The sequence below is a fragment of the Plectropomus leopardus genome, chromosome 12 (genome assembly GCF_008729295.1).
Source record: "Plectropomus leopardus isolate mb chromosome 12, YSFRI_Pleo_2.0, whole genome shotgun sequence".
In the NCBI taxonomy this organism is placed as follows: Eukaryota; Metazoa; Chordata; class Actinopteri; order Perciformes; family Serranidae; genus Plectropomus; species Plectropomus leopardus.
Genome location: NC_056474.1, coordinates 17,338,886 through 17,454,320, shown reverse-complemented (window position 1 = coordinate 17,454,320; position 115,435 = coordinate 17,338,886). Strand labels below are relative to the sequence as shown.

Sequence of the window (115,435 nt, the reverse complement as noted above, 5' to 3'; positions counted from 1 at the left end):
TATTTATGTAAAACTTCTGCCTTAAGTCAATCTTTAGGCTTATATGTTTACCAAATGTTTATATAAAGTTATCCAGGTCAACACAATTAATGCAAATAAAGTACATACTTGGTGAACAAGGTTTCAGCTCTGTGATAAACCAAGAGCATGTTTTTATAGCTTCTTGCTGGCTTTTTTTTTTTTAACCTAATACCTGTAAATCTACTCGGTTTCCAGGCTTCATTCTGCACTGTTAGTGAGTGGTGTAAATTATATGAAGAGGGTGAACAGCACTCACCAATTACTGTTTTAAAGCAGAACTCATTCCTATTATTTCCTGTAAGGGCTCATATTTATTTCTCACTACAATGAGCAATAATCAGTCGTTCGCCCAGCCACCTTAAACTCGCTCCCGACTGCGCGCTCCCGCGAGAGCTGCGAGAGGAGCTGTCGGCAGTGAGATCATGGGAGAGTCCACGCTTGGAGAAAGTAGGTTAGCAGGGTAGACTGAGAGGAAAGCAGAGCACAGAGGGGGGGTCCGATCACCGGTCGTTCACCGTGGGACTATTCTGTCAAAAAAGTTGAGCCAAATCTATTCGCCAGTGCGCCGAGACGGTTACGATGCGATCCAAAGCGACTTTATTCACTCTTTTATTTCGCTCGGACTTGACCGAGCGATAGACGAGAGGAGTTTCGGGTAGTTGTTTTTTTTTCTCTGTTTTTGGCCGTGCTTTACGAGAGCTTTCTGCAGCCGGGACGAAGTTAATATTTACAGCGCCAGCTCACTCTGGCTCCAGCGGTTATTTCTCCTCTATCCTGTCAACTACATTAACCACATGTAGCCGAGTTTTTTTTATATCGTGTAACTAAGAGAAAGAAAACATCAAAATGAGAGGTAAGTTGTTTTTAATATGACATAAATCTGTGCATGTTTAGTTAAACTTGATGGCAGTGTGGTTTGGTACAGGACTTCTACGGCCACATGTGTGCACACGGGGTCTTGAGTGCGCCTGTTTTTCTCCCAGTGCGCATTAATCCCTCATGACTGGATTAGAGCTGCACGGAGCCCGAGGCTGCATGCTCCACGCTGAAGTTCAGCATGCAGTGTTAACAGCTGGAGGCACACTGTTCAAGTATGATAATTCACTTAAACAGATATTTTTTTTTCTTAAATCATTTCTGGTGTGCTCTCTTTATGGTGAAATCAGTCTGAGACTTTAATTGCTCACATGCGTAATTTTTGCTTTATGATTCATAGCGTTGTCAAATGTGTCTGCTTTTGTGAAATGTGAATCACGTCTCACCTGGGAGTTCTGTAAATTTTAAGGGATCCATGTTAGAGTTATGCAATAAGGAGAGGGAGGGGCATGAGAGGAGGTTGTTGTTAACCAAAACTGCAATTATGTAATCGAGATGTGTTATACGAGTTTATCAGGTTTATGATCAGGTGAATTTAAAACCTAAATTGTGAACATTTTGAGCGCAATTGCATTAAAGAAGCTATTTTCTGGCATTTGTTGGCACACAACCTTCTAATCGTGTGATATTTTGTGTGTATATATATACATATATATGTATATATATATATTAACAAAACATTGCTGAAGATGCTTACAAACTTTGCTTTCGCATTTCTGGGTTTACAAGATAATTCTGAGCAGTGTTAGAGTAGTTGTGTGATGTTGTGATATGATGGCTGTGCCAGCATGGCCGACTGCGTGAGTGCACAGAGGGAGAGGGATCTGGCTGTTCCACTGACCTAGTTATGTCACCCAACATTATACAGCATACGCAGCGGAGGGAGGGGGAGAGGCTCTGGGAAGCGCCGAGCCGCCGGGCGTGCAGCGCCATGTGCGGTTACAGGCGCGCACTGACGCTCAATGACAGGCTGAGTATGAACTTGGGCAGAGGACAGCAGATCATTTTCATTAACAAGGAATGTTGTTTATGTTCAGCGATCTGGTTGTTTTTTTTATCTGTAATATGTTTTAATTGAAATGCCCTTATATAGAAATACTAAAAATAGACACCAAATATATCTAAAAGGAATATTGAGGTCCTTTTTATAGTAAAATACTTTTTGCATCCCAGAAAGATATACCTTCCTGTGTGCATATCTCAAAAAAAATTACAAGAAACTCATCTTAGTGCAGCATTTTTTACTTGCATCAGTACAGATCATAATTTAACCCTTTAGAACCTGAGCAAATTGGCTTGATTTCTTTCAAAGACAGGAGAAGGCGGCAGTGAGCAAATTAGCAAGAAACTAGTAAAAATTACAAGAAATTGCCTGAATAATGGTTAAAGAAATAAAAAGTAAAAAACAAGGCCAACTAGACTCGGAAACATAAACTTAAAAAAGTAATTACGATAATTATAGATTGTTTTCCCCTAGCTTTTTCTTTTTTTAGCTTTTTCTAAATGTACTAATTTCTTGCAGTTTTTGGGTCATTTCGCCCCAGTTAGCTTATTGCACTTTTCCCATGTTTTTGAAAGAAATTGCCCATGGTTTAAGGATTGAATAGGCAAAAAGACATCTGAGGGATAAATCATCCTTGTCCTAATGTTTACTAATGTTTCTGTTCTTGTGTAACAGTTTTGTCTGACATGACATGCTATTGTTATGCAGGACAGGAAATTAGCTGCAAGCATTTGTTATTTCTTCTTTTTTTGGCAGGGGAGGAAGAGATGAATTTTTTTCACCCATAAAGTGTGTGTGTAGGGGGTGGGGGGGGCAGGATATCCAAATGCAAACAAACCACTGCCCTTTCTCCACTCGCTGCACTCAAAATGTAGGTTAGTTGTTCAACCTGCTGTTTCCTCGTTAGAAAAGCATGTCAGCATTTTTTTCCCCAGTTTGAACATGCATACACACATTTGCAATCTCAATTAGTCCTCTGGCATGCTGACAGGCTCTCAGAGGGCTGTTGGATGTCTGGATCTTGGGCGCTTCCCGCGGTTTACTGTACTGGATAGCAGAGTCCACATCTTCTGCAGAATGTATTCATTACATAAAGACGTAGTGAAAGATCATGAGACACACATGCTGACGGCTGGTTGAAGAGGCCTATGGAATTCTTTGCTCTAATCCCCCCTCTGTGGGCCTCAGCTTGGCCTCCGCTGGTATTTGCATCTTTTAAAATAGAGCCCCTTGATTTGAATGCACAGCAGCCAGATTATGTATGCATTTTGAATATGTGAGTGAAGTCATCAGTTTTATGTTAATAGTATCATTCTTAGAAAGTGAAATGAAACCATTTAGGGCATGTCAGAGAATGGGGCTGTGTGCTACAAAGTGTCAAGTGCAATGAGTTTATAGATTCAAGCAGAGGATGAGAAAACAAATGGTTTTGTTTTCATATCTGAGAATACATATCTGCCCTCTTTGGGTTTATCTCAGCTGGCCTTGAGGGTTTGCAAACACCTCGTGTTACGGGAATAAAACAATCTGGAAAACATTCCCATACTCTCGACATGATTTCAAAAGAGGAAGAGGTGACAAGGGCGACCACAGTGGATTTGTTGTGATCCAGCTCTGTGCCACGCCACAAGCCTACACCCAACTGTGAGGCATGACACAACAAGTGCTTCAGCGTTGCTAATATGTGAAAAGCTCAAGCACAAGGCCCCCCACCTCCTATTGGGTGCATCTTCTCTTGCTGTGATGAAAGAAATTAACCAGCTATTATTGAGCTTTGCGTCAATCAGATGCTCAAGGGCATTTAGCTTCAGTCTGAACGTTTTTGGGGCTTGCTTAAGAAGCAAACAGCCTGTACTTGCAATAAACAGGTTGTAAGATCATGGATGGATTCCTGAAAGGGCCTCTCGGGCACAGGCCAAGGGGCCCAGACTGTCAGGGGGCTCCCTGGCCTGTACTTACAAAGTGTGTCTCAAATTTATATGTACTGTTTAGGAAGAGTCTTAAATGACTACAAAGAGATGCACAGAAACTGCAAAGAGACACAAAATAACTACAAAAAGGCGTAAAGCAACATCAAGGAGACAACAAACATACACAAGGAGACACAAAATGATGGCAAAACGACAGAATTTTGACCAAAAATAGACACAAAATTACCTGAGAGACATAAAAATCAGTCAACCTCAATAAGACACAAAATTACTTCAGAGAAACCCAGATGACAACAAAAGACATAAAACAACCACAAACAGACATAAAATTACCTCAGTAAGACCCAAATGTCTACATAAAGACACAAAATTACCTCATTAATAAGCAAACAAATACAAAAACATTACAAAAGAACCACAAATTCTGTGTTTCTTGCAGTTATATAAGAGAGGTGGTGGGGCCCTTTTCATATCTGTGCCCAGGGGCCCATTTTCTCATTATCCGCCCATGAGTAAGATTATAGAACAGAAAAGTGATGTGTGCATGCTTGCACGTATGTAGTGGTGAACATGTGGAGGGTCAAATTTCATCTATTTTTCCATTGACATGCCGTTGACACCCTGACACACTGACACACTGACTGTTTCGCATACGGCTCCTGCAGGAGGAGCTGCTTGTTTCTCACCAAGAAGTGAACAGTTGGAGGAAAAAAAGTCTGTGATTTGTCTCTGTCTCTCTCTATCCCACCCCAAAGTGAATTATCCTTTTGCAGAGATAACACGGTTGCACATTTAGCTGGCTGATAAAAACACACTGGGGCCAGCGTGTTTGCAGCTGAACTGTTCAAGTGTCTGTTCCCAGTTTATTTTGTGCAAAGGCTTGGGTGTGCCTCATAAAGTAGTCTGCTTTCTGCTCAAACAGCAGCCATGTTTAAGCAACGCTCTTTGTTTGCCGTTAATTTCAAACCATTTATTGCATTTTGTAACGAGGTTAGTTGTGTTAGTGTGAGGGAAATGTAAAGCGCTGCGTGCAGCCTTCATTCATCATGTTAGCAAAAACCAGGGTTGGTATTGATTTTCTTGGAATGCAGAGTCTCTCCTGAGAGTTAAAGGTCAGATGCCTTAGATCGGTGTTTTAGCGCAGGTCAGCAGTAATATTCAGGGTTAAAGGTAAATGTTGCTTTAACATTAGTGCTGTGTCTCTATTAATGTCGACAGACAGTTTGTCATGTCTGTTAAGTGGGCTCATTATCACCGAGTGTTTGTCTCATAACAGCAGTGTTTTCTGTGGATATGAAAAGACCATTCAATTGATCAAATTTGTAGGTAGGCAGAAAATTGAACGGCAGTTGTTAAAGTTGCTTTTGAAGCACTAAGCGCACTTGTTCTAGCTTGTCAAATGTGCACATATATTGTAAGGTTATATGGTAAATCCATATGGTGATTTTTTTAAGTATGATATGACAATAAACAGACTAGTGTTGAGTTTTGGACAGTTTGTCCAATGTTTGTGGTAATTTTTAAGTATTTTCTGATGATTTTTTTCTAAAGCAAACAATGATTTGACCAATCAAGAAAATAATGGATAATAGTATTTAATTACTAAAATAATAGTTTGCTGCAGCTCTATTTTTCTCTCTATTGGTTCAGCGCTAAAAGACGTTATTTCCCTGTTCATTTTCTGTACTTTAAGTTCCAGTGTGTAGGATTTAATAGCACCTACAGGTGAGGTTGCAGGACTGATACCTCTCCCATGTGGCAAGCGTGTAGAACCATGGCGGCCGATGCAAAAACGTAAATTGCCCGTTCTGGGCCTCTGTAGAGACAACATTGCAGACTTTCTGGGAGAGGACCTGTTCTGTATATAGATATAATTGTATATTGTCATATTATATTCTATTCTTGCGAATACAGCCCCCTAAATCTTAGACACTTGAAGAGGTTTAACTGGGTTGTAATTTTTAATTTATCAGTTTACAGACAACACCATCTCATTAAAAAAGAGAGAGCATAAAGGATATATAAATATTTTACAGTCTCTGGGTTGTGCCTGGTTTTCTGCAGAGAGTCAGAGAAGAGGAGTGAGGAAGCATGTACGTGTGGTTGTAGCAGCAGGGGTGGGCGGCTGGGCATCTGTGTAATTCTGGCTCTCAGCACAGGACAAGAATAGATCGGGTTGAAGCAGAGGCTCAATGTCAAAGGCTGGGGTGTGGGGAGCGGGTCGAATAGCTGACATTCAAGTTCAGAGTTTGTCTGCTTTGAGTGGACTGTTGCCAGGTACAGTTTGAGCCGTTACAGTCACATCAAAAGTGGTTTCTCGTTAATAAAACAGCAAAGTGAAGTCAATCCACACAGAAATTCTCATATGGGAAATCAGTGTCGTCCAGTGCTGAGTACTAACTGAACTGCTATGTGGACTTTTCAGGCTTATTGTCATTGCCTTGCTGTCTTAATTTTGTCGTTATGTAACTTGGCCAGTTTTCTGATATAATCTACGAGCCTTCAGGGAGGTGTTTTATGAGGAAGTCTGAGCATTGTTCAGCTCCACCTTAAAACTGGTCTGCGGAGCGTCGGGATCGTGCACGCCTCCCTCCTCCCTCTCCCCCTGCAGTGGGAAAGTGTGTCAGTAGGACAGAATGTCCACATGGGCTGACAGGCTACAGCGCCCGAGTGACAGATGACTCGGCCAATACCAAGGAGGCTGCGAGCACCGCTCAGCCAGTAGGAAAGAGCGAGTCTGCAGAAGGGCGGGGTGTCAGTGTTGCTAGAGTGAGCCTGCTGAATGAGTGTTGTGAGGAATGCTCACAGATGAGAGTTATATAATCGAGAGATGAGGGAGGGGTGGAGGGGAACCTGAGAGAAAGAGAGGAAGGGAGGGAGGGAGATATTTTTCCATTGCATGCCTGCAGCTGCCCTGATCAGTTGGAGTATTTTAGTCAACAGTTTTAGAGTAGAGACAGCCGACTGTGTCATTAGAGAAGAAAAGTGGAAACTTGTGTTTTCCAGTACCCAAGAGTGCAACAAGTCCTTCTCACTCAAAAAGTGGTTTTCCATTTACATGCGGTGCAAATGAGATTTTGTACACCAGTCTAAGATTTCATGCAGAAGGGCTGAGCAACAACTATCTTGTGATGTAGCTGCTGTTGTTTTTTTCTTTGGTCAAGAAAGAAGGGGCCTTTGTGTGCATGTCATGTGTGCGAGTGTCATGTGACTCCCTATCTGTTTGTGTACTCTGTTCCCTCATGGGGGCCACATGAAGGGTGCAGACAAACTGTTTCAAGTTATCTTCTCTTGAACTGCATGTGCTTATTGCAACAGTTTTGGTTTTTTTTTCAGATAAGGTGCCATCAATGTAAGATGTGTTTTTATTTTCAAGTACTGCAATCTGGTGCAAAATACAGGATTTGTCTCTGTTTTAGATTCCAAAATGTTCCTAATAGTATTGACAAAACATGAATGCTTTTCGGTTAATCCTGAGTTTTTACAAAAACATCGGATAAGAGAAAGGGTTGTGTTACAGGCCTACTTTTACTAATATTCGGTTAACAGTCAAAGACACGGCCGCCTCCACTAATGAGGCATGTTTTAACCAGAGGGACTGACCTCAGGATAACAGACTGTTCTCAGAAACAAAATGTATCTATGAGTCTTAACCCTTTAAGATTGTAAAATCTTAAAAAAATAAAAATATATGATTCAAGGGCTCCCAGAGAAGGGAGACAAGGATATGTGCAACACAACAACTCATGAAATAGAGATTGTTAAAAGCTTTGCAGCTGCATTCAGATCAACTGAAGGCCCTTCTCATAGAGCGTGGAGTACACAGAGTTACAGCAATTTAACTGTGACAAGATAAAAGCATGGGCGACCTTTTCAAGGACTACAGAAGATACAAAGGAGCTAATTTTGGCGGAGGTTTATAGCCAGTGGAAACATTATGGAACAACATTAATGATCAGCAAAACAGAGGCAAAAATTGTGTCTGAAATTTGTTGGGCTTATTGTGATGGCGAAACAGCCAAGAATTAAGATTAAAGGATCTCATATTTTTTTGTCATTAAGTGGGGAGCAGTTCTCTTGCAGTCAGCACTCTAGAGGAAGATTAAATTTAGGATAATTAGCCATCTTGTCGGGTGTAAATGAAACTAATTGTATTAGCTGGATCATTTGCATACCATTAGTAATGGTTGATATGTTTATTGATGATTTGCCCAAATGGCTACAAATAAATGGAGAGTATTAAAGGTCCAGTGTGCAGGATTTAGTGGTATCTAGTGGTGAGCCTGCAGATTGCAACCAAAGAAACTTCTCCCGTGTGCCAGGCGTGCAGAAGAACTACAATGGCTGACGTGAAAACACAAATGGCCCAATCGAGAGACAGTGTTGGGTTTGTCCATTCTTGGCTACTGTTGAAACATGGCGGACTCCATGGAAGAGGACTCACTCCATATGTAGATATAAACAGCTCATTATATGTAACAAAAACATTTGTAGTTTCAGATGACTGTAAACTAATGAAAATGTAGTTATGGAGATTATGAAGATTTCTGCTATTATATACCCTTAAATCCTACACATTGGACCATAAGTGTATATTAGGTAACACCAGATGAGACAGGAGGTAAAGAGGATCTTTAAAAAAATAAAATAAAAACTAACTAGTGAGGTTTAGAAGCAAACTATGACTTTTTAGTTATTTTCTTGTAGTAACTCTTTTTTGTATTGAAAGATGTATATTTGGATTTTTTTTTCTATGGTGTCAGTTGGTAACTTATTATGCTGCCTGTCTGGGTCAGGACACTATTTTTAATCTTGAGGTTTTTGGGTTTTTTTGTTAAATAAAGTTTGATAAATATTCTTTTTAAATAGGTAGAATCAGCAGTGATCTGTAAGTAATTATACAATTTGATAAGAGCAGTTTTTGTGCCTTACAGATGCCACTGGAGAGCCTCAAAAATCAAAAATTAGACAGAAAATCATTGACAAAATCTCGGATAAAGTCTGGCGTTCAAATTAGGTCAAATAAGGTCTTCTGTGAAAGTATGTCATGTTTGAATCAGTGAATCATGTCACCTAATACTGTGTGAGTGTTTAGATATGACTGTTTTTGGCAACAGTCCACAGTATGACTCACTAGCATCAAACAAGGAAAAGATGTAACTGCTGCACTTGGCTAAGCAGATGTTTGCTGATAGTCTAATCTCTCCCTCACTCTGTGTGATAATCTAACCGCTCTCGTCAATGTTGTTTTTGCTCCTGCAGCTCAGATCGAGGTCATCCCTTGTAAGATCTGCGGGGACAAGTCCTCAGGAATCCACTATGGAGTCATCACCTGTGAAGGCTGCAAGGTGAGGAGGGAACACAGAGAGTAAACGAGGTTCCTGATCACCAACCAACCTGTTTCACCTCAAATAAATGTGCGTGTCATTCACAGTGTTTGCATGTGTGTGTTTGTGCGTCTAGGGATTCTTCCGTCGCAGCCAGCAGAACAATGCCATGTACTCTTGTTCCCGCCAGCGGAACTGCCTGATCGACCGAACTAACCGTAACCGCTGCCAGCACTGCCGCCTACAGAAGTGTCTGGCTCTGGGCATGAGCAGAGATGGTAAACACACAAAGAATGCACTGTATTTTTTAAACACACTTCCTTTAACTATGGCATTCAGTAGTGAACTTCATAATTCACCACAGGTGAGGTTTATTTATCTTTCTGTCACGGAGGGGAAGTTTAGTAGATGTGTTTCTCTGAGTGCGTTTGTTCCTTTAATTTAAAGCTGATACCAGGAGAATTTGAAGTGCACAGTGCTAATGTTTCACATCAGCTGTCGTGAGAGGGCTCACCACTTGTTGCCCTCTTCTGAAAAAGTATACAGTATATAGAGGCTGCAGAGGTGACGGACTGTCATCATGCAAACTGGATATAGGGACTGGAACATACAGTACTTATGGATAAGGTGGCAGAAGTGTCTAAGCCAGAAATATTACAATTAGATTGAGGTGACAGCTGCAGGAAAAAGATGTGAAACTGGTTATGTTTGACCACAGCAAACCAGCGAAATCTCTTTGCTAAAGTAAATAATATGAATAAAAGATTTTTTTCATTTAAGTCACATGCTAAGTGTTAATAGTATGAGTTGTGTTTTGTTTTTCTACTATACAGGGTTCCCACACATTTTTATGGATACAGTTTTATAACATTTCCATGATTTTTCAAGGACCAAAAATATTTGTTTTTCTTGCCCAGCTTGTTTTGTTTTACACACAACACATTACTATGGTTTTTCCAAAACTTTGAATAGTCTTCCATGACTATTCCAGGCCTGGGATATGTGATTGTGAAATTCTATCACTTGACCATGGAAACCCTGGCTTTAATGAAATGCAATTTATCTCTGCAGCGGTCAAGTTTGGTCGTATGTCCAAGAAGCAGCGTGACAGCCTCTACGCTGAAGTGCAAAAACACCAGAAGTCTCAGGAGTGTGTGGGCTCCGCAGGCGTGGGTGCCACTGCTCTGTCTTTACCCAAGGAAGACATTGTCTGCGGTGGTGGCGGTGAGGATGTTGAAGAGGGTCTGAGCCGGTCCTACAGCAGTGGGGGCTCCAGCTCCACCCTCAGTGACCTGGATGACATCGCAGCACTGCCTGACCTGTTTGACCTGCCTCTGACCCCTGAAGAGGCCAGCGAGTACTGCAGCCTGGAGCTGCTTGGTGGTGGCGGAGCCAGCACCGGCAACACCTCCAACTCATCGTCCTCATCCTCCTCCTCATCCTTGTCTAATCAGAATTCCCCGCAGCAGACTATGCTGGACGGGGTAGACGGCAATGGGATCCAGCTCCTGCATAGTCACACTCATCTGCTGCTGGGACACACACACACACTGCTGGACCAGCTGCCTGATGACTGCTCAATAACAGACCTTGGTGAGTACTGACTATGATAATGGACAAATAATTTATTCTTTTATTCACTCCTTACCAACACAAACACAAAGTGTCACAGTGAAAATACATCAAAGTCTCAACTTGTGGCTGGGGCCTTCATGTACTTCAAGCAACTACAATTTTTTTTTACAAATTTCTCTCATTTTGTGTTGATTTTGGCACCCCCTGTGGATGAAAGCAGTAATGTTTCCACAGCGCTGTAATGTAACTGAGTACTTTTATTGAAGCGCTTGAGTGTAATAAGAACCCTTTAACATCAGGATCGACATCAGGTTTCTTAACTAGCATTTAAACTTCTGAAACCTGAGAAAAGCTCAGCACCTACGTAAATTTGTATATTGATAAAAAACCGCATCTTGCAATCTGATCATAAATAGAATAGACATATTACACACCTGTGTAGGAAAAAGAGTTCAAATTCAGTTCAGAATTACTTTTGAATCCTTTCAAGTCCCCAAATTCTCTCCATCTGCTGTATAATTGACCAAGGTTGACTCATGTTTTGGCCCGTGCTCTATCATTTTCCCTTTTTGCTTTTTTGTTGTTTTCTTTCATTTATTTTATTTGCTTGTGAAAATGTAAACATAGGCTCTTCTGGTCTGTGTGCCGTTAATAATTTCATCTGGTTTGGGAGGAATCTGATCCAGGGCAAACACTAAGAATATCTGCATAGAAATAGCCAGTCTTTTTGCTGGTGGTTTGCTAATGTAGCTCTTGAAGATCAATATTAAATTGAAACTGTTTCCTAACCAGTTAAAAACTCCTTGTATGTAGCTGCTTTTAATGAAAAGAGGTCGAGGCCTTTATACTCGAGACAAGATAAAATAAGAGCCATTTATATGTGAGGCCCCCTTTTTAAATATCTTCTTCTATTGCTCATGTTTTTCATGCTAATTTTCTTGCTGGGTGCTCTTAAGCAGCTCAAAACTTCCTCCAACTGTTATCTGCTTTTATTTTTGACGTCAGAGTGAATCATGAATGAAATGAAGTTAAATGAAATGAGAGCAAATTTAATTGAAACAGACAAGACAAGGGCAAGATAAAATGTGAAAAACAAGCAGGAAACAAGCAATATTAAAAACATAGGACACAAAGCAGTATAAGCTAAAAAACAGGAAAGACAGATAAAGGGATGACAGCAGGTTGCTATAAATACGGTTGTATTTATAGACGAAAGCAAAGGCATTTTCAGAGCGGTGTCTCTGGAAGCCTTGGGGAAGAATACATTTATATTTTATTTTACATCTTTATGGTTGCTGGCAACAACAAACTGCATGAGGCTTTAAATAGGACTCTGGGGACTTTTACAGGAAGCAGTGAGTAAATATTGTGACTGTTGGGTATTATAAGTGCAGGAGGTGGAAAAGATCCCAACAGCTGTGGAGATAAAATGAGAAGATGAGCCATTAGCACTTAATCTCGTCGGGGGGCATCACTGGCAAACATAACAGCAGAGTGGTGCAAAGCATTTAGTTATTCAAGGTCGTGCTGCCGTGCTGATGTGTGGATATGTAAATAATACCAGTGTTACACTCAGCCTGCTGCTTCCACCACAAACAACCTGAGTGACAAAACACTGAACTTCATCAGTGTATGCTTTTCTTTCTTATCTTTTGCAGAGCGTATAACTCAGAGTATTGTTAAGTCACACTTGGAGACGTGCCAGTACAGCGCTGACGACATGAAGAGATTCACCTGGGTACAATACTCACCTGAGGAAACACGTGCTTTTCAAAACAAGGTACATGATGCATACTTTATCCTTTCCACACAGTACATATGTCAGACGACTGGAAGTCAATTCATTCCTATGAGAAATTCAATGTGTTTGCAAAACTCCTTTGATTTTTTTTTAGGTTTTTTGGTATTTGCCTCGACAAAGTTGAAAAAATTAACTTTTGTGGCAGATTGCAGACAGCGCTAATCAAATATAATATGAATCAAGATTCTGTTACTGTATTGCCTATTTCTAACCTCCAGTGTTTTCAGAAATGTATTTTATTGTACTGTTTAGCTGTAAAGTTTGCTCTGGCTGGTGGGTGGTGGTTCGATTTGGCTCGACTGTTTCCATCATGGTGGTCGGGTCACAAACGTTTTCATTTTACAACTAAACAGTAACCTAAAATATGTTTCTGAAAAAGTTAGAGGTGAGAAATAGGCGATGCAGTTACAGAATCTTTATTCATATTTGATCAGCGCTGTCTAGTTTGACACTTTGATCACAGTTCACGTGCAGTGATCGACAGACTCCTCGACTTGGATCGCTTTGTTTTCATTGTCATGTGGTTAGGCTGTTAGAAGCGTCAGGAGGAGGCAGAGGAACATGATGCTTTTTTCACAAACTACCTGTCTCATGGACTAGTATCTGGATATTATCATGGTTTCAACAAATATGACAAAAAGTTATTTTTTATAAAAGTCACCAAACTAAAGGTTTGAAATTCATGTGTGTCAAGTCTGCTCTTGTCATACATTCGAAGCACTGAAAAGTATTAATAACAGCTCAGCCTAAAAACTAGGGTGCTTAGATTATTTTATTAGTGCAAAAATACAATATCAAGTATAAGTATATTTTAAAAAACTAACTTTATTTATTTTGCTGATACATTGTTTTAGTCATACAAAAAAAAGTAATATCTGTTTGGTTAATGCAAATACTGAATGTGATTTCCTGCTGAATGATTACTATGGTGTTTTTTTATTCTGTATTTATGTCAGTAGACGTCATGTTTGTTTTTTGTGTCACTTTCTTCAGTCAGCTGAGTGGATGTGGCAGCAGTGCGCGCACCACATCACCAACGCCATTCAGTATGTGGTGGAGTTTGCCAAACGCATTGCTGGCTTCATGGACCTGTGCCAGAATGATCAGATTATATTGCTGAAAGCAGGTCAGTGTTCAGTCTAAAAATGCTCATGTCTCATATACTCGATTCATGGAGTTATTTCTTGCAAAGTAAACAAAGTCTGAAATTTGCTAACTTTAGTTTCTTCCTGTTTTTTTTGTCTCCAACCCTCTGCCTTTGCTTTTTTTGCCATCTGTTTATTTGTTTTATTAAATTACACACACCTGGTCTGAACACGGGGGAAAACCTGATTCTGGAAACAAAAAATTCATTTACTTTCTTTATCTATTCAACACATAAATATATATATATATATATCAGGCTGTCTGGAAGTCCTGCTATGTAAATCTTTTGAACTAAAAAAAAATCTTTGTGGATATTTTTTTAATGGTTCAAAAATGTCATTACATATGCCGTGCACCAATCCGGGTCAAAATTATTTACATTTTGTTGTGTTGTTTTGTGCATGTTGGAGCATCTTGTCTCCTCTCTGTCCCTCCCTCCCCCCTTCCTCCTCTCTCTCCATCTCTCCATGTCTTTGCCTCTATCTGTGGCTCCCCTTTCAGGCTGTCTGGAAGTCCTGCTGATACGCATGTGCCGAGCTTTCAACGTAAACAACAGCACCATTTTCTTCAATGGGAAGTTTGCCCCGGCTCACTTCTTCAAAGCACTTGGTGAGGATCAGATGTGGTTGTGTAAGCGCTAAAGCATTCGGATAATTGACAGGGTGACACATAAAAGCCTCTTAGCGTTTCGCACTCTTTACGTAAGTCAGAAAGGCTTTTTCACACGCACTGTGTGATAATCACTATTAATGCCAAAGAAAGCGACAGTGATTCCTCTGCACCGACTGAAGCGATTCTTTATTTTAAATTACATGTTTGTGGCAATTGTTCTTAAAATTACTCCATAAGACAGCATCGCCAGCTTCAATCTTATCAACAGCAGTATTTTAAAGCCAGAGCTAGCTTTAAAAAAGGTGTAACTGAAAGCCTCAGGCTGAGTGTTGGTTTCTAATTTCTGAAGCACTGTCTCGTTGCTTTAGTACCAGAACTGTTTAATAATGCAGCCTAATGGAAAAAAACAAAAACCATTAAACACAGCAGTAAACAGAACGATAAACTAATTTCAAGACCCAGTGAAATGAAATACACGCTCGCAGTTTTAATCCTTTGTCTCTGTGTTAACAGGTAATTTGTTTCTTGTTAAATGCCAAATATTTGTCAAAAATCAGTATAATTTCCACATTTTTACACAATCAGTATGACTGAGAATGACTGAGAATTATTAAACAGAGCATCTCTGTTTTAACTGCTGCAGCATTTCTAGCTTTCTCAGCACTGGTTCAGCTACCCCAGACCCTCAGTGACCAGATGAATGTTTTTAAATCATCTCACATGATGCTACTTGGCCAATCAAATCTGTGCATTTGTGATAAAAGTCCTGTCATATCTTTTTCTGTAAATTAGTTTCAGTTGTTTGATTATTCCTCTTCCATTCAGGGGTGTTTACAACAGTGAAAAAAAAATCAAGTGAGACTTTCGGCAACTTGCAAACCACATCAGTCAATTAAAAAAACAAAAAAACAACAGTCTTCCCCCTTAATGAGTTGTCGCAGCTAACAGAGCAACAAGAAGAGAGACAGGGAGATATATAGATGTTTGGATATCATTAGGCAAAACTTTTTTCATTTCATTTTCATGATAATGTGGTTGATGTCTAATTCAGCCATCTCCCCCTCATCCTCCTCCCATCAGTCCAGGATTTGATTTTTGTCGCTCTTAAAACAGTGCACCATTCAAATATTCAATTTCACCAGGAAATATGTCACTAGGACCTCAAGTTGTGTCACTTTAACAACAATATATCATGCCAGTCAAAACATCCGTTTTTCTCTGTGAGCTGAATCAAATTTGATTATAGAATTTTTACACTAAGAGGAGCCAGAGTTTCCCATCCGGGCCAATATGGCCAACACTAGCAGAATAAGTCATTTTTGCCTCTGTCATCCTGGTTTAGTTATTTCATTTTAAAAGGACTGTCAAAGTCTACGAGCTATTGTGACTGACAATAATGTATGTATGTCCTGTGTTTCTGCAGGCTGCGATGACCTGGTCAGCGCAGTGTTTGACCTGGGGAAAGGACTCTGCCGTCTACAGCTGTCTGATGAAGAGATGGCTCTGTTTAGTGCTGCCGTTCTTCTATCTCCTGGTGATTATTCCTGCATTTATCGCTTTCTCGCTCACACATACACACAGGCCACAATCACAAACATGCTCCAAGAAGATTATACTGCAAAATCATAGTAGTCTATTCAGTGTTCCAATCTTGGTAACGAAGGTCACACTGACAATCAGTAGCAACTGCAGGATGCCCATTTTCAGCTTACATATTCAACACAATATATACATAATAGATTTTTTTGTTGTTGATGTCTCACATGTTGAGTTTCAGTGTGTTTTTGCAGATTATTTAGCTAACTTGTTAAGATTTTTCATTATAAAACTGGTCATTTTTCTCTGTGTGTTTAAATTTCAACTTCTGACAGTAGTGGAAGAAATATTGTGATCCTTACTCAAAGAAAATGTACTTAAAGTATAAAAAAGTACTCTTTATGCAAAATGACCCCTCTCAGAGTGTCACTATATAAATTATTTGAATAATATTATTGATGCATCTATGTAAGCAGAATTTTAATGTTGTCAATGTAGGGATAATTTTAACAATTTAAGACACTGTAGTTTAGAAGAATGCTTAATATTTTTTTAAAAATTAATCGTATGTTTTAAATCTTGACCTCAAAAGTAACACAGCTATCAGATAAATGTAGTGGGGTAAAAAGTACATTGTTTACCCCTGAGATGCAGTGGTAAACAGTATAAGTAAAAGTATATAGTAAGAACACTGAAATGCTCGAGTCAAGTACAAGCACCTCAAAATTGTACATAAGCACAGTACTTAAGTAAATGTACTTTCGCCACTGACTTCTTTATCACATTTCTGGATTGCCAGTACAAGAGAGCAAAGAAAGTACTTGGTACATGAGGTCATTTTCTTAAATAATACTTAACATCTTTAAAAGCAGCAGCCTGCGGATCCTTGAGGTCATGTTTGGAGGCCTAATATGGTTTGAATTTAAAGGCCTTTAAAGTAAATTTTAGAGGAAATCCTTAAGTTTCCAAACATATCAGAAATGTCAGGTTGAATTTTAAGGAAATGTGTACAAATTATGTGCAAGACTTCTCATATGTGTGCATTTGATTACAAGAAACCAAGTTCTAAATTTGAATATTTCACCTTGTAAACATCATATTGTGTCAAGCTGATGCAGAATATTAACTGTTGGACAATGTGGATGAAATCTTCTTAAGGAGAAACAAAATTATGTGTTAATGGGTTTTTTAATTTCTTCCCCATAGATCGACCCTGGCTAACAGAAGGCCAAAAGGTTCAGAAACTGCAGGAGAAAGTTTACCTGGCTCTGCAGCACAGTCTACACAAGAGTGGTGCTTCTGACGAGAAACTGGACAAGGTAAAGTGACAACCCCTCATAGAAATGTACACACATAAAGACACATATATGAACCTGTCTGCTCCCAACCTAATCAATCTGTAGTGAAATTTTACAATTGTACTGTCCGCTTTGACCATCAATTTCACATCAGTACAGGCAAAACTGTAGAAATGATGCCAGACATTAGATCGATCGGGGACCGGAGTTCTGTGGCCGCACATGGTCAGGACATCAAACTGGTCACTTCATACAAATACTTAGGGATCCATATTGATAATGAGCTGAACTGAGTGTCTGTGCCGAGAATACACCACTTTCTTTGCGGATTCAGAGTTTTTTGTGTATGTAAGAATATTATATTGATTTTCTAGAGTGACGATAGAGTCAGTTTTACATTATGGCATCACCAGCTGGTATTCAGGTTTTATTGTAATGCTGCTACTTCAATAAGTAGAAACTGATTTTTTCCACTTTCAAATTAAGCTGCTACACCACTTAAAGTCGAATTCAAAGTTTTTTGTTAATTTTTGGTTTTGTTCATTTTACTATGATGCTGTGATAAGTGGAATTGCAATCAATTTTTTATTTGTTATGACTGAGAATAAGTTATAACACTACTTTGGAGTGGAATTATGATTATATTACTAATTTATAGAGTTATGCAATTTTATTACAATGCTACAACTAAGTGGATTTGAGAGCAATTTCTGTAGACATATTTTACTTTGTTATTTTGTTGAAAAAGCAAATGTCTGATTTGACGCAGTAATTTCCCTTTATCCAAGACAGTTTTCTCTTAAGGGAGACAATAAAGTAACCTTGACCTTGAACTTAGCTTTGTTTTTCATCTGTCCCCACAGATGGTGTCCAAGCTGCCCATCATGAAGTCTATCTGTAACCTCCACATCGACAAACTCGAGTTTTTCCGTCTGGTCCACCCAGAGACCGCCTACAGTTTCCCACCACTGTACCGGGAAGTGTTTGGCAGCGAGATGTCTCTGCCGGACTCCACTGACAGTTAGACAGACAGATAGAGAAACAAGAGAGATGGAGAGAGTGTATTAAGAGGTAGGGAAGCAAAAAAAAAAAGGAGAGACAGAGAAGGATAGAGATGTTGAAGCTCAACAACCAGCAGTTATGAGACAATCCAGGACTTAAAATACTCCGTCTCCCATGATCCCAAAGTAGTCCTCCACTTTCCCAGCAGGCAAAGCACCTTACACTACAGACCACACATGCTCATGGTCCTCTGCATATTGTAGCATTAACAACAAGCGGATGGGTGTCGTTAATAATGAGAGCCCGCTAGGCATGAGACAGCTCCAAGCTCTAACACTTGTTTTTAACATCGGATCCACTATGGATCACCCAACCAGTTATGAATGTACCTCAACGATAAGCACCAGTGCACAAGCCAGAACCCAACAACAGTGAATGTACAAACCCCTGAGTTTTCCACAAAGTATCGGAATGAAGTTGATGCAGACACTATTAATACAGCTCTCAGTCAATATTTCTGTCTACATTAGTGCATCTCAGTATGGTACGCCTGCGTATTCATACAGACAATATCCTTGTACTGACCATCACTTAGGGACCAAGATCATGAGTCATTTTCTCTGCAATGAAAATAAACACACAGACATGATGTGACTCACGGCTTAGGCTACGAACCAGTTTCACTCACATTTAGACAGTGTTCGGTGCTGCCTTTTTTTGTAGGCTTTTGTAAATGCAATGAGAAACCTCAGTCCCATGCACCCCTTTCCTTGTAAATGCCACTTAGAGACAGGACAAGATGAAATTATCTTTAATTTATATACACATTTATAAACAAATATTTTAAATAAGAATGTAAATAGATGACTATATATGGAGAGAGTTAGAATGTGTGAGTTCAGTTCAGAGAGCGAGGGAGAGAGAAGTGTAGAAGTGAGATGCAGAGAAAAGACGGATGTTTCAGGAGCGCTGATATTTGGACTCGTTGCCTGGACTACTTCCTCTCTTGACAGTACTCTCAGGTTTCCATGGCAACAATCTCCCCTTGCCCTGACGGTGCCTGGGTTGGGCGCCGTCACCGCGCAAGCGACGGGGGTGGACACTTGTTGCAGATGCGACACAGCAGGGGAGGGACAGTGTACCCAAACAAAGGCGCATAAACATTGCCTTGCATATGAACGGAGAGCTTTCAGGCTGTCGCTGCACACGAGGACAAACAAGGACACTAAGGACAAGAGACAGCAAGGCAAAAGATGGCTTCATGAACTGTATGATAAAATGGGACACACAGGGTCTCCCCGCCTGTTTATAACCAGCAGCAGTCAGTCAGTAGGTGTAGTATAACTGTCTTTCACTCATGTTTCAGTTGGTTAAAGGCCAGAACGACGATGATCCAGGATATGTATCATAAACCCTCCTTGCTGGTTGGAGCAACTGTATTATTTTGTACATTTGCTGTTCCTCTCTCCTTTAGTCCTAAACACTTGTCCAAACACCAAGCACTTATACTTTCCTCTTCCTCACTGGACACTAGACTAAGGCCAGACAGAGCTACCAGCTGCCCCCTTGAGTTGGGCCTCAATGCCAGTAAGACTTAATAGTTTTCAGTCAATCTGTTCTATTAATTTTGTCTCTTATTCCATATCTGTCACTCAAGGTCAGCCATAGCTGTTTACATTTTCCATGTACATAAACAACACGCTCTCTGAAGGTTGCATTGAGATGATGATGATGATGATGATGATGATGATAATGTCTTACTCGGGTTGCTGTGAAGTTCTTGAGCAGAGTCTGAGGAGGACCTGCCGCTCAGGGAGCTAGCTGTGGTCTCTCGTCCCTTTATTACCAGTGTCGTCTTTTAGCCTTGTGCTCCTCACACCTTTTGCACCTAAGATGAGACCCGTAACCATAATCACTGTGGACGTAAGTTCTATTTTTGTGAATGTTACTCACAAAGTGTCAAAGCCCCTTCCCATTTGTCCTAATATTGTGACATCAAATTTACAAGACATAGGAATTTAAAAAGAAAAAAAAAACAAAATCAGTCAGAGTTAAAATCATTATTAGGGTTTAATGTTTCTTTTTGCTGTGATTTTCATTTATTTGTCAGTCTTTTATCCACCTTTTTTTTTCTTTGTGTCTCCACTTTTGTCTGGTAAAGTCAGTGATCTATTTTTTTTAATTGAAGAAAGATTAGGTACAAACAAAAAAGAATAGTTTGTCTCCCTTCTCTTTCCCTGTATGACAAAATGTACAAGAGGTATATTACTAGTCCAAGAGTAACTGAGTCACACAGCTCGATATATATTGTTGTCCAATGGGATACATTATATGTGGTTTTAAGAATGTAATAAATTGTTTCTTTTTCTTTTAAAATGTTTAATTGAGCCTTATTTGAAATTTAATTTGGCTTTCATGTTGATATGCATATATGATGGGTCTCTGCATATTATTGACTGATGTCTATAGAGTCACTACAGTCACTACAGACGTCTAATGAGTCACTGATCTGATATTATAGTCCTGCAGATGGAAATGGCCACAACTATTCTAATGTTTTGAAACACACATGGATGAATTACTAAACAGGTCAACCAGAAAAAGACTCAAAATGACTACAAAGAGACACAAAAAGACCACAAAAAGATTTAAAGGAACCACAAAGAGACACAAGTTAACAACAAATACAGAAAAAACGGCCACAAAGAGACCCAAAACAACCAAAAAAGACATAGCATTACCTCAAAAAGATACAAAATAACCATAAAACAGACAAAAACAACCACCAGGAGACACAAAATGCAAAAAAGACAATAAAAATACCTCAGAGAGACACATTAATGTTCAGGTTTACCCAGGAAACAGGTCTAAAAAAAGTTTTTTTCTTAAGCATTCAACTATCTCTCAAAGCTTTTGCTCCAGGAAAGTGTGATGAGGAACTATTTTTCTAAAATTTAATAAACCAGATTATATGTCAAGTAGGTGGCGTAGTGCAAAACAGCTAAGGCATGTATAATATTTTTTAAGCACTTTGCATTTGCAACTTACCACATTAAATGTTTGTATTTTTGTATTTCTTGTAAGTACCCTCTGAACCCCAAAACCTGCCAGCGGGTTTGAAAGGCATGTTTTCCTTTAAAATCACCAAAAAACAGCATTTATCATAGCCATAAACTGGAGAGAAAAGTGATATTTCAGTTCACTTTAGTTCAATGTTTTTATTCAGTAACCATACATAACAGAATAAGTACAAACAAAACTGTATAAACAAAAGTAACAGTTTATATATTAAGTAGTGACTAAAAAAAGGCTTAGGAAGACACAAAAGCTCATAAATGCCTTTCCACCTTTTTTTCCATTAAATTATCACAATCAAAAACTCTTTAACATATCTCATTTAAAACTTAATCAAAAACAAACCAAGTGCACTAACCAGGTCCTGTAAAACAGTATATATATATAATATATATATATATATATATATATACATATATATATATACACATACACATACATATACATATACACACACATACAAATAGGAAAATATATATATATATATATATATATATATATATATATATATATATATATATTATTTTTTTATATATATATATATATTTTCCTTTTTTAAAAATATATATATATTTATATGTATTTATTTATGGTGTAAGGAGCAGTGTCATGCATTTTCTCTCAGTCCCTCAGGGGGCTTAATGAAACCTATTTGTAGCTTCAGAGAGGGTCAAGATAAATAAAAACGAATAAATACATAAAAAATCTTCATTGATAAATAAAGATCAGGCCCTAATCAATAAAAAAAACAATCCGTTGCAGATCTACATGAACCTCGATAACTAACAAATGTCCTATACACAGATTCTCAAGAACGGCAGCAATTGTAGCGCAGTAGTCAAAAAGTAATGTTTTTTGGGGGGTTAATGGGACCTGTTAGTTCCAGTTAAAGCGAATTTCAATGTGTCATTTTGCAGAGAGAGAGGGGCGTTTGAATGCACGGTCAGGGTATGTGTGTGTATGTGAGTGTTTGACCCACTTTATCCACGGACGGAGCCTCCCACATGAAGCCCGAGCCAGGAAATTGTGGTTGCCTAGCAAGTTTTACATCCACGGTGCAAAGTTTGGAGACGTGTTGCTCGGCTTCTGCGGACTGCGCTCTACACTACAAACTACAAAGCTACTATTTAAAAACACATTTTCCCCAGCGAGGTCCTAGTGGCAACACTGACGGTGCAAGATGTCGGTCGCAGGACTTAGGAAGCAATTTAACAAAGCGAGTCAGGTAAAGTGCGACTCTTTACAACATTAGCCGGTAGCTGAGCTAGCGCTAGCTAACTTCGCTAACACTGTCGTTACTTTCATTGAGAGTATACGTTAGCTCTATGCTAACGTTAGCTGCTTTACCAAAGTGGATCGTTAATGGGTAGTTAACGATAAAACATGCTTTCTTTGCTAAACGCTAGCTATGTGAAATGCGTTAACTTGTTGAACAGTGTACGGGCCGCTATATTATTATTATAACACTCTTTAACGATGACAAATGTATTGTAACGTAACGTCAACGTTCACCTTCAGCGTTACGGTAATTTAGCTATCGCTAGCAAGTTGACGGTAGTTTACGTTACCGCAAGTGACGCTAATGTTAAAGTTGGTAAACGTTATTTTACATGGGTTTCCAAAGCAGGCTTTTACTGTAACATTAAACACTGAAGCACTGAACTTTAACTTATCTTTGGGTAAATTAAGTTTGTCAGCTGTCATTTGTTAACGTTAACTGACTTTACAGATTTTGTCAAACTACTGTAGATGGTAAGCTTTGGTTTTCACTACAGTAACGTTTAAGTACAAGATTAACGCTAATTTGTCCATATTTATGACTGACATAAAAGTCAGGCATTTAAAAGATGTTTTTTTTTGTTTTGTTTTGAGCAGTAGTGGAATGTAGCAAAGTATATTTACTAAAGTACTGTGCTTTAGTATGCACTTGTACTTTACTTTTTTTTTTTTTTCATTTCACTTTGGAAAATTTGGGATTTTTTCCCCACTACATTTATCTGGAAGCTTTAGTTACTTTACAAATTAAGATTTTGCATAAAAAAACATGAGTTCATAAAATATGATGTTTTGTTATTAATTTAATCACCAAGAATTTATTCAAGTAGAGCTGCAATAATTAGTTGTTTGATCAGTTGTTTTAAAGAAAATTGAAGTTCTTTTTTTTCAACAGGGCTTTGAGGTTTTCTTTATTTTTATGATTTTGAGTTGTCTCGTAAATAATTTTATTTTCTGTTTTTTTTTAGTTTTTTTTTTAAATTATCATTATCATTATCTTTAGAATTCTCTGCATTGGATATTGCTTTAATACTTGAAGTACATTTTCCTGATTATGCTTACTTTAACTAAAACATTTTCAATTCGGGACTTTTACTTATAACAGTATTTTTACAGGGTGGTATTGGTACTTTTACTGAAGTAAAGGATCTAAATAGTTCTTCCATCTGTGATTTTGAGTCACTGTATGTGATGGTTGGTGTTTGGTTTCATTGTGTTTTGCTGTTTAAACAGGAGGTATACATTAATCACTCAAGTGTTAATACCCTAAACTGAACAAACATGTTTGCTATCTCTAACTTGTTGGATTACACAATGTTATGAAAAGACTTCTCAAGACAAATTGGCCAATGTGTTGTGGTGATACTGTCATCTTTCAGCTTTAAGCGTTTACAACATTAAGACGTCCCTCACCTGTAAGTCGAGGGTGATATCATGACCTTCATTTTCCAGTTTTTGTTCATCTAAATGATCTTAGTTATTTACACAGCTCTTTAGACTAATTTATAAAGAAAGATCATAATGCAAAGCAAATCATATCTACTATTAATGTTACATAATGTCATACAGGCACAGATATGAGTTACTATCATCAGAAACTATTAATTACATTTTCCTGTTTTTAATGTTGGAGATACTGTGTCCTTTGCTGAACATCTCATTTTGGAATACAACTCTGATTTTCTTTTTGCACTGTCACTGTGAAAGACCTACAAACGTAAAACTGACAGCAAATGTCAACACTGATGCCAGATGGATCTTAAAGCTAAGAGATAGTTTATCCAAATGGAAGTAATTTGATGTTATGTCAGTGAAATGTCTGACTGCCAGATTGTGCACAGACATTCACAGTAGTATGAACTTCTTGGGTTTTTTTAAGCCATGTTTGTCCTGTGCTTCCAAATTTAAAATGGCACGTGTCCCTCTTAATAAAGAGATGTAACTGTTGGCTCTCGAGGCAGTTAAAAGTTAATTCTGCTACCACAAATATGAACCTCAGCAAGACATGGCCTGCAAAACCAGCAGCATATGTTTTGATGACACCTGCCTTGCAACAAGGTCCTTGCTTTGGCCTAACATTGTGTGATATGCAAGTGATACCTCCTGTCTCAGTGGGTGTGTTATGGCATCTGAGTTATGTGGGATATTCTGCCCAAACCAGCTTCCAGTTTTTAAGACTCCCATTTACCCGTAAGTACATTGACAGTACAGCAATAATAAACAAGGAGTGAGCTTTTGCAAAACTTAAGCAGTGCTGGTGGATTGCTAATCCCACAGTACAGTGATACTGGCCAACTCCCAGTGGGAAAGCCTCAACTACTGGGACATACAGTGTATCTGTTAACATATAGCACCTAAACTGTAAACGCTCTGTCCTCTGTTAGCACAGGCCTGGCCAACAACTGTTGTATCTGGCAATTCAGACTATGAAAGGGAATAAAACTGGGTGTGGGAGGACAATCAGCTCTGTAGAATTAGTTGCCTAACAAGCTCCACGTCTTACTGCCATAAAAAATATACTTGAGTCATTTAATGATTAACATATTATTGGCTAAGTTTCTCAGCAAACAAATATATAGCTAATATTGTGCACATGGTGTGTACGGTTTTGCACCTGCTGTTTCATCTTATTCTACATCATGTTATGTATTTTGCTTTTGTGTTATTTATCTATGAGACTAACTGCTCTATACCAAATGCCCCAATGACTGCGTCTTTTAGCTTTCAACAATTTTTGCTTTTTTTGCATCTTGTATGGGTGTTTCCCTTTTACTTATCATTCTGTGCCATCTCTCCAATTTTGACATTTTTGCGGGTCAGTGAATGCAGCAAAGGCAAAATCATCGAGTTATTTTTATCCTTTGGCAGCAATTTTAGTTGGTCTGCTCAGAGCAGATCAGTTGATGGATGAGGACAGGAGAAACAAACTTTTAGACCCATCGCAGTGAACTATTAACGTTCACTTTCACTGCGCCTGGTGCTCTGCAGTGACAGCAACACGCTGGTGACAACGGTGCGTTCAGTGCTCTGAGAGTGTGATGCAATGATTAACCATATGGTATATATATATATTTATATATATATATATAATTTATTAAAATCTATTTGTGGCGGCAGGTGTTTTTAATAGCGGCAGCCCGCCCGCCACAAATAAATGAATGTGTGGGGAAACCCTGGGGATATATCAACTATACCAGATGTAACGCACCTTATTCCTCATGGGCTGAATGAAATTACTTTATCACAACCATCAAGTTTAAATTGTCAATTTTTTTCAAGCCACTGGCACAAACATGATACATCACACACGTTTCCCTGCCCGTCCAGACTGCTTTTTCCTATGAGATGGTGTGGTGGTGGTGTGTGTTTTTTTTATCTGCAGGGCGCCAGACTGCAACTGCTTAGCCACATTTTCCAACTTTTGAGCATCAGTGTTCCTTACAAATATTGCAAATATATATATTGTAAAGTTGCTTGTTTGTTTCCTGCTCACAGTTAATATAATAATAATCCTAACATTTAACAGCGCCACTGTAACAGATTAACTTTCTGCTATCAGCTGACTTCAGTGGTTTTGCTTTGATTTATCTCGTTATAACAATACGTCTTTAACTTTATTATAACAGTACTTTGTCTAACTTTATCATAACTGCTTAATTTAACTTTGTCATCAACAGTTTATTTTTTGACTTTTTTCTAACAGTAGCTTATTTAGTAGTTTAGTATATGAGTAGTCTACAGTAATTTGGAGGAGAATATCAGAGTGGGGCGGCATTCTGCTTTTTTTTTTCATCTCTCTCTAAATCTGGACCTTTTTGCTGGTCCGTGATCACGGTATATATATATATATGTGTATATATATGTATATATATATATATATATATATATATATATATATATATATATATATATATATATATATATATATATATATATATATATATATATATATATATATATATATATATATATATATATATATATATATATGTGTATATATATATATATATATATATATATATATATATATATATATATATATATATATATATATTCCAGTAGTGCCCCTAATAACTAGTCCAGTGTGTGGTGGATGATCTAGTTGATCTGAGTTGTCATGTCATGCAGCATTACCAGATAAATTACATATCGTAGTCAGACCGGGATGGGCAGTTTTATAAGTCATGTAGGAGAAAGAAAATTATGTGCTGGCTATTATGAAGCCAGTGTGTTCGTGTTTGGATGTCATGAAAGTGCATGCCAAAGCTTTCACAGCTGGCACCAAGAGATTCATTAATTGCAATTAAAATGCTGTTTATCAGACATCATTATTAGGTAACATGTGGGACTAAATTATATCCCATGAATCAATTGGCAACCAGTGCTTTGGGCATTTTCCAAGTCACTCAGTTTTTCATAGATAATAACTTCACTAAGCCGGTGTATTGTACAAACTGGAGAGACTGATTGATCCATCTGGTCATAGAGTTTTCTGTGCAGTGTGGTGCCGACAGCTGCACCGAGCAGAACCAAATGAGAAGACGCACACACAATGAGTCTCTGTTTGGCATGCCAGCCAGCTGTGCTGGATTTTAGAGTTTGTTGCTCTGGATGAGAAATGGAGAACGTATGTCGCCATGTGTTAGCCAGGATATGAATTTAGAGCAAGATGAAGTTGGTGTGTGTGTTTAGTAAAAGGATCCATGAATGTGGTTGTCGTGTAGGAAACTGCAATGTGTGTGCTGACCTGATGGAAAAAAGAGAAACCTTCAGTAGATTTCCTTATGGAACGAATGGAGGTTCTCAGTTAGAGAGGAAAGTCCAGTGTTCAGCATTCACCCCCCCATGCAGACTTGAGGAGTTTCCTCTACTGACGGAAAACAAGGGCATGTCTTTGAATTTGAGAACTGTTTTAACCAGACCCGGAAAAAAGAGGATGGTGGAAATTGTTAAATATCTATTAAAGTTTGGAAACAGACAGTAGTGTGGTTATGAAGTCTGGTGAGGTCTGGTCTAGGCCACTTTAACAGATGGTTCTTACACTGTTGAAGTGCCCTTGAGCAAACCTCTGTTCCCGAAAATATGCTCTGTAGTTAATCTCCCACTTTGAAATGCATAAGTGGAAGACAATTGAAAATATTTCCAGCAGTATCAATACAAAATTTCTATGTCTTCTATTCCCTCTATATGTACTCTCTTAGGGATGTCCCGATCAGGTTTTTTTTGCTCCGGATCCTGATCCGAGTCACTTGATATTGAAATATTTGTTGATACTGAGTCCTGATCTGATACTTTACCTGGACACTACAGCTGCGCAATGCACACATCAAGTACTTCAAAGTTATTAAAATCAATCCTATGTATATGCCTGATGGTTGAACAGCCCTGCAGTGTAATGCAAGAAAAAATGTCTGCATCCAAACAGTTCCTTTAATCTTATTTTCACAAATCAATGAAATTAACAAACTAAAAATATTTTATATGGTTCTTCTAACGATTCCACTTAATGCAGCGTTTGTTTTTTCAATGCTCAAAATAACCAATCCTGAACAATTAAAATTCAAGCAATTGAATTTTAACATCCTATTCTCTTTATAACCAGGTTTGAATAAATCTCGTTGTATGTGGACATGCAATGACAATAAAGGCATTCATCATTTAAATACTCAAGCTGGTTACGGAGCAAAAAATTGGAGAATGCTTGAGATATCCATCAGTTGCCTTCAATATTCTGATGCTCTGTTCACAGATGGTGAGTGAGAAGGTTGGAGGTGCAGAGGGAACCAAACTGGATGAAGACTTCAGGGACCTCGAGAGGGTAACATACATACATTTTAAGAAAATATCTAAACGAAGAATTAGGGATGCAAGATATTGGATTTTTTGCCGATGTCCGATATAAAAACAACTCATTTGGCCGATAAATTATATTGATGATGGCCCACCAGTAGATGGAGACATAAAAAACAATTTTCAATCTATGTAATATTTGCTCATTGTGCAAAATAGGAAAACTACTTCAACTTAGGATTGATGTTTTGTACATATATATATATATATATATATATATATATATATATATATATATTTTGTACTTTTATATATATATATTTATATCTATTTATAATTATATAATAGTGCGTTAGGCTGAATAAAACTGGACTTTTAAAATACACTCAAAAGTCGAGTTAACAAGTTAGATTTGATATGAAATCATATCAAATCTAAGTTCTCAAAGTTGGACTAATACATCTAGATAATCCAGGATGTTGATTTACTCTTTCAACCAGACTGAAACTGGCTTAGGCGTTGTACGCATGCTCCATAGTCTGCACGATGGGCTTTGACCTGGAAGTCAAACGGCATAAATTTGTAGAAGAAATACGGAACAAAACAAGAGTAAAAAGTAATAGAAGAAAACAAGTCGAGAGGAAGGTAAAACGTGAAAAAGTGATCCATGTTTTCACCGTTCCACATGCAACCTGTTTGCGACCTGCTAACTCTTTTGGTATGTGACATAATGGGTCAAGTGGAAGAAGTTCCAATAGCAACCAGCTGAAAGGGGGCATGTCGCCGCACATACTTCCGTCAGTAAATCAATTCTCCCCCAGTGCTGCTTGTATACTGACACACACACACACACACACACACACACACACACACACACACGTTATTGGTTTCTGATATCAGCAGATTCCAATTTCATTTTAAAGCCCATATCTGCAGATACCAATGACGTGCCAATATTATCGTGCATCCCTACTAAGAATATAGCATAACAATATGGTTTTTGTTTTACTGAAAGGTAAATGATGTCACTCAAGTTTTCCTTGTTCACTTAAACACTCTCAGAGGCATACTGCTCAGCATGTGCACACACATATAAATTGTATTTCTCTCTCTCTCACACCCTCTGTCTCTCACCTGTACCACAAGAAAGCAGATATTACCAGCAAAGCAGTGATGGAAGTCATCAATAAAACCTCAGAGTACCTCCAGCCCAACCCAGCAACGAGAGCTAAGCTTACCATGCTCAACACTGTGTCCAAAATCCGGGGGCAGGTCAAGAGTCCGGGCTACCCCCAGCCTGAGGGCCTCCTGGGCGAGTGCATGACTAAGTATGGACGAGATATGGGCGAGGACACTAATTTTGGTAAGAACAGTAGAGGCACTTAGAGGTTAAAGGGTGGAAGAGATATTTCCATGCCCCACACTCCCTAATTCTGGTATTTTTGTGTGCAGGTGGCGCTCTAATGGACTTCGGGGAGTCAATGAAGAGGATGGCCGAGGTCAAAGACTGTCTGGATATTGATGTGAAGCAGAACTTTATTGACCCGCTGCAGGCAGTCGCTGAGAAGGACATCAGAGACATTCAGGTAGAATCAAAGAAGTAGCATGCTTCTGCACATACAGGCCAGGCATTGACTGATAAGCTCTGCAGTCTTAGTATGAGAAAAAGTATTCATGGTGCATAACAATGAAATTGCACGCAAATGCTTAAGTCAAGTAGGTTTCTCCAAACTATCATAAAGAAGTGAAAATACTTGGATAGTTATAGAATATCATCTGTGTAAGCTCATCTTCCCAATCTCAACTCTTTGACCCCCTCAGCACCACCTGAAGAAGTTGGAGGGCCGCCGTCTCGACTATGATTATAAAAAGAAACGTCAAGGTAAAATCCAAAATGAAGAGATCAGGCAGGCCCTGGAGAAGTTCCACGAGTCCAAAGAGATGGCTGAAAGCTCCATGCACAACCTGCTGGAAACAGATGTGAGTCACCTGTAGACTAAACTTGATTCACAGTGTATTGCAGATTGAACCTCAAGACCTACTGGACTTGTTTATAAAACGCTGCTATGACTCTTCTTTTAATTCCTGGTTGATCTGGCATCAGTTGTTTAGTTTTTCCATTAATCTTGTTGCCAATAAGGACGGCCAAGTAATGTCAACATGGCCAAAAGTGAGCAAACACCATTATAGATATTATCATCTGTAATAGGATTAAAGTAATAAATAAGCCATCTGACTGAATCTGTGCCAGTGGAAGTGGTGCATCACCTTAATGGATGGTTTTGATAGATTAGTAGAGTTCACCTGGCATGGTTTTATAATGCTGTCTATTTTTTATTAATTTTTATTTTTTGACGAGCCAAAATGTATTGAAAATTATGTCTTAAGCCACTTTCCATCTGGACAAAAAGACCCACTTATACCCAATAACATCTGGCATTATCGTTAGTGGAAGAGTTACAATCGACAATCATTCCTGGGATAAGTGACTTTGCAGTATTCACAGGCATGTACTGTCTCTGTTCAGCAGTAATGGAAATATGACACCCACGTCGACATGTTCAGTTTTTGCCCCTATTCTGGTGTGATGTAATGACATGACAAATTCACATTTGCCATCCATCTCCATTCAAGCAGCACTCACTCATTCCAAATTAGCCAGGACTGAGTTTGATAGAGAGACTGAATAAGGAACAGATGGAAAGAAGTATCCACAAAAACATTTTCTCTGGCCTCCATGCTGCTTTCTACTGTTTACTAGCCTGTTTTCCAGCATGTTTGCGTCATCGAATGTAAGACACCGGTGTAAAAAAAACACAGAGGCATAGCCATTTACTGCCATTAGCAATAGCGCCAACTTCTTTACAATTTTTAGGAGGTTTTCTTCCATTAAAAAAACCCTGCAATACACGTTAATTTTGGCAGAGAATGGATATTAAATATTCGGGGGTGCAAGGAAAATCTCATGGTTGCCAAACCATCTCCTCTGTGCCAATTCTTTGAGATGCTAGTCTAACAGCTTCATTTTTTTTGTAAAGTGACAGGAGAAATACATTTAATGCAGTCTGATACAGTTACTGCGATTTGATTTAAAGCATTTAAGGCTGAAACGGATAGAGTTGAACTGGCTTATTCTGTAATGGTGCATTAATGCAGTAAATTAATTTTATCCTCTAAGGAACTAGTAAGAAAAGGTCAAAATGTTTTGTAACTATTATCTCTGTTTCTACTTGAATTAGAAATGCCTTTTGCTTTCTGCTCATAGCTTCTCAGCTAGCAAGCCATGTTACATTTTCAAGAACAGTACATCTCAGGTGACATGTCTTTGTTTTTTTCCACAGTGACTTGCAGTAGTGTGAGCTTGTCAGACCTGTTATTCTTGTTATTTACCCTTTTCATGCCTGCCATTATGAGATTTTTTTTCTGTGGTGTTATTGTGACAAACAACACAGATGTACTGATAAACAAACAGGAATTATGAGAGATGGGAGTACAAATGGTTAACCAGTTAGGAATGCTCTGAAGGACCACTGCTGTTTCTGTGTTTTGTCTTGCTCTGAAATAGATTTTGTGTGCATGTAGGTGGAGCAGGTGAGTCAGCTGTCTTCTTTTGTGGAGTCTCTGCTGCAGTACCACAGACAGGCCGCGCAGGTCCTCGAGGATCTCTCTGACAAACTGAGAAAAAGGTCAGAGCTGTGACTATTTGTGGAGTATGGCATGCCTTTTGTATGTTGAGGCTGTGTCCTCTGGCTCGTGACAAGGAATGATTCAGCAGTGCCAGATTTTTTTTTTCCTCCATCTGATTGCAAGTAACGAATGTTGAGGGAGAGCTAATGCTAAGCACAAATCACTTGTTTTTTACTAAAGAAGATGGATTTTAATCATTATCTTTGGCTATGAATTTGATATAATTTTTTTCCCATTACAGAAATAAAATATCTATTTCACTTTTGGATAAATAAAATAAAGTAGATTGGTTTTCCATTTAATAATTTGGTTGTTTAGTTGTTGTAACTGGATTATAACCCACAAGAAAATCTCTTTGTTAAACCAGCCTATATGTGTATTGGTTACAACTCCTACTTGTGGGCTCAGAGAGGTTTTTTTATTCTTATTGTATACAGGGTGACCGAAGCTCAATCTCGTCCAAGGCGTGAATACCAACCCAAACCCAGACCATCCTATGACTATGGAGATGTAGAACACTCTAATGGAGGATACTCACCAGCTGCAACATCGCCTCCAGCCTACTCTGCTGGTAAACTTACTTTCGTATATTTTGTGAAAGTGTGCTTAAGCGTCTGTGTCCAGGTTTCCGTCACGTGGTAATAACCGTTTTTTTAAACAGGGAAATTTGTCAAAGTCCGACATTTAATTGGCTGCGGTCATACTAAGCCAGCATCCAACTGGGCTTCACATTTTGCAACGTTAGACACTCAGATAGCCTGCCTATCTGTTGTTTTTAGGATCAGTAAATACCGATAATATTTGACTGAAATTTATCCTGTTTGTCTGTGGAAATTTTCCCAGACACGTCGACCAGTATCAAGTTTTCCAGAAACGGAAAAACTGATCTGTATGTGTATATGTGCAACACCTTTTCTTAAAATGGTATGTGTGTAAGGCAGTCTCTTTCTCAAGACTGATGTGTCTTTCCCTCTGCAACATTAAGCACCCCCAGTGCAATATCCAGGTCCATCCTTCCAAAGAACCTCCATCAAGAACAGACCGCGTGAGTGAGACAGATGAAGATAATGTGTCATGTACACAGAGCTAGAAAGTTTCACTACTTTCACTCACTCTGGTGCACAGCCGTGTGGCAGAGGGGTGTATGCATGTCTTTGGGATGTTTAAGCATTTCACTAACATTGTTGAATGGTGTTTGTTGGGTCCACTATGTCCAGTCTGTCAGGTTCCCACTACAAGACAGGGCTTTTTAGAGTGAGAATATAACTCTGTCTGACCAAAGCTGCAGATATATACAAATTTCAGCAAACCAAGTTACAACTTTGTTTAAGTGATCATTGACCGTGGTGGTGGTGTTAATCGAAGTTACCAACCCCAATCTAAAATTTTAACAAAAGTCCTGCAGTCATGGTTTTGCTGAATTGTATGTATTTGCATACTTGCTTGTTCACGAACTGATGAAGCTTCTGAACCTCAAGAAAAATCACAGCATGTAACACCGTTAACTTTACAGATTTATTGTCCTCTTCTGTCATACAGGAGAAAATAAATGTCCTGGGCCTAAAACTTAAACAGCGACATTATGGCTTCAATAAATAATTTAAAGGGACAGTTCATCCCAAAATAAAAAATAGATATTTTCTCTTTCCTTTGGTGCTGTTAATTGATCTAGCTTGTTTTGATGTGTGTTACAGGGTGTTGGAGATATCAGTCATAGAGATGTCTGCCCTCTCTTCAATATAATGCTACTATGTGGCATTTGGCTTGTGGCGCTCATTTGAAAAACTCAATAGCAATGTCTCTTTGCAGGAAATCATGACCTGGTTATTCAAGATAATACAGGCCTTGTTCTGAGCAGTTCATGAAGGAACTATTTTCTTTTTTCTGAGCTAAACCCACTAACCATATCAATGCATACAAGGAAGCATGCAACTGCTTTTGGACGAGAGGCTTGTGTTTGCAACAGTATTAACAGCTTCCTTCTCGGCTGAGCTTTATAACTAGCTCAGGTGAGCTAGATAAGCTAGCAGTAGATGCATGCTTGCTTCTGCACTGTGATATGTTGTCAAGATGTTGTTGAGTTTTTCAAATGTTTTTTTTTTTTGGCATTTTGAGCACCACAAGCCGAGTGCTATCTAGTTCCTATATATTGGAAAGAAGAAGAATCTCTTCGTCCGATATCTCCAACAATCGGTAACTCACACCAAGACAATCTAGACTGATCAATAGCACAACGGGTAAAGAGGAAAACCAAGTATTTTTGACCTTCGGGTGAGCTTTCCTTTTTAAGTGGTGTAACATGTGAGTACATTGATTTTGATCTTGAGCTTCAGAAGGATACTTTCTTGCCACAGTGATACTAACTGGTAAAGATCTTCTGTTTTAACTTGTTCTTTTCCAGAATCCTATTGGAAAACACACTTGTGACAAAGGCTGTATTAATCTTACTGAGGGGAAATCATCAAATCTTCCTTTTACAAACTGACAGTATTTGTTCTCTCTCCATCCTTTTGTTTTTCTACTTCCTGTGTCTCTCGCTGCAGCTGAGCCGTGCTGTAAAGCCCTGTACGACTTTGAGCCAGAGAACGACGGAGAGCTGGGCTTCCAGGAGGGTGAAATCATCACCTTGATCAGTCGGATCGATGAGAACTGGTATGAGGGATCCATTCGCGGCAGATCAGGACACTTCCCTAATAACTATGTTGAAGTGATGGTGCCTCTGCCACACTGAAAACAACAAGGCGAGAGGGGAGCGGTAGGCTGGAGAGTATGTAAAGAGGGGTTGGTAGCCGATTATCAGCTCTCAGTAACCAAAACATATCTTTTCTTTATTGCAATTAAAGGGTAAACATGTCAAGACAGGGACCTAGGATGTATTTGAGTAAAGAGCTTTCTTTAAAATTCTGTCAGTTTATGTCAAGATATTAATGGACAGATAGATGTTCAGTCAGAAAAATGAAGGCATGATGTTTGGGTGCACTTACAATTTGCCAAGTTTTTACATTCATTCTCTATGCACCTGTGCACTTTGTACACTACACCCCCACCACCGGAACTAATGAAGATAGATCGATAGAGAGTGACATCTGTAAAATGTGTCCAGCAGTATCCGCTGACACTAAGAAGTGCAACTACTTTATTCTTAATATTTTATATATTCACAAGATGACATCTCTTCTTCTATTTATTGTTCAGATTGGTACTACACACATGCATGTAAACGAACGCGTTCTTCCAAACGCTGGTTTCTACACTCCCAGTTTCACTCCTGTGCCTTCAGGCTTTAGTACTGTTGTCATCGTGGACTAACTGGCGTCACCATGGAGGACTGACTGCCTTCTGTAAATGTTTGATACTATCCTCCACTGCCACCTGGTGGTCCTGGAGATCATTCATGACTGTTGGTCTGAGTGGCTCTGTTGTATGGCCTCTTTTATCTCTTAGCTGAATCCACATCAGGTGGCTTGACAAGTGCTTCATTGTGGGATTTTTTCTTTCAAATAATTATAGAACTTCAATAATAGCTGGAGCTTGTCAGTAAGTGACATTGACTGACTGTTGTATTAAAGGGACAGTTGACCTGAAATCAAAAATAGATAATTTTTCTCTTACCTGTAGTGTTATTGATCAGTCTCGATTGTTTTGTTGTAAGTGTCAGAGTTTTGGAGATATTAGCCGTAGTGATTGTCTCTCCAATGTAATGGAACTGGATGGCGCTCAGCTTGTGGTGCTCAAAGCACCAAAAACACATTTGGAAAAACTCAGCAGCAATGTTTCTTTCCAGAGATCACAACCCGTTAACTGATGAAAATCTGCAGACCGTGTTGTGAGCAGTTTTACATAGTAACTATGCTTTTATACTGAAGTAAGTGCATCTGCTCATGGTTGAGAGGCTCGTGTATGAGATGTTCATATTAATGGCATCCTCTTTGGCTGAGCTGTAACGTTAATTCAGTGGTGGTAGCTGAGCTATCTGTAAATTCATGCTTTCTTCTGTGTAGTGATTCTTTTGGTAGGAGTTTGGTAGAGAAAATAGTTCCTACATGAAACTGCTCACAACAAGGACTGTGGGTAACTGGGTCATAATTTATTGAAAGAGACATGCTTTTTTTGTACTTTGAACACCACAAGTCAAGTGTCATCTAGTTCTGTTACATTGGAGAAAAAGCACACAGCAGATCTACAGCAGATATCGCCAACACTCAGCCACTCACACCAGAACAGATCATCTAGATTGATCAATAGCACGTTCCCTTTAAATTTTCATTCATTTTTACACCACCGGTGATCAGAATGCTCAGTTTTACAAACAGCCGTTTAAAAGCCAAAGAAAGTTGTTTTGTAGTTGATTCTAAAGAGCTGCAGGGTGTCCGTAAATATGTTCAGTTTATAACCTTTATTACACTAATTGTCCTACGTTGTCAATTATTTAATTCACCTACAGCTCTTCCAATGTTTCTCACTGCACTCCACTCTCTTCTCTTAGAAGAGAGGTTGCACAGGTTCCACGTTGGACACTGTTTGTCAATAAAAGGAAACATGTCGTGCAGCCTCATACACACAATGCTGCAAAATGAAGTTAAAGTGTTTGAGATGATCATATGCAAGCATCGTCTTTTCCATTTTATTTACTTCACATTTTATGAAGAAAAACATTTTGGTTTGATTAGATTGCAACCTGAAGCTATCCTCACCTCCACTCCAAATATGTTTCAACACTATACTAAAGCCATAAGCATCCTTTTTTATTTTCTCAGGCTGTGTTGATACTGCTGGCAGTGTCGCTCACAATGTTTTGTGGGCTTTTACCCAGTTGTTTGTCTATTAATGTTCAGTCTGTGATTTGTTTTCCCCCACAGTGCAGGGGTAAGCTTGGCTTTATTACTCAGACCTATAATTTGGAGCATGGAAATCAGTCTGCCATGTATTGGGTGTGTTTGTACTTGCCTCAGTTTTCAGGTTGAAACAGTGCACCAGGCCTGACAAAAAATGCTGCATAACTGTCTCCAAACTATTGTGCACAGAATTTACTAATAATGAGGAACTCACAATAGGCGGTTTCAGTTTCAATTAAGTCTTTTACAAGCAGACTATGAACTGTGAGGGTTTGCGCTGTTCACTAAAATACCAACTTTCTCCAGTTGTCATGATCCCCTTGTTAGTCCGCCCCCCGCCCTACTCATCTCTCCCATCTCTGTTAAAACTGGGAGCGGAACAGACAGGTCTTTTGAGCAGGGAAGGGCACACAGCAGTGGATTATCCCCTCCATCCCCCCACTGCTCTTTATTCACCACCTGCCCCTTTACCCCTACCCCCTTTTCTCATTATCTGCCCCATGGCAATCCCATGGTGCCTCTGGAGTCTCCTGGTCCACTCCTGGAATAATCTCCTCATTGTTATCACAATATGTGCATCTTAGATTCCATGTTTGTATGTCTCCTATGTTATACGTATTATGTGCAGGGGCCAGGGTCTTTAGCTGTAAGGAGTCGTATCTGTGTGGTTCAGGTGTGGGTTTACATGCCTCATTACACTAAATCAAAAGCAAGTTTGAGAGGGGAGAGAAGGGTCAGAGGTTCAGGTTGAGCTATTATGCAGCTTGTATTATATTGACGATGAATAATGTGGAACAAAGGGCTAAGATCAATGTTTGTGTTCAGCTGAAATAGTTGTTTAAATGCTGCAACTGACATTTATTGCAACACTACATTCTGCGATGTATTGCATCCATAAGCAAGAAGTGTCTCTTTGGTCAGTGTATTTTTTGGTCTTTAAATGTTCCTCACAGAGACAGAAATGAGAGAACAAAAAACAGTTATTTGATTTTCATTTCAAAATCCAACAATGAAAAATGAAAAACAATCCATTTTTTGTTTTGGGGGTCAGAAATGGAGTATACAGATTAGAAATGCCACGTAATTTCCTTTTTCTCTTATCCAAAAAATAAAATAAAATACCAAGAAAACAAAGATGAAAAAATAATTGTTTTTTCATTTTCTGAAACTTGAAGTTTTCCTAGGGAAAAAAAAAGTTCAATGCATGGGTGCTAAAACTAAATTAGTATAGCAAGTGAGAGAAGCAAAGATTGAAGACTAAATTTATTGTTATAACTAACATTGCAATGGTTTTGAAACCATATTCTGACATTATTTTAGACTTAAACAAGGTCTATGATGTACAGAAATCCATGACTGTGTGGTAGTCAGAGGTTTTTCTGCAAGGTGTGTCAGGAGATGCTGCACCGAAAATGGAAGATTTTTCATCAAGTAACCATTTGTTTTCTTTTTCCATTTGTTGTTCTGAAAGGAAAATTCATAGACCAAAAAGCACACTGACCCTCTTTGCAATATTGATGAATGAAGTATTATCTGACGTTAAAGCTTTATTTTATTATGCACAATTTTAATGGAATTTTCTGTATTAAAATGTAACTGCCTTGCATGTCTTCGGTGTCTTCCACAATGCCTTATTTTTGTAACTGTGACACTGTGGGGAGACTAAAAGTGGGATTATCCTGGATTATCTTTAGGATGTATGGATTACCTCTACTAAATGTAATCTTCTGTGTATTGTATATTTTTGTTACTATGTAAAGGGGAATGGATGCTTTTCATTTGCTTCTTCAAATAAATATTAAGTAAATTGGCTCTGAGTGTGTCTTTACAGCTTTAATTGATGCAGAAAATATCATAAAGGTAGGACTATTTCTTTCACATGCACTTGGTTGTTATTTAAATCTTTTGATAATTGCACTTTTTTTTTTTTTTTTTGCTCAATAAACATGTCTATACTTTGAACATTTATCCCCCAACCATCCAATTTCTAATCTGCACAGCCACCCGTCTGTATGATCCCCAGACACAGCAGACTACACCAGCCAGCTGTTGGATTATTGCCACAGCACTATCTCATCGGGGAAGGCGTGTCACTCCCCGAATTACTCAGCGCCCCTTTGTCCTCGGTCGGTGCCCAGCCAGCGACACTCATGGCGGCTGCACCCGTCAGGCAGCGCTCCGGGCCGGGTGGACCCCGGGCGCAGCTCCCGCCTTGCTACTACGAAGGATACCTGGAGAAACGAGGACCGAAAGAAAAGGTGGGTTCTCCCGGTGCAGTGCCATGTTGTTTCCAATGCATGCTGCTGTGGATAGCGGTGGTCAGTGTGTGTGTGTGTGTGTGTGTGTGTATGTGTCTGTGTGTGTGTGTGTGTATGCACCGGCTGATCCCCCATTCCCAGAGAGCTGTCAACTTCCTTATTGTGTTAGAATGGGCGAGGCGAGACTGAACATTGCTGGGGATTGTTTCACATAGCGGATCACTGATTTGTTGTTTTAAATCCGGTTTTGCAGGACGGGGAAAGCGTGCAACAATTTATGAACGGATCACGTTGTAGGCTATGAATCGTGGATTGCTGTCTAAACATAGCATGTCATTTAGATGACATCACTTGGACGATTCGTGGCTGTGTCTTGATAACTAGGCATCTGTGTCACCTACAGTATGTCTGCCAAGCGTTTTATTTACCCAGAGTTCAATGATGACTCAGAAATGATAATCTCCAGACATATTCTGATCTCTAAAGTGCATTTCTAATAGCTCAAATACTAAGTTGCATACAGTAAAATTGATAATATTCCTCAATCACTCTTATGCATTTTATTTATTTATAATCTGACAATCACAGAAGGGGATACCCTCACCTCCCTCCAGGCACACCCTGTCATTAGGCTCATTTAAAGGCAATATAGACATGTAATATGAGCCTGGCTCAGGTGCAGGGTATTGCACTGATCCATGGCCACAGATTGACAGCAGCTGTGACTCACTTCCTATTCATCTCTTGGGACAGGAAATGTGGGGGTGATAAAAAGTGAAATATCCATTACACACATGAAAAAAGAGCAGCCCTTGTTTTACATACATGCTTATTTTTTATGTGGCAGGCGTCCAGGCGGCTGTGGACGTGTCTCTGTGGGAATTCTTTGTATTTCTTCAATAACGCCAAGGACAGTCATGTAAGTTTCAGTCGTTGCACATTTTGATGTTAGTGCACCCTAGTGTGTTGATGCTGAAATGTATCCGTGTGGGTTACAGTATGTGGAGAAGCTGGACCTAAGTGGGTTTGTGTCCCTGAAGGACGACTGCAGCCGAGACAGGAACCTGGAGGCAGCCAGACTCATCCTGCGCATGAAGGATGGAGAGACCAAACTCACAGTAATGCCACTCAACTCACACACACATTAAAATTTACACCTTTCATAAGATGTAACAGTGCTGTTGTCTTTTCCAGGCACCTAACTTGGAATCAAGGGAGCTGTGGAAAGGTTTCCTGTACTCTGTTGTAGATGTAAATATTCACCTTTTCCACACTTGCTACTCTTGCATCTATCTGTGTCTTTCTTGTACATCTTGAAAATATTCTCCCTTATGTCCAATCACAGCTGAATGTACCATCCTGTCTTACGTTGCTGCCGGGCCAGCTGCAGATGCTGAAGGAGGTGGTGGACAAAGAAAGGTCAAGACGGAGAACTCGCACTCCCACGCGTGCTCCTCCCTCGCCCCTCTCTGTGCCTTTAGTAGGGGAGATCCCGGCGTGAGTTCTCTGGGTTGTGTTGAGAGGATGCACTGTAGCTGTAATACCTTTAAAGAAATACCTCAACCCCCAAATGATTTGTGTATCGGTTAATTACATTGTGTTTTGTTCAATTCATAGAGATAACTTTATTTTTCTCATATACCTCTGATGAACTGGGAATCCAAAAATGGAGAATAATCTTTGAAAATTGAAGTCATAAGGGTCCGCATTTAAAAACAGCAATACTATATCTATAAAACCATTGAACAACTCTCACATGACTCCTGCAGTATAATCCAAGTCTCATCTATTCAGTCGTATGCTCAGTACTTCCCAAAGGCATGTGTTTTTGGCAAAACCTTAATATTTAAAACTGAAGAGAAAGTGCTTTATTCACAGTCAGACTCCAGTGACAAAAACAATAATTTTACCTCTCTGAATGTGAAAGCTGCGGGTCTATCGCTGTCTCGACCAGTTAGTAAGTTTGTGTTATTGTGTGACTTTGATGTGTCAGAGGGTTAGTTCAGATTCACCAAAGTCACACAATAACACAAACTAACTGACTGATCCAGACCAGCAGCTCCCGTGCTCAGTGAGGTAACATTACTTTTTGTCAATAGAGTCGGGCTTAGAAGAGAACACTTACACTTTCACCTCAGTTTTACAAAAGGTTTTAGCAAAAATGCATGTGTTTGGGAAATACTGAACATACGACTGGATAAATGAGACTTGGACTTGGAGACTTGGATTACACTGCACGAGTTGTGTGAGCGTTTGTAAACACATGTTTTTATACAGTGTTGCTGTTGCCGTTCAACTTAAAAAAGAATTTGATCCGGTTTTGGATTCTTTGTTCACCCGAGGCATGCGACAAAAACATTTTCCTCACAAATTCAGTGTAACATGCGGTGAGTATGTGGTATACAAATGATCATTTGGGGGTTGAAATATCCCTTTAATGTGTGACTATATGGCTATTACTAATTTGTGTGTGTGGCTATGCAGGTGTTTCAGACCGGTGTCTCGAACAGAGGCCGAAGTCCTATTAGAGAGACACCCAGACTGCGGCAACATGTTGCTCCGTCCAGGCAGAGATGGGTGCTCATTGGCTGTCACTACTCGGCAGGACCTCAATGGGTAAACACCACAGCTGCAAATATCACAGTCAGACAGACACAAAATTCACTGCACATGTTACAAATGATCTGTTCATCTCTTTGGCTGCAGGTCAGTGTTCAGACATTACCGTGTGACTCAGAGGGACCAAGGTGGTTATGTCATTGATGTGGAAAATCCTGTAAGTGTTTAATACTGGCAGACATAGTTAAGGGCGCAGGTTATGTTTCAACATCTGGACGTACGCATATAAAACGGGAGGTTTGGGATACTCAGTCAAAAGATTTTGAGCATCAAACACTTAATTTCCTTCAGTCTGGTGATTCTTCATGCACCGATTTATTGTGTAAAAGTCTTGAATTTTATCAAAAGATATTAAGTGTACACATATGGGTACAGTTTACATGTTAGAACATTTCTTAACGTGATTTACTAATGTTTTTAATATTATATTATTATTGTGTTTTTACAGGAGAAAGCTCGGTTTAGGGGTGCATCAGTTGAACTTTCCAATATTATAATTCAGGCTGATATCAGCTGATCCGCTGATACTATGTACTGATCAAATACCTGTGCTTTCTTTTCACAGATTTGTAATCTAAATATCACACTGTGTCATCACAGTTAATTTAATGTAGGTAACATGAAGCCAGTGATTTCTGTAAGTGGTTGCAAAAACCCCACTGAATTTTATAATAACAGTTTAAAGAAAATGTATTTAATGTTGTTTATCTGCTGAATAACTATACAAATCTAGCATATTGCATTTCACTGGAACTGCATTTTTTATGATTTTATGCAACAAATAAACTGATTGATAGATTAGACCAATGCATCACTGCCATGGAGATCAACATTTGAAATGATAGAAAACACATAACAAATCTGTCAAGTGGGAAGTTCAATATTTGATGATGTAAATCTCCATATGGCTGTCTGTCTTGTCAAATAAAAACACCATTTCAGAAGTGACAAATTGTCGGAAGAAAATGTAGTTGTAACTTCACATTTCCAGTTTTTGGGAAATGGCAGAAGAAATTTAGAACATGAAAATGACACATCCGATTACTGATTTGATCAGCAGTGTCTCAGACTGAATATCAACAGCATTAACAAACCAGCAGCTTTAGGTTAATAATACAACATGTTCCCTCTCCCAGATTCCCTGTGCGACTCTTCATGAGGTCATCGACGCTCTGGTAGAGAAGACAGCGGGAACTCTGCAGCCTTTTCTCCTGGAGGAGCCCTACGAAGAGAATATCAGTGAGGCGACCATGCAGCGCACACATATTGTCAAGCTTCTTCTTTTCTTGGTAAGAAATCAGTGAGACTGACAACGTTTTAATTCCCTTTGTGTCATCAGCATACGTTTCCGCCAATGATGAGAATGGAGAAAGGATCCTCCACACTGCCCCCTCCAGCCCCCTGCCAAAGGCTCCTGCCCTGCCTCCAAAACAAGGTTTGCCTCAGTCACATAAACCACATGTAGACGCTACAGACAGACAGCAATAATGATCACTGCTTTTAATCTGGTGCAGATCGTTGGCCCGGCAGCCCCCTGTCCAGGTCTCCTGCCCCTGACCGCCGTATCCTGACCTCACCGGTGCCGGCCTCGCCCACCAACCCAATGAGACGACTCATCCTCTCCCCTTCCCCTCTCACGCAGAGTGAGTAGACAATGAGCGTCTTAACAAACATTGACATTTGTGAGTAGTCGAGTGCCTACTTGTGTGACATAATTGCGGTAAATGCAGCATAAGTGCCTAGAAACCATGGATGGATTACTGAGCAGGCCTACTGGGTACAGGCCCAGGGGTCCAAGGTGTTAGGGCCCCCTGGTCTTCACCTGCAAAATGTCACTGTAATAATCACATATAGACCAGGAGGAGACTCAAAGACCACAAAGACATGCAAATGAACTACAAAGAGACACAAAACAACTATGATGAGACATAAAGTAAACACAAGGAGATACAAAACAACTGTAAAGAGACGCAAAACAACAACAAAGAGACACACAGTCACAGTAACTACAAAGACAAACAAAGAAACTACAAGGAGACACCAAATGACTACAGATACAACAACCAAAGGAGACACAAAATAACTAAGAGACTCCAAATGACTACAAAGAGACACAAATGACTACAAGAGACTCACAAATTACAGACTCACATAACTATAAAGAGATACAAAACAACCACAAGGAGACAAAAAATACTAGCGAGAGACACAAAAAACTAAAAGACACTTAAAATGACTACAAAGAGACACAAAACAACCTCAAGAAGACATAAAATCGCTACAAAGAGATAAAAAATTACTGCAAAGAGTCACAAAACAACAAGATCCAAAATGACTAGACACACAAAATGCCAAAACAGAGACACCAAATGACTACAGACACAAGACAACGAAAGGAGACACAATACAACTAAAGAGACTCACAATGACTGCAAAGAGACAAAACTACTACAAGGAAACAACAATGACTACAGAGAGACACAGCCAATTAGAAGACACTCACAATGACTAGAGAGAGACGAAAAGATGACAAGGAGACACAAAATTACTAAAAAGAGACACAAAATTACTACAACAGACTCACAATATCTACAAAGAGACACAAATAAGTAAAAGAGACACAAAACATCCAAAGAGAGACATAACATAACTACAAAGTGACACAAAATTAATACAGGAAACACAAAATGAGCACAAGAGAAAAAATTACAACAAAGAGACTCAACATGACTACAAAAGACACAAAACAAACACAAGGAGATACAAAATAACCACAAAGAGATGCAAAATCACCATAAAGTCTGTGTGTCTTAGGAAAAGTGGTTGGGCCCAATGCGTATCTGCGCTCAGGGGCCCAATGTCTCATAATCTGCCCGTGTTAGAAAAATGTCGGTCTATCTGACATATAAGAGACCTAACGTGATGTCTGTCATCTGTCTTTCCACAGCACTCAATGAGGAACTCAAAATTAAGCTGGAGAAGAGACGAGCCAGTCAGGAGTGATTTATCAAGAGCAACAACTTCCTATCACAGCATACTCAATATTCAGTGCCAAACCCCTTCTCACCGCAGCTATGTATTCATCCTGTGCCTTCTAGGTGGAAGACAAGGGACTACAAATACCGCCACTCTGGTAGGGAGATACAAAATGTTCTGAGTTTCATTTTTTGTTGGACTTAAATGGTTAAATGGACTCTGGTTAGCTCCTTAAGAGCAGGACTGGTTGGTAAACACTGGATTATGTTCTTAAAACCTCATAAAACGCCGCCTGCCTTGGTTGGGGTAATGTTCCACTTGTGCTTTGTTGACTTGCATAAAGCTGTATACAAACTGAGAAAAAAAAATAGTGCAGCAACCGATAATTTTCTCTCACTAAATCAGTATGACTGGCAGCTAAAGCTTATTGGAGACGCAGTGGCACGTTCAGGACCACCAACTGAGCCTGATGTTTTCCTGTCTGAGCCCCTGTCTGAGCTGCTGATGTTACTGCTGCAACACCGGAGACTAAGGACAAACAAACTACAGACTGCAAAGATCAACACCGGAGCGACAAACTCTGACCTGAGCCCTGAGACACTTTATCTGCTCTGAAAGTAAAATAAACCAGGCGTGCTCAGATTTCAGCTCAGCAGTTCCCTTCACTCGCCTCATCACATGTAACATGACTGAAAAAAACTGTCTGAACACAGTTGAGTTGGACAGAAACTGAAAACTGCACAATCTCTGCCTGCTGCTCACAAGTGTGTTTTGTGATCGATGAGCAACCATAAATGTATTGTTGATTCAATGACACTGTTGGCGACTTTAACTGTACTGTTGGTGCTTATTTTGAAGTGTTTCCTTTTTTCTGCTACTGTGTATGTGCTACTGTATGGTGCTATGATTCACCAGCGCTCAGACCTGCTGGGAGGCCCCCGGGTGATTTCTGTTCCTCCTCAAGACGAAAAAATGATCTACTGTTTTCATATGTGAGAGTGCCCTCTAGTGGAACGGCTGTCAGATAAAGGATATTACTGTAATACAAGTACAAAACACTTAAATGTAGCAAACTGAACCTGGCATGGACTTACAAAGTATTACACCATGCCCTACCTCTCTACCTTCAATAACAAAATTTTAATTTATGACAGGTCTGAAGGTGCTTAAACGGTAGCAACAAGTATTTCTACACTGATATTTAGGCCAACTGACCAGTAGATTTAAAGTGCGCGAGTATTAGTGGCAAAACAAACTGATAAGTGTCCTCTTACAATGAACAGTTTCTTGTATGTTTGTACATGACGTGTCGTGTCAACTTGATCACTATCAAAGAATAGTGTTTGTTAGATATCAAGGGCATTAAATGGTTTTGCATGGATGTAATTTAACCTTGTGCTTTCTCAAAAGTGCACTACGTTTTTTTTTTTAGCGTCAGGTTGTTAGGACCCACTGATTGAACGTGACAGTAAGGAAATTAGGTAGTGTTGGAGTTAATCATTTCTTAGAAAGAGTGCTGGACAATCTGTCCTGTTTTAGTCAAACTGACCCATAGTCAAATCTTGTCAATAATGTTTACTACAGAAAGATAAAAGAAAAGGAATAATGTGTCAGTAAAGATTTGCAAAAGTTTTTATTGTATTTTTTTCACAGTTTAAGTTGGAGGTTAGTGCATTTATTAAGTTTTCCTTAATCCCTCAGTTGAAAAAAATTCCATGATATCTCACACACACACACACACACACACACACACACACACACACACACACACACACACACACACACACACACAGAAACGCTCCACTTTGGTGCTCACATTTATGCGCCAAATGTCCCCTTACAAGAACAGGCCCATTGGCAGGTATGTAAAAATTTGTTAGTTTAAAATCACTTGTTGAGTCTATAATACAGCTTAGGGACTGTTTTATTTTTCCTTCTTTTTTCAAGTAACTATTTAAACAGTAGATATTTCAGCATAGAAAATGGTCGAACTCGATGTCTCGATTTCATTTGTTAGGGGCTAAACTAAGAGGAAAGAACAAAAAGTGTATACAAAAGGTCAACAACAGTACAGCACTGACAGGAATAAAAGCGATAGGGCTGGCAGATCTCAAACAGCAGTTAAAAAACTGAATTAATCATTTTAAGAAAGACAATGAAAATAATATAGTAGCGTAACAGGAAGACATCACATCAGAGGGGATAGAACAAAACTAGGTAGATAAAAACAGAAACAAAAAAAAAAGAAAAAGTTAAGAACAGGAACATCAGATGGATGAGGAATGGATAAAATGAATGAACAGATTAGGAGTGATTAAAAATGAATAAATAAATAGATAAGATCACATAAAATCAGGTATGTAAAAGTGAGTTTTAAGAAGTGATTTAAAAGGTGTCACTGTTTCTACCAGCCTTATCTCCTCAGGCAGATTATAAATTGATTTAAAAAAAAAAAATTGGCTCCAAAGTCTGAAGAGCCTCCCCTATGTTGCACCACCTGCTCCCCTCTCACAAATAACCAACAGTCCCTAACATTAGGCAGGACGCGCTGCCTAAAAACAAAAAAACAATAATGCTTAAACACCTTGCAGCTGCTGAAATCTTCGGTCTCTCCCGTCCTGAATCAGCTGTGTCCTCCGCTGACAGATTAAAACACGTGGGGACAATGAGGACTTAATCAGATCTGAGATCAGCGTCTCGTGCCGCCTGCACGGCAGTTTGAACTGAGTAAAAAAAACAAAAAACAACAACCTGCAGCCAACCGACGCAGCCTCCCAGAGCCTTCTCACCGCGGGATGTGAGCGCTGCTGCTGCCGACAGGCTCTCTACAATAACGGATAACCGCTGTGACTTTGAGAGGACCCGAAAGAGACAGACTGGGTCTTCACAGAGACATTTTGTTAGAGAAGTTTGGAGAAGTGAACCTGCTGCCTCGGTAGCCTTAAAGGAAGTTGTAAGCTAGCGTGAATCAAAGTTTGACGTCTCGGTGTACGGTAGGCGTTAGGGACACTTATCAACCGGTTACAAACACCGTGAGGTAGATTTACTGCCTACCTGTTTGTAAACTAAGAGTTAATGGTTTAGAAATTACTTTTCAAACAGGTGTTGGGACTATTTTTTAATGGGTGCCTCCGCAGTCTTGGGTGTGTCGGTGCGCAGGTAAGTGATTAACTTTGATAGGAGTGTTTGTTGACGGTTAACCTGCATGAGCACTTTGCATTTTAGTTTGTGCCAATTTTCGGTCTGAAAACGGTGTTAAATGTAGCAAAAGTCAATTTAAATAAGAAACTAGCTTGGAGATAAACTAAAATAACCCACAAAGTTACTCTTAAGGGACTGTTCGTTATTTGTGAGAGGGCAGAGAGTGGTGCAAAAAGAGGGAGGCATATCAAATATTTTTTTAAGCACTGGTAAGGGACTTATATTTTTCTATTTGGCTTAGGAGAGACGCGTTCAACTTTAAATGGTTGTATTTTGTATTTATTTTCCTGACATTTTTTAAAAGAAAACATTAGGGATGCGAATTATTGTTTTTTTTTTTTTTTCACTGATATCCAATATGCTAAAATATAACCACTCATTTTGCTAATAACTGGCATCGATATTGTTCCCCACCTCATTGTAGGCAAACCGAACAGATACTTCAATAACATGTTTGGTTTTTTCCACATGAACCACTCTGGAAAGTTTTAAAACTTCTCAGCATTTTAAGTAGATCATCTAACTTTTTAACTTAACCCAAAAAAAAAAAAAAAAAAAAAATTATGTTGGAAGTAAACATTTGGGCAAAATTTTCTCTTTTAAGTAAATGATGTCGGTTTATGTTTTTATTCCCCTCAGTTTTGGTTATTGTAAAACTGGTCTTAAACTGTACTTTGAGTGGCAATAAAAAGTCTTAAATCTAACTTGCCCTAAGCCTTGGTAACCCTGTAATTAATAAGTAATTTATTGTGGAGGGAGGGTCATGCACTTCCTGCAAGTCACTCAGAGAAGCTCAAAGAAAAAATATTTGACTGATAAATAAAGAACAGTCCCTAAGCTGCATTACTGACGCAACAAATGATTGTAAACTAACATTAATTGTGCAAGCCAAATTCTTAAACTTTTGCTGATGGGCCTGTTCTTGCAAGAGGACATTTGGTGCATACATGTGAATGCCAAAGTGTAGTGCTTTCTTTGTGTATATGTGTATATGTGTGTGTGCGAGCGAGCAGATGGGCGTAGAGTGTAGCTTTCTTTGGCTCCCGGGCAAAATATGTGAAACATCTTATCAGGGCTGCATTCTCTGACATGCCGTAGCTCATCAGTCGAACCCGGCACACCTCTCTTGGGAAAGAAGCACCTAAAGTACACACCCCCCTGAGCAGGTCGTAGTAACACTGCTGGACAAAACCCACCAAACAACAGCTGCTCAGTGTCATTAAAAGAGAAGAAAACCCAGGCTAAGTGTTACTCTGTTTGTAGACTTAACTGGGTTTAGTGGTAAAGATGAGTCAAACCAACATGTTTCCTGTCAGATATTTTGCAACAGTTTTTTGCAAGTTACAAGTTTGCTAGAGCTTGTCTCTTATCTGCAGCAGCCTTGGGCTCTCTCTGTGAATCTCTCTTTGTGTGCTTGTGTTTGGTGCTTTCAGGAGAGCTGAAGTTGACATCCCTGCACCCCGCTGAATGCCTTTCATGGCCCTGCATTAACATCACTATGGCACTGACAGAAATACTGCCGCGCTGACTTTAGCTCACTCTGCCCTTTCTGGCTGCTCTTTTGCTTTGTCCCTCTCACTTTTGTTTTTATCTTAAATCTTTCTCTATTCACATGCCGTTATCTCTTTTTGTTTTCATGTGTTTTGCTATACATATTTAAAGCTTCTTTTCCGTCAGGTCTCGCTTGCTGTGAATTGATTGTGATATCCGCACAACCTTGTCTCTTTCAGCCCTCCTTGGCTTTGTCTCTTTGGTCTGTGCCATCCATCTCACCATGGACAGCCTGCTGAGCGGGGCCAGTAAAGGGGCCGGTGCCCTTCAGTCAGTACAGACCTCTTCACGTCATAGATGCCACTGGCTGTCTTCACCCCTGTATGACTGACCATTAAGAAAACAATAAAGCTTAAATTCCTCTTAGATTGAACAGAAGAGCCATGCATCCACTGCTGCCCCTCTGTGTCTTTTGGCTGCTGCCCCTGGCCTTGACGCTGGAAGAAGACTCACCACTGGACAATGTCCCCCGCAGATCTGTGCCCTACCATAGTGAGTGTTGCTATCTGTCTTGTGCAACCTTGGCTTACAATGTCTCAACTCGTGTTGGCTCATATGGTTTGAGTACATTTGGGCCATTTAATTGGGAAACAGGGTTGAATCATGGGTGATTGGTGTGTTCATTCGTCACGTTCTGTCTCTAGGGGAAAACGCTCGCCTGTTTCATGAGGAGGGAGTGTTCAACTACTCCACCATGCTGTTGAGAGAGGATCTGGACCTGCTATTTCTGGGTGCCAGGGAGGCATTGTATGCTCTTGATCTCAAAGACATCTCCAAGAAAATTGCCTCAGTAAGAACGCTGATTTTAACAACACCGTAATGGCCATTTCAGCTAGCTTTAGTCATAAATGTCTTATCAGAGCTTTCATTGCCCAGGGCTAAAAAATCTGTGCGAGTAAACTTCCGTATTGTGCAAGGCTCCCTGCACTGAATGTAGTGTTGCTTTACTGGAGGTTATTTACTGGTTTCAGCTGTTTTGCTTCTACTTCAGTTACATTTGCAAGGACATTTATCCTGCTTCTCTACACTTCTATCATCACAACAACAGCTTTGTCCCCTCTATGAAAGGTGTAAATTGTTAGAAGTGATGCTTTGAGTGTCCTGGAAGTCTAAGGGTTAAAGTGAAAATCACGAATCGCATACTAGCTCCAGTTTCTTATAGCTTGAAACCTTGCATATCATACCTGTCCCTCTCTGCACTGTCGAATAAAGGGATGATAAATGTGGGTAGAAAAACACTTAAAGCTACAGTTAGTATCTAAAAAATGACTTTGCTGAAACTATCACTATATCCTGAAAGAGGTTCATGAGGCAGGTGATCTGTAAAAAAAAAAATCAAGGGCACATTCAATCTCAAAATGGTGTGCATCATTTCACTACTACTTCCACATTGAATATTTTTATTTGAAACAGTATGTAACAGGCTTTGAGGTACGTTTTATCTCATTTGGTGAGTGTGTCAGAGAGTGTGTGTATATAAACCAAATTCTGGTAGATCTTTATTTTACGTGCCTCCTTCTAGTGCTCCTAAAGGCACATACAAGAATCTACCACACCTCAGTGATACCTTATCAGCGCAGAGGAGTCTCTAAAGCAGCTTTCTCTGCTTGTGTACATGCTGTGCTGCCAACAGCAGCGCACACTGCAAAGACAAGTAAACAGACAGCCGACAACGAAAAGAAACACTTAAACCTAACCTGAGGTAAAGCAAGAATAAACATCTGAGTGAAGGGGTGGGCGATATGGCCCTAAAGTAATATCACAATATTTCATGGTGTTTTTGCCGTAAAGATATTCTTAGAAGTTTTGACAAAATACAGGAAAAAATTATTAATTTCAAGAACATACAGCTGCAACAAATTGTGTATCGTTTTGTAAGTCAGCAAAATTGTAATAATTTGCCTTCAAAAATTCAGTAAAAACTAAAAGTTATTTCTCATTTCTTTCGTTTGTAAACAGCAGTAATCAATAGTATGATGGCATTATGTCAACAAGTTGGAGTATTACCATTATCACTATGAATTTTTCTTATATAAGAAATAATACCAGTGTTAATGATATAATATGGCACACCCCTACTGAGCGAAATATTGAAAACAAGCTGTATGCTAAAGGTATGGAGCTTGACTGAGTGAGAACGTGCCCAGGGGAGGTGGGCAGCTCAGAGTTCAATTGAATTTCTATTTTATTTATAAAGCCCATTATCACAAAACACAGTTTGCCTCAGAGGCCTTTACAGCATACGACATCCCTCTGCCATTAGACCCTCATATCGTCTGAGGAAAAACCCCTGTGACGGGAAAAAATTGTAGAAACCTCAGGAAGAGCGACTGAAGCGGGATCCCTCTTCCAGGACGGACAGACGTGCAATAGATGTCGTTAATAACTAATTAAATTACAGTAATCACAAAGAGGGAAGAGAAAGCCATAATGGTAACAATAGCATAGCATATATAACTATAGTGATATACGTAAAATTACTGAATGCACTCTATGGTAGCATGCAATGTTACGTGCAAATATTGGAGGTGTTGATAAGAGTCCCATGCGTATATTAATATTGAATGCGTGACTCCTAATAATGGCAGTGGAAGGTCGCGTTGAGCAGGATCACAGCATTTGCACAATCAAGGCCCACGACACAGGTGCAGCCTCAGACAGGACCACAGCAACAGCACAACCAAGACCCCGATCAAGGCGAAACAGAGATGCAGCCACAGCAGGAGCTCAGCCAAAGGCAGGGTCACAGCATCAGCACAGCCATCACCACGATCCAGACCCAGCCAAGATTGCAGCCAACATCCAGGAAAACTACGAAACAAGGGAGCACGAATGCTCCCAAGAGGCAACCGAGTCAGTGTAATGCAGTAAAAAGACAGGTTTGCAGATGGAGGGAGCAGGAGAAGGAAAAATGAGCTCAGTGCATCCTAGAAAATCTCCCCGGCAGACTAAACCTGTGTCAGCTTAACTAGGGCACAGAGTGTGCATGAGCCGTGACAGACACTGCATTAAAGACTCCTGGCAGTGATTGGTTGTTTAGTTTAAGCACAATGGATTCTTGTAAATGCCATTATTAGTATCAGGAGGATTTTTTCACCGATGTCTGTTTTATGTACTAATGTGAGGATATAGTGACAGTTTAGGCAAATATGAGAAAATGTTATTTTTGTAAAATCCACCTACTGTAGCTTTACCCTTGAAAAACTAATATTCAGAAGTTATTTCACAACTATGAAGTTAAGTTTGTTTTTCATTATTTAAGGTTAAATGGGAGTCGACAAAACAGCAAAAAGACGATTGTAAAAACAAAGGAAAAGATGCGGAGGTGGGTCCCTTTCAGCTCTTGCTATTTAAAATGTAATACATACTGAGCATATGTCATCATTGCTTATATAAAATGCATTTACAGACAGAGTGCAGCAACTATATCAGGATCCTGCATCAGATGGATGATAACAGGATGTACGTGTGTGGAACCAATGCCTTTGATCCTGAGTGTGATTACATGGTGAGACATCTGTGGTGCTCGCTTATCTCGATTCATATTCCATGCTGTGCAAATCGATGCTGTGTAGTTTTTTTCACGTCAGAAACAAATGTAAAATATCTATAGGATTTTAAAACCTGAGCTGCAGTGCCTTTCTTTTTGTGTGCAGTCCTATGAAAATGGAAAGCTGACTCTTGAAAAGAAAGCAGAGGATGGCAAAGGGAAGTGTCCATTTGATCCTTTCCAGAGATATGCCTCCATAATGGCTGGTGAGTAGCACTTATACAACAGACAAGAAATTAAAGTCCCCCTCAGCTAAAAAGATGGGTTTTTCTTAGTGGTATGTCCCCTAAAATGTCTGACCTTGACTATATTGACTTGTTTCTGTGCACAGTTTGTTACTAGAGAGGTAATTTCACATTCCTCGACTGAAGGGGGTGATGTCTGTGCACGTCGCTGAAATCTGTGTTTCAAACGTAAACTGGGTAAGATAGATTAGGTACGTCACTAATACAAAAGCCCATTGCTGTCTAATATGGGAAACACATAATGACAGAGGAACAGACCCCTACACAATGCCAGCAGAGAAATCTGAAGCCTCCAGCCCAGAGAGGACTGGTCAGTACACAGAAGAGTTTGCATTAACATCGTTAAAGTCTTGACAGGAAACATGCTACAGTGTGTAGTTTTTGGTTGTAAACTGGACCCTGGAGCTTCCTTCCACTATCTACCAAAAGCCCTATTGTAAAGCCTTTGTCCAACTGCACAAAAAATGCTAACACCTGCTAAAATCTGGCTTTTTAATGTAATGGGAATGTGTACAAGCATCACTCTCACCGGGACAAATGACTTTGCAGTAATCACGGGTATTTATCGCCTCCTGCTCTGATCGGCATAAATGGAAACACAACACCTGGGTGAATTCTCTAGTTTCAGCTCCTTAACCGATGAGATGCAATGATGTGCCATCACTAATTAACCACTGAGCAGTTCTCCTAACACATGGGGAGAAAAACAATATATGCTTCCAGTTGTTTTTAGAGTTCTTGTTTCGCTTTTATGTGGGAAAACCAAAAAGTAGTATTTGTATTTACTACTTTGTCTGGATGGGGCTTTAAGGAAGAGCGGATAACGTAGCAACATTTTTAAATTTGTATCTCTGTGTCTGCTGTCTGCCTTGCCAGAAAACCACCTATACTCAGCCACTTCAATTAACTTCCTGGGCTCTGAACCTGTCATAATGCGCAGCTCTCCTGTTTCCATACGCACTGAGTTCAAGAACTCCTGGCTTAATGGTAAGATGTCACAGTATGTCGTGTGTTTTTTGCAATATGCTACGTTCATGTGCAGAATTCACTATCTCTGAATTGAGATGAGCTGTTTCACCTCGATAAATCACGTAGTAGTCAAAGTTGATGTTTTTTCTTCTTTCTATGCCAGAGCCCACCTTTGTTTCCATGGCTCAGATGCCAGAGAGTCATCTGAGTGAGGTAGGAGATGATGACAAGGTTTACCTGTTCTTCAGTGAGGCCGCTGTGGAGTGTGACTGCTACAACAAACTGGTGGTCTCCCGCGTGGCTCGCGTCTGCAAGGTAAAAAAGAGTTTATCGTGCATGCGCTTATTTGTAGCAGCTCCATTTTTCCCAACACGACAATAACATATAAACAGCACTTCCTCTGTTGCGCTCATTCCGCCCTTTCCGCTGCTTGATTGTGCATCCCGTTTGTCTTTGTGTTGTTCCACATGTCTATATGGCAATTATGGGGTATTTCTGTACTCACAGGGGGATCTTGGAGGTCAGAGGACCTTGCAGAAGAAATGGACATCCTTCCTGAAAGCCAGAATGGACTGTCCAGTGCTGGAGTCTCAGCTGCCGTACATTATCCAGGACACTTACCGCTTATGTGACCCCCAGAAGCACTGGAAGGACTGTTTGTTCTACGCCATCTTTATACCACAGTCGTACGTTTGAATGAACAAACGTGTTGATGTGTATGTCCCCTGGCACACCACTTGGCTCACTTTTATTGTGTGTGTGTTTCAGGGACACCTCAGATCTGTCAGCAGTGTGTGCGTACCGTGTGTCTGACATCAGCAAAGTGTTTGCGGAGGGGAAGTTCAAGACCCCAGTCGCCGTAGAAACCTCTTTTATCAAGTGGGTGATGTACAGCGGAGATGTCCCCAAGCCTCGGCCCGGAGCTGTGAGTCTGCCCACTGTTCAGCGTGTGTTAGAAACAAAGGCCAAAACTCAAAAGGCAACTCTTTTTTTTTTTACAAGTGTTCCCAGCAGGAAACTGATTCTTTTTGTACTCTGACTCCGTTGTTCTCTCTTTTCTCTTTCCTTCCCCTCTTCCTTTGCCAGTGTATAGACAATGAGGCTCGTAAAGCGGGCATAAATCAGACCCTGGACCTCCCAGACTGGACCCTTCAATTTATCAGAGATAGGCCCCTCATGGACCAAGCCATCCATCCAATAGGAGAGAAGCCTTTGCTGGTGAGGAGGGGAGCTACATTCACGCGCATCATAGCCAACCAAGTGCAGGCAGCAGATGGAGGGAAGTACCATGTGATGTTCATTGGCACAGGTGAGTGTATCAGTGCAGCACACTGCTACTTCCTGTGTATATTTTACTTGCTGCTTTCAGTAACATGACAGCATCAGTGGGAAGCATCAGGGGCCTGTTTGAGAAAGTGGGATTAGTGAACACTGTGTTTTGTCAATACTGAAATGAGGGAAACTCTGGGTTTTCTGTTTCAAAAAGAGAAATAGTTTCAACTTTGTGAACCTAATCTGGGGTTCTGACTGGACCAGGCTGTAATTTCTCACTATTCCCTCTGGTTTAAATTGGGTTGTGTTCTCGCCAAATTAATGTTTATTTATTTGTTTTATTGAAACTGTTGTGAACTGTCTCATGCTTAAATGGCACTTTGGCAGACGTTTTAATGGATTGAATCAAAAGGGAAAGAAAGAGAAAGAGGATGGAGACATGTGGAGAACAGAAGGAGAGAAAGAGAACGCGCAGGTGAAAGAGGGATGAAAAATGAGTGAAAGAGCGAGGGGGGGCAGCAGGGTGAATTGGTTGGCAGACTCTGCTCCTCCCTCCCCAGCAGTGGAAGAGATGTAAACAACATGCAGCGGAGAATGATCAATGCGTGCTGCATTGCCATCACCATGCGTATTAGACGCAGCCTGCTCTTCCGAACATGTCATGCATGAGATGACAGACAGAGAAGGATGAGAAGTGGTGCAAGGAAAGATGCCAGCCCTTAGTTTGTAATACATGTTTCAGTATTAAAACGTATTTATTTTAGAATATATGACATGTAATATACTATAGGCCTACTTTTACAGTACAAATTTGTGTTTTTAAACAGGCTTGGGCCCAAAACTGCTGCCCTGGGTTAGGCTCGCGTCAGGCTTAATCAGTAACTGTGGGTTCATATAGGGCTGGGCCTGATTTTTTTGGGGCCAAATCTAAGCTCTCGCCTGGGGCCATATTCACAAAGGTTCGTAGAACAAAGAGTTGCTCCAAGTGACGAAATTCTAAGAAAAATATTAGATTTAAGACATTTTCTAAGAATTTCCCGCAAAAGTTAAGACTAGATTCTGGTTAAGATTCATTTATTCACAAAGCACCTTAGCCCTCTAGAGAGCTCCTGAGGTGAAAAACTGTCAGGAGTAGGGAGGAAGACTTTTAAGAAGCTTATGAGTTTCTTGAGCTGAGAAAAAAATGGCATAAAGACAAAGAGGTAGAAGCTCTGACTTTACGCTACTCTTGTTTCAAATAGCTGCGTTCAGTGATGCAGCAGCACAGAGGAGGAAGAGACTCTGCACCCTGGGCTCTGCCATAACATCCTCTCTTTTCTGCTTTGAAGTTGTGAATTTAAAGCTCACAGCAACTTAATACGCTGCAGTCTTTGGCTTTTGTTTGATATCTAGTGTTGGCAAAACATGTTGTTGCACATATCCGATCCACCTTTAGCACTGTTAGCCCGTTTACACGAATGCCGCTGTCAAGCTTAACGTCTCACTGGACCTGGTCAAACTTTAAAACTTTATATCAAATAAAAATGAATCGTTGCATATTCATATGCCGAATCTGATTTAGACTGACATAACTCTGGGTCAGGTACAGCCCTAGAAATGCTACAGATGAGATGGTGCAGAGATGACGTTTGTGGTTGATAAGGCCAGTAAACACACTAACCACAATGCCAGAAATACTGTAATATGATCACGAAACCAAGACATTTGCAAGTCTATAAGTGCAACAGTGCAGCAGTGTGATCATGCAAACAGCACTTTCACAGTGTCATATTGTAATGCAGTTCATTTAATGTCAACTGGATGTTCACACCTTGCAGTCTCACAAAAGGGCATGTTTGTGACAATCAATGACATCTGTTAGAAGATTAAGTCATACCCAGCAACGGGGTAAATGACACCTCCTGACCAAGGTAAAAGTTTCTGTCCCTTCCTTGCTTAGAATTGCTGTGAGGATTTTCCTAAATAACTCGAGGACTCGCTGTGAGAAATATTTAAGCTTAAATTGGAGCTTGTCAAGAGTATTTTTATAATGTTCCTAGAACGGACCTCGGCTGCTGGCAGGTTTTCTTCAACAAACCCCTAACTCTCTGTCTCCTCCCTCTTAGAAAGCCTCACACTGTTTCATTTCCTCTATTGAGGAAATATAACATTTCTGAAAATCCTGGTTGGATATTAAGTTTGTTACTCGGGTCTGTCTAAAGTTAACACTTTCCTGTGCTGTCAATCATTACTTTAAACAGCTGTTCAAAATAAATCCTTTGCATGTCCTTCCTCTGTTTTTTATAATACTGTGACTCACTGTGAGCAGTTCCACTGAAGCGTTTATTGCACATAATGTGTAATCGATTGTTAAAGTCGGTATCAAGCTCTAGACATGTATGATCAATGAATTATCTGTGTTTTATGATTGGTGGCACGGATGGAACATTATTCCTGTAATAAGAGATTATAAATTAATATTTCTGATGAGCAGGATTGTGTCTGCAGCTGCAGAATGTGATTTGAGAGTGTTTTTTAGGAGGTTGCATAGTCTCAATGTGAGCATTTTAGTCACTGTTTTTAAATTTACATTTATTGAAGTAGATTAAATAAAGCTATTTTATGCTAATGAGCCAGAAGCCAGAGGCTCTTGTCGTTCGCAGAGAACGAGTTTAACTCAAACTGAACAAACTCACTGCTGATTGAACGGACTCTGATCAGCTGTTCTTGAACTGAAAACACAGAGTTTTACATCTCAGGATGAGTTCAGGGTTTGGCTCAGAGTTTATTGAACCTGCTCTCTGAAACAGGGCATGGGCCATGTGTCAGCGTGTTAATATAAAACGTTTCCATGTTTGTCTAAAGAGGAAGGCACGATGCTGAAAGCAGTGAACTACGATGGAGAGATGTTCATCATAGAGGAAGTGCAACTCTTCCAGCCGCCAGAGCCAATCAAGATTCTGAAGTTCTCTAATATCACGGTAATTTTAAACTCTTCACTCTGGATTGTCTTTACTTTTCTTGTGCTGCATTCAGACTCCTTTCACAAGCTTTTAAGTGTCGCACCCTGAGCAAACTGGTGCGATTTCTTTCAAAAACATGAGGAAAAAGGCATTGAGATGCTTGTCAAGAAACGTCTCGCAATTTGTAAGAAATTTGTAAATTTAGAAAACTACTTTTTTTTTAAAGTGAGGGGAAAAATGTCCAGAGAACTCTGGAGCTCTGTCAAAAAAATATATATAATTTTTTCCTACTTATTTCTGGGTCATTTCGTTGTTAAGTTCTTCCATATTTTAAACAATGCACAGGTTTCAAAGGGTTTCAGCCCAATAAACGGCTCAGTACTTTTTGAATAATGTTCTTAGTATATTACAGTAAATCACCTACATCAACGTCATTACTGTGTGTTTGTGTGTGATGCATCCGTCGTGTACAGGGTCAGCTGTATGTGGGCGCAGACTCCGGAGCATTACAGATGTCACTGGCCACCTGTGAGAGGTCCTCATCCTGTATGGACTGTGTTCTAGCCAGAGACCCGTACTGCGGCTGGGACAAAGATGTTGGGAAATGTGTTGTCCTTTCTAATTCACAAAGGTAGGCAGCTGTGCTCACATGCAGAGAAAGCAAGCATTGTTGATGTCTGTTCTGTCCAAAACTAAATTTCAGTTATTGCATCTTCTGCTTCAGAGAGCTAATCCAAAGTTTGAAAGGAGGAGATGCCTCTCTCTGTCCAGATGCTGGTGAGTAATGTGCACATTATTGCCAAAAAAAATCAAAGAATGTATGTATATTTATTTTTGTTCTGAATGAAAACTGAACCTGACGGTTTGCATCATTTTCTGTTACTTAACTCTGAAACACCTTGATCAGCATCAGTTTTCATCAGACGCCATTCACAAACAGTAAAACATCTGTAACCTGAGAAAATGGGTTTGATTTCTTTCAAAGAGATAAGAAAAAGATACTTGGCATAAAAATGTCCCGAAAATTGCAAAAAGAAATTAGTAAAAGGTGACAAAGAAATGATCTAAAAATAGATATTATCAAAAAAAATAGGAAGAAATGTCAAGGAAAATATATTCATAATTATTTAAAATTACGTCACAGAAAAAATGGTATATGCACTCTCTTGAGGTCATTTTTCTGATTTTCGGGTAATTTTCGTCTTTTCTCAAAATTAGTAAGACACTAGTTAATCCTCACCTTCTTTTGTCATGCTTCAAAGGGTTGAACTTGAAAGAACCAGAGTTAATGTTGTGGGCTGTTATAATAAAATGCTTGTTTAGTGAAGAACCTTTGTTGTGTTTTCAGATCCTGTGAAGCCCATGAATCGGTCCATCTGGCCTGGAGGAAACCTGAAACTCCGCTGCCCTTCGCCTTCAAACCTTGCACAGACCAGCTGGGAGCGGGACGGCCGACCTCTGACCCCTTCGACTCGACTCCGGTTTCTACGAGACGAACTGCTTATCCTCAACGCCACAGACTCTGACGCGGGTCAGTACCGCTGCCTGTCTGTGGAGCTCTCCAAAGCTGCCAGGTACACAAGCACTGTGGCTGCGTACCAGGTGAGCATGATTGCAGGTCCTGGAGAAGGGACTGCGACCTTACCCGAGGCTCGGACAGATGGCCCCTCTGTGGCTGGACTGCAGGCCGTAATCGGGCTCCTCGTGGTTTGTCTTGTTGCCCTTCTGGCTTGGAACTTTTACAAAGGCCACTTACCGCTGCCCTGGAACTGCAGCAAGAAAAATAGAGCTCAATCCCAGGAGACCCCTGACCAGGATGCACCGAGGCCCGCAGCGGCAGAGGTTAAGCCTCTGGTGTCGGGAACAAACAACGGCAGGAACAACAACCACCCCAGAGAGGAGGCGGCCTTCAGTTTGGCTGAGGAGGAGGACGGCCCAAAAGTTAATCTCCCATCTCTGCAGTATATTGATGATGAGTCAGAAATTTGAAAATGACGAGCACAAACTTGTGTTCAGTTTTCCTTCGCCAAAATTTGAGAAATGAACACGAATGCCTCAAAAGCTTTTGTTTTCGGCAGATCTACGGATTCATGGGTTCAGTTTAAATCTCATTCTGTGGGAATGTAAACCATTCTGTGCTTGAAATTTTGTTTGGAGAGACACACCAAAAGATTTTACAAGTTTTTTTGTACAAGTATGAGAGACACTTGAATTTCTGTTTCACTTTTTAAATTTTTTATGTACATTTAAGTGTTTTAGCTTCCTGCTAATAGTTCTAAATCCCATAGAGTGCCCCAGGAATGAGTCCTAAAACCCACAAATGAGTTTGCATTTCAGCACTCCTGGTTCCCTGGTCTTTAAGGGACACAAACTGTTGTTTGCACAAACTGGGCCCTTCGTAAATCCGGAGCACTGTTGGAACGTATTGTTCAGTTTCCCAGAGCACCACACTGTAGTGCACTAGAGCGCACTCTGGGCACTTTGTCTGAGGATAAGCAAAGCACCAGATGGAGTGAATGTGTGATTAAGCATTCGCTAATAATTCATGGGGAAAAAAACACTCAGTTTCTTCAGACAACAGCTCTCTTATTTCAGCGTTGTGAGTCAGATTGAATTTATTAATTAATTTTGGATGGGTTTCTGGTTGGATGCCTGAAATAAGTTCTGTGGTTAACACAAGCTTAAAAGACATAAAATGCGTTAGCAAATACCTAATTTGGGAATTCTGAAGCTTTTTTGTGACTTAAAAAGGCGGTTGCTAACAAATGGCTAAGTGAGATTACAGAATGCCATCAAGCCGAACGCGGCTTTACAGCCTCGTTGCAGTGGGGAGGTTACAAGACCGTACTGTGGTTTGCTTGTAGCCTATGTTAGCTTTTTACTTCTGGTAACTGCATTTATGCTTGAAAAATCAGTGTTCAGTTGTGATGATTATCTTGCTGAACAGAAAATGTGTAGGCATTGTAAACATTTGTTCCCCTTAGAGCTTATTTTCCCCAGTAATCATCCTTAAAAACATCATCCCTGGGGCGCTCTATTATACATTGATATTTCTTTAAAGATTGGTATGAATTTCACAGGGAATGTACAATAACAGAAAATGAGCCATTTCATTTCTAACCAATAAGCTGCAAATACTTTGTTTTATTGTATTAAACCTTTTCTACGGTCCTTGTATTGTTCCACTGTATCTAAATATAGCCAAAAGGGTTTTATTAGTTTTTAGCATGACTGGACGCACCAAGTATGTGAAGAACCGATGTGGAAGATACCTGCTGTGATGAATCAATTTTGTACTGTCTCTGTTTTTGTGTTTTCAAGATCCAGTTTGTCTTTGTATACTGCCCAAGATTATTAGATTATTATTAGATCCTTATTATTTTAATTCAAAATAACCTTTTAAGTTGTTGTTCACAACAACAAAAAAACTAACACAAGCAGCTTGCAAAGAGTAAAGAAATGAAAAAATCTTTAATGTGTAATTTTCAGACTACATACAATTTAACAGTAAAGAATGATTTGTATTTTTAAACTGCTTTTTAGTTCAAAAGCAGTTTAAAAACAACGGAACAAAGCACACTGACAGCACAGCCTGTATAACAGTGACTGGGTTCTTGGTCCATCCTGGTATGTGGCCTCTATCTCCGGTAGCGGTACCTCTTAAAGTGGAACCACAGCTGGAAGATCCCGTTGGCGAACTGACAGCGGAAGCCGTGTCGGTGCGAGTACTCCCACTCCCTGTTTACGATCTTAAAGGCAATGTCCTCGTACGGAGGGCCAGCGTGGAACCTCAAGATCCCAAAGTCCTTGTTGTCTGGACTGGGCTCGAGGAAGTACTGCGGGGTGGAGCGCTTGTCGATCAGGTCTGGGTAGAAGATGTTAAACTTGTAACCCTGGACGATTTTGGGCGGAGGGTTGTCGAAGTCGTAATGCGTCTGGTTGTATTTGTTCCACTCGAAACCAGTGTGGACCCTGTTGAAGAAGCGCGGTTTCCTGGGACGGTATTTGTCCGCCCACAGGTACATCTTGCCCGTAACTGGAAACTCAACGCTGAACTGGGCCTCATCGTTGCCCATGCCTTCTTTGGCGCGGCGTACAAAGGCGTCCTCTGCGCTCTCGTTGGCATCACCTGATAGAGAAGTCAAAGAAGCGACAAGTGAGTGACTTAGGAATAAAACACATATTTAGAAATCAACACATTTTGCACGTCGAGCATTGGTTTACTGTTATATAGCTTAAAATTGGCCGCTGCTCTTCAGAAGGCTGCTGTTGTATTTTCCATCACTTTCTCCTCCCTCCCTTACTTTCTGCAGGCACTAGTTCTCTCTGTGTGTCTGTCTGATGTGGAGGCTTTTTTATGGAAGTTTTATTGGACGTAGTTGTAACCCACAGACCAAAATCTACAGATGAGTACCATGATTGATAAAAGTATGTTAGCTGAAGTTATATCCCTGAACATGAAATGCACTGACCCCCCTGTCAGATAAGCAAACTTTCTGCTGCTGTTTCACAGGTGAGACCCAGCGCTGGTCACCAGCCTGCTGTGACCCCCGGTGCTGGAGTCTGAGCTGGCTGAATTCGAGGTGCAACTGCTACTGAGTGAAGGTTCATCTGCGGAGCGGCCGCCTCCTCTCCTGCCAACAAAGCAGTTTCCTGGTGGCGTGGAAGGACCTGGAGGTGAGCTAAGTAATTCTTGTTTCATTTGTGGTCTGATGAAGCTGTGGTTTCCAACTGGTGGGTTGTGGCCAAAAGGTTGGTGGGGGGCCCACTCTAAATTTCTGCCCTTTTTTGGGCAATATTTGGCCTATTAACATGCTGTGGCTTTACAGTGTTTTTATGTCACTGCACTTTTTTTTTGTTGCAGTGCTATTTGTTTACGAAGTGTTAAGTAATTGCATTTTATTTTAACATTGATTATGTTCTTAGCCCACATTTCCTTTACATTCTGTGAAATAAAACTGAAAGATTTTTAAACATGAAAACAAAATGTGTTTACATACTAAGTTATGTATATTTGCAAATAACTTTTGTGGATATGACTATTTGTTGATCTTGCGGATCGTCTTTTGCGGGTTACAACTACTAAAGTTCAATAAATACTTCAATACTTTTCCTGTGTTTGGTAATATATCATACCGGTGACTTGTAGCTGTCTGCGTGCTAACTGCAGCCTGTGTGCGTCCTCCTCCGGTGTGATGGTGTGTGTGTCCAGTGGCAGCTCAGAGGACGTGAGCAGCGTGGGACTGTAGCGACCAGAGTCATACTCCGCCTGGCTCTGCTGAATCAAATCCTCCTCCGTCAGCACGGCCTCCACCACCTCCCCCTCCTTTTCCTCATCCATCTTGTCATCTTTCTTTCCTCTGTCGTCCTCGTCTTGGTCTCCTGCTGCGGATGTTGATGGACCTGCCTCCTCATCCTCATCTTCTCTATTCTTATTTCTTGCGGAGGATGAAGACTGGCCGGGCTCCTCTGTTGTGGGCTCCCTTTTTTGAAACACAGACGTGAGAATTAGTTGAACTTCAGATGACTTTCACCCGACAGCAGGCAGATTTGTGTGGTTTCAAGGTGACTTACTCATCGTCGTCACTCGTCTGCTCCTCTTTGATGATGGGAAACAATGGTTCACTTTCCACTCCTTGTTCCTGTTTCAGCTTGAAGAGCTTCTGACGCAGCACATCCTGGTGTCGCTCTCTTAACCTGGGACACACAGTTGTAGTTTTACATGCGCTCTTCCAGTTTGTATTTGCATAAAATGAGCCATCTGTAACTTTTGATTCAAATTCATACCTTGCTCTGGCCATGTAGACTCTGACTTGCTGCAGGAGACTCTCCCAGTAACCGATATCAAGATTTGATCCTCCAGCTCGAATCTTGGTCTCAATGTTGAGGTGCAGCGCCTGCAGCTGGCTGTACGTCTTTCCTTTGAACACCATCTGGACATCGGTGCTCACAGCTGTGTTGATGCCCTCGCGACGATCACCTGAGAATTTGAGATTGTTTTGAAGATAAAAGGAAAAGTTAACAGAGACGGCAACAAGCTGAATTATGAGTCATCATTTGATTTTTTTTTTTTTGGATTCATGATGTACCTGGTCCTTTCCCAGACGCCTCCAGTTTCCTCAGTTTGCTGATCTCATCCTCGGTGATGGTCGTCATGTCTCTCCAGAAGTCCACGTTCTTCCCTTGCTCCAACTCCATGTACACCTACCAGCACAACATACACTCATACAGTAAACCGCATTCAGATGGAGCTCATTTGGAGGATGATAGTTGTGAAGCATTTTTAGCGTCAGTCTGCTTGAGGTAAAAGATTTCTTATCAGCTTACACTTTGGGCTGAATGATCATTCAAGTTGCACTTTCAGTAAAGTTCCCTGTTGGAGAGGGCTGTCTGTTTGGGAAGTAGTGAGCGTATGACTTAATAAATGAGGCCTGGATTGTACTGCACGAGTTTTGTGAGAGTTTGTTAGTGGATGCTTTGATATAGTTTTGCTGATGTTAAATGCAGTGCTCAAATACATCAAGCATTTTCTCTGTTTTTGGATTTTTTGTTCACAGGCGGCATGAGCAAAGCAAAGTTCCCTTCATAAATTCAGCACAACATTGGGTGAGTACTGGTTTTGTGGGTGAAGTATTCCTTTAACCTTTTAAAACCAAACAAAAGGTGGAAAAAAACCAAGAAAATAACCCTAAAAATGTGCTGAAAAAGCAAAAATTATTTTTTCTGTAACATAATTTTAATTATAAAATAACTGTAATTATATAGTTTGCTTGACATTTTCCCTTATTTTTTGATAATTTTCTAATAATCCTCACCTCATTTTAAAACAAATCTTTAGGTAATTTTTCTCCCAGCTTTTAGCCAAGTTTGGTCGTTGTTTTTCCCCTCGTGTTTTTGAAAGAAAATTAAACCAATCTGCTCAGGTTTCAAAGGGTCAAATAGCTTGTTAAAGGTGTCCGAACACAGCACAAAAAACTGATGGAGAATCCAGTTTTCAAAGGGTTAATCTTGCTCCAGTGTATGACACATTTTGTACTGACACACGATTGTTTACAAATGTAATGTTTAATGAATAAGTTAAATTTTAGAGTTATAAGAGGCTGCAATCTTTAAGGTGAATTTGTTCTTACTACATTTCTTTGATAAAAGAAATCCTGTGTGATTTGTGATATTCTAAGATAGCAGTACAACTGTTACACTGAACAGACACAAACACAGACCTTAATGTCCTCCAGCAGGTCATCCATGTCGGTGACTGTTAGCCCATTGAGGAAGGTGTAAGGTTCATGCATCTCCACGGCGAGATCGTCGTCTTCTGCGCTGATGTACTTTGCCAAAAGGTCAATAGGCTTGGCACGACCATCACGGATTCTAATCTTAGACCTGGACACAGAATGCACACGATGTAATGAGTCAGTGCAAATACTAATTAATGGGATAGTTCAACCTAAATTCAAAAATCGATATTTTTCCTCTCAGCTGTAGTGCTGTTTATTAATCCAGATTGTTTCTGTGTGAGTTGCAGAGTGTTGGAGATATCGGCGACGTCTCATCATGACTTGGTTTCTCAAGATATGCCACAGACCTTGTTGTGAGCAGCTTCATGTATTTCTTTCTGCCATACTTCACCTGCCAACGCAGAAGGAAGCGTGCATCTACTCATGATGTGAGGCTCATGACAGCATGAAACGTGAATGGCGTCCTCCTTGGCTGTAAAGTTAGCTCGCTCAGTGGTGCTGGGTGAACTAGCACTAGATGCACGCTTCCTTCTGTGCAGTGATTCGGTTGGTTGGTGTAGTTTGTTAAAGAGAAAATAATTCCTACATGAAACTGCTCACAACAAGGTCTGTGGCATATCTTCAGTAACCAAACCATGATGAGATGAACGTTTTTTAAATGTATTTTCGGTGCTTTGAGCACCACAAGCTGAGTGCCATCTGGGTCTATTATATTGCAATGAAGGCGGACGTCTCTATGGCTGATATCTCCAACACTCTGCATCTCACACCAAAACAATCTAGACTGATAAATAGCACTACATGTGAGAGGATAAATATGCAATTTTGATTTTGGGATTGACTGTTCCTTTAAGGACCAGTTGTAGGAGCCTCGAACTTAACTGGAATTGTGCAAACAAACAGAGCCAAAAGCGAAATCCTCTGTGACTGAAGAGGGGGATATACAGCTATCGCTGCTGCACACTCACCTTAGTTTGGCCTGGTGCAGATGGAAGTTGTCTTCCTGTTCAGCCCAGGTCTTAAAATGCTCTGCCTCCTTCTCCCTCTGCAGCATCTCCAGCTCCATCTCTCTCATGGCCTTTTCCCGCTCCCTCTCCAGACGCAGCTGCTTCACCTGTTAACACGAGGTTGGTGCAAATAATATTTCAGCTGTCGCTCATAACTCTGTAACATCCACTGACAAGGCAGCTTCATTTATATAGCAAATTTCATACAACAACTCTGCTTTACAGAGCAATAAAAGAAAAATTAATTAAGGAAACAGATGTACAAAAGTAAAGAAATGAGATATAAAATTAATAACTAAATAATTTGAAACTTTTTTTTATAAAAATAATTTTTAAAAAACCAAAAGTGCAGACAATAGGTGCACAGATAAAATGCTTTTAAAATATTTAAAATTAGGTTTAAAAATAAGTTTGCAATTATTACCGGGTGAAGTAAGCAGCGTTCTAACTGCTGCAAAAACAAAACAAAAAAACACAGGTCCTACCTTCTGCAGCTCTCTGCGATTCTCCTCCTGAATACATTTGTTTCTTTCTTTGAGCTCTTTCTCACCCAGATGGCCGATGCCTTTCTTATCCAACGCCTGGAAAAACACACAAAATCAAACGAGAGTCTTGGATGAGTTAGATTATGATAACAAGCAGCTTTTTAAAAACATCTGGTACTGCAAATCACAGTTAGACACAATTTACAATAACAATTCATCAAATGTTGAAAACGCACCTTCTGCCATTTGAATGTGCCCAACAAGTTGTTGTCACCAAAGGGATTGTCAGCGTTGGTGTATCCCATGTACTCCTCACTCCAGCCCATCTTTTCCCTCCTTTTCTTCTCCTTTGCTTCCTTCTTTGCCAGTCTTCGAGCCCTCTTCTCCTCCGGTGTCTCCAGAGCTTTCATCATCTCCTTCTGCTTTTTCGTATCCTCCTTCTCTTTGACTGTACGGCCTTCGCGTTCAGACCCCGAGCTATCAGACGACTCGGGTGAGCTGGAGCGCTTTCTCCCTCTGTCTCTGTCGGCCCTCTCGCTGCTTCTTTTGCTCCTCCCTTGCTCCCTGTCTTCGCTCCTCCTACGCTCTCTGCTTTTGTCTCCTTTTCTGTCTCTGCTGTTGCTCTCCCACCTCTCTCTGTCTCTGTCTCTGTCTCGCTCCCTCCTCTGTCTGTCTCTGATTGGACTCCCTCGGTCAGGACTCCTCCGTCGTCTCCTCTCTCTGTCGCTGCTTCCATCTCGGGAGTCAGAGCCGGACTGGGACTTTCCCCTCCTCCTCTCTCGAGATGTTCCTCTTCGGTCCCTCTTTTCCTTTCTCCTCCTCACTTTGGGATCACCTGAATCAGAACTGAGACAGAAAAAAGTTATTAAGTGGGCAACCATGTAGACTAAAGAAATTAATTTTGTCCTTGACTATTCAGCAATAATGACACAGTGAGTGTCAGCAAGCTGTAACGGAGAACATAAAAAGAGCTGCTTGTGGATTAGACTTGGAATCCCTAAACTCTAAAACGTGGATCCAGATACACCAGAAACCCCTTTAGAATTAGTGGTAGGGTTAAAATTTGCAAGACGGTCCTATTATTTACATGTTGCAATTTATCCTTACCTGGAGCGTATGTTACGCAGACAAAAATATGCAACCTGCAAAGCCATTACTACTGCATTTAAGGTCTTTCTCTTTGCAGACAAAAAAGATGTGTTCAAGAGCAACCTGCAGTATTATGGTGACACCGTCAGGGATCAGGAGAACACCACATCCCTCTGTCCTTAGACCCTCACATCGACTAAGGACCCCCCCCAAAAAAAACCCCATGATGGGGAAAAAAATGGTAGAAACCTCAAGAGTGACTGAGAAGGACGGATAGACGTGCAATAGATGTTGTAATTAAAATTAAATTACATTAATGACATACAGGAAAAGCAGATAGAGCGAAAGATGCACAACAATAATGGTGACAACAGACCGTTTTACAATCAACAAAATAAACACTCTCAATGGGACAGGCAATCGGCAAAATACCAAATATCGGCTCTGATAATCGGCCAGGCCGATAACCTGACGAACCCTTTATTCGACTTTTTCTAACATAAATGTAACTGACTGGCCAATCAGAGCAGATGAATGCGGGTATACTCATGCAGACTATATGAGAACAAACAATGTGTTTTTTGGACACTGAAGCATGTAAACATGTTCAAGTAGAGACGCAAAATACAACTTTGAGCCTAAAAATGAGCACAATACGGGACCTTTAAGGAAACACCAACCAGCTAACACCAGACAGAGGGGACAGTTACCTCGATGATCGACCCCTCGACTTGCTCCTGGGACGGTGCTGTCCTCCTCCTCGCCTCCTGTCGCTCTCGGAGCTGCTCCTGGATCCTGGACGGTCCCTGTGCTGAGGCCGCCGCCGCTCAGCGGAGCCATCGCTGGAGTTCCTGCTGTCCGACCGTCCCCGTCCACGAGCGGCTCTTTTTGGGTCCGCAGACCGACTGCGTCCTCTCCTTTGCTCCGGGGATCGAGACCTGCTCACCCGGGATCTGTTTCGCCGGTCCCGGCTCCGACTTCTGGACTTGGAGCTGGACCGACGTCGTGATTTCGATCCCATCTCAACGAGCTTTCTGCCTGTGCGGGGTCCGGAGTGAACGGTGTCGCGTAAATAAGAGGTAACACAGAAGCCCGACTTCCCTATCATAATACACAATACATCCATGCAAAAAACAGTGTGCTGTCTTTTTTTCTTTCTCTGTCTTTCTTGTTTTATTTTCATTTTTTAAAATCTATTTTTATATACAAATGTTAAATATTGTATATACATTTTTAAAAAATCCTAATATCTCAGTTGATGAAAAATATCTAATTAATTTGATTATTATTTTAGCAAAATGTTACGTACAGAAAAAAAATGTTCTAGCTCAGAAAACGACCCTCCTTTAATATTTTTTTTTTTTAGATAATAGTTTTAAAATAAACAAGAAAAAAAAATTGTCAATTTTTAATTGGGAGAACCCCTTAGATTACAGAGACATTTCAGTTTCTATTTTGAAGGTTTCTATTTTTGTTATATTTCTTTATTTCCGCTGCATTTTAGTTGTCAGGCAATTAAATTTATCATTTATACTAAAATATTGCGACACAAAATATCGAATGTAAGTGTTGTATGTGTCAAGTTTGAGGAAAAAGGTATACGTTTATTTGTAAATCATTTAGTGAAGTAAACAAACACTCATAGCGTAGTGTAATACACTTACACTTATCACATCAATGCGTTAAATCGTATGTTTTTAAAATAAAGTACTCAGGCAGCACAAAGCCAGCCTAACGGGACCTTCAAAAAGCACTGCGCATATTCTTGACGTCTCTAGTATAGCTTTAGAAAATAAAGTATAAACAAATTCCCTTTCTTTAATTACAGTTCTTACAGGACACGGAACATCCTAAATCAATTTAACGTCATAAAAATGTGTTTTTGTCTTCCAATTTCGTGAGAGTGAAATTAGGTCAAAGCTGCTTTTCAGAAACACAAACAACAATCGTGTTTTCGTGACGTCAGCTCACTGGCAAATGTAGTTTTCTGAATTCACTCTTGATTTAAAAGTCAAAACAACAATGCTCATAGCTCAAACAATATCCCTTTGTTTTAATTTCCTTCATGTAAAAAAAACACTTTTAGACGTCATTGCTTGGGTTCGTTCTTGTTTTTAGGGAAAGACGTCATGTTTACAGGTGAAAATGACTACAAATCCCAGACGGCACAAGGCGCCATTGCCTGTGTTGAGGCGAGAGGAGACTCCTTTCAGCAAGATTCTTCTTCACTCAGTCTTCTGTTGGGGCGATACCGACTACGTTTCTGATTCCCGTCGTTAGAGTTTTTAGTTAGATATCTTACAGATCGATAGTGGTATTTTTATTTTTTATTTGACTCTCGCAGGGAGTCAGAAACTATTTGCTTCACGGTAAACTCGTCCTCAGCTGCTCCGCAAGCTTGTTAGCTAGTTTACATTAGCCAGCAGCTACCAGTAGATTTACGGCTTATATCCGTGGCTGCCCTGCCAGGTAGATCAACTAAAGCCGGAGCCGCTGCTCAGCCACAATGGTCTGGTCATTTCACCAATTTCAGGGTATTGACATTGGCGAATAATTCATGTGATTTGGGAACAAAACAACGCAGCCTTTGTTTGACTTGTGCGCAGCCCGGCTGGTTTGGCCTGTTTCATTGTCTCCGAGCATCGAAAACAGAGAAGTTGTTTTTCACTGTCAGCGGGTTGTTTGGCTACTCGGGCTAATTTAGCCGTGTTGCTGTAAACAAAGCCGTCAGCTGTCGACTCCAGATTATCCTGAAAGCTACGTAGCGCAGTATGGCGCAACACGACCACTCTCATGTCGCCAGTTCACAGAAAGCTCTCATGCTGGAGATGAAGAGCCTTCAGGAGGAGCCTGTGGAGGGATTCAAGATAACACTGGTGGACGAGGCTGACATGTACAACTGGGAAGTGGCCATTTTTGGCCCACCAAACACTCATTACGAAGGGGGGTATTTTAAGGTAAGACTACAACTTCATAGTCAACAAAGTAGGAACTTGTCTTTGGTACATCTGGTAGACTATGAAGACATTAAAACATGTAATAACAGAAATTCCTTCCATTAATAAAATACAATACACAAATTCAGCCTGTTTTTATGCTTCTAAAAAATAATAATTTTAGGCTCTACTTGCATGGCACTTGGGGCTGAACGATATAATAATGATAATAATAATAACTTTGAATATATAGCACTTTTAAAAACAGTTGTTTACAACGTGATTTGACAGATCAAGCATAGGCAGAACCTGAGGGGATCATAAAATTAACTAGGGGTTGACAGAGATTGATTATTCAGGACCAATACCGATTATTAGTAGTAAATGAGACCAATAACTGATATTTGCAACCAATATGCATTTACAATAAAAATGAAAATCTTTTTGGCAATATTCATAATTTGGAATAAACAAACATGAACACGTGTTTAAATGCCTTTGGCAAAGCCAAGTGAAGTTTTTAATAAAAAATAGCTCCCAAAGTGAAAGTTCCTCCCATGCTGACACCTTTTTCTCACTCTTTAATTAATTCATTTTATTGGCAATCATTCAAATAAAACGCTGATACCAATAATCGGGGAAATGCCAAATATCGGCCCTGATAATCTGTCCACCCCCAGTAATAAAAATTATAATAACAATAACTTTATTTATATAGCAGCTTTAAAACAAAGTGCTTTGACAGACAAAGCAAAGGAAGGAACTCAGGGAATAATAAAATAAATATCAACAAACATAACAAACAGAGAAAGGTCTAAAACAGTCAAACAAACACGCAAGAACAAAATACGTATAAAAAGGTCAACAATAATAAAGCAAATAAAAGGAGTAAAAGTAATGAAACAGGCAGTTAAAGTACTACATGAATAAAGTTTTAGATAATATAAGAATAAATGCAAAAAAGATGATAAAAATAATATAAGAAATAATACTTCTTTTGGCTACTGCAGTTCACCTAAGTTTCAGTTCTGTGACTACAAAAAGTCGAGAAAAAATCAATATGGCATAGTATGGTGATATTTCTGGGGGGCGATACTGTATTACTACAGGAACACCAAGTATCAATTGTTTTAATCATAGAAATTATTTATATCATAAATACAAATTAAACTCTCTAGCCTACTAGAATAATAAAACCAATTGTTTTTCAGTCCACGAGATACATTTTGCTGCTTTGAAAATGACTAAAGTGAGCTAAAAATACTAAAAAACTTCATTTTATCAGATAGCACAGATGCTTGCAAAGTTATCATTGGAAACATATCTAAAAAATATAATAAACTGCAATACTCAGCATATTGCGGCACACTTAATCCTTTGAAACCTGAGCAAATTGGCTTGATTTCGTACAAAAACACGGGAAGAAGTTACAAGTTGCACGAAAATTAAGAAATCTCAGGAACAACAATACTGTCAACTAATATTGCTATATTGCAGTCTTTCACAATATGTTTATAGTGCAAGTTAAAATCGCAACGACAACAGAAAAACGATATTTTGACTGATAAAACAATATATATCGATATACGAGATATATATTGATAAATACATTATTGTTGCCCTAGACAGCACCATATGAAATAAATGACTATTAAGTCTGTCAATAAAATATGTCATATAATATATTGTAGTGACACGGCGCACAGCCACATGTTAAGGTCTGTTGTGCGTTTCAGGCTCGGATCAAGTTCCCTATAGACTACCCGTACTCCCCGCCTGCCTTCCGCTTCCTCACCAAGATGTGGCACCCCAACATCTATGAGGTGACGTATCAACACCTTGAGTCTACTTTATCATATTCAGTGTGATGCCTTTACAGCCGCTTATCAACGTATTTAATGCCTCTCAGTTGTTACGTGATGAATATCATAATGAAAGGAGTTGATTTCCTCTGATTTTAGAACGGAGACGTGTGTATTTCCATTTTGCACCCTCCAGTGGACGACCCGCAGAGCGGAGAGCTGCCGTCAGAGAGATGGAATCCCACCCAGAATGTCCGGTTAGCATCATTATCTCTATTTTTGGGTGCCTCTCTTCTTTGCCCGCTCCCCATGATTGACGTGACTCACACCTTTACCACATGACATGCGTGTTGCAGCGTTACTTCAGACATTGAATCTATGTCTGGGTATTCAGCACCGCGTGTGTAACGTGATCTTTTATTGGCCGGTGCGGTCATTCGGCATCTTCCTTTGAACGTTAGTCAGTTGTGCAATATTTATACACCTACACTCTGAGTAGGTGTTAGCGCTCGGTATAAAAAGTAAAATATCTCAACTGTTTCCTTTAAACAAGAGCGCTGTATGATGGATTTGTGTGAGAGCACCATTTCTTCCCGTTAATTTATGAAGCAATAATTTATTAATCAGGGAATTCTCCACTGCTTCTAAAATAAAAGCTGCTCCTTAACTGAACCCATTTAACTCTTACTCAGCCACAAACAAAATGAGACCAGTCTTTACTAATAATATAATTAAAGTACATATTATGTCATATTTTTATGTAGTGCAATTTACAGTATGTGGAAGAATGGGATAAGTTTACATTTTAACATGATTTCAAATGATCAAGGCTTTTGTTTTATGAATGAGCATACAAAGAAGTGGAAATAACATGTAGTATTTATATGTGATTGAGTGACAATAACTTTTTACAAGGGAACAATAACTCACCAATAACATGGAACTATAACCTCAGTAGTAAATGCATCATTAAATTAACACTTATTGGAAAATATTAAGAAAAACTGGCCATTGTGAGCTTCTTTATGGTAAATTGTGTAGGTTGATCTAATAAAGTGTTAATGGAGTGTATGCTCCTCCAGTACTGGTATTAGTACACCTGCACACTGGAGCTGAAAACATTGGTCGGGTAATTGATTAGTTTTACCTTGATTACCTTTAGCATTCATAATGGTAGATAAAAAAAATGTTTATAACACGCTATAATTGACTCGCGAGCAGATAAAAATGTTTATTAATGTATTTGTCAACACCTATAACTCCTCCTGTGTGCACCTGTGAATGGAGGCTGCTGTGTAAACAGTTAATTAATGACAGTATAGTAAAACACAGCTGTAAATGGACACGTTGTCTCCTGGGTGCCCCAGTTACTCACCTTTGATTCCTTCCTTTGCTGAATATTGTTATTCTTTTAGATAAAACTGGTAAATTTGCAAAATAAATAAACGTACAAGTGTACTGCCAGAGAGTCAGTGACACGGTCCATGGAGAGAGTAGGATGTGGTGCCTGAATGGGTTCGAGCAAATGATTTTTACACAGCATTTGGGGATGTAGTCACATGTGAGACAAACTTAGCCTATTATTTTTGACATAGTTGAATTATTATTTTCAGTTTCTAGGATGTATAAAGCTGTTGAATGCACACTGTGTACGTACACTACATAGCTGAACAGACCAATTTGCAGAGCTCCCACCGATCCTTTAAAGACATTGAATCCGTCAGTCTTAAAATAAGACAGTAATTGGCATTAAAATGTCTTAAATCCATCTGTCAGAAGTCTTGATAATGCTCAGAAAAATTTGGAGATCAGATTTGAATGAATCTTTTTTTTCTGACATTGCATTGGAAAAGCTGAAAATAATTAGTAACTTAAATATATTAATAATAACTCATTGATTGCCTCTTGCATTAACATCACCAGAGTCAGGTTTTATGTTACAATAAATATTGCATTTTTTAATCTCCCTAGCTATAACTAATTAATGTGAGTACATGTTTTTTTTTTTCTTCAGTGTTGGCTTCTGTAAATTCGGTCTTAAATTGAATTCATTGGCATTGAAAAAGTCATAAATCCCACTCGTCTAAAGCTGTAGAAACTCTGCATTCTTGTCAACACCATGTTTCGACATTGCCAGATGGCCCGGGAATATACACCTGGGTGCAAATAACATTAGCTGTTTATGTACTCCCCATTAGGTAAACAAACAGTTAATGTTTTTATATCCACTTAAAATGTCCATGTCACTCATTTCAGGAGAACAGTTTTGTGTCACAGTGCCTCAAGTTTAACACCGACCTCTGTTTTTCGCCCCCAGGACCATTTTGCTGAGCGTGATTTCGCTGCTTAATGAACCAAATACCTTCTCTCCTGCCAACGTGGACGCCTCCGTCATGTACCGCAAATGGAGGGACAGCAAAGGCAAGGACCGGGAATATGTCGAGATCATCAGGTTAACAGTCACACTTTTTTATTGTCACTTAATGAGCCCTTTTTGCACAAAAATCACACTATAGGGCCGTTACCAAGTCCTTTCTTTATGCTGCGACCGGCTTAAGTCTCCCTGTGCACAGATTAATGTCTGTTGTTGTATGTTTCTGTCATCTTATTTCTGCTAATATGTATTTTTCCTGTTTTTTTTTTTTACACTTACTGCAACACAAATTGCCCTCTGGGAATAATAAGAGATTGCATTAAGTTATATATTCTACCACAGGAAACAGGTGGTGGCCACCAAGGCGGAAGCTGAGCGCGACGGCGTGAAAGTGCCCACCACGCTGGCCGAGTACTGCGTCCGCACTCGTGCCCCAGCCCCAGACGAAGGCTCCGACCTCTTCTATGACTATTACTATGACGACGATGACGTGGAGGGCGAGGATGGCGACTGCTGCTACGATGAGGATGACTCGGGCACCGAAGAGTCGTGACATGCTTTCTTTCTGGCAACATCCCCGATCCAGCTGACATACTTCTTGGTCGACAACCATGAAAGATTTGAAGCTTTCCACTTCTAAACCAATGAAAAGAGCTGTTTTTTCTCGAACCTCTGAATTCTTTTCGGAGTCGATAAACTGTTGCGGAGGAGTCAAACCTGGTAAAATTTGCACCAGCACAAAAGTCATCAGTTTCTTCAATCTTGCAGACATGATCATTGTCATTATCACCTAAAACCTTACGATGAGAGAATAAACTACTACTTATTGAGTCGTTGAGTCCGCTGTACAGTATATAATATCGTGGGGTTATTACCACTTTTAACAATAGCGACATTTGCACCGGTGCAAACACTTCCAAGCTTCGCTCAGCCTCTCTTACATATCTTCTTTTTCTCTAATTGTAACTGGCTGTTGCTCACCAGTTGTTGCTCTCAGTGACTGACAGAAGATCGAGGACTTCGTGCAGCCTGTTTGTACCGAACAATCCATCGAATCAGACATTCCCCAGTTTCGCAGTCTTGCTTCGATAAGACGGGATGTCACGGGACGATGTTCTCAAAGTTCTTGTGCATGCGAGAACATCATCGGAAGCTTCTTGTCCCTTTTACAGATGGACCGTTTACCCTCATCGTGATCCGTTTTCAGCTTGGAGAGAGAAAAGACTTGTCCAGAGAACTTTGTATCTGGCGAACCGGCTTGCAAGCTGAGTCAAATCCTCATGTGAACATTTTTGGTCACATGAAATTGCTGTGTTTGTTCTGGTTACTGTTGGATGTGTTTCTCTGTCTTTTTGAGTGTGGGGTTATGTTATTCGAAGTAGCTCAGATTTAAGAGTCCTGTAGGGGCGTTTTTCAGGGTGGGTGGGGCTGAACTAATTACTGATCAGAATTGTATTTCTCCTCAGGTTTGCTCTCTGAGGCCTGACGGAGCCAAAGACGTACAGCGGTGTAAAAGAAAGCCCAAAACATTTTCTGACAGTTTGTTGTATTCTTGTCTTTGTTTGCTTTCTTGCAGGCTTTGTTATTTTAGTCTTTTGTTAGACATTACGCCTGCAATCTTTTGCTTGAGAATGATTTATGTGATGAGATTATTAGGTTTGACTAGCCAAAAAAAAAAAAAAAAAAATTTAAAAAAAGCTTCTGTAGGAAAAGTGTCTGTCAAAAGGTGTTGTTGCAGTATCAGTCAGGAGTATCGAAGTGTTTCAGCCCTGAAGTGAAAGAGAAAAAGGCTGCCATGTTTTAGTTTGATTTCTATTCTTTGTGTCAGCGAAGAGCGGACGGGTTTTGATATCATTTTTAGAGTGCATGGGTCTCCTCTGTGTGTATTTTTGCATCAGCAATATTGATTGTTTAATTTACTCAAATTAGGACTTCATACTGAATTTCTCAGGATAATGAATTACATATGACAAAACAGTGAAGACAAGCAACTATTTTCCTCTCATAGGTGGTCTGCTAAGTTGGTTTACTGCTTCAACAGGAACCATAACTGATATGCACATGTAGCTGTATGGATGATCACCGTATTGTTTTATTCACCTGTGTTTATTTTTTATTTTCGGCTATTTAAAACTGAAAAATAAAGATTTATTGGAAAACCATGTGCACAGTCTTGCAGTGCTTGGATTGGTTACACTTTTATCACAAGCTACAATATAATAAGCTTTATTTATAGAGCACCTTCAAAACACAGTCACAACATGATTTATAATAAAACAGAACTCAAATAAAAACTGGTATATGGTAGCAATGTATAAGATGAGTAAAAAAATATCCTGAAACATGAGTAAAATCACCACAAAGCGATGCAGAAAAAAACATAAAAGTAATCTGAAAAAGAAATGTATCTACTAATTTTTAAAACAAGAAATGTATCTAATATAATATTATATATATTATAATTTATTTTAAAATTTTTATTTCTTTAACTTTTTTATTTTATTCCTTTTTTACCCAAAACAAGTGTAAAAACAATAACATTATGATATAAAAGCCAAATAAATAAAAAAGACACATTATGGTGGTGTAAATGAAAGCTATTGTCTACATCAGTTTGTTTAATGTCCACAATTCAGACATTTGTCCACAGTTTTTATCACTGTAAATCCAAATTATATTTACAGATCCCAATGTTTTCTTTCCATTTCTGAAGAAAAAGATGAGTCCTTTTTTATTTTTAACAAAATCATCCTCAGTGATCAGATATTTCCACAAAGAAATAAAAGAAGTACCTTGTGATTTTACTAACAATGTCTGCCTATTTTTAGAATGTCTCGTATATATACATATATATGCTAGGTTTATCTTATCTTTAAGGATTTATTCCCCCACACAAACTATTTTTTCACAGCATGACAATGTCCTCTCTTTTTTATGGATATAATTTGTACCCACTTAGACTGGTTTTCAAATGAAAACTTACACATTTCAGCTTTCTTCTTTGGCTGTGTAGCATAAATATATATGGCAATATGTCCATTTGAATGTGTCGTTTGTCCTGCATCATCTATCTCTCAGTATATGATAGTTTTCAAAGTTGGTGGTTATTTTATTTGTTTAAATAATGTAGGAATTCCCTGACAGCACGGAGGAAAGGATACTGCCATGATGGTGAAGACATTATGTTGCGTTCATGGCCCATGGGAATATTGGGAATTATTTTCACAGCTTAAGCAAACGGCCCCTGAGTGAAGACTTTTTTGATGCCCTAAAGATGTCATGACAAAACTGTAGTAGATTGAGTTGATTTGAGATAAATAAATACATTTTTTCTTGTAACTTTAACAAAGTCGTTTTTTGTGTAGTTCCACTTAAAAATAATTTTACTTTAAGTCAGCCTACTTTTTCTCATGTAGGCCTATCGTTTGTCGCCACATTTAAATGTAGCATTTATGTAGGCACCACCAGTCAACTTTGAATTTTCGTTGAATTTCAGAGATTTGGAATTTATTTGTTTTATTTGAACGTTTTTCTGTTAACAGAGTGGATTTTGTGACTGATGGTGATGTTTTGCAGTCACATAGACCAAATACCTCTATCATAAACTATAGAGTCTATTGTGTAGTATTTTAATTATTCTGAAGAAGGAAGGAAAAGACGGATTAAGGATTAAACAACACAGAGACTTGTGGTCAGTAGTCTGAGTGGGATGTGAGGATTCTTAAAATAACATGTTTGCAGATGTGAAGCCCTGATCACAGGCTATCTGACTGATCTGACCTTTGATTTATTGATGTAGTCTGAGAGTGACAGAATCACTCAGCTGGTTTATATACTGCAGTAAAATTATATAATGCTGATATACATTAGAAGTCATGTAAATGAATGCTGAACCATGAACAGAAATCACAGATCGACTGTACAGTATTTGAAAAGTTTACACTGTCCATCAATGCAGAAACTGGAGGCTGTAAACAGACTGAAAGGCTAAACGATAATATAAGATGTGAATAAATAGGAATCCAGTCTAACAGGATGTGGGTGCTTCTTCCTGTACAGACTGAAGGCTGCTGAAAGAGTCAGAAATCTGTCTGACTGGAACAGCTTTCTGTCACTGCCGCCTCTTGCTGTGTTGATACATAGACTGTAAATAAATAAATAAATATATATAAATATAGGACACATGTTTCACAATTTTTCTTTCTGTCCTGAATGCAGCACACGTCGTCGCTCAGAGATGACGTCATCCAAACAACACAATTAAAGACCGCCAGGAGGATTTATTCTTTATTCAGCTTCACAGGAGCAGCTTTCTCAGCACATTTTACAAAGACAACAGATATTAACAACAGAAATGTCTGTGAATTATGCTGCCGGGCTCTCACCGTATGCAGACAAAGGAGTCTGCGGACTCCCAGAGGTAAAACACCGCTAACGTGAGCTAACGTTTGTTAGCTTCTGATCAGCTGGTAGCAGGTTAGCCGAGGATGCTCGACTCATGTTCGGTCTTTAGGACTTTATATTGGGGAAAAAATAAAATACAAGCATACAAACAGAAAAACAGAAATTCCTAAATACTAAATAAGAAGTAAAAAATCTGAATACGTCTCATTACTGAAGAAAAGTACGGAAATGTTAGCTAACAACATCGAAGTAACGCTATCAAAAGCAATAACGTCATTAGTGTTAAAAATGGCTTCATTCAGTGTTACATTGACTTTACATATTCACATATTAACCCTCTGAACCTTTAAAAAGTCCTTAAGTTGATAACCCATAAAAGTTAACTTGTTCCAACTAAGTTTTCCACATTATGTTAAAAAAAATTCCAAAGTGTTATTTAAGGTTTTTTTTTTGTCAAATCATCGAAAAGGAATTTTAAAGTGAAGAATCGCTCATCTTTAAACAGTAGATTTCACATGTCACACAGCTGTATCACTGTAGTCTAAACATCTCACAATATCTTAACATTGAGACACTATGGGGTAGGGGTTGACAGATTATCGGCCTGGCCGATTATCAGACCGATATTTGGCATTTTGCCGATTTATCTGTACTGGCATGTTGTTTTAGTGTTTGCTGATAAAATTGTAACTAAAAAATGCAAAGAAAGTGTCAGCATGGGAGGTACTTTTAATTTGTGAAACCCTATGGAGCTATTTTGTATTTATTCATCTTTTTAAATTAAATTTTCACTTCACTTTATAAAAAGAGTTGCTGGGAATTTGCTGTATGAAAGTTTCAGTTTTGATTAAACATTTGCTTAAGCCATTTAAACAAAGTTTTGTGTTGAAGTTTGTTGTATTCTAAATCCTAAATATTGAGAGAGAGATTTCCCTTTTCATTGTGAATGCAAATTTGATCCAAATGTCGATTATCAGAGTAAGTGGTGATACCTACAGATGCAAATGTGAGTGCTGCAGATTGTCTTTTATTACAGGATTTGTAATTTATTGCAACACTTTAAATTTAAATAGTTTTTCTCACAGCAAAATAAATATCATTAGAAAACTGAAATATAAAACTAACCTGAATGTTTGTAATTGTAACATTGTGAACTTTTCTTTTACAAGCTGCATGGTTGTCACATGATTAATGTTTTGGTCTCTTTTGGCTTCAGTTTAAACTGTGTGAAAACAACAGGGAATCTCTCCTCCTTCATTGCCATCATACCCACATTAAACTCATTCCTGTGCAGATAAAGTACTGTAGTATACCTTATCAATCCCTCGTCATTTCAAGATAATATTCATATTTAGCTACGGTTATCACTAATGTGATGTTTGATTGTGCCATTATTACCCAGCTGTTTTTAAAACCTGATGTTTTCTGCTCCGCGGCAGGAGTTCGACAGTCCTGAGGAGCTGAGGGTGAAGGCGGAGATGCTCGCTCAGTTGATAAAAGAATCGGAGTACTTTGTCGTCCACTCTGGAGCAGGAATCAGCACCTCAGCCGGCATCCCTGACTTCAGGTGAGGCACAAACAGTCATTACAGCTCCATTCTTCCTTTAGCATTTTTCACAAACGCAATTTTTCTCTTTCAAGTTTTGTTTCTTGTTCTTGATCATGATGAGCAAGGCAATCATTAATTTATAAACAAGGCACCTAATTCACTTACTGTTTTGGAATACCAGCAAAACTTTCTTTATGTGAATACATGCAGTGTCACTTTTGCCTTTTTATGCCTTTTTATGTGCATTTAGCCGACATATTTCTTAGAGCTGCAACTAACGGTTATTTTTACCGTCAATTAACCTACCCAGTATTTTCTCGATCGATTGTTTTATCAATAAAATGTCAGAAAATAGTAAAACATGCCCCATGTAATTTCCCAGAGCCCAACGTGAGTACCTCAAAATGTTTGTTTCATCCAAGCCACAGAAAAAAATACAGAGCCAATCAGGTAATCATGTTTGTTACAGACAAGCATCAAATTCTCACATTTAGGAATCATAGAAACAGCAAATGTTTGGCTTTTCTGCTTAAAAAAAGGAAAAAAAGAAAATATTTAATTTGAGCTGCAATGATTTATCAATTAATGTCATCTTTTAAGTTAATATATGATAATCCATTAACCAGTGTGAGTAATTTTTCTACAATTAATAATGAATATTTTCTACTTTTTTGTGACTTTGACAGTAAACTAAATATCTTTGGATTGTGGACAAAAAAAGACGTTTATTTGAGGACATCATCTTGGGCTTTGGGAAAAACTGGTCACCATCTTTCAACATTTTCTGACATTTTATAAACCAAAAAAATTAATTTATTAATGGAGAAAATAATCAACAAATTAATCAACAATTAAGTTAATCATTAGTTGCAGCTGTAGCTTTAATGTTTACGATAGTTGCCCGTTACTTTTCTATTGATGGATTTCTCGATTAATCGACTAATCATTGCAGCTCTAATATTTCTTACTGCGACAGCCAGTGCAAAAGCTACGAACACTGGGTGTCATTCATGAAATGTGAGCAGAGCTCATTTGTGTGTTAAGTGTTAGCAGAAGGAACATTATGTGTGTTCTGGCATTTAGCACTTTTTTAGTAGCTCTGATCTTTTCATACGTACCGACAAAATCTACACCTGCCTCTGACCACTCGCAGAGCTCGTGTAATAAGGGATGCAGATAAATATTGCTTTTTATTATAAAAAATTACAATTTTAATTTGTATTTGGCTCTGTTATGTTCATGCAGATGTTCTTTGAAACAAAGAAGTTAAACATGAAAAAGAGTAGAAATATAACACAGTAGTATATCAATCATGTAGCTTGTTATGAACACCCAATTAATTCAGTTTGAAGTCACAGTGGTGGTGAATTAACAGAGCAATCTCATGAAATTGACAATTTTCAAAAGTGTTTCTGGCAGCTCAAGGCCAGACGGTTCTAGATTACAGCAGCCGTTCTGGAAACAGTCCTGTTTCTGTAAGTGCTGAGGCCAGACGACAATCACCTGATCAGAAATTGGAAGTACAAGAAAAGACTCTTCACTGAGTAGTGCCATTTCAGGTTTTAGGGCAGAGGGGGATAACACGTGGACAAGGACTAACTATAAAACTATAAACTTATTTTAGTCGTAGTAGTTTTGTAGTAGGTATGTGTAATGAATTACAGTAAGCTTCCCCCATCTTACCAGTACCTAATCTGTGCAAAAAAGTGTTGGATTTTCACTGGCTTTATGGTTTTTGCACAAACTACAGATAGTTGTCTTTTGTCTCAAAACTGGCGAGCTCACATGAACATCACCCACCAGCGTTTATTAGTCTAATGAAACGCAGTGCATTGTGGTAGTTGTAGTCTTGCGCAAAGGCAAACACCTTTTTTTTTTTATCATTTTTCTCTGGTCATTTAGCACCTTTTTCAAAGTATTTGTGTCTTTCTGCATAGAAAACCAAGTTTTATGAAAAGACAATATTTCCAGCAGTAAAATACTTAGAACAAATGAGTCCAGGCCAGAAACAGAATCATTTTGCTTGAAAACTTTTTTTTTTTTTTTTCATTTCTGGTTGACATAATCTGCAGTTTCTTTGCCTTCTCCTCTCTCCTGTAGTACCACTGTGTGAGCAGATGAGGGCGGTACTTGCTTATTATCTCTCAGAGCCAGGTCAACAAACAGGAACACAGACCAAAACAAAACCAGGTTCATTCTGTGTTCTTTTATTATAGTGCAACAATTTCCTTTGATACAGTGCAAACATGTAATTTGCCTTAATAGCTAAGATCTGGCACTTAAGATAAAAAATTTACTCTGAAAGACATCAGCTGAGTTCATTCTGACGTGAATGACAGACGTTTCCCGGGAGAGTTCATATATAGATGCCTGGAGATGTTCGCTGTGCACACGAATTAATATTTGATTGGCCTGCCTGTCAGTCAGGTAGATTCGACCTTGCACCGCAATATCATTAATTTCAAGGTTTCAATGTAAACAAACTATATTCCCTCTGCTGCCAGACACACACACATTGACACACACACACACAAACAAACCTGCGCTTAGTAAGAAGCTCAGCCTCACTACACCAGAACGTGTGAATATACCAGCTTTACAGATCTTATGTGGCTTTCATCTCCCGCAGCATCTTTCTCATGGTGATAAGCATGTAATAAATGACATACGCAGCTTTCTGTTAATGGCGCTCCATCTTTGAACTGGCCTTTGGCAAAGGGGAGATAAATCATATTGGTGTTGAGAGGTCAGGCTGTTGAGGCTGCGTTTGAGGATTCACAGGAGGATTCAAAGTCAGCTGATGCATAAAGATAAGTCGTGAATCCTTGAAGTAACTTGACAACGGTCAGGGTGTTTGACGGCAGCACGACTGATTGGACCCCTGCGTTCATCCCTCATTCAGACGCCAACAACCGACAGGTTTTCAAAGAAGCATGGATCAGACAGATCGATCGAATAACAGATTTTTCACCTTTTTAGTTTGAAACTTGTCACTGTAAGCAGGTAATTTAGACTGATATTTTTGTGAAGTCTACTTTCTCCTTTTTTTTTCTGTGCAGTGACCTAATTTTTTTACAGTGTTTTTTACGTGGTCCTCCAGTGAGCTCAGATTTGCAGCATTTGACAGCACATTGTCAACTTGGTACACAATCTTTGCAGAAATCTTCTCATCAGATTCTAAAGGGTCCAGTGTCCTCGATTTAGCAGGATTTAGTAACATCTAGCAGCGAACGACTGAAGATTGCCACCAGCTGAAACTTCTTCAGATTGGAATTCTTATTATTCAGGAGATCAGCTGAGTTATCCGCAGAGGTCGCTTCCTCTCAAAAACAATAGGGCTGGTAAAAACGCTGAATTAAACAATTCTTCTCTAATGCTGTTTGGCATGTTGGCGATGGGCCACTAGCTCTTTTTTTTTCCTCGGATAACTAAAAAGCCCAGAAACACCAAACTGGCGGCAAAGTGGACTGCCTCACGTCACCTCACTTGGTCAAAAGGTTGCCCTTGAACACACTGCAAAGAGGAAACGGCCAGTTAGTAATCGTCATTCAACAAGGGAATACGGATGACCGTCGTGACGCTAGTCGGTAAATCCCCCATTCGTGAACTTTGACGTTTTTACGTGTCTTAAAGAAGGTGGTTGCTAAAAAGCAGTTAAATGAGACTACAAAACATCATCTCGCTTTGCAGCCTAGTTGTGGCGGCAATATTAAGTTGTACAACCGTTGTGTAATTAGTTTATAGCTTAACATTAGCTTTTTACCTCTGTTGATTGCTTTTAGGCATCAAAAATACTAAAAGTGTTGTTCATCTGAGAGGATTGTCTTGCCAAAAAAAAAGTGTTATCGTCAAAAATGTTTGTTTGCCACGGAGCTTATTTTCTACAGTAATCCAAAACTGAGTGGAAAAATCCCATAGGCTTTTTTGACATTAACTTCCATGTTGGCGACAGTAAACTTCATCCCTGGAGCACCAAGTTTCTGCCAATACATCCCCCTAAATCCCACACACTGAACCTTTTAATACTCAACAAAGAACACAAAACCACACACCAAAAGACACATAATGCCCCCGCTGCACCCTCTGCACTACAGCCTGTCCAGTCCTGATATATCACTACTACCAGTCACTTCATCTCTATATTCTCCTTCAGGGGTCCGAAGGGTGTGTGGACGTTAGAAGAAAAGGGTGAGTCACCCCACTTTGACACCACATTTGAAGATGCCCGACCAAGTCTGACTCACATGGCCCTCTTGGGACTGCAGAGGGCCGGCTACCTCAAGTATCTCATCAGCCAGAACGTGGATGGCCTACATGTGCGATCAGGCTTCCCCAGGTAACTCGACCCTGCCTCCTGTAAAACTCTTGTTGTGTACACCTCACGCTACAGGTGATGTACACGCATCAAGCGTTTTACACACTAAGTAGCGAACTCAAGCTACAACTCTTAGTGCTTTAAATTCTACGAGACATTACATTGAGATAACGTACTGATCCACGCTCACTAAGTAATAATTGTTTTTTACCTACATTGGGGCTGCAGAATAGATATAACACTGTGGGCTGCTAACAATTATTTTCATGATTTATTAAGCTGCTGGTTAGTAATTCTAATGATGCTAATAAAACTTCAGAAAACTGAAAAATTGCCCATCACAATGTGCTAGAACACAAGCTTATGTCATCACATCTTGTTTCTCTAAAAAACAGTCCAAAACCCAAAGATACTCAGTTCACTATGTTAAGATTAAGAAAAGCAACAAATTGATTAATTAATTTCAATTTCGAGCAGCTAGAGACATTACATTTTTGTTTGATTAAAGGAAGATATTAGCACATCTTACTATCTCAGATGCAGGTGCGCTGGACTCACTTGAGTCTTAAAAAGAAGATCCTGAACACTGCTCGGTCTCAGCATTACAATTTATTAGTTACACCAGCATTTCGGTCCCTCTGGACCTTCATCAAAAGAGAACACAAGAGCTCCATGAGTAGAGAGATGATTACCACGTATCACTACATGTCAAGTACATCAGAAATGACATCTGCTCATTTAGGCTCCGGGGCTCTGAAAAAGTTACTCTGTCAGAGAACGAAGGTAACATTGAAGAAATACTCAACAGAAAAAGGTTTACCTGATATTTAATCTGCAAAGTCTATCGATCGAGGGATCGAATGATGAGATAGCAAGGCATGTCATGCTATAAGGTATCATAAAAGACCTACTTGTGATACAGTCTAGTTACAGCAGGGTGTAAGAGTATATGTTGCAGAGCAGTTTTAATGATTTATAAAAGCTGCAAGGCTAAAGGGTTGATGGGTCTGACCTTATCAATGGGTCACTGATAAGATCAGTATATTGTGTAAATTACTTTCTAATTAGTGGATAGAGGAGTAAAATCAGAGGACTGATTTTACTGTGTTTCTTATGCCTTTTGTTTTCTTCTTTTTACACGCTGAGAAACACACTCACAGGGGATCAGTTGGCCCACACCTGTGGAAATCGGTTTAAATGCCATTCAGAGCTGGATGGCGAGTAATTTTCTGCTGTAAATTGCAGATAAAACTGAAGCTTTGATTACTGCCCCTGAAACCTCCATTCAACAATCAAGCAGAACCTCGTTACCCTATCATCTTCCCGTCAATCCAGTCTGTGTAATCTTGGCGTCATTACATGATACTTACGTTAGGGCACTGTCTCAGTCGTGCTTTTTTCATCTCAGGAACTTGGTCAAACTTAGGTCGGTTGTATCGAGAAACAAAATTGAGATGCTGATACATGCAAATCACCTCACGCTTACACTAAGTGATAAGATATTTATCGTCCCACAACAGGGAAATTTGCATTGTTACAGCAGAAAAGGGACATCAAAGCAGGTATGTGCAGGATAAAGCAAAGGAACAACATGAATAGTAATAAACAAGATACAAAACTCCAAAGTTGAAAACAAGAAATATTTACACTAATTTTACATGGAAATAATAAGATTACACATTGTTATGATGAAATAATGACTACTGTAATTCTCCTTTCACCTTTTGCCGTATGATTTGCTTTTGAAGCAGAGAGGAGAGAGACGAAGTCAGAAGTGGACGTGATGAACTTATTTAGAGGAAAAGTTAACTTATAAAGAAATGCAGCAAATTCTTTATTGTAGAGGGAACAGACACATTATAGTTAGTTAAAAAAATTACAATATTTTAATTTTACATTGTAGGCTGTTTGAGATAAGCGTATTGTTTTACGCCAGTTTGTTGCATGTTCAGCTCGTTGCGAGTCACTGTTTTTAAATACGAAGCTGCGGCTTTGTGATAACAGCTGTAACGGCGCCAGCTATGAGAAGCTCTTTAAATGCTGCTCAAGTATCTTCAAATAATGTCCAGTGCAGTGGAAAACATTTGGTTAGACTCTGAAGTATCAAAACATATTGGACAAACTCAAGGCCAAGAATTTTACATTGGCAACATGCACCCTGCTTCACTGGATAACTTGCTTTCCCTGGAAGCCATTTCTCTCTCTACCCTCCATTAGTTAGCATAATGTTAGTTCTGTGAGGAAATCATTGCGGCTGCAGACGAATTGGTAAAGCAAACTGGTTGGCACTAATCTTTGGAGATGACAGGTGGAACGTAGAAATTAACATGACGCCTCCAAACATTTTTCAAAGCCTCAACACATTTGTAAATATTTACAGGTATATGGACATATGGGGGGTATTCCAGAAAGCAGGTTCAACGTACTCTGAGTCTAACCCTGAACTCTGAGTTGACTTCCTCCGAGATGGGAAACTCTAAGTTTCTGGTTCCTGAACAGCTTATCTGAAATAGTTCAGTCAACTCTGAGTCTGTTCACCCTGAGTTCAGCGCACAACTTCAATAAGAAGCCATCATCAATGGAGCCCCGATACCTCGATTCACCATGGCAACTGCTGAGAAACAGAAACCAGGCTGCTTCACCCCAGAGCCCTTTATTCTAGTGCACTACTTTACCCCATTGGAACTAGAGGTCCTCATGCTGCCTACGGCAAATATGAGCACGTATTTAGGAAGAAAACCGTTGCAGCAGCTAAGGAGAGAAAAGCTGCATGGGAGAAAATCGCTGCGTGTCATTTGTGTTAATGCGTAAGTTTGAATGCACGTGTCCATTGATTTAACATTAACCACACTTTATTAAAATTGTAGTATACATCTGAAAAAGTGATGGATTGAATAAATTTGACTTTCATTGAGGTGCAATCCCACAGGGAAAATGCACTTGGAAGCAACTGAAAATGAAATATAAAAGCATCATTCATAAAGGTAAGGCATATTTCACTCAGCCATGATTGTAGATCGGCCTCACTTTGGTATTATTCATATTTGACGTTAAACAACGTAAATATTCATTCAGTGGCTATTTCAACATGTAGTCATTTAAACCCCCAACAGAATGCTGTTTAAACACAAATATGTCCTCGAGCCAAATATCCTGCTGAGTAAATTAAAAATTGATATTGATATGAAGCACACACCGTGAACACATTATTAACTGTCTTTATGGGACTGAGAATTACTAAGATGATTGTGTATTAGATTGTGGTGCATATGTGGGAATGGTATTTCAATTATCTAACTGATATTTGATCATTGATGTTGTTTATTTCTTTTATTTTATGTTGGTATGTTAGCCCGTTGGATATATATATATTAATAATATTCATCAGAAAATAAAAGAGCACATCCAATCGAGATCTGAAAATCCTCTCTCGATGACGCGTAATAATTCTGCTTCGATATCGATCGGATTGCAAACGTACGGACAATCCGTGTCTGACAGTTTGCTTCAGGTGGGAGGAGACAGGTAGAAAGTCTTCTTCTAGAAAACCTGCCAGCGAGCAGGTTATGCTCACAGAGTCAGTTACCATGGTGATTGACTCAGAGTTTGACTTAACTCTCTTCCTGGAACGGATAACACAGAGTTTCCCTCGTCTCAGGTTTAACATACTTTGAGTTTTCACATAACCTGCTTTCTGGAATACCCCCACGGTCGATTGGATTATATTCACAGGAAGTGTAAAACATGTCAGCTGCGTTCTTAATAAAATAGTAAATCCCACAAAATTATGTGGGATGTTAAATTATTCTTAGATGCCTGGTTGCCTTGAAAAAAACCTGATAACGAACATTATTGTTGGACTCTGTTGTCATGTGGAATAGACACCAAATCGTCCAAAAAACGGAGGAATTAAAAACATTTAAATTTAGAGCAAAGCATAATGAAGCTCAGATGTGAAGCACTTTCTTTTACTGAATGATGGAGTGCTCTGTTTTATTGACACACTTTCTTTGATCAATTAAAAAACAGAACACCGTAATGTCGGATTAAATGCACCAATATTAATTACATTTTGAATATTTTCTTATTGAGTTGTTGACATTTTATTCACACATGATTAAACACACTTTTGATGACAAAATGTGCTCCAATCAGTAAAAGCTAAACTCAGTAGGATGGAAACATGAGAACAAAACAAGTATAAAGCAAAATATTGAGAATTTATCAAGATATTGAGAGTCAGTGTCAGTCTTTGCTATGAAGAAACAGACATATATTATTTAAGAAAAGCTGTCAGTTTCTAAAAATCTCTCCGGGAGCTTCATGGACGTTTTGCAACAAAATGTTGATAATGATCAATAATACCAAAGACCATAGTAGGTGCGGGGCAACTGGAAACAAGATTATGAACTGTAATAGCCCGTGTGATCTTCATTTCTGTGCATTATAACTTTACTATATCATATTTGCTGGTTGAGTATTTTATTTATATTTAATTTCCGTTATAATTGGAAACCCCTTAATAAAAATATTGTTTAAAAAAAAACAACAACACTGAATTAAGAAAAATTCAGAAAGAAAACACAATTTGGGAAAAAAAGGGATTACTCTAACCGTCGTCTTTTCCTACTGCATTACGGTAAATTGATGCAATTTTCTGTACTCACCAGACTGCTCTAGCTGCTCAATTATTTTTCCTTTACCCATTTAGTCTTTATATCCACGTTACTAATAGTTATTGATGAAAAATCTCATTGTGTAAATATTCTGTGAGGCTACCAGCTGTCAACCCTACAATATTGGCGCAGTATCAATATTGAGGTATTTAGCCATAAATGTTGTGATATTTGATTTTGTCCATGTCGCTCAACCCTATTGTCATCTTTCTGATCTTTCTCTCAGGGATCTGTTGTCAGAGCTTCATGGAAACATGTTTGTGGAGGAGTGTGAGAAGTGTGGCAGGTATGTGCGCACTCATATTCACGCAGCAAACACTCACATTTTGATCTTGAAACTCTTTGATGATGCCCATCTTTACAAGCTACTGTCTTTCACTGAGGTTTCTTTATCTGGCATGCCTGTTCTGTAAAACAAACCATGTGGCTGCAACACAGTATATAAAGCATGCAGTGAATCAGGAGGCTCCTGCGTGTGATGAAGGTAAAACCCGCTAGTGTAATTGCATCTGAAGTGTTTTCTCTGCACACGTGAGTGCTCTCTACTCGTGGGTCCTTTGTTGTTGACCAGCTGCATCATCTTAATCAAATGGATATTTCCAGTGGGCTTTTGCATCCTTTCAAAGAGCGCCCATTATCCTCGAATGATTCCAGGAATATGACGACTTCATTTAACACCAGTGACCTGCAGAGATTTCAGCTCTCGTCTGAATAGATTACCTTTGGGATAAAGTAGAACAGAGGCATATATGTACATAATGTTTACAGCAGCTTCATGTTGCCACTGACATCCTTAAAGATTATTTCCAGCGTTATGTTCAGCCTATGTGTTGAAGAAAGCTGTCTGGAGTCAAAGGTTTTCTGGTCACTGAGTATATTATCATGTGTATGAAGTTATGTGTGTAAGTTGACCTTGGTGTGGTGCTTCTGAGTAGCATTTTATTTGAGGAGGTGTGCAAAGGACCGAGATGCCACTATTATTATCTGTATATTGTGCATATATCATAATTACAGTTAATGACAATGTAATAGCTAGTCTGAATTGTACACCTGTTGCTGAGGTCAAGGAAATTATTCATAACACAATTCTAACGTCTCATGTCGGTTAATGTCAAAACCAACCGCATGTGACAGTTTAATGTAATGTTAACACATAGAGCTTAATAGTTCTTAATTTAGCTTTATAGTTTTTAAGTTTGATATTAGGCCTGCTTTGGCATGTTCATGACCGGTTATGTTGTCTTGGTTAATGGAAAGTTGTCATCAAAAAGGCATCCCGTTTGACTTTACATTAAAAAAGACATAATTGACTAAATGAAACTTAAAGCAGGGGCAGGCAGTTTCCTAGAAAGGCCAAAAAAAACCATCAGAAATGAGAAAAACACCCTCCTCCTCCTGCGGCTCTCGCCTCTCTCTCTGTGAGGATGATTCATGCAGTTAGCCAGTGTTTCCCATACATTGTTTTATTCAATTTTATTTCATTGTAGAGCCTCATGCAGCACCTCCGTTTGCTGCTCCTTCTGTCTTTCTCTCTTGTCAGACCACAAATGAGACAAAATGAGCTCGCTACCACACAATACGCTCCTTTCGTTTATGGGTTGTTTTGCCTGGAGGGAGCGGGCAGCAGCTTCTGAGGCAGACTGTCAGTCGACGGCTGTAGCAAGTCAAAGTCAGTGGTCACAGCAGGCTGGCCAGGGTCTGAAGCCCAATTTAGGCTAAAGATGTGCAATGAGATGACTTAAAACATGCAACTGCTTGCAAAGTGCCGGTCTGCAACGTTCTAAAATCCTTCTGGTTCACACCAATGCAGCTAGACAAGTCAGAGTATCTATCATCTCTTTATCAAAGACTTTCTGTACTTCCGTTCTGATTTTCAGCTTTTCAGGCTTGTTTGGTAGCTGAATATAACTTGTAGCTTCATAAAATATGAATGAGGATAGTGATAGTGAGTCACTGGGTACGGTTGCATTTGTAGTAATGATGAAACGAAACATAAAACGATTATCAGCTGGACTGTGTTCATTATAAATATACCACAATAGAATAAATAACCAGCGCCAATTAGTCAGTCAATGTGAGTGTGTGTGAGTGTGTTTGTGTGTGTGTGTGTGTGTGTGTGTGTGTGTGTGTCTGTGTGTGACATCCACATATACAGCGACCAGCAGCATCAACCAATCAACCGACACCGGCACACCGTGAGGACAGAGGTGGAGGGCTGGGCTCTAGCTAGCTACATGAACTTGAATTGCCTGCAGCCGTCGGCCTCATGCTTCTGCAGGATTCCAGTGGATCCTTAAAAAGTCTTGCATTGGAAAATCTCAAAATAATTGATAACATCTACTAAAAAAAACAAACAAACAAAAAAGTACTGAGTCCCTCTTCTTTAACTCTTAAACATGGATATTAGAGCAGAGGAATAGTCCCACATACAGAGTGATACATATAATAGGTAATAAAAATCACCAATAAATACAAGTTATTTCCAAATTCTAACCAGATCTAACTTTTTCACTAAATGTTAGAATAAAAGTTTGGGCAAAATTTTTCTTAACTAAACTAAAAATGGTCTTAAATTTCGACATTTATCAAATAAAGTGGCATTAAAAAAGTCTTAAAGCGTTAGAATAAATTTGCCTTAAGCTGTAGGAACCCTGTGTTCTGGTTAACAGGCTAAAGGATTAGCAACTGTTACATTTTCTCTCCATCTCAAAATCGCTTTGAGGATATTAACTCGTGTTTTATTTTGTTTATTGTCAAACTTTCTGTTAGGCACGTGTGGCATCTTTTTTTGGTTACGTTGCAGTGGAGGCGTACGCGCATCTGCATTTGTAGAACAGCCAAAAGAAACGCCCTCTCTCTCTCTCTCTGAAATGACCTGTGATTGGCCAAAGTCTCCCATCATTGGCTGAATTTTCTAAAGCCTGAAAAAAGAATACAATATGCTGAAAGTTAGTTGTGGGAATTTTGCCCAAAATTAAACGGCCTTCCCCAGTTTTAATGACAACACTCATAAATATTCATTAAGACTCTTTAATGTTAACGGCAGGTGTCATGTCAGTCTTTAGCACAAACCTTCAAGTAAAGTGTCACCATCTTTTTCAGGCAGTACGTCAGAGAGAAAGTGATCGGTGTGATGGGACTGAAACCGACAGGGCGTTACTGTGATGTGGTGCGATCCAGAGGACTCAGAGCCTGCAGGTAACACTTGCTATCACCTGCATTTTGAAATAAGCAGGGGGGCACCATGATCCATTTATCACTATAACTGTGTATTCTTAAACAGAGGGAAGCTGATAAGCACCATACTGGACTGGGAGGATGCTCTTCCTGACAAAGACCTGAACAAAGCAGACGATGCCAGCAGGTGAGACAGATATAACTGCAGCTGATTGAGCTCCATTGTTTTTCTTATTACTTAATATTATTGGTTTTGGTTTTGATTCAGCACCCGTCTTGATAACTCAGTGACACACATCACATGCATCTTTTTCTGATTTCCTGTGACTTCTCTGTTTTATCCCTGGTAAAAAAAAACCAAAAAAAAACCAACAAAAAAAAAAACACAAGTTACAGTTCAAACTTGTCCTGTGAACTAAAAAATATGAAATATTGTGATCTATTTGCTTTTGCCTTCCTGTGGCTTTGCTGTCAGTGTCCTACCACCAAATTTTTGCCAGCACTGGGAGCTCAGCTAACCCCTTAACTCCAGGAAAATAAGACGAATATGTGTGACCAGTATGTATGACATATTTCTGTACTGTTTGCCCCCAGACGAGCAGACCTGGCACTGACGCTCGGCACCTCTATGCAGATCAAGCCCAGTGGAGACCTGCCACTTCTCACCAAGCGCAAAGGGGGAAAATTGGCCATTGTCAACCTCCAGCCCACAAAACACGTGAGTGTCTTTCATGCACCAACTGACACGTATGAAAAGGAACATTAAATGGAAATACTCTGCACCAATAAAAGGCTAAATTGTGATAATGCTTGTGTGCCCTGTCTGGCATAATCAGGTTCACCATTTCACAGTTCAAATTTCCCCTTTTTTTTTTAGGACAAGCATGCACACCTGCGTATCCATAGTTACGTAGATGACGTCATGAAACAGGTAATGGAACTGCTGGGATTGGAAATCCCGAAGTGGGAGGGTCCTATCGTCTGCGAGAGCTCCAAATCCAACTCTGAGTCCACCACCGATGTCAAACCGCTGCGTGCAGTTAAAGCAGAGAAAAAGGTGAAAAAGGACGTGATTAAGGAGGAGAGGAAAAGGGACACAACGGCACTGACAGACAATGGGAGTGTTAAGGAGGAGGCGATCCCGGTAAAGAGGGAGAGAGCGGACTCCCCAGGGGAGACAAATGAAGAAAACTAGCCTCAGGTATTTTTACTCACAACACAAACTCGTCCAAAAAAACAAACTTTACAACTGAGGGTTCTCGATTTAATCAGTTTCAGAGGACAGGTTTTTCTCATCTCATGCCCTCTGCAGCAAACGCCCTTCAGGTACTGTAGTGGTTTTGTTAATCCCAGATGTTTGACACACTCCTAACAGCCGAGATGAACAGCAGAGTGAAACTGACTCAGCAAGCATTAAGCAGAATCAGCTAAGTCATTGTGTCCAGTATAAGACCGTGGCTCTACACGGGGTGGATGTTTGACTTAAAGTGGGTTTTTTTCCATATTTTTAGTCATCAACTTGCTAAAAAGTACATTCACAAATACGCAGCCTGGGATGTAAAAGTTCCACCTGCTACAGTGTGGACGTAGAAAGTGGTAACTTTGCATATTATCCAATTTGGGGCTTTAACTTACTCAGAGAACCAGTCTTTAAAGGGCAGCTCCATCACTTTTGTTTGTTCTTTCAGAGTTTTTTTTGTAATTATGTAGCTTCCTGGTTGTGTTTCTTACATATTCAAATCCAAAAATTCAGATTTTGGTCAAACTATGACTGTTCAAGATGATATTTTCCCAAGACCTACTAAAAACTTTTTCCCACCTGACCTGACTTAGGTTTCTACATGGCGACACTGCTACATGTAAACTGACCGAGCCAAGTGATCTTTGGCTACATTCAAACTGCAGGCAAGAGTGGCCCAAAAAGTTGTCTGATTCATATTTTATTTTATTCTATTTCTTTCAGATATGTGACTCAGACGTTTTTTTTATTCGAGAAAGTGTGGACAGCACAAACAACATGGAATCTGATCTTTTCAATAATGTTTTTCACCACTTTCATATGTGGTCCTAAATCAGATACGGGTCTGTTTTGGTTTTTTTTTTTTAAAATACAACCTCAGTCTGAACATTCATATCAAAATTCACATGACTCTTATTTCACCTGAACTTGCGTGTCCTTTCTTGCTGCGAGAGTCTTCTTGAGAGGTGCTGATAAATTTAGCTTAAAATAGTCCTTGACATTCTTAAATTTTAGCTTCTGTTTCAGTGAAGCTTTTCGCATCAGAAGCCCATCTCTCCTGGCTCAAACTCTGCATCCACACACATCTCCGTACACACGTGACAGTCATATGCTCCACAAAATACTTGTCTCTCTTTCTCCTCATCTTGTTATAATCTCTTTATGAATTCGCTGGCTATCCCTGCACATCAGCGTCTAAATGAAACCATAACTTTGACTTCAATGGCCTCCATATTTACTTCCATACAGCAGTATGCTGTGTGTGAGGTCTTTGTTATTATTCTTTTGCTCACGTGGGTCAGTTATGGATTATGACCAGTTCACACTAGAATCTGATATTTGCCACAAAAAAAGGATTTTAGCAATAAACTGAAACTGAGCAATACGGCTTGCAGTGTTAACAAAGGCCTTGAGAGTTGTCTGTTATTAATCATATGCTCCAGTTTGTGAGCAGCAGGTGGGAGTATTGGGGCGCTGATGCTAATCAGTGTACCGCTGTGGATGTTATTTCGGTTGATTTAGTTTGAACTAAACAGCTCAGGCAGTGGTATACAAGAAACTCGCGCGTACTGCAAAGTAAAATCACTGCATTTGTCAAAGGAGTCTCCTTCTGAAGAAAGTATAGATACGTTTCAATTCAGTTCCCTGCAGGAGAGGCTGTCTGGTAGCAGGGTAAAGCAGCAGAAATATTCTAGATATAACATACACTTAAACTGATGTATATATTCTTTTAGACGTTTCTTTGTTAAAACCGGTAATTTGACCTCACTGGGAGAACTGGGATTGTGCAGACTGCCATCTACTCTTGGTAATACACAGTAATGGTAATACAGTATGGATTTATAAATGTGTTAAAATACAACATAATTAATAAATATTAGTTGAAATATACAATTTAAATGAGGTATTATGTTATATTGAATCTTCATGTGTTGTCACCTAGTTAAGTAATGATTTAACATTAATAAAATAGCACCATCTTTCACTGCATGTATACATGATACAGCCACAGTCCATACTGCCAGCGCACGGCATGTGTGGGTGTTGAAGGAGGGACGGCCATCAACACTGTAACCTTTGTTATCTGCCTTTTGGTAATGGCTGAGAGGGCGTTTCTATTTGAAAAACACAGAGAAAAAAAGCAGATGGAGTCGACCTTTGAGGACAAGACAAAGAGATCTGGGGCACACGGTCATACATGCTGCACCTGCACTTGAAAGTTTTTTATTTTTTATAACCATGTGCTCCAGATCCCACAGATGTGTCCTTGAACGACAGCCTGCGTCAATACTTACCAAGAAGAGATGCAGGGTTCCTACTGTCGTGGAAAACCTGGAAAAGTCATGGAATACCACAGTCACATTTTCCAGGCTTGGAAAAATCATGGAATCAGTAAAAATGATTGAAAGTTTTGGAAAAGCCATTCAATTTTGTGGAGTGATGAAAATGTTCCAGGATTTTTCCATGGATAACTTCCAGGAAATGTAACAATGCAAAATTTTATCTGTAGCTGTCGACCTTACGCAGCTCTAATATGCACTGATGTGTGATGTTTTCTTTACCAACATGTACGTTTCTTCGTTCTCTCCCTATGCTTCTTCTCTCCCCTCAAGTATGCCAGCTCGCTTAAATTATGTTCGAATAGAATTTGAATGTTATATGTTTGAAAAACGCTATCGTTATCCATGAAAATGCGACCCCTGGAGATCTCAAGTGAGCATCTCCAACGCTCACACAGCTGTGGGAATTTTAAGCCCAGATCTGATCTATTACAATAACACATTTTCTCCAAAATTATCAAAGTGCTTCCCTCATTGTACAAAGACTCTGTCTGTCTGGCAAAATGCGTAATTCTGCCTGATTTTAGATAGACAGTTACTTTTATTTGCCCCGTGGGGAAATTGGTTTGCAGCCACAATCACTTGACGTTTCCATATTTCGACATAACAAAAGTGAACACAAACTTACATTGCACCTTAAGTAGGAATTTGTCGAGACAGGACAGAGGTAGACGTTTAACCAGAGCAGCTGGACATAACTGCTTATTACTTGTGCATGTTTAAAAATGTGATAGCTTGTGGGATAAAGGACAGTTTGGATCTGTTTTTTTTCAGGGGTTAAAAAACATCTTTCAGATGGGAGCAGGTTAAATGAGGAGGCCACAGGATCCCACCCATCACCCACGATCATGTTTGCCGTGTTAATAACAGTCTCTGTCTCTGTAAATACATTTTCCACATAAACGGAGCACCTGCCGCTGCTGGGCTGTAAATGGACCATAATCACACTAAACATTTCAGGGAAATGTTTTTATCTCAGGAAAAACATTAGTGCTATGTCAGGGAAGAGTCACTTATCTGTTTTATTTTAAATATGCATATGTTTGGGGAATAAACACAACTTCCTAACTATATGCGCTGTATTTTGCATGCTGTCAAACAGCAGTGGCCTAGTTGCAAATGTGAACCAACGTTTTAAAGGGGATGAAGGCAGCTGGCGTTTGTTCGTCTAAGATAAGTGTATGATTCTTTGTTTGCAGTGAAACTCTCATTAACATCTATGAGCTCAACATCTATTCATCTTGGTATTGTCATTATGCATCACCACATGATGAGTGAGCATTATAATTAATGTAGTATCTCCTATATAAGAGCTGATGTCAATGGAAAGAGGACCAAAGAGCCTCCTTTTGTTACATTCAACCCAAATATCATAAAAACCTCTTTTGGTAAACCAAAAACATGCATATCAGATGCTCCGACTGTAAAATTGTCCCCAGGTGTTTGTAGATGACCACTGCAGTTAACATGATGCTCAGTGTGATGCTGAATATGTGTCAGTCCTTTAAAGCACTTTGTATCGAGTCCAGCTGCCTGTTCTGTGAATGGGTCATTACACAGTTACTTACCACCATTACCGACTCCATCAAATGTACTCAGCCCCTTTGTTCATTATTTGGTGGTTTTGTATCTAAGGCTGGGTGATGACGATATCTGGGTTCCTGCGGATCCTTAAAAAAGTTAAAAAGCATCACCTTTATTTGAAAATAAGGCCTTAATTTGTATTAAAATGTATGAAGTCAATCTTTCAAAAGTCTTAAAGTGGTAACACATGGGAAGTAAGGTTTTATGAAGTTGTTTTTTTTTAGTTGCATTATAAATTCTCAAAATAATTTATATTTTTTGAATGATTTAATGAATGCCTTTCACATTTTTGTGAGCAGATCAGGATAGCTGACAAACCTCAAATATACATTTGTAACCTGTCTTTCATGTTCAGTAGTGTTCCCCAGTCCCTCTGGCTGGTGGGTAAAAAGTGGACTACAATTTCTCTTGATTTAATGTTATTTAATTGACACCAAAATAGCAAGACAGCAGACATCCGGCTTCTCTGTTCACATGTCAACGTGGGTCTGTTTCTGCCGCAGTACTCATCATACACACCTTGATCAAGTTGAGAAAGAATTAAACCTTCAAGAGAAAACAAGAACAAATCGATCTGAAAAAAATCACGCTCACACAGAACAAAGAAAACACGAAAACAAAAAACAAAGTCTCACTATCAGAAGCAACCTTACCAGTCTTGTCCCCCGTCTGTCCTACTGTGCCAGTTCTCCTCTCTGTTCTAACCGGCTCATTCCCCTTCTATATGTTGTATTAAAACATGTCTAAATTAGTTAGATGTTCTACATGTTTTCATTTCCACACTACAGCTGTTCCCTAAATTAACCCCTTTGACTGTAATACAAAGATATTTAGCGTTAGTCCTCACTGTTTCTTGAACATACAAATTTCTATATAATAGAAGAGAAAAGAAAACAACATTATATAATATCTATGAAAATGACCATGGTTTTCTGTCAAAACAGAAAGCCCAAGGAGAATGGATTGACTGGTTCAAGCCTTCTAGAGAAGCGACGGTAACTCAAATAATGACAGCGCTATGCAGAAGAGCGTATCTGACAGCTCAGCTTGTTGAACCTTGAAGTGGACGAACTGCAGCAGCAGGAGACCACAGCAGGTTCTGTGCTTATCAGCTCAGAGCAGGCTACAGTGGGCACAGCCTCACTAAAACTGGACCATGGCGGATTGGAAAAACGTCGCTTGGTCCGACAAATCTCTATTTCTGCTGCAACATGCAGATGTCAGGGTCAGAATTTGGCATAAACAACATGAATGTGTGGATTTATTCTGGCTTTTATCAGCTGTTCAGGCTGCCGGTGGTGCAGTGCTGTTGGAAATACCTCATTTAATAAGGATGTGGTGGAACAGATTCCTCAGGAGATATAAGTCTCTAAAATTGTATTTATTGTACTTTATTTAGCACCGGACAGACTCCTTTTTCAGCTGCCCGTCCTCCTCAACTCAGTGAGAAGGACCTTGGTCAGAGAATCTACATCAGAGTCCTGCTGTCTGTGATCCGTCTCAAAGGACGACAGTCACTGCAGCACTTCAAAAGTCTGTGCTACATGGCAGGATGGACGTAAGGAGCCAGTGACGGTCTGCCTTAAGTTGTCCCCAAGAGAGCAGAGGATTCTGCATCAAAGATTTTTTGTCAGAATCAAACTCCTCAGTTGTAACTCAGAGTGCTACGTCTGGAGGAAAGCAGACGCAGCTCATTAACCATTTAATATGAACCCTGCTGCGAGGTTTTGCGGAGGAAGCTTCATGCTGTGTGAGCGAGTTTCACTGGCAGAATGCTTTTTAAGGACAGCGAGAACAATGAATGAAGCAGAACAGGGCTGAATAACCTGCTGCAAATACTGTCTATACTGAAATGGGTTTACACTCTGACACGGTTAGAGGGAAATTATTCAGTGAATCGGTAACCAGGGTGTCACGTCCTTGACTCTCATTAAAGGAATCAGTGGAATAACACGAAGATGGCTGTTTGCCGTCTAATTACAGATGCTCCCTATTCAGCATAAGTCGGCTCCAGCATGTCCCTGAGGAAGAAAGTAATCAACGTCAAAAGCCCAGTACTTCAAATGTGATGAAGATGGAAAGCAGAGAGAAGGGAAAAAACCCTAAAAACACTAAATTTGGACTTGTCTCAGTATTGAAAGCACTTGATTTCACCTTGTCTTCCTCTACAAGCTCCTGATAACTCTATTGAGTCATTTGTATATGAGGAGAAAGGCTTCCCCTTATCTTTGTCTGGCATTGATGTCTCTGAACTGGCCCTTAATTTTCCTGGGGATTATGGAAAAAAGTCTCAATTTTTCCCCTCTGATGATTCCAAAACACCAGAAAAGCCCAACCCAGGGGAAATTAGTCTCTGTCGGATGGAGGCAGCAGTCAATGCTAGAGAATTTAGGAAAAAGTTCAGAAAGTTTGGGCAGCTGTGCTTTAGGAGGCAGAGTGGGTCATCGACTACTTTGAAAGTTGGCAATTCAATCTCTGGCTCCTCCAGTCACCATGCTAAAGTATCTTTGGGCAACATACTGAACCCCAAATTACTCCAATTGGTTGTTCCATGGGAGTACGCGTGCAAATGAGTATTCCACAACTGAGTAGCAGGTGACACCATGTACAGTAACCTCAGCCACCGTTTGTGTGAATGTGTGTGTGAACGGATGAATGTGACTCATTGTGTGATCGCGCTTTGAGTGGTCGAACGACTAGAAACGATTTATAGTGCATTTCCATTTACCAAAGTTAGTATGAGCCTGTAGTGATAGTGAGCACCTTTACTGACTGCAACTGGCAGTCAATGGTCCTTGAAGGCACGGGCATTTTAATTGTAATATGACTGAGTCTTTAGCACTAACACATCACTAACAGCTGCATTCACATTCATCGCCATGATTCTTGATTCGAGATTGTTCTCTTGAGGGAGGCATGTTTTTCTTCTTCCTGCTTGTGCCGCAACACAGTGTGCATAACAGTTCAGTGCAAGTGTTTTTGTTGGAAAAATCAGAGTGATACCAATTATCTCGTCTCTCTGGGTTTAGATTTAATTACAGGTGTTAATGTAACACACAGATCTAGATCTAGAGAAGCAAAACTTGTGTGTGGTGAAAATTAAAGAGTAATGCTTGCCCCTTTTTATCACAGCTGAGGTGCCCTTTAAAGTGACAGTTCATCCCAAAATCAAAAATACATAGTTTTCTTCTTACCTGTAGTGCTGTTTATCGTTTCGATTGTTTTAGTATCAGTTGCAGAGTGTTAGAGATATGAGCCTTTTCATGAAATATAATGAAACTATATGGCACTTGGTTTATGGTGCTCAAAGCACAAAAATTATAAATTTGAAAAACTCAAACATAGTTACAGTAATAGCATGGATGGATTACTGAATGGCCCCACCAGCAACATGAACATGTATGGACAAGGAAGATATGCAAAATATCAATAATAAGATGCAAAATAAATGCAAAGAGATATCAAAATAACCCAAACAGATACAAATAAGAGACACAAAATGACAGCAAATATATGCAAAGGAAATACAAAGAGACACAAAACAACGAAAGAAGACAAATGTACCTAAAAGAGACATAGAACGATTACATAGAGTTACAAATGAACTACTGTATATAGAGGCTCAAAACAACTACAAAAAGTCATAAAACAACACCAAAAAACTCACAACCTTTAAAGAGACACAACACCAACAACAGACATGCAAATGAACTACAAAGACACCCAAAATGACTACAAAGAGACACAAAACAACCAAAAAAAGATACAAATGTGCCTTAAAGAGACCGATAATGTCTTTCTAGTTGTTCTGTGACTCTTTTTCATTCCTTTGCATGTCATTCTTCTTGCTTTGTGTCTCTATAAAGGTCAAATATACCCCAAAGAGACACAATTTGACCTTTATAGAGACACAAAGCAAGAAGAATGACATGCAAAGGAATGAAAAAGAGTCACAGAACAACTAGAAAGAAACACAAAACATCCAAAAAATGACACAAATATACCTCGGAGACACGAAATGACCATGAAGAGACAAAATAATCACAAAGAAAGACAAAACAACCACAAGGAAACTAAATTTAGCACAGCTAGACAGATAACCACAAAAACATAATCTGCCCATGAGAGGCTGCATGTAAGCTAAGAGCTGCGCTGACTGAGATGTTAAAATGTCTCGTGTATTTGCTGCGTGCTTGACACATGACTTCGGAGTGTGATTGATTTTAGCCTTTTTCTTTGCCCGTGTATCTGTCATTCCTGCTCATCATCTATAATAATTTCCTCTTAGAAAATTAAATATCTAGAGCCTGTAATTGTTTTAAATCAGCGATCCATACTGACCATTCGTATAGAGATGACAAGTGGATTTCATCAGTTTGACTCTCTGTGAAATAACTCCCAGTACTTGAAGTGGAATAGTTGGGCACTTACGATTACGACCCTTGTAACTGTCAGATACTGCTTGTTTTCTTTAAAGCTGCTCTGAAATAGAAAGCGCTGTCTGGGCTTGAGTGGAAGTGCTGTTTCTTTCTGTTGTGTAGAGCCTGAAAGTAAAGTAGTCAAGTTATGAAGCAAGTTCAAGAAAACAATAATTGATGTTCACAGCAGAGGACTTTCTTTTGATAACACAGCGAACAGCAGAGTGGCAGGAATCTGAACAAGAGACCTGGCTCTTTTTTTTTTTTCCTGGACAAATACTTGAACTCACAGTTTTGGTTGTTTTCAGATCACAGATGGAAGATTCTGCTTCCCTTAGTGACCTGCTGGCTTTATTAACAGCATCAAAGACCCCCACCCTAAATAACTGCATGCTTTTGATTGGAGAAGTAATTACAACAGGAGTGGTACACAGTGGAGGGACCGCGGTGAAGTGTGTGTGTGTGTGTGTGTGTGTGTGTGTGTGTGTGTGTGTGTGTGTGTGTGTGTGTGTGTGTGTGTGCATGTGCGTGTGTGAGTGTGTACGTGTGTGTGTGTGGTATTTGCATGTCAGCTGAAGAAGGCTATCGATGTTCAGACTTTAAAGGTTGTAAAAGGGCAAAAATGTGCAGCAGCTTTTGTGCGGTTGGCTGTCATGACCGCAGTCGTGATTAACTTTGCTGAGATGTCGCTGAACTCTTTTGTCCTCTCGTTTTATTTAATGTCACGTTACACACGTGTTATCACAAAACAGTTCACATCAGCACAGCAAGCAGACACCCAGAGACATGACAGTGGACGACAGTTTCATACTAGATTCTACATGCTAGATTCTGAAATATTAAACATCACTACTGATGAAAACGTAACAATCTTACAGGTGTTGTGATTTCCTGTGTGGGTGCTTGAGGTGCAAAGTACAAAAATCACTTTACAGGTCGAACTAATCAAACATTACACCATGTTTTGATTGATGTGCGAGAAAAGAAATCGGGCCACAGTGTAACTCAGAGCCGGCTCGTTCTAGAGTTTGATTATTTTCAGGACTGAACTTTTCACCAGGGAAATTACTTCCATAGAGGCATATTTCACAAAAAGCGCATAATAAAAAAACTAAAAACATAGCTGTTCAGGTTTGTCTGCAAAGTGAGCATACTGAAAAGTGTGTGTGTCCAGTGTGACGGAGAGATGATAGTGTCACACAGGAACGCAGTTTTAAAAAATGGCACCTAAGAAAATATGGCACACAGAGTTGGCTCAGAAAGGAATATCCCCTTTAGTATTCAAGGAAAAAAATGGGCATTTTGGGAAATACATTTATGCACTTTCTTGAGTTGGGAAGATCAGTACTACTGTTTGTAAGCTAATGTTTGTGTTTTCTTTATTTTTAACTGCGTACTTATTTTGTGTATGCACATTGAGAGCAAAATAAGACCAGAGTAAAACTCCTTGTGTGTGAACTCGTACTCGGCTAATACACTCTCATTCTAACTATGAAGCTTGAGCCAGCAGCAGGTTAGCTTAGCTTAGAAAAAAACTGTAACCCGTAGACTGCAGAGGTGAGACCAAGTCATTGTTTTGGCAAGTCATTATTAAGTCGCAATTGCCCATTTCAAGTCCTTGGTAAAGGCCAAGTGGCAACCTCTGGGGCTGAACAATAAAACCATTGCAGTGGTGCCAATATCGGCATTTTATCGATGGCCACTTGAGGCTGGTTCCAAAAGAGAGTGAAGACCATGTTAAAATGCCAAACTTTACAGCAGAAATAAACATCTTTACAGCCTGGTACAAAAACAGTGTTGGCCTCTATAGCTAATTTCAATGTTCATGACAACTGAATAGGGGTGATTTTTTTTAAAAAAATCACTTGTTTACATTTTATTTAGGCCCAAAGTTACACATATTTCAGGGTGGGGCTTCTTGAGTGTCACTCAATGACCCAAAACTTAGCAAGAAATTAGTAAAAAAGTACAAGAAAATAACTAGTAAATCAAACACACCACCAACAAAAGAAAATTAAAAAACAAACAAACAAACAAGTAAAGACCCTGGAAATGTGCTTGAAAAAATGTAGCAATTCTGTAACATAATTTTAAACATGAAATATAGTTTTCCCCTACATTTTTTCCTTGACATTTTTAAGCTTTTTAAAATAATTTTATAAACTCTCTAATTTCTTAAGATTTGTGTAAAGATTCTTCCCAAGTTGCTCATTGCCTTTTCCCCATGTTTTTGAAAGAAATTTTACCACTTTGGTCAAGGTTGAACAGTTTAAATACTCGTGAAAGGTGTCTGAATACAGCACAAGAAAAGTGATGTCACTCCAGGTTTCAGAAGATTTAACAAACAAGGAACAGTGTATTAATAAGTTAGTTTATGAGGTGCTGGTAAGCTGATTTAATTGCCTTTTGGACTAACGATTGACTCAACTCACGATTCGATACGATTCACAATACAATTTTCTCAAGATTTTTTTTAAATACAAAATGAGATTACAGCAAAATTATGAATGTAAAATATTCTATGAATTATTTCAAACAAAAAGTATACAAAATACTGCATTTTCTCTTCTTTTCTGTATCAAATCAAAGACTCCCTTTTTATTTCTGAGGTGGGGTTTGGCTCTTGTACTCGTTTGGGCGAGCGTGTTGCAAATGTGCTTGTCAGTGTAGTTTGGCCATGTAGTTGTCGTTAAGGAGTAATGTGCGTAGGCGGGGCTGACCGGAGCTGCCAGCTCACATGTTGCATCATGTTAGTTGTCCAATTTGTGTAGTTCAACACCCTCTTCCAATATTTGTAGATTGTTTTTGTCTTTTCTCTTCTTGCCTTTATTAGTTTCTGACTTGAGGAAGCTCAGATGCCGCCACACTTTGATTTTACACTGGAGGGTGTATCTTCTGTTTCAAAATGGCCTGTTGCGGAGCCTTTGCTTCGTCTTATTTTGTCTAGTCTCGGACATGATGTACGATATTGAACACATGGTGACATAGCACGACGAGCAAGTTTAGTCAAAGTAGATTCCGCCCCCTGCTGTTCAAAAACAATATCGCAGTTCAATTTTCATCTCACCGATTTGAATCTAACATATTTTTTATCGATTTTTAACTGCCTTGCGATGCATCGTCACATCATTACATCCCTTTGCTTGCTTCCACCCCCCTGTTTTCAGTCATAGTGCTAAGCTAAGCTAAACTGCTGCTGGCTGTAGCTTCATATTTAGCCCACAAACATCTGAGTGGTGTCAATTTTCTTATCCAACTCTCAGCGGGAAAGTGAATCCATGCATTTTCCAAAATGTCAAACTTCTCCTTTTACAGTTCATATATTATATATTGATGTCTTTGTGAATCATAACCAGGCTGGGTGGTGCTTCCTCCACCCTCCTCCCTCTCAGAGCCAGAGTGAGAACATTTCGGGCAGAGTGTGACACTCTCAGCAGGAGCTCCTTCAGTCCAGCTCTGTACTCTTTTCGGATCAGACAGTAGAGCACTGGATTCAGACAGCTGTTTGCATGAGCTAAGCACACAGTCAGGGGGAAGGCGTAGGCCTGGGCGTTGTAGAAGGCTTTGCTGAAGGGCACCAAGTCAAATTTGATCAACACACCCCACAGTGTGACCGCCTGGTTGGGCAGCCAGCAGATGAAAAAGGACAGGACTACGATGGTGACGGAGCGGGTGACTTTGGAGCGGCGGCGGTGGCGTCCCCTCTCACACTCTGACCTCTCCGTGACACTCCCACTGATCACGCTTCCTACAATGCGCCGGCTCAGGATGAACCTCAGGAGGCGGAGGTAACACACAGAGATGACAATCAAGGGAACTACAAACCCCAGGAGGACTTTCTGTGTTTGATAGAGTCCAAGCAGGACTTGAGGATCCCAGTGGCCTGAATCTGAGTCAGAGAAGCGCACTAAGCACAGCTCGTCGTCCGTGGACACCTGTAAACACAATAACATAATGGTAGGACACCCCCAATGGGAAGCATGTCAGCCAGTGATACTCAACTTACGACCAGCGGGCCAAATCTGGCCACTGACAGGGTGCCAACCATTTTCTAATTTACAATAAAAATAAAGTGATTCACACTGGAAAATGTTTTTGTATTTTTAGTATACATTAAGTGTCAGAGTGCATAAAACAGCATCAAAACTGGAGGTTGTCCAAAAAAAAAAGTTCCTCGAGAATCCTCTGTACCCCGTGACAGAGGTCCTAGCTATGCCCCTTATGTCCTAGAAATTTCCTAAAATCTGAGAAACGTCCTATAACACTAGAAACATCCTAAGATCTAAAAATGTTTTCAAAATCCGAGAAACATTTTAAAATCCTAGACACGTCTTAAAATCCTATAAATGTCCTGAAATCCTAGAAATGTCCTAAATTACTAGAAACATGTATGAGGCTACTGCGACTGGCCCCTGGCCCCCTGTCATTTTTGCAGAAGTGGCCCCTAAGGAAAGCAAGTTGAGTATTCCTGCTGTAAGAAAGCAAATCAGGGATCACTTTGAATTCAACCAACCTGGACTGTGGTGGAATAGAAAGCATGAGGCAGCGTAGCCACCAGTGACACCATCCAAATGGTTAAACTGGCCCATTTAGCACGAGTGGTGGCGATTCGGGGGCTGCCCATCTTCAGAGAGGTAACCAGTGAGTGGTAGCGGGTCACGCTCATGGCGGTGAGGAAGAAGACGCTGGCGTACATGTTCAAGGTGGTGACCGAGCTCACGATCTTGCACATGATCCGGCCAAAGGGCCAGCGGAAATCCAGCACCGTGTCCACGGCCCAGAATGGCAAGGTGAGGACAAACTGGAGGTCTGTCAGCGCCAAGCTCATAACGAAGCAGTCGATTGAAGAGTGGTGGTGGCCCCGTCGGCGGGAGTGAAGCAGGAAGAGGGCCAGGAAGTTACCCACAAGTCCCAGAACACACACCACCAGGTAGACCAGGGCGATGACAACTCGGACCTGTCAAACACATTCAGCGATTTTTATTTTTTCACAATATGATCATAAAAGTGCAAATAACGCTGTAAAATCTGAAGAAGTTGAGGCTACTAAAAAAAACTAGGTAACTAATTGACTTTATAAAGGTAAGTATGTAAAACTATAAATCTTAAGTTATGTGTAGTTTATATCTAAATGTTAAGTTTACTTAAAATTTTGCCGTATTTTTAAAATTTTGTGTAAAGTTGTTGAAACTTAAAAATAATGTAAAATTACTTGATTCTTTCTAAGTGTTAGCAACTTCAGGAAATCAAGTTAGACTGACCTACTCTGGGACCTGTTTCAGAAAGAGGTTTAAACAAACTCAGAGTGTAACCCTGAACTCTGAGTTAATTTACCCTGAGATGGAAAACTCTGAGGTTTCGGTTTCAGAACAGCTGATCAGAGTTCAATCAGCTCTGAGTATGTTCGCTCAGTGTGTGCGCTGAATTAAAACGCCATTATCAATGGAGCGCCAACACTGCATTTCACCATGGCGACAGGTCAATAAAAGGCACAGACTCCATTTTAATCCAGTGGCTGTAAATATATATTAATCCCACCAGAGCTTGGCAGGATTATAAGAAATTCATCATGTACTTGTAGATTGTGCAACATTTATCTTAAAAAAAAAAAAGAGCCTGAATCAGAGCAGAGAAAAGTGTCAATAATTTTTGCAGCTGCTCCACCATCCTGCTCCCTCAGCAATATCAACATAATGTCAAATATTAAAGAAATTCTGGAGTGTACAATCACATCCTGGGTAATGGTGATTAGGAGCTGGAGTCTGCGCAGTAGCGATATTCGCGATGGGGGAGTTCCCGCCAAAACAACCAAACACGAGCAGCTCCATTTAATGTGAACGCATGGATTGGCACATACAGCTGTCAATCACAGCAGAAAATTCCCATTTGCAGAATTGAATAACTAATTAATATGAGTAACTAAATAACTAACCAAACCTATTATACAAAACAATCACTTGAACAAACATCAGGGTGATGAGAACTGCCTTCAGTGACAGAAACCATCTTTGTTTGGCGTGTACTTTGTGTTTTTCGTTTGCCACATGTCCCATTCACTAACATGGAGGGGCAGGCCTTAGATAAAGTTAGGAGATCTGCAAGTTATGTTTTGTCAACATATTTGAAAATATACAAATATGATCTACTAGTTTGCAGCCAGAAACAGATAGCACAGTTAACTTGGTTTGTTGGTTTGATTAAGTTAATGTTACTAGTCCTCTCTAAGTTGCAACAACTTCACAAAATTCAGTAAATGTGAACTAAAGTTTAAGTTAACGATTAGGTTTAAAGCAAACACAACTTAAGACTACCAGTTTTCATACTTTTTTCAAGGCAGTCGGTTTCCTAGATTTTTAAAAAAAGTAAAATCAAATTGTCAAACTCACAGTGAAGAAAATAAAAAATATAGCTTGCGTCCTCTATTTCTTTCAGCATATTGTCATTCATGTAAAACTGCACTGTAAAATCTTGACTTGATCTAATTTAAGATCATCTTAGAAACTGATTACCTTGAAAAAATAAAGTAAATATAACTTAACTTACTACTAAGTACGACAATCGATAATTTCTGTTTACCTAATATTTAAATAAGTTTACTTGAAATTTAGCTGTATTTACTTAATTTTGTTAAGTTGTTGCAACTTAAAAACAACAAATGAAATTACTTTGTTCTTTCTAAGTGTTACCAACTTAAGTAAACCAAATTAGTCTGAGTTCTGTTTGTTAACATGTTAAAGAAAATACAAATGTGATTGACTAGTTTGCAGCCAGCAGAATATAGATAGAAAGCACAATAAACGTGGTTGCTAAAACTTAGAAAGATTTAATTAAGCTTGTTAACTTATTAAGTTGCAACAACTTCACTGAGTTAAGTAATTACAACTAAATCTTAAGTAAACTTAACAATTAGATATAGCCAAAAATAAACATAAAATTAACATTAATTGTTATATTTACTAACATTTTTCAAGGCACTCGGTTTCCTTTTTTTTTTTTTTTTTTAAGTAAAATCAACATTTTACAGTGTGTTTACAAAATATTCATTTTATCCATCTGGATTTGTGAGAAATAATAAATAATAATTTAACTCAACCTACTGCCAGGTTTGCGCTGTCTGTGTGCAGGTCCAGAGAGGACTCCTCCTTGGAGAGGATGTGCAGCCAGCAGTTCAGTGAAAGGTTCAGGGCTGCCAGACTAGAGACTGATCCTGTGGGGCTGATAAGTTTGGAGATTTCGCGTTCATCCTCCTCTCCTCCGCAGACACTCAGAGCGCTCAGGGCTCCGGCGGCGCTGCTGTTGCTTTGCATGACTCTGGAGAAGAAAGGGCTTTTTCTTTTCGCTGTTTTTGGATAATAAGTCACGGCAGGATTCCCCCCTCTTCTTTTTCGGCTAACTTCCAGAGAGTGGGTGCACAGGTGTTGATGCAAAAATCCCCATCGTCCTCGACCTGTATTTAATCTTGTTCAAAACCTCGCAGTTGCATGATTTATCCGAGGGATTTCTAAACTCGCTCGCTTAATGTATACAATTAAGTGTAAAAGCTGATTAATCCGTGTCAGCCCACTTAGGAGCGTTGAGGCTGAAGTCTGCTGAGATGCAGTCTCATCTTGTCTCACTGATGCTGACAGCAGCCTGAGGCTTTTATACTGACTGAGGCTGTTTCTCCGCCGCTCGATGGCGCACTGTGTGAGGCGCACATGTAGGCTTCAGTATGGTAACAGGGTAACCTACTTTTCTTTTTAATCCTGAAGGAGATGATGTAAAGTATATAAGAAGTAAAGTTGACACAAGTATCTAATAATGAATGTAAAATAAAATAAAGTAAAATAAAATAAAATCAATAGAATAACAGAAAATACATTTAAAAAAATAAATCAGCACTAAAATCTGACAAGTTGATCTTACTTAAAATAATCTTGGAAAAGGGAAGTCAATTTAACAATAAATCTTAATTTATGTTTACTTTTTATCAAAGTTTGACATTTACTTAAAATGTTGCTGTATTTAGCCCATTTGATTTTCTGATGTTTCAACTTGAAAATGACAGTTGAAACTACTTTGTTCTTTCTAAACGTTAGCAACTTCAGTAGACCACGTTAGTTTGACTTAACTTGATCATGACAAAAAGGATTTTGGTAATGATGACATTAGGAAAATTGCAAGTTCTGTTGTCTTAACATGTTTAAGAAAATACAAATATGATTGGTTTGACCGAATACAGATCACAGTAAACTTGGTTTACAGAAGTTGCTAAAAATTTGAAAGATTGGTTAAATTAAAATTGTCATTTTTATGTTGCAACAAATTAACAAAATTAAGTAGGCCTAAATATACAAAAATTTAAAGTAAATTCACCAATTAGATATTAGGTGAACATATTTAGATTATTAGTATTTACTCACATCTTACAGGGCAATCGCCTGCATCACCCTCTTCATTCAGAATTTCCTCAAAGGGTTAACTTGTCTGCCAACATAGACAAAAATAAAATGACACACACAGTAGACTATGTGAACAAAGACACAGACACAATCTACACACTAGATCACACCAGGAAGAGGCATTAAATAGAAAAACTGTACTGCAACAATAAGATGTCCAGTAAAAACCAGTGCAGTCAATGGGTTAAAATGCAAAAGCACCAATGTACCACAGTGTAAACAGTAAGCAGGCAATAACAACAGTAATTCCTGCGTACACTGAATAAAAAAATACAATGAAATAGATGGTTGAGAAAGGAGAGTACATCAATATTGCTCATAAAAACATGAAAGTAGAGGATGACTTTTGAGAAAATTCAGGACATTGCCATCAAAATTTGATGCAGTTAATGCAAAAAGAAAATATGCAGAAGAGTGTTAGTTTGATGAAGGATCTAAATTTAAAGGATCTGCAGGAACTGTGACCCTTTATCGTTGAGTTGCAGAAGGTGTCGATCGAAAATGGTGTCCCCAAATGTCAAACAGGTGATTACGGCTCTGCAGTAAATACTCGGCAGGAATGAAGCTTCACAGATTTAGACTTGGATGATGGCAGTTATCTGCTCTGTTTACAGTAAGAGATACAATCACATGGGTTGGTAAACTCTTGTGTTGTATGATGGGAAAAATAATTTAGGAGTTTGACCAGTCTGTTTTCTGAATTGTCTTTGTTTTTAGCTGAATGGATTTTTTAATAATAGCTCAGAAAAACATGCATTCCAAGCTGTTTTTCTGCTTTGTTTAATTAGTAAGCATTTGCATAGTTTAAGTTTGCTATTGATTGTTTGTCATTGTTTCCTCTTTTTCACGGAGCCAGCTAATCCTCCTCTCAGATGTTATGTCCAAATATCACCTTTAATATTCCTGCATGTGATGTAAAGGTAAATAGCAGGATGGTATTTTCAGAAAAGGTTTCCTCGGTGGCCTACAAGGGATTGTTAACGCGCATCTGAAATGACGCACATCAGAAGAATGATAAATTAGATTTCAAACAACTGTCAGTCCATGCGAAGAAGCGGGCAAGAAAGAGATGTGTGTGTGTGTGTGTGTGTGTGTGTGTGTGTGTGTGTGTGTGTGTGTGTGTGTGTGTGTGTGTGTGTGTGTGTGTGTGTGTGTGTGTGTGTGTGTGTGTGTGTGTGTGTGTGTTTGATTTGCATTTCTCGTAGGTCACTCTCAGTGTATTCACACAATGCAATGCTTTGGTCTGCTGTGTGTGCAACAGAAAAGGAGGATAAAAAAGAAAAAAATTTAGAGTCATTTTCTGAAGCAGCCCTAACAGTTCAGACTGATGTGCTTTGACAGTCTGTAACTTATTAGCATAAATATTTCAGCTGCGTTAAGGGTTTGCAGAACTTGAATTGATGCCACAAATGATCCTCTGTCCTCTGCTGTATCGGGTCTGATTTAAAGTCCAGACAAGACAAGTGGAGGTAATTTATTCTCATCCCCATTTCTTTGTCTGGTTCCATAAGCAAAAAACAACACTAATTTGTTGACAGTTTCCTTTTAAAGCCTTATTAAAACTGAGATGGATGGAAGTGCAGATAAAGTTGGAGTCTGACCCTGAGGCGCTCTGTGAAGCTGCTCATTTTCATTCTGCTGAAGCTTAAGAAGACTAAATTTAATTTTCACAGGTTTGTTTTTGTTTTTCACCTAAAGTGCAATGACATAGGCAGAAGTCTCATATTGAGTGCTTCTTTTTTCTCCTCATTTTGTATATACAGTCAAGGTGAGGGTAGAGCATGTGAGTGAATCACCATTTGTATTTTTTATGTGTGAAAGTAAAAATAGAGAGATTTTCAATTTTTTTCATGTATGGATTATGAGGCATTTGGTCCCTAGGCACAGATGTGCAAAAGGCCCTACCATCCCTTCTACATGCCAACTTTGCCACTTTTTGTTGGTATTGTTTTGTTTGCTATCTTTGAGGGTCATTTAGTGTCATTTTGAGGCATATTTGTGTATTTTTTGGTCGAGTAGTGTCTCTTTTAGAGATCATTTTGTGTCTCTTAGAAGCATATTTGCAACTTTTATGGTAGTTTAGTGTCTCTTTGAAGTCATTATGTGTCTCTACAGTTCATTTTGTGTCTCTTTGAGTCACAAAACTCTAGTTTTTCTGCATGCGTTCGTTGTGGTTTTGTGTATCTATGAGGCATATTTGTGTCTTTTTTGACTGTCTCTTTGAAGTCACTCTGTGTTTTTAAAGGTATTTTGTGTCTCTTTGAGGCATATTTGTGTCTTTTATGGTCATTTTGTGTCTAAATTTAGTAATTCTGTGTCCCTATAAAGGTTGTTTTGTGTGACTTTGTTGTCATTTTGTGTCTCTATTAAGTTCATTTTGTGTCTCTTTTAGGTATACTTGTGTCTTTTATGGTCAGTGTGTGTCTGTTTGTAGTAATTTTGAGTCTTTTTACAGTTCCTTTTCATGTCTTTGTTGTTCTTTTGTGTCTTTATGAAGCTCATTTTGTGTCTCTTTGAACCACATTTGTGTTATTTTTAGTGACATTTTGCAGGTGAAGGTCAGGGGGCCCCTGACACGTTGGGCCCCTGGGCCTGTGCCTTTTAGGCCTGTTCAGTTTTACTCATATGAGGATAAAGATGTATGATTATTATGAATGGGAGTGACCAGATCTCCTAGTGAAAACAAATTAATTTCTAATAATACTCTTCATTCAAACAATCATCCTATTAGAAATCCAAGCATGGGCATGAGACATTAAGAAAAACTTTTATTCGAAAAAGGCCCAGATTCAAATATCTCAACTATACCATAAGTTATGCATCCACCCAAAGTTGTACATTAGTAATATGATTTAGAAGAAATAATGTTTGTTTTTTGCAAGGTAATTGTCCCACAGTGGCTCTTTTTTTCAGTGCCATCAGTTCCATTATACTAGAGAGAAGTCAGACATCTCTACTGCCGATATCCCCATCACTCTGCAACTGACACCGAAACAGTCTTGATTGATAAAAAGCACTACAGCATAGAGGATAAATATGTATTTTAGATTTTGTTGTGAACTGTTCCTTCAGTGCATTACAATGTGTCCCAGCTCATGATTGCACAATTTAATATTTTCCCACTTTTTACCTCAGTAGTTTGTGAAACCCCAAATGGACACGTTAAGCTTGCAAGAATATCTGAATTAATGAATGTTTCCTCCTGAGACCTTTTCCCCCTGCAGGTAGCAACCCCTCTGAATTGAATTGTAAAGTCTAACCTCTCTTCTTGTAACAGCTTAAACAAACAGAACTCAGATGATTGTAAAATGTACGACACCTGTACTGCAAACACGGCTTTGAAGCCAGATTTTAATTTGAATTTACCCAATAGAACCCCACCCACAAGATGTGTTCAATAAGCCACCAACCAAACTCTGTAAGTACTGTTAATTACTGAGACCAAAACCGTTTTTTATTTTTTTCCCAAGACTAATTTATTTCTGCTGTAAAGTTGGGCATTTTCGCATATGGGGGTCTGTGGGTACTGATTTGCTTTTCGAGTCAGCCTCAACTGGCCGTTAGAGGAACTGCATTTTTGGCAATTCTACATTGGCTTCATCTTTCAGCCTCAGTGGTTGGTGCTTGTAGCAGACAGAATTGCATAATGAAACCGAGGCTAATAGGGAACCAGTCGAAACGCTGATGGTGTTATTATTCTATAGCTAATAAAATGTGCAATCAACATTTACTTCATAGTGATAAATGAAAAGTCTATTTCTACTTAAAATGAAAGCGGGTTTTGCAACATTTGTCTTTGACCCCATCAGAGAAAGGCACTTCGCATAGATAGCCAACAACTGTATTTCCAAAAATATAAGAACTTTACTCTAAAATTGAGATATCCACTGTTACAAAAAAAACTAAAGTCCACTTTCCCATATTGACTATTGGCATGAAAGTGAAGCCTATTATGATTTTGTTTAAATTGATATGATAAATCAATCCG

General features: G+C 39.4%; 8 protein-coding genes across 11 annotated transcripts; 6 read left to right on the top strand and 2 right to left on the bottom strand.

Annotated features, from left to right (window-relative positions):
• Nucleotides 1-425: 425 nt before the first annotated feature.
• On the top strand, nucleotides 426-20,504 carry LOC121951407 (nuclear receptor ROR-beta-like). The gene is made up of 10 exons (XM_042497718.1): nucleotides 426-874; nucleotides 9,094-9,179; nucleotides 9,295-9,436; nucleotides 10,230-10,751; nucleotides 12,392-12,513; nucleotides 13,528-13,660; nucleotides 14,182-14,289; nucleotides 15,716-15,826; nucleotides 17,035-17,147; nucleotides 17,990-20,504. Exons 1-10 carry the CDS (start codon nucleotides 868-870, stop codon nucleotides 18,149-18,151), a joined length of 1,506 nt encoding a protein of 501 aa, XP_042353652.1. The 5' UTR covers nucleotides 426-867; the 3' UTR covers nucleotides 18,152-20,504.
• A 1,728-nt stretch (nucleotides 20,505-22,232) lies between these two features.
• On the top strand, nucleotides 22,233-36,797 carry LOC121951123 (endophilin-A2-like). Of its 2 annotated transcripts, XM_042497351.1 has the most exons (9): nucleotides 22,233-22,428; nucleotides 28,228-28,296; nucleotides 29,415-29,631; nucleotides 29,721-29,854; nucleotides 30,090-30,248; nucleotides 31,851-31,954; nucleotides 32,393-32,526; nucleotides 32,941-33,000; nucleotides 34,499-36,797. In XM_042497351.1, exons 1-9 carry the CDS (start codon nucleotides 22,384-22,386, stop codon nucleotides 34,684-34,686), a joined length of 1,110 nt encoding a protein of 369 aa, XP_042353285.1. In that variant the 5' UTR covers nucleotides 22,233-22,383; the 3' UTR covers nucleotides 34,687-36,797. The 2 variants fall into 2 exon arrangements, with proteins under 2 accessions (XP_042353285.1, XP_042353286.1); XM_042497352.1 differs by lacking the exon at nucleotides 32,941-33,000.
• A 1,857-nt stretch (nucleotides 36,798-38,654) lies between these two features.
• stap2a (signal transducing adaptor family member 2a) lies at nucleotides 38,655-45,379 on the top strand. Of its 2 annotated transcripts, XR_006106382.1 has the most exons (12): nucleotides 38,655-39,048; nucleotides 39,896-39,967; nucleotides 40,047-40,166; nucleotides 40,243-40,299; nucleotides 40,394-40,545; nucleotides 41,533-41,664; nucleotides 41,755-41,824; nucleotides 42,804-42,906; nucleotides 43,007-43,102; nucleotides 43,182-43,310; nucleotides 44,615-44,800; nucleotides 45,049-45,379. XR_006106382.1 is itself a non-coding variant. In XM_042497349.1 (11 exons), the coding sequence occupies exons 1-11, from the start codon at nucleotides 38,803-38,805 to the stop codon at nucleotides 44,668-44,670; spliced, it is 1,233 nt and encodes a 410-aa protein (XP_042353283.1). In that variant the 5' UTR covers nucleotides 38,655-38,802; the 3' UTR covers nucleotides 44,671-45,379. The 2 variants fall into 2 exon arrangements, 1 of the variants encoding a protein (XP_042353283.1); XM_042497349.1 differs by having other exon boundaries at nucleotides 44,615-45,379.
• Nucleotides 45,380-47,171: 1,792 nt separating this feature from the next.
• sema4e (semaphorin 4e) lies at nucleotides 47,172-61,544 on the top strand. 2 transcript variants are annotated; one of them, XM_042497544.1, is made up of 16 exons: nucleotides 47,172-47,802; nucleotides 49,575-49,665; nucleotides 49,763-49,887; nucleotides 50,040-50,185; nucleotides 52,658-52,720; nucleotides 52,805-52,903; nucleotides 53,052-53,151; nucleotides 54,067-54,177; nucleotides 54,323-54,474; nucleotides 54,667-54,845; nucleotides 54,928-55,084; nucleotides 55,246-55,468; nucleotides 58,276-58,391; nucleotides 58,847-59,004; nucleotides 59,098-59,150; nucleotides 59,722-61,544. In XM_042497544.1, exons 2-16 carry the CDS (start codon nucleotides 49,619-49,621, stop codon nucleotides 60,360-60,362), a joined length of 2,370 nt encoding a protein of 789 aa, XP_042353478.1. In that variant the 5' UTR covers nucleotides 47,172-47,802; nucleotides 49,575-49,618; the 3' UTR covers nucleotides 60,363-61,544. The 2 variants fall into 2 exon arrangements, with proteins under 2 accessions (XP_042353478.1, XP_042353479.1); XM_042497545.1 differs by lacking the exon at nucleotides 49,575-49,665.
• Nucleotides 61,545-61,820: 276 nt separating this feature from the next.
• On the bottom strand, nucleotides 61,821-69,241 carry cactin. The gene is made up of 10 exons (XM_042498489.1): nucleotides 68,903-69,241; nucleotides 67,340-67,949; nucleotides 67,104-67,199; nucleotides 66,580-66,725; nucleotides 65,594-65,756; nucleotides 64,463-64,577; nucleotides 64,161-64,353; nucleotides 63,948-64,070; nucleotides 63,510-63,856; nucleotides 61,821-62,502 (listed from the first exon to the last, which is right to left on the bottom strand). The coding sequence occupies exons 1-10, from the start codon at nucleotides 69,211-69,213 to the stop codon at nucleotides 62,012-62,014; spliced, it is 2,595 nt and encodes an 864-aa protein (XP_042354423.1). The 5' UTR covers nucleotides 69,214-69,241; the 3' UTR covers nucleotides 61,821-62,011.
• A 1,143-nt stretch (nucleotides 69,242-70,384) lies between these two features.
• Nucleotides 70,385-77,468, top strand: LOC121951766 (ubiquitin-conjugating enzyme E2 R1). Its single transcript, XM_042498228.1, has 5 exons — nucleotides 70,385-71,149; nucleotides 72,865-72,951; nucleotides 73,090-73,187; nucleotides 75,248-75,382; nucleotides 75,647-77,468. Exons 1-5 carry the CDS (start codon nucleotides 70,964-70,966, stop codon nucleotides 75,855-75,857), a joined length of 717 nt encoding a protein of 238 aa, XP_042354162.1. The 5' UTR covers nucleotides 70,385-70,963; the 3' UTR covers nucleotides 75,858-77,468.
• Nucleotides 77,469-79,557: 2,089 nt separating this feature from the next.
• sirt6 (sirtuin 6) lies at nucleotides 79,558-96,649 on the top strand. Its single transcript, XM_042497721.1, has 8 exons — nucleotides 79,558-79,724; nucleotides 81,148-81,275; nucleotides 85,411-85,593; nucleotides 90,475-90,534; nucleotides 93,351-93,446; nucleotides 93,532-93,612; nucleotides 94,020-94,143; nucleotides 94,303-96,649. Exons 1-8 carry the CDS (start codon nucleotides 79,659-79,661, stop codon nucleotides 94,618-94,620), a joined length of 1,056 nt encoding a protein of 351 aa, XP_042353655.1. The 5' UTR covers nucleotides 79,558-79,658; the 3' UTR covers nucleotides 94,621-96,649.
• Nucleotides 96,650-105,678: 9,029 nt separating this feature from the next.
• LOC121951585 (relaxin-3 receptor 1-like) lies at nucleotides 105,679-110,434 on the bottom strand. The gene is made up of 3 exons (XM_042497967.1): nucleotides 110,104-110,434; nucleotides 107,520-107,963; nucleotides 105,679-106,941 (listed from the first exon to the last, which is right to left on the bottom strand). Exons 1-3 carry the CDS (start codon nucleotides 110,311-110,313, stop codon nucleotides 106,330-106,332), a joined length of 1,266 nt encoding a protein of 421 aa, XP_042353901.1. The 5' UTR covers nucleotides 110,314-110,434; the 3' UTR covers nucleotides 105,679-106,329.
• Nucleotides 110,435-115,435: the final 5,001 nt, after the last annotated feature.

Bases quoted from the DNA above. Each gene is read 5' to 3' on its own strand.
- stap2a (XM_042497349.1), top strand. From the start codon at position 38,803: ATGATCCCCAGACACAGCAGACTACACCAGCCAGCTGTTGGATTATTG. The intron at 39,968-40,046 runs GTAAGTTTCAGT...TGTGGGTTACAG, and splicing joins ATAACGCCAAGGACAGTCAT to TATGTGGAGAAGCTGGACCT. The intron at 43,311-44,614 runs GTGAGTAGACAA...GTCTTTCCACAG, and splicing joins CCCTTCCCCTCTCACGCAGA to CACTCAATGAGGAACTCAAA.
- sema4e (XM_042497544.1), top strand. From the start codon at position 49,619: ATGGACAGCCTGCTGAGCGGGGCCAGTAAAGGGGCCGGTGCCCTTCA. The intron at 54,846-54,927 runs GTACGTTTGAAT...TGTGTGTTTCAG, and splicing joins GCCATCTTTATACCACAGTC to GGACACCTCAGATCTGTCAG. The intron at 59,151-59,721 runs GTGAGTAATGTG...TTGTGTTTTCAG, and splicing joins CTCTCTCTGTCCAGATGCTG to ATCCTGTGAAGCCCATGAAT.
- LOC121951123 (XM_042497351.1), top strand. From the start codon at position 22,384: ATGTCGGTCGCAGGACTTAGGAAGCAATTTAACAAAGCGAGTCAG. The intron at 22,429-28,227 runs GTAAAGTGCGAC...CTCTGTTCACAG, and splicing joins AATTTAACAAAGCGAGTCAG to ATGGTGAGTGAGAAGGTTGG. The intron at 33,001-34,498 runs GTGAGTGAGACA...CTCTCGCTGCAG, and splicing joins CTCCATCAAGAACAGACCGC to CTGAGCCGTGCTGTAAAGCC.
- cactin (XM_042498489.1), bottom strand. From the start codon at position 69,213: ATGGGATCGAAATCACGACGTCGGTCCAGCTCCAAGTCCAGAAGTCGG. The intron at 64,354-64,462 runs GTACATCATGAA...TCAAATTCTCAG, and splicing joins GGCGTCTGGGAAAGGACCAG to GTGATCGTCGCGAGGGCATC. The intron at 63,857-63,947 runs GTAAGTCACCTT...GTTTCAAAAAAG, and splicing joins CAGACGAGTGACGACGATGA to GGAGCCCACAACAGAGGAGC.
- LOC121951585 (XM_042497967.1), bottom strand. From the start codon at position 110,313: ATGCAAAGCAACAGCAGCGCCGCCGGAGCCCTGAGCGCTCTGAGTGTC. The intron at 107,964-110,103 runs GTAGGTTGAGTT...TGTGTTTGACAG, and splicing joins CAGACAGCGCAAACCTGGCA to GTCCGAGTTGTCATCGCCCT. The intron at 106,942-107,519 runs GTTGGTTGAATT...TTGTGTTTACAG, and splicing joins TCTATTCCACCACAGTCCAG to GTGTCCACGGACGACGAGCT.
- LOC121951407 (XM_042497718.1), top strand. The intron at 9,437-10,229 runs GTAAACACACAA...TTATCTCTGCAG, and splicing joins TCTGGGCATGAGCAGAGATG to CGGTCAAGTTTGGTCGTATG. The intron at 14,290-15,715 runs GTGAGGATCAGA...GTGTTTCTGCAG, and splicing joins TCACTTCTTCAAAGCACTTG to GCTGCGATGACCTGGTCAGC.
- sirt6 (XM_042497721.1), top strand. From the start codon at position 79,659: ATGTCTGTGAATTATGCTGCCGGGCTCTCACCGTATGCAGACAAAGGA. The intron at 85,594-90,474 runs GTAACTCGACCC...TCTTTCTCTCAG, and splicing joins GTGCGATCAGGCTTCCCCAG to GGATCTGTTGTCAGAGCTTC. The intron at 93,613-94,019 runs GTGAGACAGATA...GTTTGCCCCCAG, and splicing joins AAAGCAGACGATGCCAGCAG to ACGAGCAGACCTGGCACTGA.
- LOC121951766 (XM_042498228.1), top strand. From the start codon at position 70,964: ATGGCGCAACACGACCACTCTCATGTCGCCAGTTCACAGAAAGCTCTC. The intron at 72,952-73,089 runs GTGACGTATCAA...CTCTGATTTTAG, and splicing joins GGCACCCCAACATCTATGAG to AACGGAGACGTGTGTATTTC. The intron at 73,188-75,247 runs GTTAGCATCATT...TTTCGCCCCCAG, and splicing joins AATCCCACCCAGAATGTCCG to GACCATTTTGCTGAGCGTGA.